This window comes from Strongylocentrotus purpuratus, unplaced genomic scaffold (assembly GCF_000002235.5).
Source record: "Strongylocentrotus purpuratus isolate Spur 01 unplaced genomic scaffold, Spur_5.0 spur5_scaffold_2, whole genome shotgun sequence".
Lineage (NCBI taxonomy): Eukaryota > Metazoa > Echinodermata > Echinoidea > Camarodonta > Strongylocentrotidae > Strongylocentrotus > Strongylocentrotus purpuratus.
Genome location: NW_022145605.1, coordinates 9,992,741 through 10,117,593, shown reverse-complemented (window position 1 = coordinate 10,117,593; position 124,853 = coordinate 9,992,741). Strand labels below are relative to the sequence as shown.

General features: G+C 38.2%; 3 protein-coding genes and 1 long non-coding RNA gene across 6 annotated transcripts; 2 read left to right on the top strand and 2 right to left on the bottom strand.

Annotated features, from left to right (window-relative positions):
- The first annotated feature begins 14,134 nt into the window (after positions 1-14,134).
- LOC100888391 (probable NADH dehydrogenase) lies at positions 14,135-39,540 on the top strand. 3 transcript variants are annotated; one of them, XM_030991623.1, is made up of 11 exons: positions 14,135-14,304; positions 18,773-18,839; positions 20,726-21,244; positions 22,346-22,436; positions 24,114-24,248; positions 24,840-25,010; positions 25,844-26,003; positions 30,766-30,850; positions 36,292-36,445; positions 37,731-37,884; positions 39,125-39,540. In XM_030991623.1, exons 3-11 carry the CDS (start codon positions 20,739-20,741, stop codon positions 39,250-39,252), a joined length of 1,584 nt encoding a protein of 527 aa, XP_030847483.1. In that variant the 5' UTR covers positions 14,135-14,304; positions 18,773-18,839; positions 20,726-20,738; the 3' UTR covers positions 39,253-39,540. The 3 variants fall into 3 exon arrangements, with proteins under 3 accessions (XP_030847483.1, XP_030847481.1, XP_030847482.1); XM_030991621.1 differs by lacking the exon at positions 18,773-18,839 and having other exon boundaries at positions 14,136-14,304; XM_030991622.1 differs by lacking the exons at positions 14,135-14,304; positions 18,773-18,839 and adding an exon at positions 15,479-15,531.
- Positions 39,541-48,388: 8,848 nt separating this feature from the next.
- LOC753066 lies at positions 48,389-55,345 on the bottom strand. Its single transcript, XR_143788.3, has 3 exons — positions 55,182-55,345; positions 50,549-50,614; positions 48,389-49,048 (listed from the first exon to the last, which is right to left on the bottom strand). It is a non-coding gene; the product is annotated as a developmentally-regulated ectodermal protein (long non-coding RNA).
- Positions 55,346-62,873: 7,528 nt separating this feature from the next.
- On the top strand, positions 62,874-69,094 carry LOC105436882 (pancreatic triacylglycerol lipase-like). The gene is made up of 4 exons (XM_030991620.1): positions 62,874-63,759; positions 64,523-64,754; positions 66,846-66,988; positions 68,331-69,094. Exons 1-4 carry the CDS (start codon positions 63,622-63,624, stop codon positions 68,628-68,630), a joined length of 813 nt encoding a protein of 270 aa, XP_030847480.1. The 5' UTR covers positions 62,874-63,621; the 3' UTR covers positions 68,631-69,094.
- A 35,841-nt stretch (positions 69,095-104,935) lies between these two features.
- LOC105447225 lies at positions 104,936-124,229 on the bottom strand. Its single transcript, XM_030991618.1, has 5 exons — positions 124,078-124,229; positions 118,180-118,225; positions 115,970-116,124; positions 107,333-107,448; positions 104,936-105,361 (listed from the first exon to the last, which is right to left on the bottom strand). Exons 3-5 carry the CDS (start codon positions 116,122-116,124, stop codon positions 105,321-105,323), a joined length of 312 nt encoding a protein of 103 aa, XP_030847478.1. The 5' UTR covers positions 118,180-118,225; positions 124,078-124,229; the 3' UTR covers positions 104,936-105,320.
- Positions 124,230-124,853: the final 624 nt, after the last annotated feature.

The window sequence follows — 124,853 nt, the reverse complement described above, 5'->3', positions numbered from 1 at the left end:
TGGCCTGGATGGAAGTATTGGATAAAATGTAGCGGAAATACCTTAAAAAAAACACAATGCTACCTTCATGAATATCTTCCCTTTACTTACTCGTATAAGAAGGCAATTATGCCTAATTAGTAAAACAACACTTCTGCTAATTTCATTAAATTATCAAATATAACCTTCGATACAACCCCTTATTCTTGATCAGATAACTTCCACACGATAATATGCCCAAATGAAACATGATAATTTCCCCAGCATGACTAAAATATGTAAATTATGCTAATTTTTCTTCATTTGTCAGTACCTAAATTGACACGATACGCCATTGCTGTAGCGCATGCGCATATGCACTCACAACAGAAAATGCTTAACCTCCCAATACCAAAGCCCTGATTTGTTACAATATATTGGCCAATTAGAGCTCGTCTGACTAAAATAGGGTGTAAAATTACATCCCTAAAATGATTACTCTGTACACCCTTGCGTATTTCCGTGTTTTATTCCATAAAAGTTGTAATAGGGGGCGCCCTATTTTTCCAATTTCGTTTAAATCCCAAGAACACCTTTTATTTCTCTGTGTGAAGGGTATGTAAAACCAATTACGGAGTACTATGAACCTCAAGTTTCTGGTAGTTGGACTCGTAAACAGATTGATGTTAAGAAAGTATACAAAAAAGAGCCTGAGGATCAACTTATACTTCATATGACGATGCTCTTGAGAGGCTGAAATTGCCAACCCTTGTGACTCGAAGAGAAAAACTCAACTTAGATCTGGCTATTGCACTAGAAACAAATGTATTGTGCAAATCATGGTTACCGCCACAGAAAACCAACAAATACAATTTACGAAAGTCAATAGGTATCAAGGATTTTCTTGTAAAACTAAACGATTCCAAAACAGTGCTCTTCCCAATCTCACACGTATGTTAAACTTTCATTATGCAAATCCAAGCTTTTGCCTTAAGAACTGTGCAATATTATGTTATTTTTAACAGTAACAGTGGGGCAATATCAATCAGTCATTCTTAATTCCGTATATATTTTACTACCCATGCAATTTTAAATTATGCTTGTACACATTATATTTAATTCCATATTTCCTGATCTCATGTTGTTATTTCATACTTGCATTGTATTTTACTTGCACTGTGAAAGCATGTACAATTCAGTCTATGACTTCCATTCATGTCTTTAATAAACCTTGATCGAATTTAATTGAATTGAATAAATACAAAACAGCGATAGAGCGAGTTTGGTAAATGCTCACCAATGAACTCTGAATGTACTTGACATTATGTTATTTAGGCAAACAGTGCAAATCTAAATATTGTATAACCGTCAAAGATTTGGTTTTTTATTCATTTCCACTGAATCCACTACCGTTCACAAATAATATAATTTTAATTATTTAACTTACGGCTACCCCCCCCCCATAAAATCCCCCCAAATAGATGTGATGAGTAGAATGATCGCCATGGAGACACAAAGTGCAATGAACCGTGCACGGCATACATATAATTATCATAATTATATATTCAATGAGCCATGGCATGATCACTTCTATAGTACAGTGCGTCCCAGAAAAAACGAAACCGAGAATTATCGATGTTTTATCATAACTTAGTCACATTTATAATTACTAAATGACACATATTTGGAAAGCTTAGACCCTCTTCTTTCATTTGATGCAACTCATATGATGCATATTTCACGCATGAGTGATTAAAATGAATTCGAAGAGAGGAAACCAAAAAGCCATTTGGCGGACGGTATCTGAACTTCAAGAAGAAAATCACATTTCTAGAAAGTTGAGGTTCTGCCCTTTCATATGACACCTCAATCAGGAAAAATGAGCAAGGAATAACAAAGTTCTGTTTGTTTAAATTAGTGTTTGCATTTCCATACTTTTATCAAACGAATTCGTTTTCACTGGGTGCCTGCCATAATAACATGCAGAATTGACAAACGACTTAACTCCGTGTCATTAACGATCAGCCATGCATGAAGTCTTTCGCCTCTTTGTGCATGGCTGATTATATCAACTCCGTTGTGAAAACGAATTCGTTTAATCAAATTATGGAAATGCAGTTTCGTTGACAATCAGCCATGCTTGAAGTTTTTCATTAAACCACTATCCTGCTAAAATGAAACATTTTTTTCTTCTCAGCATTGGTAACAAATAGAAACGAAATGAGAGAGGATGAATGCCATGGCGACCAAGAGTGCAATGCATCGTGCATGACAACCAATCATCATAGTCATCTATTCCATGATCCATGGCATGAATATCACTAGTAGAAAAATTGTTGAAAACCGAATTAATTTCTACTATGATTAAGGATACGCAGGTGATCACAAACTAATGGATGTAGTGATGAGAAAGCGTAAACACATAATAATGTAGGCATAGTGATGTTTGTTATTTATTAAAAAAAACTTTTTCCGCCATTCGAGGGCAATATGCGATGCTAAAATGCAACAATAATAAAAGAGAACAAAATAGAAAGATAGTAGCCTACATAGTTGACGACGTCACTATATCATTACAAAAAAAGGAATTAACATGACAAGGATGAACCTCGATTCAAGTGCAAGCTAATACTAGTATCGAATATAAAATGTTTCATTCATGAAAAGACATGTAATTGAACTGAGAACAAAAGAGAGAAAGGAGAAAATGGTCTTCAATGAGAAAAGAAGAAGAACGGGAAAAAAAGAAGAAGAGAGAAACTGCTACAAAATAGAGAAAAAGAAGTCCTCTCCCTCACTCTTTCCATCTTCTCATCTCTCTCTCTCTCTCTCTCTCTCTCTCTCTTCTCTTTCTCCCTCGGTCACTCGCTCTTTCACTCAATCTACCTCTGATCTGATGATTAGTTTTAGGATAAGGAGCTTGTGATTTCACTAAATTGTATTTTCCCTTCCAACCTACGAAAAAACAGTCCTTTGGTCCTCCAGCGGGGGATCTGCCCCTGGACCCCATCCGCAATAATAAAAGTGATTCCCAATACAACCCTTTGATGTATAAAATCGTTTATGTCTGTCTATCGGTCAGGACGGGTATTTTCAACGTTCTGAATTGCTAAAAAGGGCTCTGCACCACAATAGGGGCCATAAGGCGGGCACTTGGAACCCATCCAGAAGGTCTAGCGTTAACGTGCAGGCAGCACGCTTTGCGCAAACATTGGTTTTGCCTCGCCCGCCCGCCCGCCCCCTCCCCTCCATTTTCGGAAATCCTAGGTCCGTCGCTGCATACTAATTCGTAGGTAGACCCTTTATAATGCTTCAATATATCGCCAAATTGATGTACACATGAAAGTGGGTATACTATGCAGCTCTAGCTCTGCTTGGTGCGATGATGTATGCGATGATATTGTCTGTAATGCTCCGAAAGCCGGAACACACCCGCTCTATAAAATATCGAACAGGGATCATTGAAATCAATCGCAACCAGCCGCCAAAATGTAGTGTCGCTTATTATTGGACTGCATGCACCTGTTGCACTTAAAGCGTTTTCCATTGATTATTTGTGTGCAAATAAGCACCATTCCACGTGTTTCTTAACTGCTTGGAAACCAACTTTTGTTGTTGTATACTTCAAGATTGTTGTTCGACTGAAAGATTATCTATACAGTAGAAGAACAGAGTACAATAATTGCTTTTAAGGTAAGACTAATCAAAGATCAAAATAATGGGGTTTTATTAATGAATTCGTTGAGGACGTTCAATTGTATTGGATAACAAACTCATAAAAAGCTTAATTTTATACATGTATATTTTAAAGAAATACAAAATAAAAATTACATAAAATAATCTTTCTTTTTTTGTGAAGTCTCAATTTTGATATTGCAAACTAATTTTAATGCCCACATTTGGCATGTTTGGTTATTAAATAGGCATCGTTTAACAATGTTAAATCTGAGATGCATGGCCCTTAGTGTAATCAGTGTCTATGATAATGGTGATATTGAAGCCCTAAACAAATTGCGCTTCAAAATGATCATGAAGTGCCTCAAAAAAGTAAAAAATCTTTGAGTGACCGGTTTTACCATACTTATTTTACCATGTAGACTGTAGTGTTATAAAAACTGTTAGGAAAACGAATTCTGAAATTTAACATCCCAATCATAGATATCTTGATAATCAGACAGGAGATTCATGGGATTCATGTATGACCTAAATGGTTATAATTATGATTGCAGCATGAGCTAAAATCCAGGATTTTTTTAAGAATCTGAGGCAAAGTTACCCAATCCCTTTAAGAACATTAACAACACTCGCAAAGCGTTTTTTGTCAAATTAATTTTGTTATTCCAATCCTTATCTGTAATATAAGCCAATCCAATAGTTCCAGGGCTTCATGTTCGTCTTTCTATATCATTTTTCGTAAAAGTGAGCAAACGGTATTACTTTTGAAGTGCTGAATCCTTGACTTTTTTCTTTGTGAATATACAATAGATGCAGAGACACACATCCGCTGTTACCCTGAGAGGCATGTTCCTACTTATCTGCACTGCATTCGTCATTGGTGAGAGTTAGAATGAACTTAGTCTTTTATTTTAATTTATTAGGGGCATAATCGCGGGCTAGATCAGTAACCTTGGCGGCAAAAGTCCAATTTGAGGGTTTTGAGACATTGGATATTGTAAAAGAGTGTCTGGTATTAACGTGTTCAGGAGACCTCTCTGCAAAAATTCAAGGTCGAATTCCTAAAATATATTCTGCTGAAAAACAGTTTCAGCCATATTTCAAAATAGCCGCCGTGTGTATGTAATATTGAACAGTTATGAAGATTAACGTTTAACATATTAACCACAATTTTACCATGTGTGAGTTGCCATTTCGAAGAGGGTCAACAAAATATAATTTTTTCTGGTCCCACTATTTGGAATAATCTCCCATTAAGCATTCGTTCCTGCACCACAGTCGTATCATTTTAAGAGAAATCTAAAAACTCATTTGTTTTCTTTGTAATTGTTATTTTTAAAGTGTAATGCACTTGGAGAGCATATAATTATTCTGTTTTTATTTACTAATGTAAAGCGCCTTGAGCATGTTTATATAAAGGCGCTATATAAATATCAATATGTATGTATGTATGTTTGTATGAAAGAGAACTAAAACCTCCTCCTTAAAATGATATTGCATTTGGTAGGCTTGATTATAATTTGCATAAAAAGTTAGTGCCAAAAATGACATTCCCCCCAAATTTTCCCCATAATATGAATTGCTCCAAAAAGCATGTTCCTCTAAATTTCAAAAATTACCTTCACCAATGACTTCAAACTCTTATGAATACTGCCTACAGATATGGTCAATATTATTTCATGATTTTTAACAAATACAATGTAGTTATAGCGCTCTAAACTATATATGTTGATATCAGTTAACATGATATTTATGGTTGCTAATGGCTGCCTTCTCTTTTACTCGGTTCGATTTATGGGTAAAAATACACTAACCCCAAACAGATTGCAACAAAAGTTTTTTTCAACGGTTTCCGGTAAACAAAAATGAAATCAGGAACAATATACTAAAATTCAAGAAACGGACCCCCGGAAAGGCATCCGAGATAGCCGCCAATACCTTAAAATAGCCATAAATTATGATGTACCCATCTTGGAAATGTGATTTTATTGTCTATACCTAGGTTTCGGGGGTCGAAGAATCCGTTCATACCACAAACAAAGGGTTATGGCCACCAAAATACATGTACCTATTAATCCAAGATGGCGTCCGAAATGGCCGCCGTCATCCTCAAAATGAACGGAAGTGAGTTCCCCTCGGTAATTCGCGAGATTAATGTATGTTGAATGTGTGTAAGGTTTAGAGTAGCCTTATACCCACAACAATTCCAAAGATGGCATCCATTTTGCCATCCGAGATGGGCGACGAAAACTGAAATTTGTCATAAATTATGACATCTCCATTATGGATATGTCACGACATGTATATGATAATAGAAATACATGTATTATGTTGGTATCTATACCTAAGTTTAGGGGTAGAAAATCCATTTACACTGTTTAAAATGTGTAATAGCCACCAGAAAACCCGGAAATTTATGCTGGCGTCAGAAATTGTAGCCAGTATTGCAATTTTCATATGTAAAGGTACATTTTAAGGGTAAAAATAATCATTGATGCACACAAAATCATTATGAAGTTTTAAGTGTAGCATTTCATTGAATATTGTATCTAAGACGGCTGCAATTGTGCCAAGGGGCGTCGCTAACTTATTCAACGGTAAAAGAGCGCTGCGCTTGAACACAAATCTCCCGGTCCAAAGCTCGATGAGGCAACTTTTTTTAATCCGTTTTTTCTTTTGCTGATATTATAGTACGGTTTACATTGACAATGACAATGGACAATAACTTTTAATGATTGTTGGTGAAACTTCCAGAAAATACAAGTATCATAGTTGTAGTCTCTCTCGAAGATGTGGGGAGGTATTTTATAACTTATTGCAATTCTGTATATTTAATGTGTTCTAGCCCACGCGCGGGGATCTACAAACATGGCCGATGAAGTGTTGCACTCACCGGATAACCATTGCCAGCCGATTCTTGTCAATGGTGAATTGATACCTACAGTGCCAGAGTACATGCCCTCGCTTCCCATCTCATTGAAGGGTATTAAACGACATTTCGTTTGCAAGTTATCTGGTGAGTTTTAGGTTTATAAATAATGACGATCATAATAATTATGGTATGTCAGTCCAACTTGAAGATTGATTTAAAATATCATAACATATCAATTCCTTTCATAGCAAAAGCGCTCCTCACAATTTCTGCAAATTTGGCAGTTTAACGCTACGCGTACCGCCTTGACCGGACTGTGCGGTATCTGTGCAGTTCTGTGTGTAGAGAGGTCGGGCTGTATTCATTATTTCTTGGGGGTGCATAAATTGCTCTAATTATACGTACGCGTGTAATGCGCAAGTTTATTGTGACGGCACTAAACCCATCCCACTCATTGTTCCCCTATTTTCATAATGGTACTGACCCAATGAAATGTAGTGCAGTGCGCTCGTATACGCGCTGCGCTGCGTGTGTACGTACATGCATGTTTAGTTATACATGTATGTGTATGCATAGCATTACGTACATGCATACAGGGCTAGCTGGCACAAAACCCTGGGTCGGGCTTCTAAAATGGGACATGAAGCATGATTTGACATGAAAATTGACGGAGCTAAAAATGAATCAATCAAAATGAAATTTATATGTATGAAAAGCTTACGTATCATATGTCATTGTCTGTGATTGAGGATTTACAAATTTGACGCAAAACGCGTTGCTGCAAAGTTAAAGATTGGTTTATTGAAAGGCAATCGAGCACAGTGCGACCGATCCATTGACATTGTGTATGAGAGAGTAATTTTTTTTAAATGGATTGTAAAGTTCAACGTCAAAGTGACGGAGGTTTTTTTTCAAGTAAGGGCATGGTTTTACATGGAATGTAAAGGAAATGTTTCCTTCTTCTCATATCTCGATTGAGGATATTATTCTCAATTTCGATTTTTAATGGTAAAGAAAAGTGTAAAAAGATGTCGAGAATTTTACCATATGTCATGTAATATAAAATGCGCGCGGGTCGGTTGATCTCCCAAAAGGAGCGCGAAGGAATTGATATGCTCATTGAAAATGTAGGGTAGGCCTTGAACAAATTATGATTCTTGAACAATAATAATAATTATACAATTAAGAACCTATTAACGACTAAGATGAACGAATGAATTAGGAACCTGAGACCTTTCTGTGGTCAGAGAGGAGTTGATGAAGCATTTTCAGACGTAAAGTGAAGTTTTCTAAAATGTGCGTTTCTTTCCAGCATTGGGGTGCCCGGGAGTCACTCGGGTAACATTTTATAAAGTATAATATAAAAAGACCATATGCAATTTTTTTGTACTTTTGTCGGAAAAAATAGATTCATCCAGCACAATGTCGTCTCTTTTTGCGTTGGAGAAGAGCAAAAAGCGAGTTTCAATCATACTTTGGCCGCTCTCGCAAGCTCTCACTCGTGTCACTGTGGTCAAGCGACTTTGGGGCAAGCGGTTAATAATGAAAATACTAATCGTTAGCTTTCTTCTGGTATTAAACTTGTTTTGATTGATTGTATAATTTTGTTGGAATAAAGGAAACAAAAAGGCTTGACCAATAACTTATCAGCGTCTGAATTGACCTTTCGACCTTAAATTCCCTGATGCAAGCGCACATAAACAGGTTCTAATGACGTCATCTTCGCTCTATCGTTGTCTTTTATCGTAAAATGCTACACTTTCACAATGTTTATACATCTTTTTTTAATTATTAGTAAGATATAACATATTTTGTCTGATATCACTGAAGTTTTGGGTTTTATTTAATGAGTAATTTTAAAATAAGAGCCATTTTACTGTTTTAATTTACTGGATCGTACCATTAAAGTCGCAGGGTAGAAAGATGAATTTTCCAACCGCGCCAAATTTAATTTACGTTCCAACATTCTGTTAAATGGGTTCGTGTTGTTAAGAGTCCACTGCTTTCTGCTCCACCAAACGTCCACATGCGGAATCGTTTATCAACTAAATTATTCAAATTTATAGATCCTTCCTTCCCGGGTGTTTGTGTTGTTGAAGCATTTCATTCACCTGCTATCATTCTTTGTACTCCAATTGCCAGAACGCAAAATACATTTTGGTTTTATAGTTTCATGCGGAGTCGTTTATCAACTATATGTATTCAAATTTATGAATGCTAATTCCTTCCCAGGGGTGGTGTTTATGCTTTTCATTCACCTGTTATTATTCTTTGTACTCCAATAATTTGTTAGAATACAAAATGCATTTTATTTTTATAGTTTCATTCAATAATTCAATTCAATTCATTCAATTCTTTGTACTCCAATTGCCAGAACGCAAAATACATTTTGGTTTTATAGTTTCATGCGGAGTCGTTTATCAACTATATGTATTCAAATTTATGAATGCTAATTCCTTCCCAGGGGTGGTGTTTATGCTTTTCATTCACCTGTTATTATTCTTTGTACTCCAATAATTTGTTAGAATACAAAATGCATTTTATTTTTATAGTTTCATTCAATAAATAAGTCAATAAAAGAGTATGTTCTGCACAATAAAAACAATGTGTGCCCCTATTGTACAATGTAATGTGTCCCTCATTTTGTAATAGTTAATTTACCCATTCACACGGAACTACCTGCCCGGTGAAGCCAGTGGCCCGTGACCCCTCTGAGCACTCAACACCGTGTGGGAGTCAGTTTGTGGTCAACTTCTTTTATGAGACAAATCAAAGCAAACGTTTCCATATGAAGACAAAAAAAAGTAGACATACAAAACAACACAAGACACCGCAATGATGACCACGACGGAGGGGTTGGAGGCGCGCAGGGAGGGGGGGGGGGGTTGTTTGCATTTACAATAATTCGTGTATACCCTTCACCTTATGCTACGGTCAGAAAGGTTCGTACGAACGATAATTTCGTACGAATCTCCCTGTTTTTCCATTGTCTTCCCGAATTTCCATTGTCTGAAAATCGTTCGTACGGCGTTCATAGCAGTTCGTAATGGCATTTGTGACCGAGGCTTTACTTTACTTAAAATGGCATTTCCATCTTTCTTCTCTTTGCTCTCCATCCCAGATGATTTCCACAGCTTCATAATATGTCAAGAAGAATGGGTGAATATTACATGCCCACTGGGAGAGGTCATCATCATACTGTCTGCGATCTACGGACGCACCGATCCGGTCGTCTGCCAATACACTGGTTCAGTAAAAAATGCGATGAAAAATACCGCCTGTATCCTGGACGTCGCCGCGGACATTTGCCAACCCTCGGGTTCAGCATGCAACTTTAAGGTTAATAATGCTAAATTCGGAGACCCCTGTTTTAAGACGTTCAAGTATCTCAATTTGACCTACACGTGTATCCAGGCTGATCAGTAAGCCAATACTAAGGCCATTTAAAAAATATATACATGTTTAGCGTCCCCGCCCGCTTCCTTTTTGGGGGCCGCCTCCTATTTTTTTTTTTTTTTTTTTTTTGAAATTTTGAATTTTTTTTTTTTTTGAATTTTTTTTTTTTTTGAAAGAAAAAAAAACATGAAAAACACTGCTAAAATGGCTCTATTTCTGATTTAAAAAAAAAAAAAAAAAATTGTCGGCGGCCATCTTGAAAAAAAATAGCCTCGACTATCAGGGAAAATGTACCGAGCGGCCATTTTGAGCGGCCATTTTGAAATAAAAAATAAAAAGGGCCTCCTCCTTCCTATTTTTCGAAAAAACAGGACGCTAAACATGTTTTTTTTTTTATTTGGCCTAATATTAGTTGACAGGCACTAACCCTTGTCGTCATGACAGAGTGCAGTCTGAACTGTGAGACTATGCATGGTCTACTGTACTCCAGAGGCTCTGTACTTTAGCTGCTCCTGACTCGGCCAGAGATCGACACAGTTAGGCTCTGCTCAGGACTTTATGGAACTGTAATTAAGTGTCAAATTAGAGTCTCTGTCTACAGACTATATTGAAGTTTGAACGAGAATGATATTGCAATTGACTGACTACATATTATGCTCTAATTACTCTCGAATTGTTTGCAAGTTCAAGTTCGTTTAAGACAAAATATTGGTACACCTTGGATTTTGTGAGGAATTTTCACAACCACGAGCTTGTCTAGGCAGTGGCGGATCGGGGGGGGGGGGGGGGGGCACACGTGGCACCTACACAATTTTTTAAACATTGAAGAAAAAAAATGAGGGAGAACAATTTGTTTTCAATCCAATCTTTAAATCACACAATTTTTACTCTTCAAATTAGATCTCAGTCTAATTTTAGTTAATCACCCAATGTGTATCCTTCTTAAATGACCAATTGCGAATTTGCAACCATTTATTTAAGTTTTGTACGTTATTGCCCATGTATATATTTTCATAGAGTCATGTGGAAGACTAGCTCAATCATTCTTCATGCGGTATTCTATGAATTATATTAAAGCGTATCTGCCATAGTTTACAGGAGGGATTAGACTGCCCTGCAAGGTCACTGGACAGGTGGTTATCTCATCAACTCAGCTCTCAGTTAAAATAAGAAAAAGAGGATCATGGGGGACCAATGGTCACCGATTAGGCATGGTTTGTTATATAGAGGGCGCAAGTAGCTACAAGTAGTGCAGTGGGCCTTTAACATTGTCTGTGTGTAATTGTTTGCTAGCTGAACAGGGTACTCTTTGTAAATATCTGATTTAGATAAATGAATACACAAATAAATAGATAAAATTCTTACTGGAAATTGACGGATTAAAAAAAGGAGAGATTTTTAACTCATTCATTTCCCATGTCAGTGCAAGAACAAAAAAAACTTCCACGTGGAAGATTCTACCATAATAATGTAATACATTTAAAAGATGTGTAAATAGCAATAATCTGAACAAAAGCTATTTTATTTTCTGACCTTATACTTAATAGTATTGCACTATTTAGGTTACACTCTGCAAATTGTAACCGCTGTATGTATATATTTGTCTATTAAAAATATCGAAATTAATAAATTTGGTATCTATCATCTTCTGATTGTATGGGCACAACTTTCAATTTCAATTCTGCAATTACATGTTTACATTACCTTTAGAGTGGGGGGCGGGGGCGGGAGAGATACAGAGAGGGATAAATAGAGAGAGAGAGAGGGGTGGAGGGGTAGAAGAGAGTGTGAAGTTGAAAAAGCTAATGGAGTGAAAGAAAAGGAGTCCATGTTTAAGTACTATAAAGATTAAAGAGAATGATAGTGAATTAGAAAGAAAAAAATGGTAGAAAGACTGAGAGCGAGAAAGAGGAGAAAGAGAGAGAGATTGAAAAGAAATAGAGAGGGAAGGGGGCAGAGAGAGAGAGATAGAAAGAGATAGAGGGGAAGGGGCATGCAGGTAAATATAATAATTAGGATCGAGGTGCTACAGTTTGTTTAAAAGAGGGGCGTTGTTGAGAGTAATAAAGATGCTGATCTTTGTTATTCTGCTTGATGTCTCCCGGCTTCGCCCCCATCCCCAGCCTTCCTGGTTCTCTGCAGTTCAGTTCTAATCTCTATCTCCTCTCCTTTACCTCCCCCGTAGCCCCCTCCTCCTCCCTCCTTCCTCTTCTGCTTCTTCTTCTTCTTCTCCTTTTCTTCTCCTCCTCTTCTTCTTCTTCTTCTTCTTCTTCTTCTTCTTCTTCTTCTTCTTCTTCTTCTTCTCTTCTTCTTCTTCTTCTTCTTCTCTTATTCTTCTTCTTCTTCTTCTTCTTGTTCTTCTTGTTCTTGTTGTTCTTTTGTTCTTGTTCTTCTTCTCTTCTTCTTCTTCTTCTTCTTCTTTTTTTTTTCTTCTTCTTCTCCTCTTCTTCTTCGTCCTCTTCTCTTCTTCTTCTTCTTCTCTTTTTCTTCTTCTTCTTCTTCTTCTTCTTCTTCTTCTTCTTCTTCTTCCACTTCTTCTTCTTCTTCTTCTTCTTCTTCTTCTTCTTCTTCTTCTTCTTTTTCTTCTTCTTCTTCTTCTTCTTCTTCTTCTTCTTCTTCTTCTTCTTCTTCTTCTTCTTCCTTTTCTTCCCTCTTCTTCCCTCTTCTTCCTTTTCTTTCTTTTTCTTTCTCGCTAGTGATATCCACCGATAGTTCGACCGGTACGTTAGTTCTGTAGAGCTTGCGTTTTTCTCCTGTATGGTATACAATAAACTATAACTTGCCGATGGGTGTGGTGGATCCCCGCCCCCTCCCTCAGTGTTATTTAGGGTACGCATAGTATGCGTGTTCCCACCCACCCCCCCCCCCCTTTAAGCATAAGTCCGTGTGTGTAAAGTCAATACGGATAGAACAACAAATTATCCCATTCTGGATTATTTCTTCATTTCTGGACTGTAAAAAATACAGAAAATACTATTAAATCCTTGCTTATTTGATCTTTTATTAACCATCTAGTCACAAAACTCTGTTATTAATTGGTAGAAACAAAGGTAAATGTTCCTTTTTATTTCCTATCTTTTGCAAGAACAAAATAAAATTCATCTCAACCTCTCTACATGACCATGCATTCACTCTCTTTCCTTGTACCTCATCTTAAAACACAAAGCAATTAAAACAAACCAGAAAATTGTATTCATACAGGGATGCATTTTATTTTTATTTTATTGTTTAAATCACCAATTGACAGGTAATATATTTACAAATGTCATATTCATTCCTTATCAAAATAATAATGAATAAAAAAGATTATTGACAGGTAACATATTTACAAATGTCATATTCATTCCTTATCAAAATAATAATGAATAAAAAAGATAATTGACAGGTAACATATTTACAAATGTCATATTCATTCCTTATCAAAATAATAATGAATTAAAGATAATACCATTCTACAGACCACTAAATGGTATAAGCGTTATACCAATCTACAGGGCACTAAATGGTATAAAGCGTTATACCAATCTACAGAGCGTTAAAAAGTATAAGCGTTATACCAATGTATATACAGGACACTAAATGGTATAAGCGTTATACCAATCTACAGAGCACTAAATGGTATAAGCGTTATACCAATCTACAGAGCACTAAATGGTATAAGCGTTATACCAATCTACAGAGCACTAAATGGTATAAGCGTTATACCAATCTACAGAGCACTAAATGGTATAAGCGTTATACCAATCTACAGAGCACTAAATGGTATAAGCGTTATACCAACGTACAGGGGCGTACACAGGATTTTTTTCAAGATGGCTCGTATAACAAAATAAAAAGATCTATTAGATCTTTTTATTTTGTTATACGAGCCAGCACCCCCCCCCCCTCCCCTTTCAACATAAGTCCGGTGTATAAAGTCAACGGGTAGATATTTTTCTTTGTTACGAGCCGGAGATTTTGGGAACACGCATGCGGTCCCTCCGTGCCCGGAGAGGGGGGGGGGGGGGGGGTTGGGGGAGGTGGGGGGCGGGCAGGTGTGGATTGTTCCCACATGTATAGGGCCGTAGCCAGAGTTTGATGTTTCGGGGTGGGGGGCACATAGTTGTAATTGATCGACGTCCAGGGGAGGGGTCTAAAAAAGTTCAACCGATCTTGTATTTTTTTTGTGGGGGGGGGGGGGGGAGCACTCCCCCCCCCCCCCCCCCCCCCCCCCCCCCCCCCTGTGGCTACGGGCCTGCCCACATATAAGGTCTAGTTGTAAGCTTGCAATCCGTATCCATGCAAGCCACACCCATGCACCTGCCTCACCAATCCCACCATTAGCATACGCTCCGCCCACCAAGCGTAGGGTACCTAGAGAGAGCTGCAACTGCATTGCGGCAACCAGACAAGATATTACAGAGGTAAGCTTATAATTTAGTCTACGTCAGCCAAATAGAATGAAACAATTAATTTTACTTTACTAGTAAACTGTCGTATGCATGCTACCTGTTAAGACTGTTGTTGATGATGTGATTTAACTCATCAAATTGAAAAATAAGTGTACAACACGGCACATAAATCAGTATGTGGGACAAGGTTAAAGAGATGCATATAAACCCACTCCAGCTCCAGCTCACACATAGGCATAGCATCACTATCCTGGCTGTGTAGCATAAGCTGTGCTTTTGATTCTCAACATTTCGAACACCACTGTACAAAACTCAACTGATTTCACTCAAAATTGGTACTTCAGTGACAATTGATGACACCTAAATAGCAGTAAAATACATTTTTTTCAACTTAGTCTAGATCTACTGATGTTAAAAAGAATAATAAAAAATAATCTAATATAAAAATTCAAATTGTAATAGTAGGGACTAGGGGCCTATGTCTAGTGTCAAATTTGCAAATCAGCCTAATCGGTCCTATTGTGTGCAGTCTATGCAATATTGTGTGGTGTGTATATTTGTGTACCTAATAATACCTGCCTCACAGCAAGTATGCAGTGCTAGAGGTCAATACGCATTAGCATTGACTCTCTTAGACCGAAAGCTTCAGTCTCTCTAATCGTCGGTTGTTCCACTGAGACTACGTCTGGCTCCACTAGACCTCCGATTATAGAGACTGAAGTCTGGGGACCTTTTTCTGTGAGGGTACAGTGACCGAACAGAGATGAACGAAATGCTCCGAGGTTTTTCACTTTTTACGTCTTCATCATATCTAATTTTGCTGCAATACTACAGCCCCCTTTATCAATACACTTATGAAAACTTAAATCTATACTTTGACTTACGATAGCTTGCTTATTCAGCTCCAAAATAGATTTTTTGCAATCGAAACAGACTTCTCGTCAGCGGGATTGCCAGTCAGCCATCTTCAATTGAGTATAATGAATATTCATTATAAAGTTTGCGAAAGGTCGATAGACTCCACCCCCAATGACCTATCACAGATATACATGTACGTGCACGCGCGCGTAATGAACTAGCCCTGACCATAGAGAACCTGTATGATAAAGACCCCTTGATCGATGCGTACGTTAATAATACAGCTAGTCCGTTGACCCGGAAATATATCTTGCGGGTCATAGATCACAGTTCAAGTACGGCGAAAGGTACAGCTTGATGAAAATGGGACAATTCGTATAAGTAAGTCCATATATTTTATATTTGTACAAGAGTTCATCTAAAATTATGTAGTGTAAATAGAAGAACACTACCTATACCTAATTTACATCTGATTTAGAAATCAGAAAATTGGATCTAAATAAAGAAAATCGGGGGAGAAATGTCGGTAACGAAAAGCTGTTACGCTGTGGCTCTAATTTACCCCCACGGTACGAGATCTCTGGGTTGCCATCTGTATTGGGGAATGACAACAAATGTCAGTTTTATTAAAGAAATGACCCAAATCAGATGGTTATTGCTGTCTATGACTCTCTATGCTTTGCTGGAGTGCTCCAGCTCCAGCTCCAGCAAAGCCACTTATGACTTGAGACTTACAGAGACCCCAAGTTCAAAGATCAGCAATGCGTGACATTTTCATGATTCGGCGCGCAAGCGCGCGTGCGAGGGTCTCACACACCTATAGCGTTATTTCAAAATCTAGCGCGCGCGTCGGGCGTAAGAGCATTTTCAGACCCTCGAAAATGATGTCACACCTAATGCGTGATACTTGGTAGCTCAGGGGGGTGTTTCATAAAGAGTCTGTAAAGTTACGCGTGACTTTATGAATAACTTGTATATGAAGTGCCAGATAAGATGCCCAAAGTTTTTTCTGATATTTCCAATAACCTCAATTAAATTATGGCCAAAAATATACTTTGCATTAAAAATGGTTGTTATAATAAGAATGTTAATCTACATCTGCACAGTTCAACTTAATAAATAATAATCAATGATGATTGAGCATCCTATTTGGCTTTTCGTATACAAGTCGTTCGTAAAGTCATGCGTAACTTTACGAACAGCTTTATGAAACACCCCCCTGGACTTATACCATAGAGACTTGAGAGTCAATGCTAATGCGTATTGACCAGTCTAGCACTGCATTACGTGTTAAAGGTTCATTCGTTCGTGTCTCCTTAGATCAAGATAGTTATGTAAAGTTCCTTAATTAAGATTAAATTAAATAAAATTAAATTAAAGGTAAAGGTAAAGACCAGTTTTGGAAACGCCCCCCTCTCAAAAAATGAAATGGAAGCTCTTATTACCAATCATGTGAAAGAATATGTTTTGACTAATACGTAATGATACAAATTTTGCTGAGAAACCGCCTACTAATTGATATATTTGGTAAATATTATATCTATTTGGACCTGATAGATATCACGCACGTGTCACGTAGTCCCATATACATCTTTCTGTGTACAGTGCTTGTAACTTTACCAAGACTGGGGCACTGGGACAAATTTCTTATCATTTTGATGATTCCAGAACCTTGCAGTAGGTCTACAGCTACACACCATTAATTACATGTACTGTAAATCTCAGTGTATAAGGCGCACTTTTTTTCCGTCGGAAAAAATCGAAAGTCGGGGGTGCGCCTAATACACAGGTACAGGATATTTTGAGTTCTCAAAATGCTACTTTTAAATGGTTTCCGAAAATCTCTGTGTCTCAACATGAATTACATAATGCAAATAAAGAATAGGATCTACTATTTGAAGTCAAACTACGTTCCTAATTTGAAGGGAAGAGAGTTGTTTTTTTTTTTCTTTTTCAGTCTCGATAAATTATGCCCCTTCACAAAGCACTTTGCAGGCTGAAGCTCTCCTGTATCTCCAGCTCACTCACACGGGGGAAATCAAATCACCACTCAAAAACTAGCCTGTCTAAATTTCGGTTTGGACTCGGGAGGAAAATTTTCTGTCATCTTTAGTTAAAGCCAAAACAACATTGTCACTATTCTTTTTTTACTTTGACTTTTTGACTGTAAAGTCGTATTATTTTAAATTAAAAGTCCTTCCCAATTCCCTGCATCATGGCTTTGGTTTCCGAATCGGGACCGCACGCTGAAATAACAGACGATTCAGTTGGTGTCGGCAAAAAAGCATAGAGTCGATGCTAAATTGCTAATGCATATTGACCTCCAGCGCTGTATACTTGCTGAGAGGCAGCAGTTGCACACAATACACACATTGCACACTAATGCACACAATGAATACGTACATGTAGTGGCTGATCAGCAAGTTTGACGGCTGGACAGTAGACTCACAATTTGAATTTTCAAAATATTCTTTCTAACATACATGCATGCCTAGCCATAGCAATTACAGCATCTACATGTAGGCAAGTTGCAAAGACTGTAGTCTATTTCTGCTATTTTAGGTTTATCACTAAAAAGTAAAGTACCGATTTCGAGTTAACTCAGTCGAGTTTTGTACAGTGGTGTTTGAAATGTTCAGAATCAATAATAGAGGTTGTCTAAACAGTTTTTAATATTCAAAAAGCATACTAATGCTGCTATGTGTGGTATAACCCACAATCCATGATGAATAACACTTAACTTAAACGCATCGTTTAACAATGTTAAATCTGAGATGCACGGCCGTACGTGTTATCAGTGTCTGTGGTATGGTGTAATATTGAAGCCCTAAAAAAATTGTGCTTCAAAATGATCAAGAAGTGCCTCAAAAAAGTAAAAATCTTTGAGTGACTAGTTTTACCATACTTGTTTTCTCCAGTAGACTGTAGTGTTATGAAAACCGTTTGGCAAACGGTTTTAAAAATCTGTGATTCCAATAATAAATATCTTGATAATCAGACAGGCGATCGACTTGTAAAAGTCATGGGGTTCCTGACTGACCTAAAGGTTTATAATTATCATTACAGCATGAGCTAAATCCAGGATTTTTTTTCAGAATCTGAGACACAGTTACCGGATCCCTTTAAAGGTATTAAAAGCAAAGTTTTGGTAAATTTCGAAAATTTGATTGATAGTTATTCTTTAAAAACTGTATATATGGATACCCCTGTGGATGTATTATAAGCACTAGAAAATTAAGCCCCTAAAACACTTCTGCTTTCGAGAAATTGAATGATAAAAAAATTACAGGTGCTCCCGGTAAATTTCAAGGGCATTCCATGGTAGTCTGCGACCATGAAAATCTCAGAATAAGCAGTTCTCATATACATGTATCATTTTCAAATGGTAATAGCAAATCGGTCGATCGTAGTCAAGAAACATTGTTATAGAGCTAAAGTAATATCAGTCTTAGGAGGGCTCTATACAGCACAGCATAAAGTATTTATTATACAATTTCATCAATTTAGACACGATTTCAACCGCGACAACGATCATTGAATATTGTAAAATTGCATATGCTTCCAATATGTTCATTTGAACCAAATTCATGACCTCATACCAAAACTTTTAACTACCTTTAAGTCTGAACAGCTATACAGGGATCACTCGTTGTCATTGTCATTCCTGTTGATCTAGCCTCAACTTAAAGGTACTATGTCCCTTTTAAGCCAACCTCAAATTCTGTAGAACTTTGCAGGAATTTTGAATATGTCATGTATGTCCTATCTGTGAAATTTAAATGTTAGCAATGTCCTAATATTTAAATTATGCAAGGAAACCTGTTTACTTGCTAGACCTCACCGTCAGACACTATTGAGTGACTGACTGGCTTTTTTCTTCTTTGGTAATAACATACATGAAATGAGCTCTAAAGGATAAATGAGCATTTGTCTACATCAATAACCAATTTCTTGTGATGGCCAAAATTAAACTGATTGAATCTTTGCGCAGCATAAAACGTACGACCATTCGGTACAATGGTGTGAAAATCAAGACTATTACTTATTGGCTCTGTAGCTCCTAAGTCGATTTGACAACTAATAGTTGTCATTTTCCCACTTGAAGACCATTTCAAGCCCTATCTTTTTTAGGGAAGTTCTAAATTAGTATTAGCTTTCAAATGCTGTTGGAATTTAACCTTTTCATTTTGTTGGCCTGCAAATGGGACATAGTACCTTTAAGGGCTAGGTGATAATATGATGTATGAAATTGATATCACCTAGCCTTAATTGGCATCCCTAGCCAAGGCCATACCCCCATACACATACATGTAGCAGCATTACTTTCTGTGTATTAAAAACGGCTCTATTGATTCTCAACATTTCAAACACCACTGTGTCCATAGGTGTGTGTACATGGCATTTTTGTGTACCAGAGTGATGGAAAAAGAATTGTTTGTAATGAATTTGGGATAAGGGTGACGCAAAACTTTTTATTTCTCAAAAGGGTGCTGTGACTATGAAAATGTCAAAAAACGCTGCCCTAGATGATGACCCAAACCATTGTTTCATAGTATTTAGAAATTTGGGTTACACTCTGCATGGCTTATCAGGACAATTACCCCCTGGGCTATCACCCCTAGAAAATTATTCCCCCCCCCCCAGAAAACCACCCCAAGGACAATAACCCCCTGAAACATTACCCCCCCCCCCCTCTCCCCGGAAAATTACCCCCCAAGGACAACCACCCGAGGACAATTACCCACACCCCCCCCCCCCATGAAAATTCCCCTCACCTGTTTATTATAAAGGGGGAAGTCTACCCTGATAATATGTTGGTTTTGATAAAAGCAGAATTTTTTCAGGTGGATGTAATTGTCCTTGGGGGCGGGGGGTAATTGTCCTACAACCTCTGCATAGTAATATTATGTGCAACATTTTTTTTTTTTAATGTGTGAAAGTTAGCAAATTTCCAATATTTTCCTCCTTAAAAAAAAGGAGCCTTTAAACTCGTCATACATGAAGTACGAAAATTCAGTTCACTTCATTTAGTTGTTTGATGCATCAAATTAATGTATTACTACATTGGTTGCCATCAAAAAGCAAATTAGAATTTTTAGAATTTGTCAAGTTCTGTCACAAGACTGCCAGAGTGTTGTTTGTTATTAAGGTTGGAATTTCCTTTAAGCATATCAAAGATCATGATGTGGATTTCATCATACAAACTGGAGCCTAGGGCAAGGGGCTCAATGAATTAGCCTTGAATGACATTAGGGCTCCAATGCTTGTTCGCTGAATTGCATTTCATTAGGTTAAGTCAAGTTTGTGTAGTAAGTTTTTTTTTAAATTTTCAGTGTGCAAATAGGGCAAAAGGGATAAAAAAAAAAAGGTATGCAAATATGAAGAATATTCTTTTTAATACAAAAAATGATCTTCATTTGTCTACTTTAGGAAGGAGTCAAGATAAAAAAAACCCCACTAACTCTGAAGACTTGAAAGTGTTATCTTCCATCTTAAACTGTATCAAATCATTGATAAGGCTTTCCACTTTTATTCATGCGAACTTTTACCAACTGTATTGTTTTTCTATCTGTAGGTAACGGGAATGCATGACATCTATCATGGAGAAGTATGCTAGGATTATCCAAAAGTTTTTGAAGATGCATTCGTGCATCAAGGGTCTTGGTGGCATTTCTGCCAGCACCATACCAAGAACTGTCTTCCCTCAAAGTTGTCAGCGGAATCATTCTCTGAGGACGCACTCCCAAAGCTCATTGCATTGTAGGACATGCGGCACAGCTGCGAAAATCCGACTGGGAGGAAGGAGCAAGAATTTTCAAACCCTCAGTAAACTGTCGTCATCATCGTCATCAGGGTCCACAGAATTAAAACCTGCTCCACCTTCTGCGGCATCATCAATGGTATCCCCAGCATCAAAGATTACCCGATCTGGAGGCCGACAGAAGCTTGTCATCCTAGGTACTGGATGGGGTAGTTACAGTGTCCTGAAGAGTATAAACAAATCACTCTACGATGTGGTGGTCGTCAGCCCAAGGAACCACTTCCTCTTTACCCCTCTACTAGCAAGTACGACAGTGGGAACCTTAGAATTCAGGTTGGTTCTGCTCTGCTTTTATATCTTCCTTGGATAACATACACACTCCCTCTTCCCCCTCCGTTTTCCCTCCTCATCTTTGTCCTCATCCTCCCCCTTTTCCTCTGCTATTCTCCCCTCCTCTTCTCCTCCTCTTCCCCTCCTCTTCTTCCCCTCCTCCACCTCCAACTTCTCAAGCCCTTCTTCTCCTCTTCTTCCCCTCTTTTTCCCCTCTTCGTTTTCCTCCTCCACCTCCAACTTCTCAACCCCTCCTCCTCCCACTCCTCCTTGTCCTCATCCTCCCCCTCCTCTTCTTCCCCTCTTCTTCCCCTCTTCTTCCCCTCTTCTTCCCCTCCTCTTCCCCTCCTCTTCTTCCCCTCCTCCACCTCCAACTTCTCAAGCCCTTCTTCTCCTCTTCTTCCCCTCTTCTTCCCTCCTCCACCTCCAGCTTCTCAACCCCTCCTCCTCCCACTCCTTCTTGTCCTCCTCCTCCCCTCCTCTTCTTCCCCTCTTCTTCCCCTCTTTGTCTTCCTCTACCTCCAACTTCTCAACCCCTCCTCCTCCCACTCCTCCTTGTCCTCATCCTCCCCCTCCTCTTCTTCCCCCTCCTCTTCTTCCCCCTCCTCTTCTTCCCCCTCCTCTTCTTCCCCTCTTCTTCCCCACTTCTTCCCCCTCCTCTTCTTCCCCTCCTCTTCTCCCCCCTCCCCTTCTTCCCCTCTTCTTCCCCACTTCTTCCCCTCTTCTTCCCCTCTTCTTCCCCTCTTCTTCCCCACTTCTTCCCCTCTTCTTCCCCTCTTCTTCCCCTCTTCTTCCCCTCTTCTTCCCCTCCTACTCTTCCTCCTCCTTCTCCTCCTCTTTTTGTTTCTCCTCCTCGCTCCCTCTCCTGCACCTCCCCAGGTTCATGTCTTGTTGCCCAAATACAGGAACTTCTCTCAATCTGCTTTTTGCAGAAGGGTTCCAAATTCAAAGTGATTATAGTCTTCTAGTAGTTCCAATAAGTCATGCTTTTTTTCTCCCCTTGTAACATGATATATTGTGGATTTCTATATTCACAGTAAAAACTTCTGAACTAAAACTTGTGATTACTAGTGCAAGATTTTGCTTTGTCTCTTCTTTCTGTAGGAGTATCATCGAGCCAGTTAGGAACACAGGGTTTCGACAGAGTGACCATTTTCATCTTGCTGAGGCTGTGCGGTTGGATACAAAGAATAAGGTAATCTCACTGGCATGTTTGAAGGAGGGGCAATGGGGGGGGGGGGGGGGGGGGGGGGGGGGGGAGCTCTCTTCGGTACACATATTATACGTGCAATGTGCTCTATGTACGTACATGTTCGAAAGGTTTTTCTAGCTTCTTTGGTTTTTGTTACTGCAGCAACAAAAAACAGGAGAAAGATACTCCAAATCATATCAATGACCAGATTGAGTTAAACAATGAAAGGCCCTTCTCAAAACTTTGAGAAAATGACAGACTTAACTTAGAATATATATATATATATATATATATATATAATAGCTCTATACAGAGCGAATTTATTTTCCATTTCTTTTTCACATAATATAAACAATAACAAAACAATAATAAACGTAATGATATAACAGAAATAAGCATACCCCATCAAAACGAAAATATGTCCGTTGGTCATTCAACAAGCCAACGAACACTTCATTATAGTCCCGTCTGTTAGTATTTTAGACAATTTTTCGCACTTGAAAAAAGACACAACCATTCAGAAAGTTGACATTATTATTTCTATGCTTTTACTTGCTCTTGCCCATCACACATCCAAATATCTTTTTTTCAGTTAGGATGTTTAATATCATTGTAATACGTTGTACGTTCCACTATTGAAATCGCTTAAAAATGGTGATAAATCACTGTAATTACTGTGGGAAAATAAAGTACACACACACACACACAGTTATTACCGCCATGCACATTGCAGCCACGCAAAATATACCGATAGGGACTTAGTCACCAAACTATCCCGGAGGACATTTAAAAAAATGAAGCTTGAACGTAACCCGGCTATTTTTAATATATGGCTGATTGCAGTCAGTGGACAAACACAAACTTTTTGCTTGAGTAAGCTAGCTGCTATGTTTCACAGAATCCACGCTGTAGTATAGTGTAACAAAATCAACATTTAAAGCTTAATAGAGATTGTTAGGAAAAACATGCTTTACATATTAGTGGGTTCATGAGCTATTGTTTATCCCATACACAAGACATTGCCAATTCAGAGCAATGTTTTTGTAAAAGAAAGAGATTTGAGTTGGTAAGGACGAAGATTATATTCAAGCCAGTACAAACGTGTTATTATTTTAGAAGGGGAGTATTGTATTTCTCCATCATTCGTAAACAGTACTACTATTGTTATATTGGTTCATTCACTTTACTCTCAGTCTAAGTGTTCAGGGTTCGATCCAAGGAAGGCACTAGAGTCCTTTGTCAAGATTTTACTCATGATGGGATTCAGAATTGTATTTAAAATTCTTGCTGTGGATAAGTCATATAATTGTCTTGTTATGTTTTCTGCTGAAAGCCGGAGGACCGTATCTGCTCATAGACTTTTTCTTTATAGAGTCTTGACGCCCTTCTGGCTTTCAGCACACGACACCATGTTTTTGTCTTATGTTTTACATATTACATGTTACACCAATGGAAAACTAATTTCTGGACAAATTATGGACACTAAAATCTTAAATCTTGAATCTTAAAGACATTAATCCACATTTGCCACTCTCTACCGAAGTGTAAATAGGTACTTGGCAATTACCGGGTTAATAAGGATTGCAGGGTCCATAGGAAGAGCGGTATTATAATACTGATGTGGCTACCCTAGGTAATCAAGACCAAATTTTTTCTTTTTTCATTTCCCTTTGTTGCCAGATTCTGACGTGTCAGAGTGCCGTGGATCGCAGTTCTCAGTATGATCTGGAATATGACAAACTGGTGATTGGTGTCGGGGCCATCAGCAACACCTTCGGGGTTCCAGGGGTGTCTGAACATGCACTCTTTCTGAAGGTAAATGTCAAAGGTCATGGACAAGAATGACTAGCAAAATTTCAGACTGACCAGATTTTCAAATTTGAGACCGATTCTTCCCAGAACATCTGGACAGAGTCTCACAAAAGCATCACAAGTACAAGTATTCTAACTTCCCTTTGAATTTAATTATATACCATTTGTCCTATTTAGATGTCGGCAAGCTCTCATGAGATGCTGCTGCCCTACTGAAGAACTGTTACAAACTAGCATCTAATGGTCTTATCCATCTTCCACTCCCAAATTGTTATCTAGGTCAAATGACGAGCAAGCTTCTAGATCACCAACATCAAGTTTTGTTAAAGAATTTATTATAAATCTGTGTACACATTTGTAGTATTTTTATTTAGTTTAACCCCTTTCCATCCATGACATTCTCCAGATTTAACAAAGAAGCGAATATCTGTTTCGATTTATAGTGACATTTGAAGTTACTTTATAAACAACATTTTCAATATACTATCTCTGATTTTCTAATTTTGATGTATGTACTAGTGAAACCACATGAGAAAGGTTTAAAAACTGTGAAAAATATTTTCCAATGTTAGATTGTCGTGTCTTCTGTTGCAGGAAGTAGCTGATGCTAGAGCCATCAGGAACCGCATCCTAAGCAACTTTGAGTTGGCGCTCCATCCCAACATCACAGAGGAGGATAAGAGGAGGCTACTCCGCATCGTTATTGTCGGTGGCGGACCGACTGGTGTGGAGTTTGGTGCCGAGCTGCATGACTTTGTTCGAGAGGTGAGTTTGCCTTTTGGGGAGTTTCCTTGAGACAACTACATCCTAAATGATCACTCACTTTGGACAGCTACAGCCTGGGCAGTCAACAATCTAGGACAGTTACGTCCAAAATATTCACAAACATTTGACAACTATGTTTAATACGTTAAAGCTACAGAGAAAGTTTTTGTTTTTCATTATGACAAGCCGTTGGCAATTATCCATCAATTTCTCATTCAGAGGACTGCTAGTATCCGCTGAACTGTCGCCGAGCTTGGAAAAATTACTCACCTCGACAACTACCACCCTGACAATATCCACTCAGACCTCAACTCTCTATATATAACCACAAACATTGAACAATCTTCCGTCAGGATAACTATCACCCTGTCAATTGTTCAACCTGAAAATTATTCTTTGGGCAATCCAATCACCCATTGGGAAACAGCAACCCGAAGAGACAACTACTAGTATCCTCTTGGTGATTACCTGCTTTGACAATCTATGACAATTAACCATTTAAGACAATGTCTCATTAGGTCAGCTAACACCTATAAACAACTATTCTATGGACAGGCACTCACTTTGGACAATTCCCACCACCAGGAAAACAGCTCAAAGAGACAATTATTCTGTTGGCAGTTAATACCTTCTTGACAATCCAGGACAATTATCCTTTGGACAATCACTTACTTTGGACAATCACTTACTTTGGATGATCACTTACTTTGGATGATCTCTCATGAGAACAACCACCCTCAAAGACAACAATTAACCTTCTGAACAGACAAGTGGTGTAGCTAATCATCTACTGCAAAGCCAATCAGCCTGACTTTTGTTTTTGTCTTTTGCAGGATGTCTCCAGACTGTACAAGGAAGAGCAGAAGTTTGTCCAGGTGTCCTTGATAGAGGGTCGTAAGGTCTTGGGTGCCTTCAACCAGAAGCTACAGCAGTATGCAGTGAAGAAGATCAGAGCTAGAAAACAGATGGAACTCATAGAGGCCAATGTCAATAGTGAGTTGTAGGAGAGGTAGCAAAACAGATGTTTCAAAAAAAAAAAATTTTTTTTTTTGGGGGGGGGGTTGGGGCAGGGGTGTTTGCCCTTGAATATCATTCATACAGCAACAAAAAAAAAGGATTCTGCTTCCATGCCGTATGTTCCTCCAAAGAATTTGCTCATTGGGTTTAGAATATTTATGGTTTTCTTCTTGGAAATGAATTAAGTGTAGAGGTGTTGTGTTCTAGGGGATACGTCGCCGAACTGTGGATCGCATGGATTGCAGTTTGACTCCCACTGCGGCACTAATGTCCTTTGGCAAGACATTAATCTACAATTGTCACTCTCCGACAAGGTTTTAAATGGGTACCCGGTAGGATGCGAACCTTAATGTTATTGGATTGGTATGTGTGCGCTTGTAAACTGGGGCCTGGCCAGAATACTCCTGTCACTAAAACTTACATTACACATTAAAGATCAATTGTGTTTTCAGCGTGGATTTAAATTGATCCAACTGAGTGATCTTCCTTGAGTTCTGTGGAAGTCTCTTCCTGGTGCTACATTTTATCATCTGTAAAAAGGAGATTTTAGATAGTTACATTTATTTGGCAATCATTGTCCGTTCTGCTACCTTCCTTACTTTCTATGTAGATAAATTTTAGACATCAGCTTGCATACTGGTTAACTGTATTGTACATAGAGTTTTCAGAGTTACACCATGTAATCCTTTCAAAGGAATAATTGCCTGTATAGAATGGCGAACCACCGGAGAACGATCGTCGACCACCGACTTCGAGAGCGACAACAAAGGCAAGAAACATCATTGTAAAGTTTAGCAACTACGGTGCCCGCGAGAGAATTTACAGCGCACGGAAACGTCTGAAGGATTCTCCAGCAATTATCCGCGTGTACATCAATGAAAACCTGACGAAAATCAGATCGAAGCTGTTGTGGAAAATCAGAAAAGCAACAAAAAATACAGAACATCGAGTATGGACACAGGACGGTGTAATCATCGTCAACAAACCCGGTGGTGGACGCATCAAGGTAACCCGTGAAAGTCATTTTGCTAGATTATCTGAACTAAACTTTCATGAATGATTTCGGACATTTTGAACTGTGATGCATAAAGCTTTATCTTAATTTTCTACTTTTGCTCGTTAAATAATATTATTGATTTCATGTATGTTCGTTTTGATACTGCATTCTATTTAAAATGCGCTGTAATATTTGTTATAAGTGCACAAAAAAGAATCAATCTATATATGCTTGTTCATGTGGAAGTATATGTCATGTAACATGTGCTAAAGCAGAATCATATCCATTACCCTGGATATGCCAACCTTGTTTAAGTAATGCCATACCTTTTAATCACATAGTTGATGATTTAGACTTTAAGTTCGCTATTCATACCTTTTTTGAAATAGACCACCCTTCATTTCATAATGGAAGTCACGATGATTTACAATTTGATATTTTCTCCCTGAATGAAGTGATGAGTTCCCGGTTAGATGACCATATTTCTGATTGTAATTATTATTTCAATGACACCTTCAATGTTAAAATTAATAATCGAAAATCAGAAGGTCAATTTTCATTGTTCCACTTGAATGCTCGTAGTCTTATATCAAAGTTTTCTCATGTTCAAGATTACATACATACACTTCACCACGATTTCACAATATACGCATTTACGGAAACCTGGTTTAAGGGAGACCCACATTCATTTTATAATTTGCCTAATTACAAACTTATTCAAAAACATAGAATTGGTCGTGTAGGCGGGGGTGTGTGTATGTACGTCAGGGACAATGTCACCTTCAAACCAAGGACGGATTTGGATTTTTGTACTTCAACTATAGATACTGTTTTTATTGAAATCGTAAAGGAAGGGAAGAATTTAATCGTTGGAACTGTATACAAATCTCCCGATACTTGTGGTGCAGAGTTTAATGACCATCTTGAAGAATGTCTTGGTAAAGTGAACAAAGAGAATAAACAATGTTATATTGCTGGAGACTTTAACTTTGATTTACTTAGTTACGCCCTTCATTCAGATACCAATGCATTTATCGATACAATGTACTCCTCCTCTTTTCTCCCACTTATCACGAAACCAACCCGTGTAACTACTAACTCTTCTACTTGTATTGACAACATCTTTACAAATGTTTTGAATAAGCCAATCCTGCCTGGTATTTTGTATTCAGATGTGTCTGATCACTTTCCAATCTTTCAAGTAACGAACTCTTTACCACCAAATTACCACACCCACTTGAATAGGAACAATGCGAGTCAAGTTAAACTCCGAATAGACTTTAACTCATTGTGTGAAGATTTAGCATTGTATGATTGGTCTTTGGTAACATCCAAAACCAATGTCAACGAAGCTTACGATACCTTTATTCAAGATTTTAAACAGATGATTTCAAAGCATTCGAAAACAATACCTGGTAAGGATAGACGTAGATCATCCAAAAAACCATGGATTACGAAAGGCATTCTCAAATCCATTGGTAGAAAGGAACGCTTGTATAAGCGGTATTTAAAACTGAAAAACCCCTCCGTGAAAAAAAAGTACACATCTTTCAGAAATAGGCTTACTCACATTATACGTGTCTCCAAAAAGAACTACTTTGCTGAAAAGCTTGAATCAAATCGCCATGATTTAAAGAACACTTGGAAAACTCTGAATAACCTGATTGGTAAAGATAATAAATCGAAATTACCCTCATTCATTCGTAAAGATGGTGTAAGGCTTACTGAACCAAAAGCAATTGCAAATGCATTTAACTCGTTTTTCGTTAATGCTGGTTGTTTTGATGATCCCCAGACCACCGGATGCTTTCGTGACTATTTGAAAACCAGCGTAACGCATTCTTTGTTTCTTTCACCAACAGATCGAAATGAGATCTTGAAGTTATCTTCTTCCTTGAAAAATAAACACTCATGTGGGGTGGATGATATGTCACCATACGTTATAAAGAAGTTAATTTCCTATATTGTTGAACCTTTAACCCATGTGTTTAATTTATCATTTATGTCTGGAACATTTCCTGATTCAATGAAAGTTTCAAAAGTCATACCTTTATTTAAGAAAGGTGATATACATGATTTATCGAACTATCGCCCAATATCATTGCTTTCGACTTTTTCCAAGATTTTAGAAAGACTAATGTACAATCGATTATCTACTTTCCTTCATAAGCATTCAGTTATTTTTTCGGAACAGTTTGGGTTTCGAAAATGTTATTCAACAGAGTCAGCTTTACTTTTTGCATCCGAACTTTTGTACAAATTTTATGAAAAAAAAGAGATAGCTTTAGGAGTGTATGTAGACCTTAGCAAGGCATTCGATTGTTTGGATCACAAAATCTTATTAAGAAAATTAAGTTTTTATGGAATTAGAGGCATTCCATTGGAATGGTTCCAAAGTTATCTGTCTAATAGAACACAATTTGTAAATTATAATGAATCTGACTCTGAATTGCTATTAATGAAGTAAGGTGTTCCTCAAGGTAGTATCTTGGGCCCGTTATTATTTTTGCTCTTCATAAATGACATTGTTGAGTCTTCAAGGAAATAACATTATGTACTGTATGCCGATGACACAAACATCTTCTATTCTGGTAAAAATTTGAAAGACTTAATTTTCGAAGCCAATGTTGAACTTCAAAAGGTTGCTAGCTGGTTTTCATCAAATAAATTAAAAATCAATCAGACCAAAACAAAGTTCATGATATTTAACTTTGGTAAAAAAAATGATACTTTAATTGAAAATGTTAATCTGACAATAGATGGTAACTGTATTGACCAGGTACAATTTGCCAATTTTTTAGGAGTTGCCATTGACAACAAACTTACATGGGCAAAACACATTGAATTAATTTCCAGGAAGATTCGGTCCCAAATCGGTGTAATGAATAAGCTCAAAAGTTTTCTACCATCCTCTACCATGCTTTCTCTTTACTACACTCTCATATATCCTTACTTAACGTACTGTAATTTAGTTTGGGCGAGAACGTCTAATAATTTATTAAAGCCCCTTATCATACTTCAAAAGCGGGCTGTTCGGTTGTGCTGCAATGCTTCATTCAGGGCGCACACCTCTTCATTATTTAAATCCTTAAATTTACTCAAACTTCCAGATATTCTTTCTCAACGGACTTTATTATTTATGTACAAACTCCAAAATAATTTGCTACCAGTAACGTTTTATGACAGTTTTCATTTGAACTCGGATGTCCACTCCTTTAATACAAGAAAAAAAAATGACTTCCATCTACCAAAATTCACTAACTCATTTTTGCAAAATAAATCAATTAGATATCAAGGTCCTCACAAATGGAACTCCATGTCAAGTTATTTAAAGGGTATTAAGAACCAGAACGCATTTAAACTTAAACTGAAAAGAACAATACTTGCCACTTATTGATTTATTGAAATACATAATTGATTCATATATTTTGTTAGCATGAAACATTATTATTATTGTTTTGTATCGTATTTCATCTTATTGTATTGTATAGTATCTGTATGTTTTTATGTTTGGGGTTGCTTGTTTACAAGTTTTTAACTTATTTTAGCAATCCCGGTATTTATTTATAATGATTTCATTTGTAATGATTTCATTTTGATGTTTTTATCTTTTGCCGAATAAATGTGAATTTGAATTGAATTGAATTGAATTGAATTGAATTGAATTGAATTGAGCTAGTACACTGTATATAATACGTTTATGACTGATTTTTGTTATTTGATTTTTCTTTTCCCATAAAGGTGTGGAGGCGAACGGTGTGACCTTGACCGATGGTAGAGTTATCCCTTGTGGTCTGGTAGTATGGTCAACTGGACTTGCTCCACGGTCAGTCAGCAGATAACCTGCCTTTAATACTTAAAGATAAAGTTGAGTTCTGGTCATGGGATTGCATTGTGAAAGGAAAGTTGTGGAATCGATCAGAAAAGGTTGATCATCTAGCATAAAAGTATTGGTGTGTACTGCAAGGTTCTAGAATCATCAAAATGATAAGAAATTTGGCCCAGTCTTGGTAAAGTTACAAGCACTGTACACAGAAGATGTATATAGGGCTACACGAACATGGCATAAAAATCTGTCCCAATTTTTATGTTGTTACATGCCATATTTAGAGTGTGAAAGCATTTGAAGAGCCATGCTTTTCAGGGAACATTTTTTATCTGATGTTCTTCCACACTTGCATAATAACAATGATAATGCTCACATATTGTTTTTCACCTCTTCCCAGAACTCAACCTTCTCTTTAATCTCTGCATTGGTAGAATTTGTCTAACTTTTAAGATTAATCAAAAAACTATTACCGGTATATGATTATTGCATGCACCGGCATTTAATGTACCAAAAATATATGAACCAACAAATTCAGAATTTCCTGGGTGATGTTATATTTCACTGTTTATGAACTCTTTTCTTGCCTAGAATCAGCATTTTCAAACATGTTTCAGGCAAATTTGCATGTTGATAAATGCAAGTACATTTTCATACCTCTTTAGATATATGTATATATTGAAACGCCTATAAAGATATGTTTTGAATGTGAGAATGAGCCAGAATCACATTTCTGAGAGATTATATATTTCGGGCCTTCCCAGGCTAATTTCCAGTTCAGAGAAGTAGCGCGATCCATGTGCTGTGTCCACTGACGTGTATAAGCGTTGACCTCCAAGCAACTCTCTGCTTCCCAGGTCAAACGGCACAAAGCAGCTGCGCAGAGACAAGGCCTTCATTTCGAATCGTGAGGAGTTGATAAACGCAACATCCCGCAAGTCACGTTCGTATAATGTGTTTCGATATGTACATATAGAAACGCTGTTTCTGAGTAGCAAGAGTTGTTAAACGCACCTTCAAGGCCAAAGGGGACTTCTAAATTTTGAGGCGAATATAGTTTTGGTTATATTGAACAACGTTTTACACTATATCTTTAGTGTGAAATTTGTCTATGGTTTCAGAATTTAAAAAATTCAATTGGTAACAAGAAAAAAAAGAAATCATTTAAAATGATTGTTATGGAATACAGTTTTGAGAAATGCATACCATGATATATCCCTAAGTGTTAAATTATTATATTGGTTTAAAGAATTTAATTAGGTGGTCTGTCGACAGATCACCTATTGATTTCGCTAGAATTTTCTTTCTTTATTTCTTTATTCTTTATTTTTATTTCTTCCGTACACTGTTTTGTCCACACGTTTACTCGAAATCGACATGGTCAATTTCCTTCAAATTTCTGTCAGTCATGAAACCCTATGATTTCAAGTCTAATTAACTTTTTCAAGTTCATGGGGTCATCGTGACGTCATCCAGGCGCCATTTTGTAAAAATCAGGTCATTATCATATCTCGATAACGAGTAATCAAAAATAAACCATATTTAGTATACATCAATTTCAGGTCAAAGGTCAACTAAAAATGTCAACAAATTTTGCGCGCGCACCTCGACGCGCACGTACGCGCGCATTAAAATTTTAAAATGCTCAAATTCGTTCCAAATTAATTTTGCATACGTTTCAGGCCATTTTAAGCATTTTGCAAAAAAACGCGCACACGCACATACGTGCGCGTTTTCGCGCGTACTTGCATTTTGCAACGTAGAATCGCCAATTTTTTTCTTTCATCTTATTTGGCACATTTTTTCAAGCATTTTGATACCTTGTTTACCTTTTTCTGACCATTAATAACGGAATGAGCGTCCGTTAAGATACGCATCCGTGCGTGCGAGCTCTTGTAATACATAACATACATGTGCAAAAACATGCCTATACAAAATTCATTGTAACTCTTCAGGATGGATAGATACCCCCCAATTTCTTTCATATTTAAATAGGTTATGAGTTGGAGATATGATTTCATGTCTCATTTGACCCTCAATTAACTCATGACGTCATCATAATGGCCTCCAAACTCAAAATTTCAATTTGCATATTATGACGTCAGCAGATTTTTGAAAAATTGATTGTATCTCTGTAAATATTGATCAATTTTCTTTCAAATTATGATATGTTCTACCTGAGAATATTCTCTACAAATGCAGTAACCACAATATTTCATTTTGACAATGGTATCATGGCGTATTTTTGCGATTAAAGGAGGCATGTCAATTTTTCACATTTTGCGTGTATTCTCTATGGGACATGACTTTTTCTCAAAACTGGATTCTACATTCTCGTCTTTCGTGAGCAATATCTCCGTCGTTTTATCTTTGTTTACGCTGAGCTTTGAGTATGTTGTAGCTGAGACAATATGCTATCGTAATTGTGCCCTTTATTTTTCGATCAGATGCCGGGATCATGCTCATATTTCACTTACAAAGTGGGATTTGAGAATTCTATTTTCCGTTTACGTGTAATCTCTATAGAAAATGTTTTGGTATATCAGTAACGCAATTGACTTCCGACCTCGAGGTCCCTGGTTCGAGTTCGGGCGTCTCCAACAATTTTTTTTCTTCACTTTTTTTTCTTTTTGACCTTTCAATGTACCATCTCCTTTGAATATTAAAACACATACAATCGCAAATAATGTAATAAACAACCATATTTACTTTATTATTACCCTATTATCACTTGATCCATTACTTTTTGCATGTAATCCTTATGGGAGATGACTTTTTCTCAAATCTGAATTCTACATTCTTGTCTTTTGCGAGCAATATCGTCGTTATTTCGGCTTGATTTTTGTTGATTTTTTAATATGTTGTAGCTGAGACTATATACTATCTCAATGTTCTCTCATTCTTTTCAGTCTGATGTCATCATGGTCTGTTGATGATAATCATCAACATCATCATCATCATCATCATATTCGACATCACCATTACTATCAAGATCATCATCATCATGATCATCATGATGATCATCATTGTTTACATGTCTATATACCTTGAAGGCAGACCACCTTATTCGTCCTCGTGACGAATTAAATTCTAGTCTTTATTTTTATTTCTTCCGTACACTTTTTTGTACGCACGTTCACTCGAAATCGACATGGTCAATTTCCTTCAAATTTCTGTCAGTCATCAAGCCCTATGATTTCAAGTCAAATCAACTTTTTCAAGGTCATTAGGTCACCGTGACGTCATCCAGGCGCCATTTTGTAAAAATCAGGTCATTATCATATCTCGATAACGAGTAATCAAAAATAAACCATATTTAGTATACATCAACTTCAGGTCAAAGGTCAACTAAAAATGTCAACAAATTCCGCACGCGCACCTCGACGCGCACGTACGCGCGCATCAAAATTGTATAATGCTCCGATTCGTTTAAAATTAATTTTGCATACGTTTCAGGCCATTTTAAGCATTTTGCAAAAAAACGCGCACACGCGCATGCGCGCTCGTTTTCGCGCGTACATGCATTTTGCAACGTAGAATCGCCAATTTTTTTCTGTCATCATATTTTGCACATTTTTTCAAGCATTTTGATACCTTGTTCACCTTTTTCTGACCATTAATAACGGAATGAGCGTCCGTTAAAGGTAAAGACCAGTATTGGCAACGCCCCAATTTCAAAAAATGAAATGGAAGCTCTCATTACCAATCATGTGAAAGAATATGTTTTGACTAATACATGATGATAAAAAATTTGCCGGGAAACCGCCTACTAATTCATATATTTGGTAAATTTATTTCTCTCATGGTCTGGTGAGAGAGATAGGGTAGTCCCATATACATCTTTCTGTGTATAGGGCTTGTAACTTTACGAAGAATGGGCCAATTTCTTATCATTTTGATGATTCCAGAACCTTGCAGATGCTAGATGCTAGATGATCAACCTTTTCTGATCGATTCCACAACGTTTCTTTCACAATGCAATCGCATGACCATTACTGGTCTTTACCTTTAAGATACGCATCCGTGCGTGCGAGCTCTTGTAATACATAACATACATGTGCAAAAACATGCCTATACAAAATTCATTGTAACTCTTCAGAATGGACAGATACCCCCAATTTTCTTTCATATTTAGATAGATTATGAGTCGGAGATATGATTTCATGTCTCATTTGACCCTCAATTAACTCATGACGTCATCATAATGGCCTCCGAACTCAAAATTTCAATTTGCATATTATGACGTCAGCAGATTTTTGAAAAATTGATTGTATCTCTGTAAATATTGACCAATTTTCTTTCAAATTTTGATATGTTCTACCTGAGAATATTCTCTACAAATGCAGTATCCACGATATTTCATTTTGACAATGGTATCATGGCGTATTTTTGCGATTAAAGGAGGCATGTCAATTTTTTACATTTTGCGTGTATTCTCTATGGGACATGACTTTTTCTCAAAACTGGATTCTACATTCTCGTCTTTCGCGAGCAATATCTCCGTCGTTTTATCTTTGTTTACGCTGAGCTTTGAGTATGTTGTAGCTGAGACAATAAGCTATCACAAGTGTGCCCTTTATTTTTCGATCAGATGCCGGGATCATGCTCATATTTCACTTCCAAAGTGGGATTTGAGAATTCCATTTTCCGTTTACGTGTAATCTCTATGGGAAATGTTTTGGTATATCGGTAACGCACTTGACTTCCGACCTCGAGGTCCCTGGTTTGAGTCCGGGCGTCTCCAACAATTTGTTTTCTTCACTTTTTTTTCTTTTTGACCTTTCACTGTACCATCTCCTTTGCTCATCAAAGCACGTAGAATCGCTAATAATGTAATAAACAACTATATTTACTTTATTATTACCCTATTATCACTTGATCCAATATTTTTTGCGTGTAATCCTTATGGGAGATGACTTTTTCTCAAATCTGGATTCTACATTCTTGTCTTTTGCGAGCAATATCGCCGTTATTTCGGCTTGATTTTTATTGATTTTTGAGTATGTTGTAGCTGAGACTATATACTTTTTAAAATGTTCTCTCATTTTTTTCAGTCTGATGTCATCATGGTCTGTTGATGATATCATCAAGATCATCATCATCATGATCATCATCATGATCATCATTGTTTACATGTGTCTATATAACTTCTCCCTTTCTCAATATAGTAAATATTATAATCTATCATGACTTGAAGACAGACCACCTTAATCGTCCTCGTGACGATTTAAATTCTAGTTTCAAATTGAATTCGTAACAAAAAACAATAAAGGCCCCCAAAATACGTGTGTGTTTTTTGGTGCTCAGGGGGAGGGGGGGGGGGCTGTTGAATAGAAATATAATAAGAGCTCTGTATCCTGCCGCCCCCCCCCCCCCCTTGCCCCTCCATAGAGCCCATATTATTGTCATTATTTGTGAAATCTGTTTTATTGGTGTTTCAGATCCTTCACAGAAACCCTTGACCTTCCCAAGAATGCGCAAGGTCAGCTAGAGACCGACGAGAGGTTACGGATAGCGGCAGTAGAGGACAGCAGTGTCTATGCCCTGGGAGATTGTGCTGATATAATAGGCAATCCTCTCCCATGCACAGGCCAGGTAAAATAGCTACCTTTTTCGATTGAAATTTAACTTCTTTTTTTCTTCATTGTACAAGAAATCATGTGTTAATTGCAAGATATGGGCAAGATACATGTATAACAATTAAAGATGGTTTTGATCTGAATTATAAGTTATTAGAACCATTGTTCATATATGCTTGATAGAAATTAGATAAAGTGTTTAAGAATGCTTAATTCAAACTTCTGTATATTCATGCATCTCCAGCATAAAGAACAATGGATAATTAATTTGCCCATATTCATGCATCTCCAGCATAAAGAACAATGGATAATTATTTTGCGTAATGGCTCTGTAATGATTCTGTTTTCGGAGCAGACGTAAGGATGAACAAGCAATTTTGTCCAAGATTTGCTTTTTCTTTCTCTTCTTCAAACTTCATTTGGTATTTTTCTCAAACATTTCCTTCAAACATAATACTCCTTCTATACCTTTCGTATTGTCTTACCAAAAAAGAAAAAAATAGGTTATTAATGGTTTTGAATTTTCGAAGTGCAATTGATTAAAGCAAGTATTGGCAACCATATGATATCCCTTGGAGCTGTATCGTAAATATCCGTGTATAAGACGCACCTGTGTATAAGAAGCACCCTTTTTTTTCCCGACTCTGTAGGCAGCAAGCCACATCCGTGTTAAAAAATGCACGCGAGGAAGGACCTTTATTTTACTGCGAGGTGCAGTTGAAGGCGCCGATTTGTTCTTGCGAACTCACAAATAATAGTAACAATGTCATTTTTAAAACTAAAGATAACAGACAAATTATCGTGTAAGTTCAAACGTAAATCCGGCCATACAGGTAGTGTTGTTGTAGTTCGAACCTACATTTCGATGCTGTGCCATCACTATAACCCAGGTGACAAACAGTGAGAGTACATTACTGCTCCAACTTTGTAACCTGGATTACAGATTATATAATCTAGTATAGTTTTACTGTGCCACTTCGAATAACTTCCTACAGTATCTTACTGTGACTGTATTGGTGCGAGTGGTGAGTCAACACACCTTGTATGACCGAGCTGAGAGACATTGCCAGGCACAGTGCTGGTGGAGGGGGCATAAATTGACACTTAACTTGCAATTTTTTTCGGCGGGAAAAAAGTGTGTCTTATACACAGAGAATTGCGTATACACTAACAAAATTATCCCCTGGACTACTTTCCCTAGTCCCCAGACAACTACTATCTTATCCTAAGGGGACATTTGGCCCAGTAGATCCTGTTAATATGTTGTGTTGATATATATGTGGTCTGAAATGTATTGCTAGGTTGCAGAGAAACAAGGTCGTTACCTGGCCAAGCTGTTGGCTCATCGTGGACCAGTGGAAGATGTTCATCCATACGTCTACAAAGGCTTTGGAATGTTAGCCTATCTGGGAGACTACCAGGCCCTGACCGAGACGCCTGCTCTCAAGACACAAGGTTTGTTGCTCTGAGTCTGAGGGAGTGCAGTGCTCAAGGTGCTCTGACATGAGCCAGGCTTTTAAGTGAATCAGATTCTGAAACAAAATCCTGGATTTAGCTCATGCTGCAATGATAATTATAAACCTTTAAGTCGGTCAGGAACCTCATGACTTTTACAAGCCGATCGCCTGTCTGATTTTCAAGATATTTATGATCTGAAATCGGAACCAAATTTTGCGTTTTCCTAACGGTTTTCACAACACTACAGTCTAATTGGGGAAAACAAGTATGGTAAAATGGGTAACTCACAGATATTTACTATTTTGAGGCACTTCTTGATCATTTTGAAGCGCAATTTTTGTTTAGGGCTTCAATATTAGACCATATCACAGACACTGGTAACACGTAGGGTGTTGCATCTCAGATTTAACATTGTTAAACCATGCCCTTAAAGGGGATCTATATCTTTTTAAAAGAATTTCTATACAGTGAGTGTAAAATTATGAAAGAAACCTTATCTGGCATTCCGTGGATGATTAATTAAGAAGTATGAAGAATTCTACACCATAACCCGGTGCAAATTGACAAAGGCATACAACACCTCTAGTGCCACCAGAACTAATGAACGTTTTAGAATAAATTTTTAGTTTATTTTCACAATTTTGTTGTTATATATCAGGACTACCAGTAAAACAATTTCCTGGGAGCAACATTCACAATACGCATACATGTACTTGTATTAGATTTAGAACAGTGTATGCGCTGTGAAGGTGGCATGATAGTGGTTCATTCACTTTACCCTCAATCCAAGGGTCAAGGGTTCAAATCCAAGCCTGGCACTAACGTCCATTGGCAAGACATTAGTATGCAATTGTCCCCCTCCACCCTGGTGTAAATGGGTACCTGCTATGTCAGAGGGTTTTATATTAGACTGCCAGCTATGACGGAGGTAATAATGTTGAGAGCACCAGGAGCGTCACAGTTTAGTGTGACAGACAATTATGCTATTTGACAAGCCATCATCATCATCATCATCATCATCATCATCATCATCTTCATCATCATCATCATCATCATCATCTTCATCATCATCATCATCATCATTATCATCATCATCTTCATTATCTTACAGATAATCTAGGTTTCCTTAATCCAAATATACAATGTAACTGATATTCAAAAGCAGGATATGCCAATATTCCTGTAGCATAGAACATGTTTAATGTACGTTTATTTCTCCCTTTCTCTTCATAATCAGGATTCAGTTCATGGCTCCTGTGGCGGTCAGCTTACCTGACGCGTCTCGGCAGCTGGCGGCTCCGTATGCAGGTTCCTGTTGATTGGACCAAGACCCTCCTCTTCGGCAGGGACATCTCAAGGTTCTAGACCAAGCACAGAGGTCTAGGAACCATAGGCCTGTATTAGTGGTCTAGCTCTTGTAGGCTCTGTGTATGTAGCTTGGATGGATGGTTGTTTCCATCTTTCCTTTCCTCATAGCATGAGAGCTGTTGAGGCAACAATGAAATCAACCTTGAGACACACTTTCTCCATGGCTTTCTGTCTTCAGCTCTGAACAAATATATATATATCTCACGATAGCTCAGTTGGTAGAGCAGTGGTCTCGTAATCCGACGACCCGAGTTCGAAACCAAGGCGACGCGCCAGTGCTCTTTGGTAAGGCATTAATTCTCATTATTAGGTCTCTTGGAGAGGACCTTAAGCCGTTAGTCCTCTGGTTGCTTACTAACAAGCATTTATGCTTTCTTAGCAGTCAGGTAAAATAACCACCACTACCTCATCCATTTCTTGGAAAAAGGTAAAGAAAAATAATTCTAAGTTTATAGCCAACAGTGCATACTAGCAGAGGTCTTTGAAACTGTCATGTATTATAAGAACCAGCTTTAAGATTGAATGTGCAATGTATGTGTTTGTTTTTTAAACTGTGAATAGAGATTTCCAATAGACCAACATTTATATTATGTCGGTTTGATGTTGTTGTTTTCATGGCATTAATATTGTAGGGTTCTAGGACAACTACCCCCTAGAGCAACTACTCTCTAGGACGACTTGCCCCCGGGACAACTACCCCCCGGGACAACTACCTTCTAGACAACTGCCCCCTATGACAACCATCCTCTAGGATAACTACCCCCGGAACAAGTAACCTAGGGGGTAGATGTCCATGGGGTAGTTGTACTAGGAGGTAGTTGTCCGGGGTGGAGTTGTCCTAGGGGGTAGTTGTCCTAGGGGGTAGTTGTCCAGGGGTAGACATCCTAGAGGGTGGTTGCCCTAGGGGTAGTCGTCCAAAGGGGTAGTTGTCCTAGGGGGTAGTTGACTGGGTGGTGGTTATCCGGGGGATGGATGTCCAGGGGGTAGGTGTCCGGATACGATTTTGGAGTACTTTCATGCCCAAAAAAGTGAATATGTCAATAGATAGTAGAGTACATCATTATATTTAATAGTTTATTTGATTGTGAATAGAAATACATCAATCACTTTGTTCCACAAGGTCTACAATAAGTATAGTATCTCAACGATTCGACTATGACACCTTGGCCTCTATGACACATGTACACGTCTACTTGTTCACTACATGTACTTATTGTTGGTTGTAATCTTTTTATTGCTAGGGTCCCATTAAACCAAAAATATCCATAAATTGTTAAGAACAGCAAATTAAGGGGATGAGAAACCTAAATTGCTCATTGCAATAAATGCTGTTGTAATTCATTTTCAGTGATTTACTACATTGTTTATTTGATTTGTGTATCCACCAAAAGATAGGGGAAAATTTCTGGTTTGTGGTTTTTATGATAATGCTAACTTGTTAGAAGTTGTTGTTTTATGGTGCCTAGTGCTCTAGTCATGTATTGCTTCTTCCTGTGATGAATATGATTCTGGAAAGTAATATATCAGTGTGAAGTATTGACAAGAAAATTACAGAACATGTATTTTTAGTTTGAACTCCCTATCCATCAAATATTTACATACAATTATTTCAATCGCGGAAGAGGTTTACGGTACACATGGTGTACCGTAAACCTCTTCCGCGATTGTTCATACCACCATGCAAACCTTCAAACATCAATTATTTCAATGTATTTATAATTGATATTTTATAAAAAATTGAATATATGTAGAAGATGACAAGAATCATGAAATTTTGTTTCATTAACAGTAATTATTGTGAGAAAAAAACTATTGCCTTGATGAAATTAATAAATGAAATTGGTTTTATGTACGATGATTACAAGGAGGTGGTCTGTGTCTTTGCTTATTGTTGTAGATCAAATGTGTAAAGGAGAATGGAGGAAAGCCAGCAAGGAGAGATAGAGAAGAAATGGGTAGGGAGAGAGAGTGGGATATGAGTAAAAGAAGAGAGATAGATAGAGAGACATACAGAGAGAGAGAGAGAGAGAGAGGGGGGGGGGGGGGGGGGAGAGTGAGAGAGATGAAAAGGGTAGGGAGAGAGAGATGGGTAAAACCAGAAAGAGGGAGAGAGATGAAATGGGTAGGGAAAGAGTGGGGGGAGATAGGTAAAAGCAGAGAGGTGGATAGAGAGAGAGACAAACGGGGGAAGGAGAGTGCGAGAAAGAAGGGAGACGGGTAAAAGCAGAGAGCTCGAGATAGATAAGAGAAACCGAAAGAGGGGAAGGAGAGTGTAAGGGAGAGAGATGGAATGGGTAGGGAGAGAGGTGGATAGAGAGACAGACAGAGAGAAAGAGAGGGGAAGGAGAGTGAGTGAGTGAGACAGAGAGAGAGAGGGATGAAATGGGTAGGGAGAGACTGGGAGATGGGTAAAAGCAGAGAGATGGATATAAAGAGCCGGGAAGAAGAGTGAGAGAAGTGAAAGGAGAGACAGAAAGAGGAATAAATAGTGTGAAAGAGATTGAGTGAGGAAGAGGAGAAATCTTAGAGGGAAATATACAACAACAACAAAACAGAATATTGTCACACGGAAGTCAATTTTTGCTATAATATCCAAAATTACAAAGACACGATTTGTGTTGTTGATGTGTTCTTTATAGTAAACTTTGATTTTAATTTGATTTTGTTTTTGCCAGGGGGGCGGGCCCGTCGGCCCCCTCCCCGTGGATCCGCGTCTGCTCTTGTACACGTCATATGATTCCTGACTGAACTTAAGGTTTATAATTATGATTGCAGCATGAGTCCAGCATTTTGTGTGCCAATATCTTAAAAAGAGAGTGCAATCGCCGAAATTTATTGTAATGGTACGTTAATTGATAACGTAGACATTTTAGTTTCTTTTCGAATTCTGCGATTTTGTAAGAGCTATGGTACTTTCGTTTGGTGTGTGTGCGCGTGTGTGCGCGTGTGTGTGTGGGTATGTGTGCGTGTGTGTGTGTGTGTGTGAGAGAGTGAGTGGGAGATCAGATGGGTAAAAGCAGAGAGATAGATGGTAGGCCGAATAGGGAGAGAGTGGGGGGTGAAATGGGTAGGGAGAGAGAGAGTGGGAGATGGAAGTAGGGAGAGAGAGGGAGATGGAAGTAGGGAGAGAGTGGGGGATGAAATGGGTGAAATGGGTAGGGAGAGAGAGTGGGAGATGGAAGTAGGGAGAGAGAGTGGGAGATGGAAGTAGGGAGAGAGTGGGGGTGAAATGGGTGAAATGGGTAGGGAGACAGGCGCGGATCCAGTATTTTCCAATAGAGGGGGCCGGAAATTCGAAATTCGCGCAGACCGTTATTTAAACTTACCAATACTGACAAGGTCATTATTAGAAGCACTGTACTTTAATAGTGTACTGGTACCTACAAACGGGCACAATTTTTTTGGAAAGGGGACATGCTCACATGGGGACAGATACATCTCTTGTCCGATATCAACATTCCCCGTTTTCAAGTTATGTTCGCGCGCAATTTTTTTGACATTTCCATCAGTGGGGGCTGAAGCCTCTTTCCCCAATATCTATTTCCTGGTTTAATAGTTTGGCGAGCGAGCAAAGGGAGTGAGCGGAAATTTGAGCTTATGTATGTTGTGAAAGTGTTTATTGTCACCAAAATATACGAGATAAGATATAACAAATGCATATTGGTAATTTTTATATTTTCGGGGAAAGAGAGGCTGCAACCCCATCCCGCATTAACTGCAGGTGTTTTGAAATCAAAACAGACTCCCCAAAAAATTATTAACCAAAATGCACGAATCCAGTTTCAAAAATCAAAAAAATGTCAGCTTCAGAGGGGGGCACATCGCCCCTCGGACTCCCTCTAAAAGTATTAACCGAATCGCACGAATCCAGTTGTAAAAAATTCAGCTTCAGAGCTAGAGAGGACACCCCCCCCACACACACACACACACACCCTGTGCGCGCAAGCGCGAAATTAACGCTGGCGCTAATGCATAAGCAGGGGCGGCGGAGCTATTTCCAAAGTGGAAAGCACCAACAAAAAAGGGCACCTACAAAGCGAAATCTCAAAGCGAAAATATACATTTTTTTAGACATTGGTATATACCCTTTCATTGTGATTCCATTATCAGGGACGATTTCAATATTTGTTTTTCTTTTTATATTATACAAGATATTGCTTAAGCATCACACTTTCGGCTGGGTGTGATTGTCTGAATATTCATTTGCGAGCGAGCAAAGCGAGCGAGAAAAAATGTAAGATCTGTGAGGTCGCAGAGTGAAAAATTAGCGAGCGAGCGAGCTTTAGGGAAAGTACTCTTAGTCGCTTTAAATAAGGTGCAAGACTAATGATGAGCAGGTACCCCCCGTGGCTACGTGCCTGATGATGAGAGGTTAAGGGGGCACTTATCGAAGTGGATAAAGACACTTATTAGAAAAGAAAAGGAGCATGTGTCAAGGTACAAAGAGTAATTATCAAAGGTTCAAACGGGGCACTTCTTACACCTGAAAGGAGGCACTCACCATAAATGAGATAGGGCACTTATGAGTATGGGAAATGGGCATTTGTCGACTGAAAAGGGGCATCCATCAGAAATTGGTTTATCAGAGGTGAAAAGGGGCATTTATGAAAATGGGATAGGTCCCTTATTGGAAAGGAAAAGGGGCACGATTAAAAATAAAAGGGCAGTTAGCAAAGGTGAAAATAGGCACCTATCATAGATGAAAAGAGTACTTATCAGGAGGGGAAGGGGTACTTTTCAAAGTAAAACGAGCATCTCTCAGATTTGAATAGGGGCAATTATCGGAGATGAAGAGCGCACTGAAGTGAAAAGAATTAACTTCGCATATATGAAAATGGTCATTTACCAGAGATGAAAAGGGACACTTTTTATTTATGAAGGGCCTCATTTTTCTAAATAGCCCTTATCAGATAGGAAAGGGGGCACATGTGTTGATGAAATGTGCGCTTATCCGAGTTAAAAAGGGGAAGGGGCACTTCTTTACAGAGTAAAAGTGGCCCTTTGGGGGTACTTGAAAAAGTGGGGGAACTTTGCCCCCTACCCCTGCCACCCGCCCCATCATCTGAAAATCCAAAATGATGTTGTAGGGGCCGGGCGCGGCTTTATCATGAGTGCTTTTATGTGAACCTCTTTTTTATAAATATATTATGCTGGATTCCGACCCAGATTGCACACTCTAAAATGATAGTATGATCATCCCCAATACGCTTGCAGTTCACGTATGCACCCCTTCCTCCTAATCCATCGTTGCCGTCACTGCCATTTACGTATGGCCGGCCGGCATATTTTTTATTTACACGCTAGCGAGGGGAATTTCTCGATTAATTCCAATGAAACCGCTTAAAATTCCAATGAAACCGCTCGCGAAGAGTCTAGCCTGGATCGGAGAGCTCGCTAGTGCTATACGCTAGTGTGAATTTACATCCAGGAGAAAATTTGCTTAACTTTTTCTTGAAAGACTTGAACGGTTATGGAAACTGTTTGTGTTTCCTATCTCCAAATATCAATATTATTCTGCATCAAATAGAAAACATTGATTTCTACTGTGATATGTAAAGGCACGAACTTACGTTAATACATACACATAATTTTTTGTAACCAAGAAGGTGCACCATGGTAATACATTTTAACAAACACATCAACATGTTACCTAGACAACTCATCACCATAGCCATTGTAAAACCATATATTAATGATACATGTAAAATATAGATTGAAGCAATTCTCGTCGATTGGCTATTCTGCATCAAATAGAAAACATTGATTTCTACTGTGATATGTAAAGGCACGAAGTTACGTTAATACATACACATATTTTTTTGTAACCAAGAAGGTGCACCATGGTAATGCATTTTAACAAACACATCAACTTGTTACCTAGACAACTCATCACCATAGCCATTGTAAAACCATATATTAATGATACATGTAAAGTATAGATTGAAGCAATTCTCGTCAATTGGCTGGATCCTGAGTGTGATTTATATAATGGATTTTGAGTAACATTTGCATCTACCTGTAGTTGAAGAATAGTTACAGTGTATAACATCAATTAAGTTGGAACAATTGGAAGGAAGTAACGAGGAATATTAAAGCAAGGGAGACTGGGAGATGAGAAAAGCAGGAAGTTAGAAATTGAGAGATTACTCGCGAGATAGCCTTGCATTAATAAATCCTTTATATAATGTTGTCTTGAGAGAAAGTAGACGATTTTTTTTTAAATTGGAGATTAGTGCAAGTATTATATATATTGGAAATGGAATTAATGAGAAAGTTATTTTTTATCAAGATCAATACATGGGGGGGGGGGCACCATCAAAATAGGGCACTTTCTGGAATATAAGGTGCACCTACAAAGGGAAACATCAAAATGTAAATCTACCATATTAAGACATGGACGTACGCGTAACGCATGTCACACACAGAAAATGAGAAGAAAAGATCGAAGAATAATGTTTTTAAAAAAGAAGAAGATAGAGGAAAAGGAGAGATACAGAGAGAGGGAGAGAGAGAAAGAAAGAAAGAAAAAAGGAAGAACATGAAACTTAACTTTCCGACTTAGTTGGCTCGACATGTGCTTAAGTAGTCTGCGGACGAAAGTACAACAATACGAAAAACGTTATATGAAATTGTCTTTAAGAGAGAAAGAGAGGTTATTTCTAAAATGAAATGAAAGGGGCTATGTGACACTCAAGGAAGAAATTACAATTTCTATCGCTCATGACGACTATTTGGAATTTCCTTAAAAAAATTAAAGTTCAAGAACTTCCTAGGGCTCCGCCCCATGCAAGACTCTCGGCAACAGCAAAATTATTTACACAATTTCTTGCTGTCTGCTGCCTCGAGATCACTGGAGCGAAGAAAGGTAACATAGCAAGAGTCCCTATTAAGTGAAGGATTTATCCCTTTTATTATTAGAGACTCCCGGCAAAGGCTCTCCCCCTGCAAAATTGGAGAGAGTTTTATGTAGTTTAAGCTTCTAACAACCACTCCCGTGGACCATTTATTATTTACACAAAGGTAAAAGTGTATAGCAAGAATCCCTATTCAGTGAAGGATTCATCCTTTTTATGCAGATGCTTCTTCTACCGTTCTTGACCAGAAGTGCGTTTCAAACTCAATGAAGTGGGCATCATCCCATTGAATGTTGTGTCCAGTGTTACGGGTTTGTTTTGCTACTTGCTGCCTAATCTGAGGGCTCTGTTGTGCTCTTTAAAAAGAGGACACAATAGGGGCAGCGCAATTTAAATATCAAGGGATGTATTAGAATTTATTTCTAAAATGAAATGAAAGGGCTATTTGACTTTCAAGAGCGATAAAAACTCTGATCCATCCCTTGAAATTTAAATTGCACTGCCCCCATTCAGTGTGCTATTTTCAAAGAGCACAAAAAGGCTTCAGATTGAAGATTCCATCTCATAAAATTGTCTATAAGAGAGAAAGAGATCCTTATTTCTGAAATGAAAGGGCTATTTGACTTCAAGAGCGATAAAAACTCTAATCCATCCCTTGAAATTTAAATTGCACTGCCCCCATTCAGTGTGCCATTTTCAAAGACCACAAAAAGGCTTCAGATTGAAGATTCCATCTTATAAAATTGTCTATAAGAGAGAAAGAGAGTTTATTTCGAGAGAAAAAATGAAATGAAAGGGCTATTTGACAAGAACCCTTTCATTTCATTTTATAAATAACCTCTCTTCCTCTCTTATAGACAATTTTCTCTCTTGAAAGTCAAATAGCCCTTTCATTTCATTTTAGAAATAACCTCTTTTTCTCTCCTAAAGACAATTTCTCTCTTGAAAAGGCTCTGCCAGGCCCCTCAAGCTCTGCCATGTTGTATGGATCCATTATAAAGCAAAATAAGCCCACTCAATAATTAATATATATTAAAACGTCATGTGCAGCGATTCATCCAAATAAGAAATCCACGTAAGAGGCATTTTGAAAGTTTTAAGAAAATTCCTTCAAATTCCAGGATATTGGGTGTTATTTTTCAGGAAACTCTATTTAAACGAGTGGAAGCACTGGCGGTTCTGTTTTTTTTAAACTGTAACAATTCTCCTTGGATCAGATATAGACCAAAAACAAGCCTCATTATCTTAAGTATACAAGAGTCATTTCGGACCTTACAGCTTTCATAGAAATCGCTTCTGGACCGTCAAAGAAAAAGTTTGAGAACCCCTGGTCTACGCATTATACACATCAGGACCAACTTGACAACTTGACAAAAATTTGAGGGGGGGGGGGGGGGTTCCCCCCCCCCCCCCCCCCCCTGCGTACGCGCCTGCATGTGCATCCCTTCCTCGTTATTCCCTTATCCATCGTTACCGTCACAACCATTTGAGTAGGGCCCTCTTCAATAACGGCTCCCAAGCCATCAAGAATGACCCCAGAATTTATAGATTACCATTCTGCCGTTCTTTGGAGGGGCCGGGCGCGGCCTTTTCAGAAGTGTTTCTACACCAACCTTTTCATGCACTACGGCTTAACATAAACAAGCATGCTAAGATTTTTTTGAAAAGAAGCATAATTCCGATTCAGTTTCGCATAACCTAAAAATAAGAATACGACCAGTCATCCCTCCCCCCTCCCCTCAATGCATCCGCCTTCACACACCCCACCCCTTCCCCTTGTCTTTCCCTTATTCGTCGTTAATGTCACTAATTTTTAGTGCCATTTCGTTGTCTTTCTTTCTCCCCGGCTCCTCTCTTCTTTTTCTTTCCTTTTTTTTTTTTTTTTAACTCTCTCTCTTTTCTTTTCTTTTTTTTCTTCCTCTTTTTTCCTTCTCAATTTTTTGCGCCGCCAATAGGGGGGGCCGCGGCCGTTTCGGCCCACCCCTGGATCCGCCACTGGGGAGAGAGAGTGGGAGATGGAAGTAGGGAGAGAGAGTGGGAGATGGAAGTAGGGAGAGAGTGGGGGATGAAATGGGTGAAATGGGTAGGGAGAGAGAGTGGGAGATCGGTAAAAGCAGAGAGATAATGAAGAAAGAGATAAAGAGCTGGGAAAAGGAGTGAGAGAGGTGAAATGAGAGGCAGAGAGGAATAAACAATATGAAAGAGACTGAGCGAGGGAGAGGAGAAATCATAGAGGGAAATATACACCAACAAAAAAACAGAATATTGTCACACGGAAGTCAATGTCGTACATTTTATTTGTCTTTAATATCCAAAATTACAAAGACACGATTTGTAAGTTGTTGGTATTGAACAAAGAGAAAACGTCACATTTTCAAGTTCACACAAAATTCCACAAGAATCGCAACCAGGCAATAACAAAGAATAAATTATTATAAAATCAATTGCAGTTTTAGCCATGTGCCAACATAACAGTACAAATAAACAATATCTGACATCAAAATTGAGGTTTTAGCCCTTAAAACTCTTTTCTGAGATAACTGTGGCAGTTCCAAGTGTTGCTGTTGACTAGCAACTAACACACGGAACTGCCACAGTGGAATGTTGTTACATAACCGGTTCACTCGGATAATATACTGTAGAGAAGTTGGCAGTACCTGTTTTGATTCTATGGGGAAGATTACGGTTAAGAAGCATTGCTCATGGTATGTTCCTCTATATCTTCTGGACTTTTAAAAGTTAATTCAGAACGCAATACTATCGTTAAAATACATCTTGAATCCGTTTTTTCATAATATGTAGACGGGATTCGGGTTGCGGATTCTTTGTAGTTTATGATCACGGCTTCCACTGTTCAGGGAAGTGAAGCGCAAGTTTTCCCACAGCTTCCTCCATCTGATGAACGTCTTCCTCCTGGGCAACACACAGAACGTCATTCTCTATGAAACAAACAAACAAATAAACAATTAAACAAAACAGAGAAGCACATTTTTAATATAATTTTAAAGGTATAAGTTCTTATTCAATGAAACTTGGACTTAATGGTTATCAAGTATCTCCGATCATGTGATGAGAATTTCAGGTCACAAAGTCAAGGTCAAAGGTCATTTCTGGTCAACAAACTTAGACTATGTTGTGGCATCATTTTGAATTTTAATCATAATTTTGAAAGTATACATCCCTATTCCATGAAACTTAAACATAAAGGTTATCAAGTATTACCAATCATGTGATTAGTCTTTTAGGTGACTAGTCGAGGTCAAATGTCATGTCAGGTCTGCAAACTTAAACTTTGTAGTGGCATCAACATCAAGATTTTGAATTTTTAGCATAATTTCTAAAGTGTTTGTTCAAATTCATTGAAACTTGTACCCAAGGGTTATCAATTATCACAAAGCATATGACGTAAAATTTCAGGTCACAAAGTCAAGGTCAAAGGCCATTTGAGGTCAATAGACTTGGATTATGTTTCCACAACTTAATATGAGAATTAATAAATCATTTTTTGTTATTTGTTCATATTTCTTTAAAGTTATCAATCTTGGTACAAATAATAGTAAATAATTCTTCTGATGATTCTTAGTCAATATTCACTTCAAAATGCTTATTATATACAAAGGATTTGATTTTTGGTGAGGCCTACTAATGGACCACCCTGCCTAGAAATAATGTCCCAACCAATTTTTCATCATATCAAATTGCGTGATGCAGGCGAGACCGCCGAGAGCGTTTCCCTTGTTAGGTTTACTGAGAGTAAACTTAAACAGCGAAATCTCCTTGTAAGAGTAATATTTGAAGCTTATATTTCACCATACCTAACGCAGTAAAGCAAAATGGAAGCCCTTATAAAAGCAAAACATACGTTGGTGATTGGTAAGAGCTGGTTGAGTTTTGGTAAAGACAATAACATTTCTAATGAGCTTTGTCATCCTTTGTTAAGCAGAATATCATGGTGGAAATGTCTTCTAAAATTCGTTCCTCTTGAAATGCCTTCATGTTAAAAAAGTGATGAGATATAGGCCTACCTAGAAATTTTGGACTGCACTTAAACGCCACATGTGTGCATAGGCTTGTATACCGATATCTGTGTGAACTGATTTGATTTTCAGCAAGATTGGGTCAATTTCTTGTCATAATGATCATTCCAAAATCTCACAGTTAACATCGATTCCTTAACGATCAAGCCTTCCAGGAATCTTTCAAGACATTTTCCGGAGCTGAACTGTACGAGCTTCTTTTCGAAGGGGGTCTGGATTGAAGTTTCTAAAGTCTGTACGCATGAGCTCTATTTAAAATTTTCAAAATGTTGGGGGTCCGGACTCCGGACGTAGAATTTGGGTGCCAATATGTACTGGGTGCCTGTTAGTGTCGAGCCCTGCATTTCCTTTTTTCAGTAATCTCTTAGTTTTTCGCTGACATGTTATTGAAGTAAAGCTTACCCAGTTCTTTCTCTGTATAAGGTCGAGGAGGACTACGACGACGACGACTAAAATCTAAACTTCCGTCTAGAAATAGAACATAAAAGATGACATCAAATTCAGTCTCACTGATTAGGGTTATATGATTGTCAAATGACATTGAGCCAATTCCATATTTCCTAAAAGATAAACAGTTATATGACTAGACATTGTGGTCATGCTCACTAAGCATGAACATATTTACCAGAGTAGGTTTTTGATTATTGAGATAACTACCGGTACATGGTATCAAAACACAGCCTACCGGTAAGTTCGATTTCGGAGTATGTACAAATGTAGGTCAAAGGTCATAGCTCATTAAATATGCAAAAAATAGCTAATTATGCTTTTTTTAAATGTGGTTTCCGTTCGATAACTTTAGTAATGTTTGACGGATTTTAATGAAGTTTAATGTGAAGGTACATGGTATCAAAATACGAATCCCCCGGCAGTATGCCTATGGGGTACTTTGGACTCAGCAGCGTTAAGCAGCGTCCGCCGCGTCATAGTCTTGTGTGCGCTCTAACTGCCACATTCCTTGACGGATTTCTTTCAAATTATGTATGGAGGTGTATCTTGGTATAATCTACACACCTATAACTTTTGGTGCTGCTGCCTCCAGTGTTCTGTCTTCTATAGGGTGAAATGCCATATTTTTGTGGGTGGCTTGTGTGCGCTCTATAGGCCACATTCCTCTAGGGTTTTTTGTTCAAATTTTGAACGAAGGTGTTTCTTGGTATAATCTACAAGCCTATAGATTTTGGTGATGCTGTCTCACGTGTCTCGTGTTTTATAGGGTCAAAAGGTCATTTTGGTGGGTGTCTAGTGTGCGCTCTGCAGGTCATATTTCGTGACAAATCTTTCTCAAATTTTGAATGGAAATGTATCTTGGTACAATCTACACATCTACACTTTTGGGCGATGCTGCCCTCATTGTTCCGTCTTTTATATGGTCAAAGGTCATTATGTCTTTTACTGCCACATTTCTTGACGGATTTCTTTCAAATGTTGTATGGAGGTATGTCTTAGTACAATCTACACATCTTTAGTGTTTGGTGATGCTGCCACCTGTGTTCCCTCTGTTATAGGGTCAAAAGTCATATTTTGGGGGCTGTCTTTTGAGCGCTCTAACTGCTACATTTTTTGACAGATTTCTCTTAAATTTTCTACAGAGATGCATTATACTCTAATCTATACACACATTGTTTTAGTGATGCTGCTCCTAGTCTTGACAATATTCCAGAGCCACTAGTGGCGATCTCTATGTCATCCTTTTGTTTCGGGGAGGGGAGAGGGGAGCTTTGTCCCTCCTTCGAACATAAAGGATTACACAAAATTGATGCCACTGCCGGGGGATACATTTCGATTCATTTTTTCAATTCATTTTTATTCAACGATATACAAAAATAGTACAATACAATAAAACATGTTGACATAATCATATATAAAGTTAACATATCGTTAGGGGCAACCAAAAAAGATCAAGATCTTGTGGACTGGTGCCCCTTTTACAAAAATAACAAATTACAGTTGCATTGCTCGGCAATACAGATTGCGATATTTCTAGGTATTCTTAGGATATAGGCCTATATGATTATGAAATACCGAGCATTTCTTTTGCTCGTCACTTTTTCTCTGTTCGCCCTCTATCCATTGATTTTAGTTTTGACAGTATCTGCAGCTGAAATTCTTATTTTACTGCTATGAACTCACCATTAAAATAATGAATAATCTCGTACGTCTTTTCTTATTTTCATAGTCACAATCGATACTGGCCTTTTTATACAACATGTAAAAGGGGACGAAAATCCGTTCCTTCTGTGACAAGCAAAAATAATGTCTTTGTTTTTTTAGGGGTGGGACATGTATCCCTTTGCCCCTCCCCTCCCCTACTCCACCCGGATCCGCCACTGTTGCAATATGTTTATATTCACGGTAGGATGTGAGTGAAACCGTGTGGTATACTAAAATATGGAAGAAAATTTCAAACGGTTCTGAATTAAAAACTAGATCATTTTTTTCTCCAAAAATTTTAATTTCCTTTTTTTAATACCGGTATACCTTTTCAATCCTAACAACATTTTTGTCTAACTGATCGTGACCTCAAATGGCTCAGATTCAATTGCAACCCAATTGAAAGCTCAAATACGTCGATTTAGATGCTGTCATAACTTTATGCTGTTCAATTACAAATATATGGTATTTATAAAAAATAAAAAAATTCTTGAAGTGTAACCGATTATTAACCATGGTACGGCCATGGTGGTCACATCCATCACAAACTTTAATACAAAACAAGCAGAATATAATAACTGAGGGTACTAGATAACAGATATATCATTTTATATGGCTCATATTCTGTTCGTTTTATATTTTGTGTTGATTAGTTACATTTCTTGTTTGGTTCACAGATGTCAACTTCTTTAAGTTTCTTTAATATTAAGTTTCCATGGCAGCGGCCATTTTTTTTTAATTGACTGGATTCAAATGACTCATTTCTTTTTGATATTATCAAACAGTAATTACCTAAAATTATTAAATGATCACCTTTAGTTTCATGTTGATAAAACACAATTATAGTATTTTCTACAATTCAAATATTTCTGGGTTTGTTACCATGGTAACAGCCTATTGGTCACGTCCATCACCTACTTTATGCAAACAGATGATAGCAAAGGGTCCTAGCAAACAGAAAATCATCATTTAGACAATATCTTTATTATTTTTAGGTATTTTTTTAATACAAGTATAAAACAGTTCACTGTTTCCATAGCAACAGCAATTTTTTTTAATATGACTGACACCTGTAATAACTTGCAGTTGAAATCAAGTGATATTCTTTAAATACACATATCATATGTTTTCAATGTGTTTTTACTTTCTAAATTACAAATATATGACCTTTCCGAAAATCCAATTGTTCTTGCTCCGTTACTATGGTAATATGCCTACAAGGCACTAAGAAAAAATGGTGCAAGTATGCACCTTTAGGGGTGCAAACCGGTGCAACACTGGCAGCACCTTTAGGGGTTAAATCCTGCACCCTTTTTAAAGGTGAAATCCTGCACCCTTTAAAAGGGTGCCAGATTGAACCTTTTAGGGGACGTTAGTACCCTTTATGGTTCAATCCTGCACCTTTAGGGGTGCAAACCGATGCAACACTAGCAGCACCTTTATGGGTTCAATCCTGCACCCTTTAAGAGGGTGCCAGAATGCACCTTTTAGGAGACATGTTAGTACCCTTAATGGTTCAATCCTGCTCCAGTAGGAGTGCAAACTGATGCAATAGCAGCACATTTCGGTGTTCAATCCTGCACCCTTTAAAATGTGCAATCCTGCACCCATCATCGAGGAATACTCGTGAAATTCGCTCGTACAGAAATACATATTAACCATGCATGATGTTTCTTGGTTAGTAATCATATAATCAATATATCTATTGCTAAAACGTGAATGTAATTGTAACATGATCAGACAAAATAATATATTGGTTATTGATTGCCGAAGGAAAATACATATCACAAAATTGATGTGCATTGTCATAATTTGCTTAACAAGTCATGATAAATGTATTTTTATGTGAACACGTGGAAAGTAATCATGAATATGCATGCAATATGCAAACTTTTATTTTGCACCCTTTTTTGGTCGATAGGGTTCATTTTTGTGGGACGGGTGCAAAATCTTATATTGCACCCTTTTTTGCACCCCTTGTCCTTCAATAGGGTTCATTTTCATGTAAAGGGTGCAAACTCTTATTTTGCACCCTTTTTTGCACCCTTTTTTCTTAGAGTAGTTGCCACACATGCCGAACCTACCGCGGTGTTTGCAGCTGAAAATACAATGGCGACTTATTTTGTTTACAAGCGACGGATTCCTTAATTTTTTTATCCTTGCATTTTTAATCAAAATAATACCATGACCAGGGATTAGAGTGAGGCAATAAATTAAACATTTAGCCTGAGGGTTGTGAAGTAAGAGAAATAACTGAATAGAACATGACAAAACAGGCACTGAAAATGTGTGAGATGTCATGGGACATCGTCTGCTTGTGCAAATCATGTTCAACATGTGACGTCACACATCTCATCCGCGATCTGAGAGCTTTTCAGTTGCTATGCCGGGGCTGTATTTCAGCGTTTTGTAATTGATAATAATCATTACTTCGAATGTTTCCAAGCATTGAATTTTGAAATTTTAAAATCAATGAACCTTCTCTTTAAAGGGATCGTTTAACAATGTTAAGTCTGAGATGCACGGCCCTACGAGTTATCATTGTCTGTGACATGGGGTTATATTGAAGCCCTAAAAAAAAAGTGCGCTTCAAAATGATTAAGAAGTGCCTCAGAAAAGTAAAAACCTTTGAGTGACCGGTTTTACCATACTCATTTTTACCAATAGACTGTAGTGTTATGAAAACCGTTTGGCAAACGCAAAATTCGATTTATATTTTCAATCATAAATATCTTGATAATCAGACAGGCGATCGGCTTGTAAAAGTCATGGGGTTCCTGACTGACCTAAGGGTTTATAATTATCACTGCAGCATGAGCTAAATCAAGGATTTTTTAAAGGGTCTAAGACAAAGTAACCGGATTCCTTTAATAGTACTCACCTGTTTCATCCAGGAATTCAGCCACTAGAATAACTGAAACCAGAACAAGCACCAAAAGACGCTTCATTTTGCTTGAAGATTTGAGCTGATCTATGCAGAGAGTGCTTCAGTAAGGTACGTCTTGTTACTCTGCTGGAAAATTCAAAAGTGACACTCAAAAGTGAGAATCACTTCTTATGGATATATTAAAGGAAGGTTAGACAAAGCTCTGCCCTTCCCTTTTCAGACAATTTTCTGAAGCATGAAGTTAAGCTTAAAGGAAGACTATTCAATCATTTCCATTGAGCTCCTACATTAGGTATTTTGTTGACACGCTTGATAACTGTAAGGAGGTTTATTGCCATGGTATTGTAATAAACAAAATAAATAGGTGAAATCAATTGAATCGGTTGATAGAGGGACTTCTTATTTGTAACTAACTTGTTTAGTGTCACATTCCCTTGAGTAGGTTTTTCGACCACTTGTGTCAGGTTGTGGCCATTAATTGAGCAGTTGAGACAGGTTTCATCAATTCAAGTCACCCGCTATGATATGACACCGGTACCTCAATGTTTGTAGAGGATATCATCAATACAGTTGCTCAATTTCTGTACTAGTTAGTAGGAGCCATCGTTGTTAGTATCGGAAGGGAAATATACAGACGCAATCAAAACTGAAGATACCTCTCTTGGCAAACTTCTTGGGCAGATTTAGGTCCAAACCACTTTATACTAATTGGGTACGGGGATTTCGCATAACACAACATTCATAGTGATTTTTACATAGAGAGCTACCCCCCCCCCCCCCCCACGCGTTTGATGGCAAAATTTCACGTGAATAAGCGAGTTCGTAATTGCACACTGCGCATGCGCCAAAATCGAGCAACGAACTTTTCCAAAGGTCACATGAACTTGAACTTATCTAGTAGGCCTATTAAAGTCCTTCACTATTTGAAATAAAGCAAACTATAATTTGAATTTATTTAGTCAAGCATTGATTAGGCTGAATGAATGAATATTGTATTTATTAATTTCACATTGCCTTTAACGATTATTGAAGACGAAATATAACTTTCATTAAATTTTGTTTTAAATGATAGTACTGATTTATTTAGTCAAGCCAATCTACCTAGTAGGCCTATTAAGAGAAACACTATAAAACTGTCTATATATTCTTTGTGGTGCGAGTCCTTCTTGCGTGTTAAGATCATCAAATTTTCCATAGGAGGGGACTAACACAGTGGCGGTTCATGCCGGCAGCAAGAAAGGGGGGGGGGGGGGGGGTAAGAGCACTTTTTAAAATATTTGTTGGGTCTAACTTTTCAGGAAATATTTAGCAGGGGGGGGGGGGGGACGGGCCCGTCGGCCCCCTCCCCGTGGATCCGCTCCTGCTCTAATTGTACACGTCATACATGTATGATTCCTGACTGAACTTAAGGTTTATAATTATGATTGCAGCATGAGCTACTTCTTTGTTATTCAATGATTATTTTTAATGATTCTTTATGATAGATTTAATGTAATAGATCATTGAGTTTTAAATGGGGCCAAACTTGACTATAGTTACATAACAATGTAAGAGAGAAAGAGAGGTTATCTCTTAAATGAAATGAAAGGAAAATGAAAATCCAAAAAATGTCAGCTTCAGAGGGGGGCACATCACCCCTCAGACTCCCTCCAAAAGTATTACCCGAATCGCACGAATCCATGTAAAAAAAAATCAGCTTCAGAGCTAGAGAGGAACCCCCCCCCCCCCACACACACATACACAGACACCCCCTGTGCACGCAAGCGTGAAATATAACGCTGGCGCTAATGCGTAAGCAGGGGCGGCGGAGCTATTTCCAAAGTGGAAAGCACCAACAAAAAAGGGCACCTACAAAGCGAAATCTCATAGCGAAAATATACATTTTTTTAGACATTGGTATATACCCTTTTATTGTGATTCCATTATCAGGGACGATTTCAATATTTGTTTTTCTTTATATATCATACAAGATATTGCTTAAGCATCACACTTTCGGCTGGGTGTGATTGTCTAAATATTCATTTGCGAGCGAGCAAAGCGAGCGAGAAAAAATGTAAGATCTGTGAGGTCGCAGAGTGAAAAATTACATCTTATAAAGAGGAAAAAACCAAATCATGATGGGGTTATAAGCATCACGGAAGACTGAAAAAAAAATTGTTTTAAAGTGACATATTGTATCATCTATAAATGCGAGCGAGCGAGCGACCTTTTTAGGGGAAATTAGTCTTAGTCGCTTTAAATTAGGTGCAAGACTAATGATGAGCAGGTTAGGGGCACGTGCCCCCCCCCCCGTGCCTACGTGCGAAAGGGATAAAGACACTTATTAGAAAAGAAAAGGAGCATGTGTCAAGGTACAAAGAGTAATTATCAAAGGTTCAAACGGGGCACTTCTTACACCTGAAAGGAGGCACTCACCAGAAATGAGATAGCGCACTTATGAGTATGGGAAATGGGCATTTGTTGACGGAAAAGGGGTATCCATCAGAAATTGATTTATCAGAGGTGAAAAGGGGCATTTATGAAAAGGGGATAGGTCCCTTATTAGAAAGGAAAAGGGGCACGATTCAAATAAAAGGGCAGTTAGCAAAGGTGAAAATGGGCACCCATCATAGATGAAAAGAGTACTTATCAGGAGGGGAAGGGGTACTTTTCAAAGTAAAACGAGTATCTCTCAGATTTGAATAGGGGCAATTATCGGAGGTGAAGAGCGCACTGAAGTAAAAAGAATTAACTTCTCATATATGAAAATGGTCATTTACCAGAGATGAAAAGGGACACTTTTTATTTATGAAGGGCCTCATTTTTCTAAATAGCCCTTATCAGATAGGAAAGGGGGCACATGTGTTGATGAAATGTGCGCTTATCCGAGTTAAAAAGGGGAAGGGGCACTTATTTACAAAGTAAAAGTGGCCCTTGGGGGGGGGGGGTACTTAAAGAGTGGGGCGAACTTTGCCCCCTACCCCTGCCACCCGGCCCATCATCTGAAAATCGAAAATGATGTTGTAGGGGCCGGGCGCGGCTTTATCATGAGTGCTTTTATGTGAACTTCTTTTTTATAAATATATTATGCTGGATTCCGACCCAGATTGCACACTCTAAAATGATAGTATGATCATCCCAATACGCTTCCGTCGTTACCGTCACTGCCATTTACGTATGGCCGGCCGGCGTATTTTTTTTATTTACACGCTAGCGAGGGGAATTTCTCGATTAATTCCAATGAAACCGCTTAAAATTCCAATGAAACCGCTCGCGAAGAGTCTAGCCTAGATCGGAGAGCTCGCTAGTGCTATACGCTAGTGTGAATTTACATCCAGGAGAAAGTTTGCTTAACTTTTTCTTGAAACACTTGAACGGTTATGGAAACTGTTTGTGTTTCTAATCTCCAAATATTAATATTATTCTGCAACAAATATAAAACATTGATTTCTACTGTGATATGTAAAGGCACGAACTTACGTTAATACATACCCAACCAAGAAGGTGCACCATGGTAATACATTTTAACAAACACATCAACATGTTACCTAGACAACTCATCACCATAGCCATTGTAAAACCATATATTAATGATACATGTAAAATATAGATTGAAGCAATTCTCGTCAGTTGGCTGTATCCTGAGTGTGATTATAATGGATTTTGAGTAACATTTGCATCTACCTGTAGTTGAAGAATAGATACAGTGTATAACATCAATTAAGTTGGAGTTCAATTGGAAGGAAGTAACGAGGAATATTAAAGCAAGGGAGACTGGGAGATGAGGAATGCAGGAAGTTAGAAATTGAGAGATTACTCGCGAGATAGCCTTGCATTAATGAATCCTTTATATAATGTTGTCTTGAGAGAAAGTAGACGATTTTTTTTTAAATTGGAGATTAGTGCAAGTATTAGATATATTGGAAATAGAATTAATGAGAAAGTTATTTTTTATCAAGATCAATACATGGGGGGGGGGCACCATCAAAATAGGGCACTTTCTGGAATATAAGGTGCACCTACAAAGGGAAACATCAAAATGTATATCTACCATATTAAGACATTGATAGACGTACGCCTAACGCATGTCACACACAGAAAAATGAGAAGAAAAGAAAGAATAATGTTTTTTAAAAAGAAGATAGAGGAAAAGGAGAGAGACAGAGAGAGGGAGAGAAAGAAAGAAAGAAAGAAAAAAGGAAGAACATGAAACTTAACTTTACACTTAGGCCTACATAATTACATTTCCGACTGAGTTGGATCGACATGTGCTTAAGTAGTCTGCGGACGAAAGTACAACAATACGTTGTGGCGTGCGCCTGTAATCCAGCTAAAAAGTGGAAGTTACAAACTGATTCAGCCGAGGACGCAGGTTCGAAACTGAGTCACGTCTTTCGGATGGTGACGTTTAAAGGTCGGTCCCAGACGTAAATAATCATATCTGATTGATACACGTCTGTAGAAACCCAATACACACACACATACAACAATACGAAAACAGAAGTTATATGAAATTGTCTTTAAGAGAGAAAGAGAGGTTAAATTCTAAAATGAAATGAAAGGGGTTATGTGACTCTCAAGGAGGAAATTAAAAATTTCTATCGCTCATGACGACTATTTGGAATTTCCTAATTTTTTTTAAAGTTCAAGAACTTCCTGGGCTCCGCCCCATGCAAGACTCCCGGCAACAGCAAATTATTTACACAATTTCTTGCTGTCTACTGCCTCGAGATCACTGGAGCGAAGAAAGGTAACATATAGCAAGAATAAGGATTTATCCCTTTTATTATTAAAGACTCCCGACAAAGGCTCTCCCCTGCAAAATTGGAGAGAGTTTTATGTAGTTTAAGCTTCTAACAACCACGCCCGTGGACCTTTTATTATTTACACAAAGGTAAAAGTGTATAGCAAGAATCCCTATTCAGTGAAGGATTCATCCTTTTTATGCAGATGCTTCTTCTACCATTCTTGACCAGAAGTGCGTTTCAAACTCAATGATGTGGGCATCTTCCCATTGAATGTTGTGTCCAGTGTTACGGGTTTGTTTTGCTACTTGCTGCCTAATCTGAGGGCTCTGTTGTGCTCTTTAAAAAGAGGACACAATAGGGGCAGCGCAATTTAAATATCAAGGAATGTATTAGAATTTATTTCTAAAATGAAATGAAAGGGACATTTGACTTTCAAGAGCAATAAAAACTCTAATCCATCCCTTGAAATTTAAATTGCACTGCCCCCATTCAGTGTGCTATTTTCAAAGAGCACAAAAAGGCTTCAGATTGAAGATTCCATCTCATAAAATTGTCTATAAGAGAGAAAGAGAGCCTTATTTCAGAAATGAAAGGGCTATTTGACTTTCAAGAGCGATAAAAACTCTAATCCATCCCTTGGAATTTAAATTGCACTGCCCCATTCAGTGTGCCATTTTCAAAGAGCACAAAAAGGCTTCAGATTGAAGATTCCATCTCATAAAATTGTCTATAAGAGAGAAAGAGAGTTTATTTCGAGAGAAAAAATGAAATGAAAGGGCTATTTGACAAGAGCCCTTTCATTTCATTTTAGAAATAACCTCTCTTCCTCTCTTATAGACAATTTTCTCTCTTGAAAGTCAATAACCCTTTCATTTCATTTTAGAAATAACCTCTTTTTTTCTCCTAAAGACAATTTCTCTCTTGAAAAGGCTCTGCCAGGCCCCTCAAGCTCTGCCATGTTGTATGGATCCATTAGAAAGTAAAATAAGCCCACTCAATAATTAATATATATTAAGACGCCATAGCGATTCATCAAAATAAGAAATCCACGTAAGAGGCATTTTGAAAATTTTAAGAAAATTCCTTCAAATTCCAGGATATTGGATGTTATTTTTCAGGAAACTCTATTTAAACGAGTGGAAGCACTGGCGGTTCTGTTTTTTTAAAACTGTAACAATTCTCCTTGGATCAGATATAGACCAAAAACAAGCCTCATTATCTTCAGTATACAAGTGTTATTTCGGACCTTACAGCTTTCATAGAAATCGCTTCTGGACCGTCAAAGAAAAAGTTTGAGAACCCCTGGTCTACGCATTATACACATCAGGACCAACTTGACAACTTGACAAAAATTTGAGGGGGGTTCGACACCCCCCCCCCCCCCCCCCTGCGTACGCGCCTGCATGTGCATCCCTTCCTCCTTATTCCCTTATCCATCGTTACCGTCACTACCATTTTAGTAGGGCCGGCCCCCTCCTTTTAACGACTCCCGAGCCATCAAGAATGACCCCATAATTTATAGATTACCATTCTGCCGTTCTTTGGAAGGGCCGGGCGCGGCCTTTTCAGAAGTGTTTCTACACTAACCTTTTCATGCACTCCGGCTTAACATAAACAAGCATGCTAAGATTTTTTTGAAAAGAAGCATAATTTCGACTCAGTTTCGCATAACCTAAAAATAAGAATACGGCCAGTCACCCCTCCCCCTCCCCTCAATGCATCCGCCTTCACGCACCCCCCTTCCCCTTGTCTTTCCCTTATTCGTCGTTACTGTCACTATTTTTTAGTGCCATTTCGTTGTCTTTCTTTCTCCCCGGCTCCTCTCTTCTTTTTCTTTCCTCTTTTTTGAACTCTTTCTCTTTTCTTTACTTTTTTGTTCTCTTTTCTTTTATCTTCTTCTTTTTTCCCCCATTTTTTCCCCTCTTTTTCCCTTCTCAATTTTTTTGCGCCGCCAATAGGGGGGGCCGCGGCCGTTTCGGCCCACCCCTGGATCCGCCACTGGGTTCAATAGTGGGGTACGATATGTACATATCTAGTGGCAAGCCTAGATAAACGCGCCCTCAGTTACAAATTATTTCAGTCACCTGTTCATTTTTAGAATAATTGTTTTTTTAGTAGTCAGCCGTAATATGTGTTCTACATTACCATAGAACATCATCTTCACCTTTAAGTTTAGGTTTAAATGTAAATCCTACCTCCCTGGACGGCAACAGAAACCGTACATAATTATATTGTAGCAATGACAATGACAATGATTTGTATTTCTTTAACGGCCCCTTCTGGGGAATGGAAGAAATGTTCAAAAATGATATTAAAAAAAAACACAGAAAATCTTTAAAAACAAGAAAATCTTTGGCAGCGAACAACATACGAATCGTTCGTTCGTGTCAGTTATGTAAAGTTCCTTAATTAAATTAAGTTAAATTAAATTAAGTTCTTCCATCGCTCCATTGCTGCAATGGACGTTTCATTAAAGGCGCGGATCCAGGATTAATTAGGGGTGGATTATTTAGGATTAGTCGTGCCGACAAATATTTAGCTCAGTGGGGGGGGGGGGGGGGGGGGGGGGGGGGGGGGGGGGTGAGCTATAATTTGTTTTTCTTCCAAAAAAAAATAGAAGCTTAGGGGTTTTATACATCAAATCAGGGGCGTACGCAGAGGGGGGGGGGGGTTGGGGGTTCAAACACCCCCCTTTGGTATTTTTATGTATGTAAACCCCCTAAAAAAACCTAAACCCCCCCCCCCCCCCTTTGGGTTTTTTTTTTTTTATACCCACGGCTAACCTAAATAAGGTGACCTTACCCCCCCCCCCCAACGAAGAAAAATGTCCAATTTTGAAATTTTGAGACCCCCCCCCCCAAAAAAAAAAAAAAAGTGTCCGCTTACCACCCGTGAACTGGTCTATTGCAGGGCCTGCGGAAAATACAGATGTGGCTCCCCCTCGGCCAACGAAACCCAATTATATCTCATTATTCATTTAGCACTATGTCTAACCTTACTGTTATTCCTATATAATTTAAATAGAAGAGTTATTAGATGATTGCAGATTCCATTTGATTGTGAGTACAAATTTTCGTACTGTTATAAATGATCAAAACTCTTACTCTTTCGCGAAAGAAAAGATGATATTCGGGCAAGTGGCGTCAGCCTGTTGGTCAGTTCGAGACAGTCCGATTCTGGGTTAATGGGTCATTAATGGTTTTGAGCTATTCTTACAGATTGAAGCATTGAAATTTATGCTTAGACCTTTTTGGAGCTCATGAATGCAACAATCTTCACGTATTTTGTTTTTCCCAATGTCTTACCATGAAGCAGGTATTTTCCCTTACGGATTACAATGGAACCCAATTTGTGACTACCTGTAAAGAAAGACCACCTGTCTAAACAGGCCGTTCTGAAAAGTGTTCCCCTCTGAAATGCACAAAAGCTACATCTGCATGTGCATATAGATCACCTGCTTTTATACAGACCACATTTCTTGTCACCCTTGAGTAATCTTTATTTACAGATGTAATACTTATAAAAGAAATATTATCCTGCTGTCCCTCATTCTAACGCTCTGTAAAGTTTGCTACGACGATGTGGGTTGCTTTAGTCGAGTCTTTTTTACTTGCCATCATCGACACCCGGATTCGCCGGCCAAGATCGGCACGACGTTCACTCTCTTCACCCGCTCGACCGCCGGCGACGTCGGAGTTGGAGAGTCGATGGACAGGAAAATTCCGTCAACGATTACGACGTCGAAGTTCGATGCGAGGAGGGGTACGAAGATTCTGATACACGGCTGGAAGGGAAGTATGGAGGGATACAGGTGGACTGGTATGAGGGACGCTCTGCTATTGAGGGTACGTGGAAGACAAGAGAATATTATTTTAACAGAAGTTGTTATGAGAAATTGTAATACTGTCATGTGCAGAAGTAATACATTGCTTCCCCTCCATCATGATATATATATATATATATCTCCCCCCCCCCCACTCTCTCTCTTTCTATCTCGCTATTTCTCCCTCACCCCTCTCCCCCCCCCCCCCCCCCCCCCCCTCTGTCTCGCTCTCTCTGTCTCTGTCGCTCTCTGTCGCTCTCTGTCGCTCTCTGTCGCTCTCTGTCGCTCTCTGTCGCTCTCTCTCTCTCATCTTTTCCCCACTCTCGATCTTCGTCCCTCTTCCTCTTCTCTTTCACCTCTAACATAATTTTCTTTCTTGGTACCATCCTTTCCCACTCCCTCTTTAACTGCCAGTCTCTCCTTAATTCGTTATTTCCCATTACTTTGAATTTATTTGTAGATATTCACGATCGCAAACTATATAAGTAATTAACTTTATCGGTTATTTCTATACCTTCTTTTACAACCAACAGAAATAAAGTTCGGATGACAAGAAGATGTGTCATAATCTTTATTTTTAACATTTAACAGTTGAAGCATCACAATCAGGCTATTGAATTTGCCTCTTGTAGATTTTAAAAATAAATCATTTGCGATCTTGTGTAAAGTTTCCATGGTTGCGTCATGTGTTCTTTTTAAAGCAATACAGCCCTGAATGTTAATAAGGGCTGATATTTCGGTATTTTGACACTTTTTGCCACTTTTACCTTTATTAAAACACAAAGGAAGACGTCAACGTGATCATGGTCGACTGGTCTTTGGGTGCTCGAAGACAATACCCGACGTCGAGGGCCAACTCTCGCGTGGTCGGTCGCCAGGTCGCCAGGTTAATCGAAGCCCTCAATGTACACGGCGGGGCTCTTTATATCGACGTCCATATCATTGGGCACAGCTTGGGCGCCCACATTGGGGGCTACGCAGGGTCATCCACCCATGAAATGATCGGAAGAATATCAGGTACATGATTTTTTTTTAATTATTGTTATTATTTATTAGGCCAATCATAAAAGCACAATACAATTACATTTTGACAGATCATGCAATACATACAAAATACAAGAGGAAAAGGGAGGGAGCAACGTGTGGGCCAGGGCTCACAAAAGTGAAATTCAACACTATTACCCGGAGGCATGTGAGCCCTCACATGTTGCTCCCAAATCAACTTAAATATAAACATAACATTGTCACATACATAATATTGCACATTGTTTGAAGAAAAAAAAATCTTAACTCCTCCCTCCCTCCCTCCAAAAACTAAGACTAAAATGACACATTTATTACATATCGCATATTCCTACAAATAAGGATATAATTCAGATGTACCAAGACAATTATAAATCATTATGATACAAGCAGCATTATATTAGATTAATGAGGAATTAAACAGTTAGGAATCTGGTATCTTCAACAGGGTTGAGAAAAATCACATAATGCATCTAGTAAAGACGCAGGATATAAAGCCTACAATATGCAAGGGGCCTAGTATCAAAATGAAAGTGTATAAATTATGTAAAATACAAGTATAAAGAGAATATAAGTGTTATATAGGCCTGAAGAAAGAATGTCTATATTATATGTGAGCCTATTAATATGTAATAAAGAAGTAAGAGTAGTTATGTACAATACAATTGTTATATGTATAATGTTTGTACGTTAAATCCAGCAAAGAGTGGCGCCCCCCTAAAAAGATAATAACAATGATTGTGGGCTTACCGACATTCTGGTAAAAAAAATAAGATGCACCATCATGAAAACAAGTTTCAAGAGCCTTGTGAGTCACCAATTAAAATGTGTGATCATGACAATGACGCATTATTACGTAATCTCAACATGATTTCTGTAGGAGTCAATAGCGTATTGATAATGCCCTTGAGTTGATTTTTGGAAAACGGTTTGCATACCTGACTCTCAACATTTTCCCGGTCCGTTCATCATTTTGATACCATTTTCTTTATAATAATAATAATAATAATAATATCGAATATTTAGGAGCGCTAAAAACAATAAGTACCATAGCGCTTACAAATACAAATATATGAAAAGAGGACAAAACACTACAGTACAGGGAGTATATCACATAGATCATTGGGGAAAAAGGTAAGTTTATCAGGAAAGTACTAACATAGTCTAAGAACCTGTCCCGAAATAGTCACCCAATTAGGCCTATGTAACATTGGACCCTTAAGTAACTGAGCATTATTTTTCTCAAGCCTATTCCGGCCCTTACACGCTTCTTTCGCCCATAAGATGTACACACTGGCGAAAGGTGTCTTGGATTCGATTACTTCTATATTAGTAATATTTCCCCAAGAGCATTACTTGTATTCTAATTGTTTAGTACAATATACAAACTATTTTGAATATATGGCAGATCAAATATTGATCAAAGAGTAGGTCTATTGGCAATGTGACACAATTCCTTAAAATTGTGTTCATGCACTGTTCTCAATAATGTATAAAACAGCAGCTGTACACTTGAGGTTCTTGTCTGGCATAAGGCGTACTTCCCACCGAGTTTGCGGGCCCAAGAAAGGGGGGGGGGGGTATTTTTGTCATTTAATTTGCACAAGTGACAGTGCTGAGTAAATGCCTTAAATTAAAAATATAATAATAATTGCGGGGGGGGGGGCATATAGCTTGAATTACTTAGAGCTATTTTTACATTCCATTTTCTTGTTACGTAATTATGCACATCTGTTTCCTGATGCAATAGAGTAGTGAACTTCGCCTTTGTTGCAGCGGTATTGCTAGTAGTACAGCATCCTCCGATGTCGGCGGCGCTCTCCACTTTGTATATCAAACAGATGTTTCAGCCTCATACACGTAGGCCCCTAATGAAAGAAAATGGGAAATGGGGCCTTCATTAATTTGACATTATTAACTGACCCAATCTCTCCCCGCCTTCTCTCTCTCTCTCTCTCTCTCTCTCTGTCTCTGTCTCTGCATGTCTCTGTCTCTGTCTGTCTCTCTCTCCGTCTGTGTCTCTCCTCTCTCTCTCTCTTCTCTCTTCTCTCTCTCTCTCTCTCTCTCTCTCTATCTTCATACCAGGTTTGGACCCTGCAGGCCCAGGGTTTGGCGGGAAACGGGTGAGGAACTTCTGTCGTCTGGACAAATCCGATGCAACTTTTGTTGACGTCATACACACGGACGGTGAACTGATCGCAATGGGAGGGCTTGGGCTCATGGATGAGGTAACTATGGAAACAATTGTAAAAGATGTTCCTCTTTTTTGTGATTAATAGAAGGGGAAATCAGACAAGGGCTACATGACGTTAAACGTAGGCCAACTAATTTATAATCTAATTTGGTAATACAGGGGTACTATCTCTACCCCCCCCTCATTTTCACCTTCCCCCTCCCGCCCATTCCCTCTCTTTATCTCTCTCTCTCTACCTCTGTCTCTGTCTGTCTCTCTGTCTGTCTCTTTCTGTCTCTCTCTCTCTCTCTCTCTCTCTCTCTCTGTCTGTCTCTGTCTCTTTCTCTTTTTCTTTCTTTTCCCCTCTTTCCTACTATTCCACGTTCTACGCCTTCCCCAAAACTTCCAAAACTTTGGCGGGGGGGGGGGGCACATTTCCGGGGGGAAAAGGGGGTTTTCAGGATATTTATTGACTAACCAACAGACCGACATATTTTTTTCACATTTTTTTTTATAATCCGTGATGAGTCATAATTCAGGTCTCAAATTGAAAGGAATCTTTAGTGTATTCCCCGGGATTTTCAAGGGTAGAAACAAGGGCGAGTTGTGGACTTGTGGTCTCCTAAGTTTGCCAGTATTTCCCTATATTAGATAGCTTAGACAGATACCGAGATGTGATTGGTCCAGAGCTCGTCACGTGATATCAATTGTGAGGATCCAAATTGTTATACTTTCCTGGCCGGTCACTTTTCGGTGTTATAGTAACCAGCTGGTGAAATGAATATGTTTTTAATCAATGCATGTCGCCCTCTTGAGGACTGTATGTCACCAATTACACACATTACACCATTACCGAGGGTCATTTAATTTTTTCAATATTTTTTTTTCATGAATTTTTTTTTTCCCTTAAAATTATTTTTTCCACATTTTCTTTTTTTCCCAAAAAATGCTTTTTTGGGGTAATTTTTTTTTTTTCTTCCGAAAAATGCTTTTTTGGGTAAGAATTTTTTTTTTTCAATTTTTTTTTTTTCCCCAAATTTTTTTTTTTATAATTTTTTTTTTGTAAGGTTATTTTTTCTTTCTTGAACTATCTCGACGGATTAATTTTTCGTAATTTCCGGGAAAAAAAGGGGATTTTTTTTAGGGCAAACAATTTTTGGACCCCCCCCCCCCCCAACAAAAACAAAAAAGGGCTATCTAATATAACAGTTATTGACTGGCAGGGGGTATATAACATTCTTTGGACCTGAAGGGAGTTATAAAATATAACCACTTGGGAAATATAACTCCCTTCAGCGGTCCAAATAATGTTATATTACACCCCCTGCCAGTCAATAACTGTATAATATTCTCTGAACACTCAGTCGCTTAATTCTTTGTCCTAAATCTTTTTACAGCTTGGCCACCAAGATTTCTACCCCAACGGAGGGACGGACATGCCCAATTGCTACTTCAGCATCATCTGCGACCATATGAAAGCCATTGCATACTACACCGAGAGCATCTCCAAAAGTACCCCATGCCGCTTTAGGCCCACCACGTGGGCACCTAAATGGGACAACTACAAGAAGGGAATACAAACCCGGGACTGTAGGAACATGGTTTGCCCCGATATGGGTTACACTGCAAGTCCCATTCATGACGAAGGCGTGTTTTATCTCAAAACAAATAAATATTATCCCTTCTGTCAAGGGTGATAGGCGATTTCAGGAAAATGACCACAAAATGGAAATACGAAAGAAACATCAAAACACTTATGTACACTTTGTTTAAACGTTGTGATGAAGATCTGGGCCCTGTATTATAAAGAGTTGATATCAATCGCAAATTATTTGCGATTGATATCAATCGCAGCTATGTACACAAGAGATAGGAGACTGCAAACTTGCGATTGATCGGAGGACTTACGATTGATTTGGATCAATCGCAACTCTTTGTAAGACGGTGCCCTGTAGATGCCTACTATTAAATGATAACAGATACATTATGTACATATTAAAGTTATTCCTACTTCTTTTCACCTTCGAATGTATCCTCTGTCTCGCTCCGTCATTATTATCTGAACTCCTGGGACCCGTTTCACAAAGCCTTTTTTCAATGACAAATGACAAAAATCAGTGACAAATCTGTTAATAGCCAATCAGAAGCAAGGATTTCAGTAGGTTATAACAAAAAATGTCATTTGTCTGAAACCACAAGTTTTGTGAAACGCCCCCTGCATACATGTAAATACCAGGCAGCCTTTCCGGTGCACCCTTCGTTCCTCTCAAGGCATCATGCTACCAACCAGGCGCGTACACAAGGGGGGGGGGGGGGTTAAACCCCCTCCTTTGGCAATTTTGTGTGTGTAAACCCCCCCCCCCCCCCTAAATTTCCCTAACCCCCCTCCCCCCCCCCCCCTTTTGGATTTTTTTTTTTTTTTTTTTTAAATTAAAAAAGAAAAATCCAATGGTTGACCTAAAAAAGCTGACCTTACCTCTTACCCCCCCCCCCCCCCCCCCGCTTATTCAGCGGCTGGCTGAGTCGTTGCGAAATTTTGGGCCCGATTTATAAATGTTAAAACACCCCCCTTGAAAAAATCCTGCGTACGCGCCTGCTACCAACCCTTGGTGACAGAGCATTCACAACTCCTGCATCAAAACTATGGAATAATCTACCTAGATTTCTACGCAACCAGCAGTCTCTAAATGCTTTCCAAAAAATATCACAAAAGCTCACCTCTTCTGATAATAACGATATTGTAAAGCGCTTTGAACAAAGAATACTGTTGTTATCATTATTACAATTATTGCTATTATTCTTTCTTCTTCATTGTTATTGTCATTATTTTTTGTCATTTTTTGCCGTGAATTCCTATTGTTTTGTGCCTGTTTATATTATCATATTTTGCTGTTGCTGTTATCATAAGTTAAAGAGCTGCATGCACTTCAAGTGTACGCTTACGCTGCAGCTCTTCTGCATTTTGCTATGTCAATCGTTCCCAACACTTTGTTGCACAAATAATATTCATTGACGGTGATTTGAAGAAAAAAATTACTACTATGTACAAAATATTCAGATTGTTACTGATTATTATTGTATGAAAAATTGAAAAATCAATCAACCGAACCAAAATCAAATCAAATTATTATCATTATTATAACACAATGTTTTGTGTGTTTTTTCTGTTAAACTGCTACCTCAACATATTTCATTTTACCCATTGCTTACACTGGAACCGAGTGGCCCCTGTATTAAGCCTATAGTAATGAATAAATTTAGTTGTCAATAGGTTAATGTGAAAATACAATTTTAAATATGTCAAGTGTAGTCAGTGTATCTTTTGTAATAATTGATCATTTTCTTCTTCTTTTTATCACCATTATCATTTTCTTTATGTTTTCCTTCGAGTCAGAGTTAGAGCCTCAACAGTAGAACAAAACCTGTGTGTAAGTAAAACCATTCAACCTAACTGACATTAAAAAATAAACATACAAAACTTTGGATACGTAAATTTGAATGATTTAGATGTAATTGAAAGTTGTTTCAAATTATAATTTAAACATATTTTCAGGGTAATAAGGATCAAAATAGAAACACGAAATTTAGGAAAATCAAAAACAAAGGCATTGATGAATGGATAAAATGAATAAATGAATAAACTGATGAATGACTGATGAATAAATTAATGGATAAATTGATGTATAAATGAACGAATGAAGGACAAATAAATTGTTGGATGAATAATAGTGATGAATGAATTGATGACTGATGAATGGATGAAGGTATGACTGACAATCAATAAGTTGATGGATGAATTGATGAATAAAAGAATGAATGTTGGAAAAGTGTAAAAATGTCATTCATATATGGATGCTTAATAATAATCTTAAGCTAAACGATAGTAAGCGTGCATTTTGGGTTATCGGAACTTCACAACAAATTTCAAAATAAGAGTGGGATCCTCCAATGTGAAACCCTCTGTTACAGCAAGGAATTTAGGAGTATACTTTGATACTAATTTGAACATGGAAACACAGTCATGTTAGAAATATATGCAAATCAACATACTATCTTCTATACAATCTCAGACGTATCCGCAGATATTTTGATCAAGAAAGTATAAAATTGGTTCGATATGCTCTCATCACAAGTAAGCTTGATTACTGTAATGGGTTGCTGTTTGGAATGCCTGATTCTCTGATATAGCTAGGTTACAAAGAGTCCGAAATGCATGTGCAAGACTTGTGTATCATCGGTCAAAATTCACTTCAACCACACCTCTTCTGAGAGAGCCGTACTGGTTGCCAGTCCATCAACGAATTTCTTTCAAAATGTTGTTCATTGTGTATAAATCATTGAGTGGTCCTAAAGTTACATAACAGAATTCCTTCAACTTAAAGGTAATACAAAGTTTTGGGAAATTTTGAAAATTGGGTGGATAGTGAATCTACACAATTTTGATATATTTGGATGCCTCTGTGGATGTATTATAAGTACTCAAAAAAGCAGCCTCTAAAACAATTCTGTTTTCGAGAAAAATTGAATATAAAATTTACCGGTGCTCCCGGTAAATTTTGATAAATTTCAAATAGCGCCGTACAATGGTAGCTGCGACCATAAACATCTCAGAATATGTAGTTGGGATATATAATTTCCAAACGGGAATAGCTAATCGGTCGACTTTAGTCAAGAAGCATTGTTTCATAGCTAAATTAATAGCTTGACCTTGAGAGGGAGCTATACAACTTAAAGAGTTTATTATTTATAATTTCATAACTTTAGACTCGATTTCAACCGCGACAACGATCAATGTATATTGTAGGAACGCATATGCTTTCAATATGTTAATTTGAACCAAATTCATGACTCCATACCAAAACTTTGTAATACCTTTAAAGTCCAGTCACACAGCCGTAGGCTGCGCAGTTCCAGATTCCCCGTTTGCCATTACTTCCCCCTAACAATGGAATAGCTTGCCAACAGAAATACGAAGCTCTCCATCTCTCGATGTCTTCAAATCCAAATTAAAAACACATTTTTTCAATTGAGATATTCTGTTTTGTAGAATTTAGTATTTTGAAAAAGGAGCTCTGAACCAGCGCAGCTGATTATATTTCGTATAAAAGCTGCGCTATTATTTCTTATTATTAACAAATTGATGGACAAATGAATAAATAAATGAACAAATGACTGACGAATAAATAAATGGCTGAATGGATGATTGAATGAATGTCTAAATCTTGAAATTAATTCAGGGGCTCCCATCGACTAAGATCCGGAAGTTTGACAACATTCGAAAAGTGAAGAAAAACAAGGTAATTGACCAACCAAATAAAAACTAAATAAAAACAAATAAGCAAACAAACAAAAGAAAGGAAAAAGTAGCACGGCATTATGATAGCGCCCACCTCGGTATGTTTTGCAACCCTTGTTCGAAAGACTAGATAATTGTCTTTAAAATATGAATAAATCAAATCAAATCAAAGCTGTACGCGTACAGCTTTCTTTTGCAGCAGGAGAATATTATTAGTCACATACTTGGATGTTGCCCACAAAATATTACAATAGGATATATGTAGTAAAGTTAGACTATTATATAGCATAAGTAATACTCTATCAGAAACAAAACATTTCATTCTACACAGTAGGCCTACGCCAATATTTCTGGAGATTGGTGTAACATTGTGTTTTACATGGTCGCTCCAGTCAAGTGGCATTGATATATAGACACCAAGAAACTGTGTACATTTCTTTCTCTCTATAGAAATATCATCTAGTTTAATATTTAGTGCAAGGATGTCATTAGATTTTCTATCTCTATAATATATCAATATAATCATATCTAACATATAATGTTATGCAAGGCCCGCTGGAAGAGCAGTTTCATAACTGAAGTGGCTACCCTGGTTAAATATGCATGCCTGTATAATATAGTAGTCTGCTTCGGAATGCTTCGGAAATACTAGTTGAAAATAAATAAATGATTCCGTTGTCCGGGTATTTACCTGATGAAGCACCATCGCTGCGAAACTTCAATTTTCTTTTGTTCAGACGTTTCGAGGAATCATTTATGCATTCATTTTCAATTTGTCACGTCCGGATGTCACGTACACCCGACCTGGCTTTTATCGTCTCGAAATTGTGAAAACAAATTATGATTCTTACTGGATTCCGAAGTGGGCCTATTGCAGTTATTTGAACCAGATAGATTTATCGCTTTGGTCTCAGACCACCTGGGCTATACATGCACGCAGAGTACAAGAAAAATAATCAGCAAATAGATTTTGAGGCCATTGAACAAATTGTAATAACAATGTAATGAAAACTCTAAAACCGTAAAGCAGGCATAAAATTTCGCGTCCCAAATCTCGGATACGTTGCAAGTTTTTGGCATAATGTAGATAATAAACGAGCCACAGAAATATACATTTTCTAACGCTCGATTCCTTCGCTTTCACCGTCTTAGTGAATTAATTCCAGAGGGCACAGTCATGTACAATTTCATTGCTAAGTATTGTCGATTGTTGCTTTTAAAAAAAAATTGGCATACTATCTTAGGTCTCTATATAGGGTTGATTTAGTTGAAGAAACACGCAGGTTGATGTTTAATAAAACGATGAAATAAAAATGATAATATTTCATTTGTCCTGTCTTATTTAATAAACACTGGTACAGGGTAAAGGAGGATTAGAGAGAGGAAAAGAAAGAGAGAGAGAGAAAGAGAGAGAGAGAAAGGGGAGGAATAGAGGATGAGAGAGAGAGAGAGAGAGAGAGAGAGAGAGAGAGAAGAAAAAGTGAGCGAATAAAAAATTAGAAGGTTAATAATGTCCAATGTATTCAAAATATAGTTGTATGCCTATCTCCAACAAAACATTACAAATCAATTATTCGTTTACTATAAGGAAACAGAGGGGTCCACTAATATAAAGCATTGCTTGTACAATTATTGTAGTCCCCTCAAATGATAGTTAGGAATAATGATAAATTAAATTAACAAAATCGTAACTACAAAAAGGAACTAAAATAGGAAATAAAGGGGAGACGAGAACTGGACAAGAGAGAGTACTTTAAGGCCAATAAATTATTGGAGAATACGGTCACAATACAAAAAGTATAATAGACAATGCCAAATAAGCAGGCGCGTAGCCACGGGGGGCACGGGGGGGGGGGCACGTGCCCCCCCTAAAATTTCCAGGATCGGTTAAAATTTTGGAGACCCCTTTTTTTGACCTCGATCGATTACATGTATGTGCCCCCCCCCCCCCCCCCCAAACATCAAACTCTGGCTACGCGCCTGCAAATAAGAAGTAAGAGATCGGGGTACAGAAAATAATGCAAAAGGATGAGCTGCATGAGGGGTTGAGAAGAAGATGAGGAAGGAGAAAATGCGCATTAGAAAGGAGATATGCATGAGAGGGCACAATATAGTTTATCTAATTTCATTATGAGTCAGAATTCTGAAATCATGGACGCGTATACGTCACCACGATTCGTAGTCGGCCGGGTTTCTTCTCCGACAAGAATCATCTTGCCATCTGTTCGATATTTCAGTTCATATGACAATAAGGGATCTTAATCAGAAATATTTTTTGTACTGGCTGACATTTTCATAACTGACCTTAATTGTTTCATTTTCTTTATGGTTAAGGCATAGTTTCGTGAAACCGTCTTAAGTACAAGATCACCGACATTCCTCTCAGAGCTCCTCGTTTTCTGTCACCTTCTCTTTCTCCCTCACTTTTCATTTCTGTTCTACTCCATGCGACTCCTCCCTCTCTCTCTCTCTCTCTCTCTCTCTCTCTCTCTCTCTTTCTCTCTCTCTCTCTCTCTCATTTGTTCTTTTCTGTGTTTTTTCCTCATACTCCATTTCTAGGAGAGAAGGGGTGAATGTTCAGAGCACTTTTATTTCATGCATTCTGTGCTTTGTCGAGATTCAATTTTTAATGTCCGTTTTCAAAGTTACATGTCAGTTTTATTATTATTATTATCATTATTGTTGTATTTTCTTTGTATCCCCGAGTGTATTTATATATTGTTTGTGTTGCTTGTATATGTATGTCACTCGCCACTGGAGGACGAATTTCTGTATTTTTAAATCAGATGTTAAATTATCTTGAATTTAAACGCATGTTAATGACAACACAGATGTCGGTGAATTTGTAATTACGACAATATATGTGAAACGCTGCCCTATATAGTCGTGAGGGCGAAAAATGGGGGGGGGGGGGGGGAGGTCAAATGGAATTACTAGCATCTCCGAGTATGTATAGACCCACAGCAACGGGCCGTACAGACAAGATTGAACTTCATGTTCGTCGTAATAGTCTTCACAATACGACGATAATAATTATCGGGTATAATTATAAATGAAATCGCTCCATATGGCAACTAGAATACACTCGCGCGCTTTTGTTTTGATTGGCACAGTCCAATCCTGATAATTCGTATCAAGAGAGTCAACGGTATTAAACCATCTTTGATCACAAGTCGAATTTAATTCTGGACAAAGGAAAAATCATTTTGCAGTTATCTGACAATCAGATTTACCAAGGGAAAGGGCTTAATCCCAGGTAAGTCGAGATTCTTAATCTCAGTTTAGTTTATTTCAAATTTCCACATCTGATTTTTATGACATAATCATACATAAAAAGGCGCGATAAGGCTGATTGTTAAAACAACCCTATAGAGAAGCATTTTCGTAACCGGGTGGTCCATGTTTCGATACCAAGTCAATGCACTAGTGCCGTTTATCCTCATTAACAAGTTCCTCGGAGAGGACTTAAAACCGCCGGTCCCCTGGCTGCTTACTTACAAGCATACACATGCTTTCTAAACAGTCAGATAAACACGAATCATAAAACCTTCGAGAAAAATAGAAAAGAAGGAACATAATTATGTTAATAAAGCATACACCATACAACGATTGAAGAAATATGATTGTACATGATTGTGTATAATAATGTTCGACAACTACAAGTAAAATAATTTTAAAACATCGCAGGATACTTAAAGTAAAACATGACAAAAGACAACATATGAGGTCATTATGAGGGAACTTAGTAAAGAGGCAGGGCCTGATTAGTCAGAAAATAAATTGAATTTTGAACTATAGAGAAAATCGGAAAGTAGAAAATGTTGGTATTATAATTTTTCCCGAGTCGAGCAATCTCCCTTCTCTCTCATCTCTCTCTCTCTCTCTCTCTCTCTCTCTCTCTCTCTCTCTCTCTCTCAGTGAGAGATCTTACACGGTCTAGAAGACTTGGTCATTTTATCAGCGCACCCTTATGGCATTATCGCATCAACATTATTTAAGTAGGCCGACTCTTTGGTCTGTATTGTACTATGGTCTTTAAAATTTACAATCCTGACAATGGAATTCCTTGGGGAGACACGCGAATTAATTTATGAGCATCCAAATATATTCGTCAGTAAAATCATTCCTGTTCAGGGCATTTCCATTTTTGTTACCCGCCCAATCAATTTAATTTAGGGCCAAAAAAAAAATCGTTGACGTATAATGAAGTCGTAACATTTCGATTTCGAATTTCCTGCCTTGAATTTCGAGGACCGTGCATTCAAATTAACACAATATACCCGAGGAGCCTGTTTTGGCTTTCATTTTCATTTTGGGAAATTCAATTTATCGTTTCATTCATTAAATTTTAGTTTCATGGATTTCGTATGTTTGTATGTGTTGTGTAGTGTAGTGTAGTGTAGTGAGGTGAAGTGTAGTGTATAGTGCGTGTTTGTGTTTTGTCTCTCTATATATATGCCTTTTCGTGTATAGATACATACTTGCAAAGGCTTAATGAGCTATCTTTGATCCGTATATTTACAAATAACAGTTAAACCCGAGTTTTTCCCGACCCTTTGTCTAAAATCCCGTCTAACAAAAGGGAATCCTTTGTTAAACCCGATTTTGTACAAAAGCGTAAACACAAATTTTAGCAGAATACCAGAGCATTTGTGTTTATGATGGGATTTCTTGTTGTCTCCTAAATCGATTCCTAAGGCGATTTCAAAACTTTTACATTTTTAACGATAATTACACTGACAGTATATTATGATTGTTAAATTTCTTGTTTATTTCCATCAGTGTTCTTATATATTCTGGATTGTCTGTTTTAAACCAAATGCATGACCTTTTGCATGTTTCTATCATTATTATTATGTTTAACTGACATGTAATAGACGGATGCTTATATCTAATGCACGGAGTTAAAACATGTTTGCCCTTTCATGAATTCATATGACTGAAGAAAAGCCGACGAAGCAATCGGCATCTGATTTCAAATGTCCATTTCTAAAATTTAATGCTCCTATTGTTGAAATGTGAATGACTCGTCTGAAACATTTGTTGCAAAAATAATGAATTCGAACGAGGGAACTTATTTCGAATCTCTTAAATTGAATGCTCTTTATGTTAATTCAATAGACTCATTTAAATATTTCGCAAAAATTCGTCAAAACGAGAAAAAAATTGAATGGAATGACCATTCGTTAAATCGTATGTTCCTTATTTAAATTGAAATGAGTCAATTGAAGAGCTTGTTGCATGAATAACTATGGTGGCCCTGAAGGGACATCGCGAATAGACTAAATCGCGAAAAATTGGCGATAAAATTGACGATATCGTCGATTTTATCGCCAATTTTTCACGACGAAATTCACGATAATATTATCGTCAATTTCGTCGTGAAAAATTGGCGATGTCCCTTCAGGGCCACCATACTATCTTGTCAAACATAAAATACAAATAGTCTAGATCTAGAGCATAATATGAAGTTAAACCTACCATTTTCACAGAAATCATCGTAAAAACGTCTCGTCATAATAATCGTCTTCAATCAAGCTAGGGTTGGTTATGTTTACGAAGCGCTCGCCAGGAGAGTGCACGATAGAGTACACGATAAAATGGACGAATATCGTGAATTTTATCGTAAACTTTATCGTGAACTTTTCACGAAAAAATTGACGATATGGTGTTATCGTGAACTTTATCGTGAACTTTATCGTGAACTTTTCACGAAAAAAATTGACGATATCGTCAATTTCGTGAATTTCTTCGTGAAAAATATGCGATAAAATTGACGATATCGTGAATTTTATCGCATATTTTTAACGATTTAGTCTATTCGCGATGTCCCTTCAGGGCCACCATACATTTAGCCTGACGGTAGTGAAGTAAGAGAAGATGAAAACACAGGCACTGAAAATGTGTGAGATGTCATGGGACATCGTCTGCTTGTGCGAATCATGTCCATACTGTGATCTCACACATCTCAGCAGCTTTCGGAGAGCTCTTCAGGTGCTATGCCGGAGCTGTATTTAAGCGTTTTATAATTTATAATAATCATTAATTCAAATGTTTCCAAGCATTGAATTTTGATAACCTTGTCGAATCAAAGTTTCAACCTTGCAATAATGAAAATAAAGTTAGTTTTTAAAATCAATGAGTATCCACTTTAAGTCGACACATCGAACATTGTTAGATGCTTATTTAGTCTTTTTACTATTTTTTTTCTTTTTCTGTTTGAATGTTAGGAGTAAAAGTGGTCTTCTCGGGTCACCAGCACCAGAATGATGGTGGATTCTACAAGGGATTGGAGCAGGTTGTGACCTCTGCGATGGGCTGGCAACAGAGGGCAACAGACACACCAGGCATCAGGATTGTAAAGGTCAAAGAAGAGGGTATCACACACCAGTATTATGAGATGGATGATATTCCAACTACAATAGACTTGAAAGAATAGATTGAAGGAAAACAGGGCAAAAGGGAGTTAGATGAAGAAAAATGAGGAGAGGAAGGGGGCAGAGAAGGTACAATTAGATAGAGAGAGAGAGAGAGAAAAAAAAAGGAGAAGGAGAGAGAAAAAGATAGAAAGACAGATAGACAGCTAGATAAATATTATCAATCTCTTGTTGTGTCAGAATTCCCTTTCTCTTTAAATTTGAACAGTGTGGCCAGATAGTTTGTCTTGCCAACTCCACATGAACAAGACTTTATTTTATTATTTTTCAACATGTTCATATCCCTTCATGTGATGATGCATTAATTAGTATGTCACTAGTAGGAGTACCTGGGGAGAACCAAACAAATGTGTTATGTTAGATGATCTTCATAATCATGTTTATATCACCATTTGAATATTCAGTGAACTGTGAATAATAATATGTTTTACACCAATGTAAGTAAATTGTTCCCATTTATTTGGAAAAAGTGAAATTTCTCTCTCTTTTCTTTAACAGCAAAGACACAACAAAGATACAAGACCAGCCAAAAACACTTAATTCTAAATTATTTTAAATGATGAAATAATACAGGATAGGACTGATTTAAAGCCTTGCTATGTAAAATGTGTAGTTCATTGAGGATCGTCTGTATGGTTTTCTTTTACCTCCAAGATTTGTACATTTCACATCAGATACTATATAATGTATTGTGTGCTTTTACTAATTATTTTTCATCCTTACCATGGGTCTTTCTTTTATCTTGTCTTGCATTGTTCTCCAATTCATTTCAGGTATTTTATTGTATAGTGCATATTTGATTTTATAGAAGTTATATTTGTGTATACGCTCATTAATCAGACTTAGACAGTATGTTAGGCCTAAAAAAAAATGTTGTATTTCCCTTTAGATGCCAAAACATAGATCGGTCGGTCAGAATTTTTTTTTTTTTTAAACTTTTTTTCCTCCCTCTTTGGGCTGATATTTCTCAGCTTGAATGCTTTGATATTTTTTTTTCTCTAAAAAACGGTAAAAAAAAAAACTTTTTTAAAAAGCCGACCATAGATTTCAAGATTTAGGTAGTTCTTTGTTTAGAAAAAAATGTAGATACCGGTAGAAAAAAAAGATTTTTTGCTCACGTATAAAAGGAATGATGTACCGGTAAGCAATACTGACTTATCTCATAAAGAATAATATGACACTAAAAATGCATCAGTGTATATTATGTGATTACATAACATATGAAACTCAGTACACATTTTTGCCTATTTTCTAAAATCGTTACAACTGATCCGGTGCAATAAATGACTTTTGATCAATATTTCATTTAAATATAATTTGTGAATTTTACCTTATTTCAGTCTTGTCTCATGTCAGTTTGATTTGTATGTATTGTGGATTTGCAGAGGTACTGCACAATTTTTATGATGGTGTTTCAACGAATGATCGATGAATATAAGTCTATGCATATAATTTGTTTAGACCTAAATGTTTGATTTATTTGTAAATGGATTGCTTTGTTTATTATTGAACTTTATTAAGGGAATTTTATGGTTTTAAGAGAGTATTTATGAAGTATCTCAATAATTTTTATTTTGCGAATATATTGTTACTTTTAAAAAATCTGACAAAAAGAAATTTGTTTTGGTGTAAAAAAAAAAAAAAATAATTACACTAACGAGTTGTGAATTTTTAAAATAATAATTTCAGAACTTGTTGATACAATGATCGTGCAAAATTTGTAAACGTAAGGATAAAGGATAAATAAATAGAAATTCATCATACAAATGGCATTGTTTACATTTTACAATGCATGTTTTTTTTTTTATAGATGGCCATGTTAATTGTCATTTTACATGGTTGATCTTGCGGGGTCAATGCATTTTAAAATTTTTTTAATAACTGTATTGGAGTTTTAGCATTATGGTAAGCTTTTGTTAGTTTACCGTGGGGGGGGGGGGGGTACAGCATGTAATCCCTATGATTCACAGTGATCATGTCATAAACATTCATTAGCCTAATAGCGAGGGTTTGCTGGAGCATGAGGAAAATCATGTTATACAGCAACCACTCTCCGTATTTGATATTATAATTATGATGATGTAATGTACATGCATCGAAGCATATAAAGCGTGGCAGCATGAAAGATGTAGTTCATAATAAATTGCAATGCATTCTCATCAATCAAAATGTATTCAAGCAAGTGGAGAATTCTAATTAAATTCTAGGAAAGTGGTTGGACTGATTACGATGCCATTATCGAAATGATTATGACGCCTACGATAGAGAGCCCACTTAAAGAAACACCATATATTAAAGAGTGAACCAGTAAAGTGATATACTGACAGTGGCGGATCCAAGGGGGACGTGCCCCCCCCCCCCCCCCCCCCCCCCCCCCCCAAAAAAAAAAATCACCTATATCACCTTATTAATCAATCATGATACCCCCTTCTATCTTTCACTCTCTGTCACCGATTTCAATCTTATTCCCTCTTTCCATGAACCTATTACGGATGGACATTCATCGTTTTCTTAACGAATTCATTGTGATTGTCTCCGTCAATGTCGTCTCAATAACATTCCGTACATGTTTCTTCCCTTTGGTCTCATCATGGTCGCCGGCAAAAAGCCGGGACAGAATCAAGATAGTGATTTTACACATGTTAATCTACATGCGCAGAAGATAATTACTCGCCTAAATCATGGAAAATAGACGTGCAGTTCTGGCTTATAATCGGAAATTGTTGTTCCGTGTACTGTACATGTATTTTTTTTTGGAAAAACATGTTGATATTACCAGATAGAGGTTATTTTTGGATATTTTGGTTGTGATTTAAAATCCCGTTTCCCCCTATTTCCTCATAATATTCCAGAGTTACAACGCACAGGGCTGATACAGATCATGGCCTTCTAATTGTTTTATAAGGTCATAGGTGTGTGCGAAAGTTTGCGAATCAGTAATAATACATTTCATATCACCAAAATCGTCTGCTTTTCAACTTTGCTGCTCTCCATTGAGGACGCTTTTATTTAAGACACACTTTTACAGAACACACCATCCAAACAAAACCCAAGAGAGGGAAACTGCTCCTTTGTCAATGACCGAAAATGCTTACGCAGTCGTTATTGTTAAAATAGCTGAATGTTCTCATTAAGATGCACATAATCAGAAGGCGGCGACTATGATTGGATCAAAGAAAGAATCACGTTGAATGTCCATCCGTATTAAGTCCATGCTCTTTCTAACTTTCCTCTCTTCCTTCCTTTCTTATTTGGAGAGGGTGGATGGGCTGTCTAGGCCTCCTGAATTCCTTTTACGTTTCGTTTGTTGTTTACATGCAGGTATCTTTTCCATTTCCATTTTCGGAATTACGAACCCTATTTCATGTTCGGAATTATGAACCCCTATAGGTATGGGAAATTTGTGTTTCGGAATTATGAACCTTCGGGAAAACGAACCTTCGGGAAAACGAGTGCCCCCCTCCCCCCCCCCCCCCCTCCCAGTTCATTCCCCTCGCTGCATACCTTTTACACCATTCCTCCTCCTCCAATCCTTTTCTCTGTTGCTTTTTATCTCACTCTCCATTTTCTCTCCCATTTCAGTCTTTTAAATCTTTTAAATCAGCATTTCAACTTATTTCCATTTTACTCAGGGACGTCGCTACAGGGGGGGGGGGGGGTGGATGGGGGGTGCGACATCCCACACCTGTCAGGATATTGTCGATAAAATTGCGCTGCTCTCAGGAAAAATGAATAAAAGGGGAGGGAAATTTTGTAATGCCTAAATCACCCTCCTTTTCACCGAAGAGGCTCCTGCAGTGACGTCATGTGCTATTGCGCGATACAGCTCCGAAACTGGGCTTTTCCTCAAGCGTTCTGAGTCGGTCATTTTTAAAGCTAGATTCCAGAATTATTGATGATTTCTAAGAAAAATCATTATCATGTTCGGAATCTCCGTCAAACTTTTCTGGAGTAGGGGAAGGCGGGCGGATTTTTTTAAAAGTTATTTTAATTTTTGTCTTAAAATTATTTTCCCCCATTTTTTGTTAATTAATTTATTTTTTATTTTTTCATTAAAAAAATAAAAGAATATATATATATATATATATATATATTTTTAAATATTTCGTGCCTGGCTAATATGCTGACTAAGTTGACGAAATAAATCGTATATTTATGTCGTCGAGGAAAATGATAATGTGCGCATACGCACGTATTGTAGATAGTGCATAGGAAAAATTATTTACTGAGCTTTCGGCCCCGGGTTTATGGGATTACATTTGTAGACCGTATTTGTCGGTGATCGGTGGCTAGTTTTGTTGGTAATTGGTGCCCCCCCCCCCCCCCACACACACACACACTGAAAAAATGTCTAGCGACACCCCTGCTTTCACTCCCATTGTTTTACATCGGAATCGGTATCACCCTCTCTCAATCTCTCATTCGTTCTCGACACCAGCACGTGAACATCAACAGGTAAATAAAGACTCAAGACACGGTTTATTTGTTGTTCAGCTACTGTTTGCTTCTCGTGGTTTTTTCTTTTTTTTCGTTACATGAACAACAATAACAAAAATAACATATGTACAATAATATAACTTCATATAATACCCATGTGAGCAATTGTTTTGTTGATAAAGGATAAAGGATGAGTTTTGTCACATTGTTACCATTCCCATCTCATTGCATGTGTATAGACAAGCCATGGTGTGATTGTATCCCCAAACAAAAGATGACGCAGGAACGCCCGATCCGAGTCACGATCAGCCTCTACCATCCGTCGGTTAAAATGCACAAATTCGGCTAGTTGAGGAGAAAGAGGAGTGCGTGTGGGTGTGTGGCGGTGTTATGTCAGACATAGCACCACCACACACTCACTCGCACTGCTATCTCTCTCCAACAAACCGAACAAGTGCAAGATAACTGACGAATGAAAGAAGCTGAAAGTTTCCCAAACCGAGCGCCTCCCATGTATCCTACGTCACCAATTGCTAGGAGATAAATCACTCCATGACTGCTCTACACACACGCAATCTGACGGGAGTGGTAACAATGTCACGAAATAATCCTTTACTCATTATAAATAATAATACAAATAACAATAATGAAACTAATATAATAATAACGATAATTAAATTTAATTAAGTATGTGGGATAAACTAAATTATACTATCATATAAATTATACTAACATGTAAATTATACTAACATATAAATTAATCAATAAAGAATAATTATAATTAGAGTACTATAATACTAAGCAATAATAGGTAGATACATATGATTTATTATGGTAAATAAAATAAAGCTATGAGAGACAATAGACACTATCATGACAAGGGCTTAATACCCTATAGATGTTAGAGTTCTTCTCATCTCAACCCAACAGACCCCTCTTACCAAATCATGGAGTTCGATGTCACTAGCACAGGCATCTTCAGGAAAGAGGAAGTAAACAGCTCTGCGTTTGGTCACAACCAGACGCATCAACAAAGATTTATCTAGTTGTGATCAAATGCAGAGTTTGTTCTTCTGCCATTCTGAAGGAGAAGCCTGTCCCAGAGATATCGGAGAACATGATTTGATCTTAAAGCTGTTTGGTTCAAATGAGAATGCAACCCAACGTAGTTAATATCAATAATAATATCAATGTTTATGACGATGATGATGATGATAATAATACTACTACTAATAATAACTAATATTAATTATAATAATCTTAACAATAATTATTTAAAGGATAATGGAATAATTATATTAAAATATTAATTATAATACTCTTAACAATAATGATAATTATTTAAAGGATAATGGAATAATTATATTAAAATATTAATTAAAATAATTTTAACAATAATAATAATTATATTAAAATATTAATTATGGTCTTAACAATTATAATAATTATTTAAAGGATAATGGAAAATAATAATAATAAAAGCAACAACAATAATAATGTAAATACTAATGATAACTAATAGTAATTATAATAATCTTAATTAAAATAAAACCATCATCATCATCGTCATAAAACACTATTAATGATAAAAGTTTCATCCCACTCAGCTAAAGGTAATGCACAGTGTCAGTATCAGCCACCAATTTGACGGGCAAATACAATTACACCCCTCCCTCCCTCCGCTCCTGGCTGGGGCCGAGGAGTAAGCTAAGTGAGGGACTATCATCGAGGCTTGTTGAATACCTCACCACATATACTAGCTTAATCTTAAGGGAGATGCGGTGGATCCGCACTCGATCTACATGACATGACTACCTACAATGTCTAGAAATGAAAATGCAGCTTTCCGGCTTTGAGTAGCACAGACCATACTTTCAATGAGACATCAATTAACTATTGAATGAGATGGTCGTATTTGCCTAGCCTTTGATCTCAAGCTGCTCACTTCAGATAACTGTTCACTACTTGACCCTAAGTTTTTAAAACCAATGACACTGTGCATTACCTTGAATCCCTATTAAAGTACGGTCAAACAGAAAATCTCCGGAAGGAGGGTTTCCCCTTGCCTAATCATGTTGCTGCTAAGAGGAAAACACAATTAAAAAAAAAAATACATGTTTGAGACTTTGCAAGGATTATTGGGTATCCTTCCCCGATGACTTTCCCTCATCCTGTGTACCTCCAGCCTTCCATTCACACTACCCCAGCCCACAATACATGATCCAACAACGGCCTGATTTTGGAAGAATATGCAAAGGGTCCCGGTGTGCAATATCTAACAATGTCAAATCTTCCTCATCAAGGTTCCAACTGCTCTTGAAAAGTGAAGAACCTTGATGAGGAAGATTAGCATGAACAAGAATTAAGACCAAACCCTTTGCCTTTTCTCCCGAGACCAGGTCGTGGTGAGATCATGTAGTATGCGCTGGGCCTCAAAACTCACACATCTTTCAGGTTAACAGTGCGCCACATCTCCCTCTTTTTCTGCCCTGCTCCTCTAGAGTTGTCTCAATACCATTCATGAGCCGATGATGCAGAAGGTAATCTGCATTTGAAGCCACCAAAAGCTCTCCTGTATCATGCTTGTCACCTAAAACTGATCAGACTCAACCAAAAGGTTAAGCACTGCATGGATGATGCAGATTTCAAGGAACCAACATAGTAAAAGAGTCACGTAAAAACGCATTTGCCCCCTTTTTGCCCAATATTTGGTTCCCTAAAGTATGTGGCTCTAAACTAAACTAAACTATATTATTAAAAAAAATACACAGTACCCACCCCCACCCAAAAATGAAGAGAGAAAAAAAACTCTCATCTTCCTCTCTGTCCCCATCCCCCGACTCCCTCCCTTTCCTCCTCTCTCCGTCTAAGTCCCTCATCCCCACCCCTCTCCTCTCCCTCTCCGTCCCCAATCCCCCGATCCCCTCCCTCCCCTCTTCTCTCCGTCTCAGTCGCCCACCCGATCCCCCTCTCCTCTCCCTCTCTGCCTCCTAGATCCCCTCCCTCCCCAATCTACTCTCCCCTTCTTTCACCTTTCCCCTCCCACTTCCCTCTCACCCCCTTTCCTCTCTCTCACCCTCTCCCTCCAACTGAAAATTTCGCGAATTTTTCCACATCCACAAGGCAGGAATAATTTTCCGCGCGTTCTTTGCAGTCTTTTTGAAACAAAGTTGGCGAAAATCGGGCATAAGTTGTAATGTGACTCATTTGGTGAATCAGATTGGTTTGGGCGACATTGAAACGCGACCCAAGAGCTTGGCTTTCTCTATTTACTGTTTCCAACAGTTCTTCAACTTTTTCCATGCGTGTGGCATAAAGGGTGCTGTTTTCTGCATATCTTAGGTTGTTCAGACTCCAGCCAGGACTTCTGTTAACAAACCATCAGTTGCTCTTCTCAATTGATGCAGTATAGAGAGAGGTTGAAATGAGATGGAGATGGTATACACCATTGCCCCCTCGTCATTGTCCTAGGCATTGTCCTAACCAGTAACCGTCTCCTCTATAATTTAAGTGTGCTTCAATCATAAAGATCTTCATGAGCTGAATCAAATGGCATGGGATTCCCCATCGTCTATGTAGTCATGTCTCATCATCAAGCCTGCATAGGGATAAGATGGGATGGGGGCAGTGTACAGTATCACTTGAATCACTTCACTCCCGGGTAAAATCAGCCACTGACTCCTCTGCCAATGCAAAGATATGCTTGCTTCCACCATTTATGAGCTGGATCAAAATGACATTGTCTCACTAATCTCATCGTTTAGTGTGCCGGATGCTTGCAAAATCATCACGGGCTCCACAGCCTCTCCGAATCTAGCTTAATCTTTGTAGGAAGCTCAGGTTCAAGTAAAAAGCCTAGCCCCGGCCCCCCCCCCCCCCCATTGAATTATGTAGCAAATACTTCCTTGTATGGTGAATAAAGACAATAGTCTGGTAGTTCATGCATTCAACCACATTACACAATCTTTGGCAGAGTGCTGAAGTTTTTCATTCTCTCCGGCCAGGATGTTGAGTGCTAAATCATTGCAGGATGTCCCTGATCACTATGTCATGCAATGTATGTATTATCTGTATTCCGTATTAAGCAGTCTTTCTTAGAACTCATTCCGGTAGGGCGTCAATACCAGGGTCTCCTGCCAAGTTGCATGTACTATCAACTTGAGATGTATACTCTAGGTGCCATCTATCGGGCTTTGACGATCATACTGTTTTTCATCCCTCAGACTCTAGCATTCTCTGTCGGCAGTACTTCCACGCTTCGAGGCTGTCGTATTTTCAGAGATGTGACTATGCTGAACTTTACAACGATCCATTTACATTCATTATGAACAATTCAGTGAGGCTGCTTAAAAGAGTGTCCATACATTTCATATGCCAGTTCTGATGTTTTCCCTGAGGATTTGTCCCACCATCGGCTCTTATATGCAGGGTATCATCACAAAGAGAGGGTCTAAACTGGTTTGTAGTCTGTTCCTAGTCCCTCACTCAGTCGGCTCTATATGAAGGATGTCATCACAAGGAAAGAGTTCAAATTGATTTGGTTGTCTGTCCCTAGTCCCTTACTCAGTCGGCTCTATGTGGTGGCGTGCATCACAAGGAAAGAGGTCAAATTGATTTGGTTGTCCGTTCCCAGTTCCTCACTCAGTCGGCTCTATGTGGCGTGTCATTACAAGGAAAGAGGCCAAACTGGTTTGGTTGTTGGGCCGTATTCCCTCATTCAGTCGGCTCTATGTGGCGTGTCATCAAAAGGAAAAGGTTTAAACGGGTTTTGTTGTCCGTTCCTAGTTCCTCACTCGATTGGCTCTTATTGGTTTGGTTGTCCGTTCCTAATTCCTCACTCAGTCGGCTCTATGTGGCGTGCATCACAAGAAAAGAGTTCAAATTGATTTGGTTGTCTGTCCCTAGTCCCTCACTCAGTCGGCTTTATGTGGCGTGTCACCACAAGGAAAGAGGTCAAATTGGTTTGGTTGTCCGTTCCTAATTCCTCACTCAGTCGGCTCTATGTGGCGTGTCATCACAAAGAGAGAGTCTAAACTGGTTTAGTTGTCTGTCCCTAGTTCCTCACTCGATCGGCCAAGAGGTGTGGTTGTCTGTTCCTAGTCCCTCACTCAGTCGGCTCTATGTGGCGTGCATCACAAGGAAAAAGTCTAAACGGGTTTGGTTGTCCGTTCCTAATCCCTCACTCGATCGGTCGGCTCTATGTTGGATGTCATCACAAGGAAAGAGGTGAAATTGGTTTGGTCATCTGTCCCTATAGTCCCCCACTCAGTCGGCTCTATGTGGCGTGTCATAACGAGGAAAGAGGCCAAATTGGTTTGGTTGTCTGTCCCTAGTCCCTCACTCAGTCGGCTCTATGTGGCGTGCATCACAAGGAAAACGTCTAAACGGGTTTGGTTGTCCGTTCCTAATCCCTCACTCAGTCGGCTCTATGTGGCGTGTCATAACGAGGAAAGAGGCCAAATTGGTTTGGTTGTCTGTCCCTAGTCCCTCAATCGATCGGCTCTATGTAGAATGTCATCACAAGGAAAGAGGCCAAATTGGTGTGGTTGTCTGTCCCTAGTCCCTCACTCAGTCGGCTCTATGTGGCGTGCATCACAAGGAAAAAGTCTATACGGGTTGGGTTGTCCGTTCATAATCCCTCACTCGGTCGGCTCTATGTTGGATGTCATCACAAGGAAAGAGGTGAAATTGGTTTGGTTGTCTGTCCCTAGTCCCTCACTCAGTCGGCTCTATGTAGGATGTCATCACAAGGAAAAGGTCTAAACGGGTTTGGTTGTCCGTTCCTAGTTCTTCACTCGGTTGGCTCTATGTAGGATGTCATCACAAGGAAAGAGGTGAAATTTGTTTTGTTGTCCATTCCTAGTTCCTAACTCAGTCGGCTCTATGACGGTGGCGTGTCATCACAAAGAGAGAGTCTAAACTGGTTTAGTTGTCTGTCCCTAGTCCCTCACTCAGTTGGCTCTATGTAGAATGTCATCAGTGGGTAAGAAATTCTCCCACACTTTTCGTAGAGAGACGATTAGTAAGCATGTAAATAGGGACTTTTAGATTTGCACGAAGACAAAGGTGGATTGCTACGATCGACGTCCTTTTAATGCACTGTCTTTAATGGACGTCACACGTATCAGCCCACGCAAATCTAAAAGTCTCTAATGATGGACCTGAGGACAACGAACCAGGCAGTCATTTATTCACTCCGGACATTAATAGACTTGTTTACTGAGCCGTAGATTTTGAAAGCTATTATATGGCGCACAAGCAACCAATGCATATTGAGTCCAAGAGGTTGTGTGTGAGTCCGAAGTGAAAACACAAGCCTTGCGGCACTGCTAGTCAAAGTCTTCCAGCTCGAAGACATGCCGCTGACACTATAATGATCTTAAGTCATAATTGCCTCAATGACCATTTATAATCAACTCTGATTATTAAGCACGTCGCTGGCTGTACTGTTTACGGTATTGCAGTATCAATTATGACACAAGGTGTGCTCAAAATTGGCCAGACATATACAACAACAAAAAATTAACAGGCGTGGCCCATCAATGCGTTTCATCTAGAATACAACAACAAAAGGGGAGAAAATAAATCTAGACCATATCCATAAAGAAGCCAGCAAACAGAAAGGATATTACATCAATAAGACTCGCGAAGTTAAGGACACGGCAGGCCCGCCTTCTCTCCTTTTAAAAAACCAACGGGAATACCCTAAATATATACACACCATGCACAAAGGGAATGAATCTAGGACATTCTCTCAAAGCATACAAATATAAATATCTAATCATTAAAACCACTAGGATATTGAAGGGTGAAACCGACCCGCGCCCCCTCCTCCATGAAGAATCTAACTGACATACTGTAAGTAACTTACGCAAACAAGCCATCCCTTTAAAGTATGAATACCTCCCCTCCCACCTTACATCAGTCCACAAAGCCCCGAAATCCTAACTAATGTATGTAGAATACCATTTGGGAAATTTGACAATGTACAGCCATGCCGAAAATTGTCATGTTAGACCAATCATGACAAAAAGGATGTATTCTACATATTTTGGACCAACCCTTTAAAAAACCTTAACATTAATGGCAAATGCTTTTAAACGTGACTTTCTTACTACCTTGATTCCATGAAATCTGCTTCTCATCCATCCAGTGTCGAAACCTGATGTTTGGGTCATCACAGTTCAGGTGACAAGCATGATCCAGGAGAACAGTTGATGGTTCCAAACACAGATTCCCTTCTACACCATCTTCCCATGAAATGGCAGGAGACGCCCCTGGAGGTTGGGAACAAGAAGAGAAAAATGTTTAGCCTGCTAACCTATATATGTATGAGAGTGATATGCAGTGCGAATAAGGGGATGACCAGAGGTCAACATCCAAGAGGGTTTAGCCGGGGGAGAAAGAACCAGCGAAGCTCCGATTAAGAAAGTGAGGGGGAGGGGTAGAGAAATCTGATGTTAAAAGATCGTCATCGGGTTGCCTACTTCAGTTACTGGTGCACAATAATATTGCATCCCAAAGAAAGACTAAAGCACAGGAATAGATTAACCGAGAAGCCATGGACATGATATATCCCATCTCAAAACACAAGATTAGTGCTATTTTAGCCATGGCATTTCTCGTCGCATAAGGTGTGTTGTGCAAACTTGAACATTAATGGCCAAAGTGGCCAGCCCCCAGAACCTACTATATTTAAGACATATTTAAAAATGTATAAATAACTTCTGCTACTGGATCCAGAAGCTAACATAATGTTTGACGTTTTAATGGATTTTTATTAAATTGCAACAGTAGTTACCTATAATAAAGTGCAAAACACTTTTATCAAAGGTCGCAGAAAAAAGAAAAAGTATTTTAGAATAAGAAATATGCGTATTGCTCATTTTTTACCATTACGAGTACATCCACCTGTATCATTCCAATGATAATGTATACTACGAAAAAGTTTCTTCCGTTTTGATGTCTGTTTTTTTTTTTGGGGGGGGTGGCAGTTTAACATTTACAAATGGGAAACTGAAAATTAGATATATGACCAAAGACATAGAATAACATTTTGGCTAGAAAGCCAACTTCCTGAAATGAAATTTTTGCCTTAATTGCATCAAGCACGTATCACCATTTGTATTTGAAGTAAGCAACCCTATGACTTGATATGAAACAAACATGAAAGAAAAGTGCCTTTCAGAAAGACCTGCAAAGAAAACAAGCCTCCATTATCATTACGTTTTCCAGTGCAAAGTCCCAAATGTATCATATATCTGACTAATCAACCATGTTTAGAGATGTTTGACCTTTAATCTTTAATAGAGATTGAGGAGGAGGGATAACTACTGGATACCAAAGTGTGAAAACAAGACAATATGTGTCATTTCATTCCCAGGCCTGTAAACTGCCCCTAGATTAGGAATCAGGAGTTTCAGGAGTTTCAGGAGTATTCTATCAAGGACTCTTCCCGCTCTATCTAGCCAGAAGGAGCAAATTTAACGCCCTGCACTAAAGCCTCGATCAGATACCCGCGGCGGTTCTTTTATGACGCCGTAAGGTGCAATACGCTTCACAGTTCTGTATCTTATTAGACAGAGCTAAGTGAATTCATGAATCTGCGGAAATTTTGATATTGCGTCCATTATTAATCGATGAAGAATTCTAGCATCTTGTATAACAAATCAAAGGTTTTATAAGAGATAAAAAAATGTTCAAAAATAATTCTTGGTCCTATCAATGTACTTTTTTAATTTTGAAAACAAATCAAAGTGTAAAAAGGGGGTATGTAACGCACGTAAAGCGTATAAGTAAAAATAATTAGTTTTTCTTGTATATAACAGAATGTTGATAATTTATTTCAAAACTATCAAGATCTTTTTCTTTATGATCCTGAAATGAATTTATATACAATTTGACTTGTTCAACATATATATAAACAATGAAAATGACTGCTTGAAAAACACATAGTCTATAATTATATTCTCATTTTCACAAAATTAATTTTTTTTTTAAATCGAAATCTACTGAAATTAATTCCCAGGTTGAATCTTTGCCTGAATGATGAATGAAATGCCACAGCCTGCCCCCAGCATGTGAAGATTTTATTCAGATGGCTTGGGCCCCTCCTTCAATCAAGCCCAAACCCCTAATCATTCCCCTATGATCGGACCAGCCATCCTCCACCTAGGTTATTAGAGCTAAGACCATCACAGTGACTACATTGACTACGACTGAAACAAGGACATGTGAAGCTATGCCTGTCGAATATCAGCACTGTAAACAGTGCACATACTAAGCAAGCACTTGCCTCACAAATCTTTATTTCAATAGATCATACGCTCACAAACATGACCATCATCAGCGGGGATTTGACATCGTTCTCTGCTTGTTCTCCGGCTCTAGGGGTGTCTCTGCCATTCCATGATCCAGTGGTAGAGAGGGGAACCTGCTTTTGAAGTCACCAGCGGCACTCAAGAATCATGCTTGTCACCTTAACTGATCAGACTCAAACAAAAGGTTAGGCACGGCATGGATGGTACAAATTTCAATGAACCAACGAGATAAGAAAGTCATGTGTAAAAGCATTTGCAACCCTTTCCCGTTTTACTCCCGAATTTACTGCTGTAAAAATTCTACCCTATAACCTAAAAATAAAACGGGCTCACTTTTCTGATCCGTACAATAGCCCTCCCCCGGAAATACCCTCACCACTCTCTCCCCTCCTTCCCCTTCCCCTATTCCCATCTCTCACCCCTTCCCGCCCCCAATAGAAAGAATGACATTACTTCAAAACGTTTGGAAACCTACAGTACCAAGCCATCGTAAAGTATGAAACTTGAGTAATACTAAAGGGGACAAAGAAAATGGGACACAAGTATTGTGAAATGCATGCCTCTACAAACAGGATGGAAGGGGCCAATAATATCTGTGGTGTATACGCAATCCATGGAGCACTATGACTATTTCCAGAGATGAAGTGAATCATTCAAAAGGCTTACATCCCAAAATATGAATGATAAAAGGTAAACTATGTTCACACGAACAAAATAATACATAAAGACATTGTAGTGTCATTGAATATACGAAAAACTATGCAAAGGTCTACAGAAAGAAAACAAAAATAAAAACAAACAAACAAACCAGTGTATAATTGAGCGTGCTGTTCACCTATAGTTTAAGGGTAGAGCTGAGTATGCTCATCATTCACAGCTCACCATCCCCCAGCCAGGAACTACTGTATCTACACTATCGAACCTCATGACCGATTACATAGAATAAAATCCGGAAATCATGCAAAAGACGAACATGGTATACAATAGGGATACCCATTGAAAATATACACGATCAAACAATACAGACATGGTATTTCTGGTGTCTGTTTGTAGGAAAACATGTGCATGAGACGTGGTCCCGCTTAATTTGGTGGGGCCAAAAAATAATAGTTTCTGACAGAACAAAACTCCACATGAATAAATGAAACAAAGCAACTGATTGGGCGAGCCGTTGAGCTGTCACGAGCATGAAGAGAATGACATGATGACACATAGCAAGCACCTTAAACTACAAACTAGCCCTACCGGGGAAAAAAAGAAGTAAAAAATACCTGATCTTGCTGTACCGTTCTCCAGCAATTTAAGGTACGAGACCGGCTAGAACATCATTCACAGGTGCTCTAGTAAGACAGATTATACCCTATTTACTAGTTACAGCTAACCCATGTATCATCCAACCTGATCTCCCATAACTCTCAAGGCACCCACAACTATCCATCACCCTGCACGTCGCTGGCTGTACCGTCTACGGCATTACAGTAGGGCGCTTTAGTAACGAGACGGAAGACAAAGAAGACGGGAGAATTCACTCAACCGAGATCAAATAATGTATGCAGTTCGGATTCTGTCTATTGAAATACTATTATTCTTATCAGGTGAATGAAATAATTTGTCTTGAGGCACTTCACAGAGACTTATGCATTTAATTTGGTTACATTACGATAATGGTATATTGTACGGCGATACAACTCTTCCGTCGAGTTTAGGGAACGATCGCTATTATGGCTGAGACAGGTCGTGAAAATCAACAAGACGGAGATAATTCTGGTTCGCACTTGCGCAGATTGATTATTTTGCTCAGTTACCCTCGTCTTTGCCTTCCGTCATTTTCGTAATGTAACCAAATTTAATGCATAAGTCTTTGTGAAGTGCCTCAATACAAATTATTTCATTCACCTGCTAAGAATAGTAGTATTTCAATAGACAGAATCCGATCTGCATACATTATTTGATCTCGGTTGAGTGAATTCTCCCGTCCTCTTTGCCTTCCGTCTCGTTACTAAAGCGCCCAGTAACAATTGCGAGACAAGAAGTACTCAAAATTGGCCAGACTAAAAACTAACTAAACTAAATTCTGGTGAGCCTTTCGATTATTTTGTGAACAGTCAGTACCTGACAAAACTAACCTCTTCACCAAAAATAGCAAGTGACTGGGTGCGCTGTTCACCTATAGTTTAGGGAGCGGGGGCCGGTAGGCTCATTCCTCACAGGACACCGCCTCCCATCAAATGATTAACTACCCTATATTCTAGTTAGCCTTACAGAAAAAGAAGAAAACTAAAGTTTCTCACAGAACAAGGCTCTACATACATGAGAGAGGACAAGAAATAAAGCTACTGCCTGGGCGTGCTATTCACCTACAGTTTAAGGAGCGGGGCCACGTAGGCTCATTTTTCACAGGTCACCGCCTCTCAGCCAGTAATTAACTACCCTATATTCTAAGCAGCCTTACAAGAACAAAAAATAAAAAGGTTTCTGACAGAAAAAAAATCCACATGAATAAATGAAACAAAGCAACTGATTGGGCGAGCCGTTGAGCCGTCACGAGCATGAAGAGAATGGCAATATGACACATAGCAAGCACCTTAAACTACGAACTAGCCCTACCGTGAGAAAAAAGAAGGAAACAAAAGAAGGAAAAAATGCCTGATCTTGCTGCACCGTTCTCCAGCAATTTAAGGTACGAGACCGGCTAGAACATCATTCACAGGTGCTCTAGTAAGACAGGTTATACCCTATTTACTAGTTACAGCTAGCCCATGTATCATCCAACCTGATCTTCCATAACTCTCAAGGCACCCACAACTATCCATCACCCTGCACGTCGCTGGCTGTACTGTCTACGGCATTACAGTAACAATTGCGAGACAAGAAGTACTCAAAATTGGCCAGACTAAAAACTAACTAAACTAAATTCTGGTGAGCCTTTCGATTATTTTGTGAACAGTAAGTACCTGACAAAACTAACCTCTTCACCAAAAATAGCAAGTGACTGGGTGCGCTGTTCACCTATAGTTTAGGGGGCGGGGCCCGGTAGGCTCATTCCTCACAGGACACCGCCTCCCATCAAATGATTAACTACCCTATATTCTAGTTAGCCTTACAGCAATAAAAACATAATTAAGTTCATGACAGAAAAAAACTCTACATAAAAAAAAATATACAAAAAAGCAACTACAGTTTCAGGGGCGGGGCCCGGTAGGCTCATTGTTCTCAGGTCACCGTCTCCCAACTAAGAGTTAACTACTCTAAACTTTAATTAGCTTTACAGAAAAAGAAGAAAACTAAAGTTTCTTACAGAACAAGGCTCTACATACATGAGAGAGGAAAAGAAATAAAGCTACTGCCTGGGCGTGCTATTCACCTACAGTTTAAGGAGCGGGGCCACGTAGGCTCATTTTTCACAGGTCACCGCCTCTCAGCCAGTAATTAACTACCCTATATTCTAAGCAGCCTTACAAGAACAAAAAATAAAAAAGTTTCTGACAGAAAAAAACTCCACATGAATAAATGAAACAAAGCAACTGATTGGGCGAGCCGTTGAGCCGTCACGAGCATGAAGAGAATGGCATGGTGACACATAGCAAGCACCTTAAACTACAAACTAGCCCTACCGTGAGAAAAAAGAAGGAAACAAAAAAGAAGGAAACAAAAGAAGGAAAAAATGCCTGATCTTGCTGCACCGTTCTCCAGCAATTTAAGGTACGAGACCGGCTAGAACATCATTCACAGGTGCTCTAGTAAGACAGGTTATACCCTATTTACTAGTAACAGCTAGCCCATGTATCATCCAATCTGATCTTCCATAACTCTCAAGGCACCCACAACTATCCATCACCCTGCACGTCGCTGGCTGTACTGTCTACGGCATTACAGTAACAATTGCGAGACAAGAAGTACTCAAAATTTGCCAGACTAAAAACTAACTAAACTAAATTCTGGTGAGCATTTCGATTAGTTTGTGAACAGTAAGTACCTGACAAAACTAACCTCTTCACCAAAAATAGCAAGTGACTGGGTGCGCTGTTCACCTATAGTTTAGGGGGCGGGGCCCGGTAGGCTCATTCCTCACAGGACACCGCCTCCCATCAAATGATTAACTACCCTATATTCTAGTTAGCCTTACAGCAATAAAAACATAATTAAGGTCATGACAGAAAAAAACTCTACATAAAAAAAAATATACAAAAAAGCAAATACAGTTTCAGGGGCGGGGCCCGGTAGGCTCATTGTTCACAGGTCACCGTGTCCCAACTAAGAGTTAACTACTCTAAACTTTAATTAGCTTTACAGAAAAAGAAGAAAAATAAAGTTTCTTACAGAACAAGGCTCTACATACATGAGAGAGGAAAAGAAATAAAGCTACTACCTGGGCGTGCTATTCACCTAGTTTAAGGAGCGGGGCCAGGTAGGCTCATTATTCACAGGTCACCGCCTCCCAACTAAGAGTAAATTACTCTAAACTTTAATTAGCTCTACAGAAAAAGAAGAAAAATAAAGTTTCTTACAGAACAAGGCTCTACATACATGAGAGAGGAAAAGAAATAAAGCTACTACCTGGGCGTGCTATTCACCTACAGTTTAAGGAGCGGGGCCAGGTAGGCTCATTATTCACAGGTCACCGCCTCTCAGCCAGTAATTAACTACCCTATATTCTAAGCAGCCTTACAAGAACAAAAAATAAAAAAGTTTCTGACAGATAAAAACTCCACATGAATAAATGAAACAAAGCAACTGATTGGGCGAGCCGTTGATCTGTTACGAGCAGGCAGAGAATGGCATGATGACACATAGCAAGCACCTTAAACTACGAACTAGCCCTACCGTGAGAAAAAAGAAGGAAACAAAAAAGAAGGAAACAAAAGAAGGAAAAAAATGCCTGATCTTGCTGCACCGTTCTCCAGCAATTTAAGGTACGAGACCGGCTAGAACATCATTCACAGGTGCTCTAGTAAGACAGGTTATACTCTATTTACTATAGTTACAGCTAGCCCATGTATCATCCAACCTGATCTCCCATAACTCTCAAGGCACCCACAACTATCCATCACCCTGCACGTCGCTGGCTGTACCGTCTACGACATTACAGTAACAATTGCGAGACAAGAAGTACTCAAAATTGGCCAGACTAAAAACTACACAGTAAAAACGCTGCTTAAAAAAGTGATGTTCACTTACAGTTGTACACTATCTTAAACAACAGTTGAACAAATTGTAAACAATGTTGCTCGAAACGAAAGTAATTTTGTTAAACATTCGCTGTTTAAAATTTAATGACTGCTTTATTTACTATACGAGAGCTTTTAGACAGTGTTGTTTACATATGACGTCATGTGTCACGTGCCAGTAAAGTGCGCGTTGGCTAAAAGATTTGTTTCAAATCATGGCCAACCAAGCTGTAGACGTGTCGTGGATGAGTGGAAACGTCGCCGGACTGTCGATCACAAGGTCCACGGTTCGAATCCCGCCGCGGAACTAATGTCCTATGGCAGCCTAGCATAGCCGGGTAATGTTGGAGCGCCTTGAGGACCTTGCAAGGTCGATACGTGCGCTATATAAGAATCCAATATTATTATTATTATTTAACAACAGCTCCTTTTTAAACAACTTTCTTTAAACAACCCAGTTGGTGTAAACAACCCCCACTGAACAACAACTCCGTTTTAAACAACCGTCTTTAAACAACACCAGTTGTTTAAATTGTGATTTTAAACAAGTTGTTCAAAATGTTGATCAACTAAGTGTTTAAACTTTAAACAACTCGAGTTGCTTAACATTTTAAACAACTCTTAGATCAGGTCACCCGTTAATCAACAGTTGTTTAAACTTTTAAACAACATGTTCACTAAATTTTTAACTGTGTACAGCAATAAAAAAGCAAATTAAGTTCCTGACAGAACGAAACTCTACATAAATAAAAATATACAAAAAAGCAAATACAGTGAGCCATCACGAGCATGAAGAGAATGGCATGATGACACATAGCAAGCACCTTAAACTACGAACTAGCCCTACCGTGAGAAAAAAGAAGGAAACAAAAAAGAAGGAAACAAAAGAAGGAAAAAATGCCTGATCTTGCTCAAAATTGGCCAGACTAAAAACTAACTAAACTAAATTCTGGTGAGCCTTTCGATTATTTTGTGAACAGTCAGTCTGGGCGCGCCGTTCACCTACAGTTGAAGGGACGGGGCCCGGTAGGCTTATTATTCAAGGGTCACCGTCTCCCAGCTAAGAGTTATCTACACTAACTTCTAATTCGCCTCACAGAAAAAGAAGAAAAGTTAAGTCTCTTACAGAACAAAGCTCTGAATAAATAAGAGAAGAAAAGAAAAAAGCTTCTGGCCTGGCGTACCGTTCACGTACAGTTTAAGGGGCGGGCCCGGTAGGCTCATTATTCACAGGATACCGTATCCCAGCCAGTAAAACTATCCTATATTTTAGTTAGCCTTACAACATCAAAAAATGATTAAGTTTCTGACAGAAAAAAGGTCTACATGAATAAAAGTATAACAAAGCAACTGACTGGGTATGCCTTTCACCTACAGTTAATGGGACGGGCCCGATAGGCTCGTTATTCACTGGATAACGTCTCCCAGCCAGTAATTAACTACCCTAATTAGCCTTACAGAAAAAGAAGGGAAAAAAGGAAGTTTCTTACAGAACTAAGCTCTGCATATAAGAGAAGAAAAAGAGAGCTACTGACTGGGCGTGCCGTTCACCTACAGTCTAAAGGGCGTGGCCCGGTAGGCTCAGTTTTCATAGAACACCGTCTCCCAGTCCCCAGCCAGTGTCTAACTACACTAAGTTCTAATGAGCCTTACAGAAAAAAAGAATAAAAGGGAATCGAGTACATGACTGAACCACGCTCAACGTATAAACAAAAAATGGCAAATGATAGGGCGTACCTTTAACAGTAGGCTAATTATTATTCACATCACACCAGATCCTTACCATCAATTAGAAACAAAGGAAGGTACAAGCTTCAACTATGTATTACAAGAAAATGTAGTTACCACGCGTTAGTGTCTTGGTACTTGGTACTTGGTACTTGGTTGGGTAATCCCTTTGGCAGCTCACTCAGGAAGCTATACTGGGATGGTAGGTGAGGCAAGTGACTACAAGGAGTGTCATGAATTGCTGGAATGGTGTGTGGACAAAGCACTTGTCAATTTACAGTAAAATATGCTAAGTCCAGTGCAAGTAAAAACCAAGCTAGTAAGCTTATATGATGTGAGAACCAACGGGGGGCTGCATCATTCTGATGGAGGGTAGAGCAGCCTCCTTGAAGTTGGTTATTCCTGTTGCATTGACTGCTGAGCCTGGCAGATGGTTCCAGATCCTTATTGCTCTTGGGTAGTATGAGAACTTGAAGGAGTCGATAGTTGCAACAGGAATTACATACTTCAGGTTGTGGTCATGTCTTCCGAAGTATGTAGCAGGGATAACAATAGTTGGTGCAGGTATGGGGACAAGTCGGTGATGGATCTTGTAGAGAAGGGTGCATTGGTCGAGGATTCGACGTGTGTGAAGCGTGTCCCACCCTAGAGCTGCCACAAGAGCTGATGGTGATGTGGTGTATCTGTAGTCACGGTACACAAAGCGAGCCGCTGTTCTTTGTACTTGCTCTAGCATTTTTGTGACCGTGACGCTGTGTGGGTTCCAAGCCTCCGAGGCATACTCCAATTGGGGGCGCACTAAGGCTGTGTAGGCCCTGGACTTTACATCCCTGGTACAGGGTGAGAGAGTCCTGCGAAGAAGACCTAGAGTACGGCTTGCTTTATGCCGAATGGTTTGGCAGTGCTTGTTCCAACGGAGATCAGCAGCAACCGTTACTCCAAGGTACTTGTACTCTTTCACTCTCGGAATCAGTCCATTTGACAGGTGGTATTCTCGGATGCTGGGAGTACGCTTCCGTGTGATGGTGAGGATAGCGCACTTTTTCACGTTGAAGTCCATCATCCAGTTTGAAGACCACCTGGACAGCTGTTGGAGATCGTCCTTTAGGATTTGATGGTCCTCAGGGCATCGAATCTCACGATAGAGGGTGCTGTCATCTGCGAAGAGACGCATTGTGGACTGGATGTTGTCTTGGATATCGTTGATATACAACAGGAAGAGGGTAGGGCCGATGACGGATCCCTGGGGGACTCCAGATGTTACATCCCTCCATGTTGATTTGGATCCATCAACTACGACTGCCTGTTGTCTATCAGTGAGGAGAGACATTATCCACTGGAGTGAGTCACCACTTATTCCATAGTACTGAAGTTTGGTTGACAGGAGAAGGTGTGGTACTCGATCAAATGCCTTCTTGAAGTCCAAGAAGATTATATCAGCTTGGCTACGCTGCTGTAGGATGGAGGACCAGTCGTGGACGGCTGTTGTCAATTGAGTGGTTGTTGACAACCCTCGTCGGAAGCCATGCTGTGCATCAGTGAGGATATTATTCACTGCAACATGCTTCGACACATGGCTCAGGATGATATGTTCCATGACTTTGCAGCAAACGCAGGTAAGTGAGATCGGTCTGTAGTTGGAGGGGTCACACTTTTCTCCCGACTTGTGAATAGGGGTAACCAGTGCCTGTTTCCATTGGGCTGGAACGATGCCACTGTTGTAGCTTTGTTGAAACAGGAAGGACAGTGGAGAAGCAATCTCGCGAGCTACCAACTTTAGGAGCTTGGGTGGGAGTTCATCAGGTCCGCTGGCCTTTGAAGGGTCCAGTTGTTGGAGGCGTTTCTCGACACCAGTCCTGTGAACATGCAGGTGACCAATAGTTGGAAAAGGAGAAGGTCCTTTCTGTACAAGAGGTTGGAGCTGGTGAGGAGTAAAGACAGACTGGAAGTAGTCGTTCAGTGTCTCTGCCTTGTCTAATGCTGAGGCGCATAGTTTAGATGGAGTACGCAAGGTAGGAATACCAATGTTTTCAGAACGACATGTCTTGATGTAAGACCAGAAAGACTTTGGGTTGTCCTTAAGGCTTGCCCCGATGATGTTGTTGACGTACTCACAACGTGCTCTGTGCACATTCTTGGCAACTTGGTTCCTGAATTGTCGGTAGGCTGTCCAAGCTGTGGAGCAAGACTGGCTGTGTGCCTTCTTGAATAGGCTATCTCTCTTCCTCATCTGGTGTTTCAAAGGAGGAGTAATCCAAGGAAGATGTTTCCTTCCTTTGCTCATTTTGGAAGGAATAAGCTCAGACAAACACCTGTTCAAGAAGTTGACAATGATGGACCAGTTTGTCTCCACTGATCTTCTTTCTGGATCTGATTGGAGGAATTCCGTCGCAAATTCGGCTGCTGTATCTCTCAGTTGCTGTTCGTCAGCTTTGTGGAACTGGTAGATCTTCCTCAGGGGCTTGACAGAGATCTTTGGATTTGCAGCAAGAGTAAAAGTGACGATGTTGTGGTCTGATATCCCAGACTTTACGCACACATTCTCAACCAGGGCGGGATTCGACGTCACAACTAGATCCAGGATGTTGTTGGAAACCATAGAAAACATTTAAAAAATAGCAACTGGCTAGGCTTGCTGATCACCTACAATTTATTTAAGGGGTATGGCCCGGTAGGTTCGTCATTTACAGCCCACCATCTCACAGACAAGCATTGTCTACCTTAAATTATTTTGCAAAGCCTTACATATTGTAAAAAATACAAAAATGCAAAAGTCAATAAAAGAGTCCCTGATCGGGCGTGCCATAGACCTACAGTTCAAGACCTAATAACAAACACCTGAGAAAAAGGACATCTAAACATCATGCGAAATACTAACTTATCTATCAATATAACAATATAAACTGTGTCCACAAATATTCAATAATTATATGAAATTTTCGGGGTTATGTATTCCAGGGAAACCTATAATGGTAGCCCTATAAATAATAATGGATGACAGACCACTTGATTGGGCCGGGGTGCCGGTAGGCGAACATCTCCCAGACAGAAATTAACTACGTAAACGATCGAGCACCTTGACTACTTACAGAAAAAACAGAAAACCTGAAATTACGAAGAATATCAATATGTCAAAGATCATGGATCTTAAAATCAAAAGTAAATATACGAAAGACAATTCCTATATAATAACCGAAGCCTCATTATTCGTAAGTCACTATCTCCAGCAAGGCATATACCAATAGGCCTCTGAAAGGGATAGTCTACTCTTGATACAAAGCTAAACTCAGTCAGCCGGTCAGGCGTTACTCATGTACCTTTTCCTCGAAGAAATATCTTTACATTAACTTGTATGTGTGTCAAACGTGCAATGCAGTTGGACAAGAGGCATATAAAGCTAGTAACCTAATAAACCCCTAATATCGGCTTCATGACTGGAATCCTAAAATCCCAAAGGAATGGAATATATACGGAAAAGGACAGTAACAGGAATTTTAAAAATTAAGGAGAGTACTTATTCAAAATTCTTATCTACCTACATATAGAATACCCCCTTCCTCTCATTTTTCCTTCGTTTTTATCTTGTTTATTTTGAACAGCCAACGAAGGTTTGCATGATGCAAACACTGCCAGGTTGACTCACAGTGTGAGATTACGTGATCTTAACATCCAGGGTGAGACGCCTGGTGTCCCGTTATCACAGGGGAACATCCACGATGCGGGAGTCCATTAGGAGGCGGAAGAGGAGTGTTGCATTATTTCGCACAATTCGCACAAAGTTTTGGGAAATTTTGAAAATTTGCTGGATAGTGATTCTTTACAATTTTGATATTTTGGATGCTCCTGTGGATGTATTATAAGCACTAAAAAATTAGCCTCAAGAAAACTTCTGCATTCGAGAAAAATTGAATATCAAAACTTACCGGTGCTCCCGGAAAATTCTGATAAATTTTAAATTTTGGAAAAAAATTAAATAACGCTTACGGCCATACAATGGTAGCTGCGACCATGAAAATGTGATTTTTATTATGGTCTTCAAGGATTTGTGGGAAGGGGCAAGGCAAAACTATTTTTGTTGATTAAAAACTGACGTACATTTTGCACTGGGGGCAGGCTGTAGATTTCCTTTTTAAAATGCACTGCCCGAAAGGGCCAATGCTATCTGTAATTTCTTTTCTTATGCTATTTTTTCTTTCTTTTTCTATTTAGAATATTTTGTCGTAAGATGTCTTCTCCTCGAGTCCTCGAAAACTACATTATTTTGCTAATTTCTAAATAATAAAAAGGTTAGGGCTTTCAGGTTATTCTGTTAAAATACGTTTCAGCATTTTGTGGAAAAGTTTTTCTGAGGGTTTGGGGCAAAATAGCTAAGAGCATCTGATGGAGAAAATTTCCTCCATGTTGGAGGAAAATGAAAGTATAATATATTTTCTTTTGGGTATCTGGATGTCCCAAATACTTCTTCAGGCGCTGCCACGGTATATTATTGTTTTAGCCATAAATTTCGTAATAAACTGGAGAGAGAGCGACTTGTTGTAGTATTTTAGGGGAAGATCTGTAAACATCGGGTTTTCACACTTTGTGCTCCTGAATATCTAGATATAGTAGTTACCCCCATTTTAAAAGTAAACCACAGTGTTCTAAATTAGTTGGACGTAGAAACAATATTATGCCTGAGCATGTGTTCTATAAAACTATTATTAAATTGAGTAAACCATAATTATTTAGCACTCTAGCAGAACAAGACAATGTCAACCTACACCTGGATGAAGAATGGCAATATGCAGATTAAATAATTTGCCAAACGGTATTCATGCAAGACTGGGTAATTCATTGATTGAACCACTACACCATGACTTGACATGACTATACCAGAGATTTGAACATCTTGTCAAAGGACTGTAGAGCCAGGCAAGGATTCAAATGTCTCAACCTCTCCATTGAAGTTGAGCGACTGAACCACTACACCACGGCGTCGCGATCAGTCAAACACTGTGGTTTACCTTTAAAGCTCAACTGAGTGGGATAAAACTTTGTCATTAGTGTGTCTATTGTCTCTCATGAATAAATCATAGGAACAAAAGTAATAATAGTAATAATGAAGCATGATTGCAATGCCAGCAATAATACTGTGGATAACATGAATACAAAATAACAAAAGTAAAGAAAAAATAAAACAAAACATATTGCTCACATGGGTAAAATAAATGTATAACTACCCCTGTTCCCCCACCGCCACCCCTCCCTCTACCCCATACTCTACCCCTGTTGCCCCACCGTCACCCCTCCCTCTACCCCATACTCTACCCCTTTTCCCCCACCACCACCTCCCTCTACACCATACTCTACCCCTGTTCCCCCACCCCCACCCCTCCCTCTACCCCATACTCTACCCCTGTTCCCCCACCGTCACCCCTCCCTCTACCCCATACTCTACCCCTGTTCCCCCACCACCACCTCCCTCTACACCATACTCTACCCCTGTTCCCCCACCGCCACTCCTCCCTCTACCCTTACTCTACCTCTGTTCCCCCACCCCACCCCTCCCTCTACCCTATACTCTACCCCTGTTCCCCCACCGCCACCCCTCCCTCTACCCTTACTCTACCCTCTCCTCCTCCTCCTCCTCCTCCGTCTCCTCGTCAGCTGTCCAGTGCAGTCTCCAGCCATCGTCTTGCTGTCCCCATTCTCCTTCCTCATCCCTCTGCATAACCTCGATCATCTCAAACTCCTCCACATTCACCTCCTCCTCCTCCTCATCCTCAGTCGCCTCGCTAGCCGTCCAATGAAGTCTCCAGTCATCGTTGGGGTGCCCCCACTCTCCTTCTTCTTCTCCATCCATCCGCTGAACCTCGATCTCCTCGAACTCGATCTCCTCGAACTCCTCAGCCCCCAGCACCTCCTCTACGGCCTCAACCTCCAGCACCTCCTCTGCCTCAGCCTCAAGCACCTCTTCTACGGCCTGATCAGCATCCAGCGCCGCCAGCGCCTCAAGCGCCGCTTATTCAGCTTCCTCTTCTTCTAAATACAAGGTCATGTTATCTGGAAAAAAAGTCCAGTCCGAATAAATGAAAGCACAGGATTTATGTGAATTCAGTCAAACAAGGCCCGGATCCCTTACAACTTTTTAGATATATTTTCCCGCATACGTAATCTAAAAACGATCCGGACATTGAAGACCGCGATGGAAAAGAGTGCGAAGAAACGAAATGAATTGGGATTATTAATCATTATCAGTTATTTTTTGTTCAATATTAAATCACGCGGGGCGTCGAAATTTCGTTTAAGGAATTAAATATGGTAGTTGAATTCATGTTAATGATATGCCTTACCAATAGCAACTTGTTTCTGCAAAGTCATGCGTTATGGTGTCATCATTATGAAAGCCAAGAATGAACTTTTATTTGATGTATTCTTTTAATCATTAATGATCATAACTCATTCTCTGTCTTTTCAAAATCATTATGAACCAAATGTAGCAGCTCTCGACTTGTTTTTGATAATTAATGTTTTTTCTGCCTGAGCTCCTACTGTCTTAATACAGCCATGCATGATTTAGTAATCATTATTTTGATGCCGTACGCTAGAAGAGAAAAATTATCTTTTCAATAATGTATGCATTAAATGAAAACATTATTTGCGTTTATTTTTTGATAAAATTGGGTTACCCTTTTAACCCTTACTGCACTGGGCTTTTTTTAAACATCTGACTGGGGAGGGGGGGGGGGGCTGGGGCTCCCTCCCTTTCTATGATCTCGGCCGTCGAATGTCCGATGAACACGAAAATTTGCATGTTTGAAGATATTCACGTAAGAAACAAGATGGTATAATTCGTTTTTCCTAATATGCAAGTTGTTGTCATTAAACCCTAATTGATTATGCAAATGCTAATGTCATACATTTTACAGAAAAAAATGTACATATTTGTCTCAAGACTTTCGAAGAATCTTGAAAATGCATTGAATAAACGTTTCCTTCATTTCAAATTCATGACATTTCATCATTTTTATATTTGGAAATGCAAAGGTTAATTTGCATAAATTATGAATACGCATATTTCATCATTTTATTTTCTTATGTATTTTAATGTTTTATATTTCTTATTATATCTATTGTTTTATTTCTAATGTATTTGCTCGGGAACATATCAAAGCAAGTTGATATCAATTTATATCTCACACTTGTTTGAAGAAATCTAAACATGTGTTCACATTTTTGCTTGTACATGAATATGCAATTATAGCACTCTTTGATGACATGCGCATACTAATAATGTGACACCTTACAAGTATATCTGATTTCGACGAAAATGGTTTCAACATAATGAGTAGGACCTCGGTGCGTAGTTGCGTAGAAACGACAATTTAAAATTCCATGGGGGGGGGGGGGGGCTCCTAGGCCCCAGTACAGTAAGGGTTAATACAGGGACAGCATAGATATACACTTATGATACGCACATAAACAGAACCCTGTTCCTTATATTTTGACGTTGACAAATCATGGAATGAAATTTTCTCCAGCTATCTCATGTAAAAGATACATGGAGATATTTCCCATAATATTGAATTTAATGTCTCCAATAGCCCAACACTAATTTCATTTAAATTTTGATAAAAAAATGAACATGGTATGGAGTAAGCAGCAGGCCAAGATGGATCAAACACTATATTTCAGCGGCTTTCAAGGTGTGTTAACTTTGCATAATAGACCATGCGAAGCCGTAATGAAAAATGGCTCCAAATTGTTATATTTTTTATTTTGAAATAATAGTCATACTATTGAATGGCTTATTTTGGCCAATACATGAAATATCGAACTCAATATTCAGAAATATTTCGTCCAATATTTCCTTGTATTGACTCTAAAGCCATCCAATATTTTATTCTTCTTGTATCCATGATTGCAGGATATTTTTAATGTGAGGAAACCCAAAGAAGAAAAAATGTATCATGCGGATAAAGTCTTTCAATTCCACAAGTGGAGAAAGATATAATAAACAAATTATAAACTTACGATGCTGGGTACACTTTGGAGCGTCGCCCGCGAATCGGGAATCTCTGCTACATCTCGAACCTTTCCTTGTGATGGATGTACATTGCGGTATCCTGTTCAGGTACAGGTTGACCAGCCTGTATGAGAACAACAATATCTTAATATCAGCTTGTCATTTATGGAATGACTATATAATATAGGCCCTTAAAACCTTAGTGGTTTGGGAGGTGCAAACGACCCCAACATAATTGTACAGGCATATAACACGTTTGGGGGTGGCGGGTCGTTATTAGTTGATTTCTACATCGTCCATGGTCGCATTTACGCAATACTCCATTCTGTTTTAAACAGACTAGATTTTATCACAATATCTGCTTTATCTGTGTAAAATCTAAACATTATTTATTGGTTTTTAGCGGGCGAGGGGACAATTTTTGCCCCTATTCCCTGAAGAAGAAAAAATAATCACGAAAAAAAAACTAGTCATCATTCATCATTACTGCAGGCGGATGGTAATTTTTCTCACATATTTTGAGTTTGTCGATAAATTCAATCTTCGTTGTAATTTTCTATAATTTTATTAAATTATAGCGGTCATATCTTTGAAATGGAAGCATATTTGCTAAGACCCATCTAAGAAAAACACAAAGAAGGAATTATTGCAGCATGAGCAAAGTTACTAAAGTAGGTAAACAATTTCCCAAAAGAAATGGAAAGGTATTCTTTCAAAGTCAGTTGTTATTAAATTGGAATCAAATTTACATCATTCCTTGTAAATGTTATTTTTTCGACAAAAATAAGGTATTTTCAGTTTAAAATAACTCACAATAAGTGTCAATAAGTATTCAAAGGCTGTTGGTATATCCCATTCTGATTTATGTACGTTTTGTTCAGAAGATGAGAAATATACCCTGAAAATGACATTAAGTTAACAATCTATGCGCAAATAGATGTATATACAATTTATCTAAATACTAGAATCTTGTTTTTCATTGTACCTTTCTTTGTCAAATGTATTGATCCATCAGTTTTGTTCATTTGCTTATACTGTTTTATGCTTTGAGACAAAATGAATAAAGACTTGAGTCGAAGAAAAAAAATTGAGAGATTTAGTACAAGATAGAAAAGTCATTTTGTTGCTCTTAAAGATAATGTGTCCCTTTTGCGGCCAAAAACAAATTATGTAGAACTTTGCAGGTATTATGAATATGTCACGTGCGTCCTATATGTGAAATGTATACGTTAGCAGTGTCCTAGTATTCAAATAATGCGAGAAAACCCGTTTTAGTTTCTAGACTTGACTTTCAGACACTATTGAGTGACTGACTGACTTCTGTTTTTCTTTGGTAATAACATACATAAAATGAGCTGTATATATGAAGGATACATGAGCATTTTCTGTACACCTCATTAACCAACTTCTTTTAATGGCCAAAATTAAGCTGATTGAATATTTGCGCAGCACGAAACGTACGACCATACGGTACAAGGGTCTAAAACCATTTTTTTTTTTTTCATAATTTTCAAAACTGTTGCGAAAATTCCTAACGGTCGATATAATTCCACATATCAAAAAGGCAATTGCCAGTTCTAATCTTTTCAGGTGATTTTTCAGTACCTCTTGTTTGTGATGGGATTCACACAAAATTATATTTTCAGCCTGCAAAGGGAAAACACACCACCTGAGTGTGTACTATCATTTTGTTGGTATTTATGAAGAGCAAAGGAAACATGCACAGGGTTGGTATTCAGGGAAATTTCAGATATGAAAGGTGTTAGTATTGGGGGTGTAAATATTAATAATTTTCGTTATGCTGATGACACTATACTTTGCGCAGAGAATGAAGCAGATTTAAAACATGTATTGGATATTGTAAAAGTCAAAAGTGAAGAGCTTGGTCTAAGCATGAATGTCAAGAAAACTAAGTCAATCATTTTTAGTAAAACAGAGAATAAGCCTAGAATATGTTTGAAACTCGATGGACATATCATTGAGCAAGTCAGTAATTACATCTACTTAGGACAAAATATCACAGATGATGATAGATGCGAAGCAGAAATAAAAAGAAGAATAGAAATTGCTAGGAATACATTTCTGGCAATGAAAGGATTATTCACAAATAGAAAGGTGAAATTTGCGCTTAGGTTGAGACTAGTAAACTGTTATGTATGGTCTGTTCTATTGTATGGAGCAGAAATATGGACGTAAACAAGGCCATGGCAAATAGAATAACATCTTTTGAAATGTGGATCTACAGATGAATGATGAAAATATCCTGGAAACGAATGAAAACCAACAAAGAGATATTGCACATGGCAGGGCGTAAACAAATTGCACTAATAGGATTAGTTAACCCTAAAAATGCCGGGCTATTTGAGGTCTTAGTACGGCCGGGGGGGGGGGGGTGTTACACCCACAAATGTAATAACACTTTACCCACAAATGTAATAACACCCACAAATGTAATAACACTTTACCCACAAATGTAATAATATCACCCACAAATGTAATAACCACTTTACCCACAAATGTAATAATTTTGAATCACCCATAAATGGCCCTGTTACACCCACAAATGTAATAACGCCCACAAATGTAATAACGCCCACAAAATAATGTAATAACACTTTACCCACAAATGTAATAACACCCACAAATGTAATAACACCGTACCCACAAATGTAATAATTTCACCCACAAATGTAATAACCACTTTACCCACAAATGTAATAATTTTGAATCACCCACAAATGTAATAATGACTTTACCCACAAATGTAATAAATTTGAAGGGATATTTTGTCGAATTTGTTCAAAACTAAAACCCTGTAATAAAGAATGGGTATAGCGCGCAGTCTTTACTCCAGACCCGGTTATTTCAAAAATTTAAAAAATCTTCAAAACTAAGACCCCATAATCCTTTTCCTGTGGATTAACTTCTTCTTCTTCTTGATTTGATTTTGTTTGGCAATCAGTCACAGTTGACTATTTTTGCCACACACTATTTTATGAATTATTTATATATATACATTATATGTACAATTTCATGTCATAAATGACTATTTTTAGGATTCTTTCTCTTTCCATCCCCTTTCCTTCCGCTTATTTTCTTTTTAGGCCCTATATATATTTGTTTTTTTGTTTTTTTAGGGAAAATTCAATAAATTAATAAATTTGGAAAGAGATGGCCTAGCCTAGCGAGTTGTACGTACTTGTGTTTTCGCGCACGTACGTGCGCGTTCACATACCACCTCTCTATGCACATGTGTACTTCGCACGTACATGTACCCCCACCCATGAGTATTGAGCGTAGTCTTTCCTCCAGACCCGATTATTCAAAAGTTAAAAAAACAAAAAACAAAACAAAACAAAACAAAACAACAAAAAAAACTTTTAAACTAAGACCCCTCCATCTTCCAAATTAAGACCCGGTAATAAAGCATGGGATTAGAGCGTAGTCTTTACTTCAGACTCGGTTATTTAAAAAAAAAAATCTTCAAACTAAGACCTCACCATCTCATTCCTGTGGAATAACATGGGTATAGAGCGTAGTCTTTCCTCCAGACCCGGTTATTTCAAAAGAAATAGAAATTTAAACAAATCTTCGAAACTAAGACCCACCATCTTATTCCTCTTTTTTTCATTTAAAAATAAATTACATTATAACATATGTGGATACATCACGTCACAAATAAATGATTGGTGGGCGGTCACACGAACTGACGAATCAGTCAAAATGGTCCATATATATAACACACAGAGGAGGGACCGATTCGATGGTTCGTTGACCGTCGACGATTTTTTGTAATCATGTAAATATTCTAACGCCCACAAATATCCTGGAATTCAATGTTCGTAGAAAAAAAAGTAATCGAATAAGTGACCTTAAATGTATTTAAATATTGACGCTGATTGTTTTATGCATGTGATTATGAAATATGTTCACGATATGTAACATATATATATATATATATATATATATATATGTACGCTATTAGTGACATTGAAACGTTGGATTGCGATGTTATATTTTCATGAGTGCGTGAATGAATTACCTTTCTTCATGTGATGAACGTATCAATTACTTATACTGAAGACTACCAATTGGTACGCGGTACACGGTACACAGTGTGAATTCATGAGAACGACATTTATTCAAAGGCAAATACAAACAAAACACATTATATTACAGTTTTCCCTACTTCTGAAACACTCAAGCAGCTATATAAACAAGAACAAGTCTGAAATGATAATCGGTTAACAAGCAAATAACAACGCATACTTTCATATAACAAATCACTTGATATGACTCTACAACTATGGAAGCACTGAAAAATAATTATCTTTATTATAAGTTCGAATAGAATACAGATCAATTTAATTCCGTTCTCTTGGGAGCCAAATTATACACATTGACACAGTTTAGACAGAAATAATCATATAAAGGAGTAACAGACCCATATCACATATCTAGAGAGATGTACACCCACTTGAATTAACAAGTGAACATTTGAAATGCCCACAAAAATACCTTGTTTATTAATGTTATCACGAAAAGTGTACTTAACCTGTCGGTATACAGTGAAAATACACGACAATAAACAGCTCTATGTGTATATGATTAGTGTTCGTATGATTGTGACGTGTTGTATCCACATATGTAATAATGTAATTTATTTTTTAATGAAAAAAAGAGGAATAAGATGGTGGGTCTTAGTTTCGAAGATTTGTTTAAATTTATATTTCTTTTGAAATAACCGGGTCTGGAGGAAAGACTACACCCTATAACCATGTTATTCCACAGGAATGAGATGGTGAGGTCTTAGTTTGAAGATTTTTTTTTAAATAACCGAGTCTGAAGTAAAGACTACGCTCTAAACCCATGCTTTATTACCGGGTCTTAGTTTGGAAGATGGTGGGGTCTTAGTTTAAAAGGTTTTTTTTTTTTTTTTACTTTTGAATAACCGGGTCTGGAGGAAAGACTACGCTCGATTCTCATGTTATTCCACAGGAAAAGGATTATGGGGTCTTAGTTTTGAAGATTTTTAAAATTTTTGAAATAACCGGGTCTGGAGTAAAGACTGCGCGCTATACCCATGCTTTATTACAGGGTTTTAGTTTTGAACAAATTCGACAAAATATCCCTTCAAATTTATTACATTTGTTGGTAAGGTCATTATTACATTTGTGGGTGATTCAAAATTATTACATTTGTGGGTGAAATTATTACATTTGTGGGTAAAGTGTTATTACATTTGTGGGTGTTATTACATTTGTGGGTAAAGTGTTATTACATTTGTGGGCGTTATTACATTTGTGGGTGTAACAGGGGGGTTATGGCCCCCTTAAGATCTCGGCCGTGAAATGTGCATGCGTGTCAAGTGAAGTGTATAGAATAATATGATAATTCAAATTTTCTGGAAAATTCACTCATTTGCATATTTATGGTAATCTATGCAAATATGGTCATAAAATTACATTTTTACCCATAAATCATACATTATTCATATTTAACAATTCTTTTTCACTTCATATATTCATTACACCATTTGGAATAACAATACGATAACAAAATTATGAAGAGCTAGCTTATTCCTTATGTTATCTCTTGTTTTCATATTTCTTATGTATTTAATTGTTTTTATCAACTTATGTATTTTATTGTTTTTGTTGTTTTATTTCATTTCTTACTACATTTCAACTATTTTGACTCCCAAAACAACCACCTAAACTTTAAACAAGACCTAATAACCAATGTTTGATCTATTTTTTTAAGGAAAAATGACATTTCCATATGTTTTGTACACAAATCACAAAAATGAGCGATTTTCGGGCTGACATGCAAAGACAAAATGTCACATGACCTTGTAACTGTAGGTCCGGTTTTCAAAAGAAATCTTTTAAAAGTTGCGCAAGACTCGAAAGAAAAAAAGTCAGCGAGCGGCGGGGCGCCATCCATATGCGTTCCAGAACAATCAGGAAAATCGTGGAGGGGGGGGGGCATAATGGCCCCCGGCCTTATAGGGTTAAGGAGAGAAAATAAAACACTTTGGTCATGTTAACCTTTTGAAAATATGTCTTGTTTATATCTAAGGCTTTACCCACTTTACTTAACCGATCATACGCTTTTATTTCCACATTGTGAAATCCCCAAAGGAGTGGGTAATCTGTCATGGTAGGCAAGTCATAGTTAGAAGTGTATTCTCTAGTTTTCAGACCTACATTAATTTTGAGGTAAGTTCTGTCTTCAAATGTGTAAACTGAATAGTTTAAACATATTTTTTAACGTTTGGAATGCTGAAGTTTTGTAATTTTGATGTGCTGACGCCTAAAACATCGGACACAAATTTCATTACATCGTATTTTTCTAAGAATAATATATTGGTGTATTTTTATAAACTATCAAATGAAAATATCCGGGGGATACCCATCAGGAACAAAACTGATTCACCGGTCATGTAATAAAATACTCACAATTATATTTTACAAGTACTTCTATTGTATAATCTACACAAATTTGGAAGTTTATTGCATCTCTTACTTCCTGGAATCATTTTCAATCTTTTTTTAATTCCAGCCTGAGGACCTATTTTTCGCCGGGCGTCCTTGATCACGCCATCATCGGCTGGAAGCTAGTAAGTAGGGAGAGGTAGCGTTGGTGTGGTGGAGATCAAAATGAAATAGGCCAGATTCTGGACTACGTAGTTGGCGGATAAAGTTATGACTGTCTTGTCGTTGGTTTCTAGGAACGGACCCCCGGTCTATTGCCATGAATGATCTAGAAGAAGTACCGGTAAACAGCGATGGTGGACGAAGGCGTACAATACTTTGCCTCCTTCCTTCCCCTGTTAGCCGGTCATATCAATTTCCATGTAGGTCTACGGAGGAGGATTAAGGTCTTGATCTTCCCTCGCAATTCGTCGTTCTTTCGGGTTGTAATGATCAATGAATTGAATTTCAGATCACTTTTGAAACGCCCTCCCTGATGAAGTGTTATTTAATTTGGGCTTGGAAAATAATACAATATTCAGATTTTCTGGATCGGGCCCGTAGAAATGGGAAATACAGTGCGAGTCCAAAAAAAATTACACCCAGAAAATTGCTAATTATTTTACAAATCATCTATGAACAGTAAATTATTATACATCTTATGAAAGAGTGTTTTATCCCGAATCATTTAGTATCATTTTGTGTGGTGTGTGTCCACGTTTGGGTGAACAGGAGGCATTGTTTGCAAGAGTGTAAAAATCGACTTGCGCCGAAGTGATGCCTACAGTATGTGATATGCTGGATTAAAGTGAGAGAATGAATTCAATGTATCAAATGAGATGCATTGCATATGCTTTTTTGCAGAAGGAAAGTCACAATCACACACACGCATGTGTGGCTTGATTACTTATGTTAGGGATTTTATTTTTTCTGCACTGACCGAATTAATACCCAAATCCCAATTGTTTTATTCCAACATCACAAAAGCAACGTTGACGCAAGTCGATTTCTGCACTCTCGCAAACAATGCCCCCTGTTTATCCAAGCGTGAACACATACCCCACAAAATGATACTAAATGATTCGGGATAAAACACTCTTTCATAAGATATTTAATAATTTACTGTTCAAAGATGATTTATAAAATAATTAGCAATTTTCCAGGTGTAAACTTTTTTTTACTCACACTGTAGATGTTACCCTTGTTGATTTAGGAGGATACTAGTACAACAGGTCGTTAGTACAATATTACTAGCCTTTCAGTGCCACCCCTCCCATCTAATAAACAAGACTGATTCACCGTTCATGAAACGAATAATCACAAATATATTTTACAAATAATTGTATAATTTAATCTACACAAATTAAGTATACTGCATATCTTATTCCCTGTTACTATGTTTAATCTTACTTTTATTCCTAATTCATTTAAATAATTGCAGTTTTCTTAAAATTACTTTTTGTTTAATCCGGTAGAATTGCGACTAAGGTTATTTCTTGGCTCCTCTTCTTGCCGATAGTATCGATTTCACGAGATATCTAGCTAGTAAGCACGTCATGAAACAGTTTCGGAAGATCAGCAACATCTCCGTAGTTGCTTGATAAAGTTATGACTGTCTTGTCCAGTGGCGTATACGCAGGATTTTTTCAAGGGGAGGGTGGGTTTAAAATCGGGGTAAGAGGACACATTTTTTTTTTTTTTTTGGTCTCGAAATTTGAAAATTTGACATTTTGCTCCGTTGGGGGGGGGGGGTAAGGTCAGCTTTTTTAGGTCAACCATGGGATTTTTTTTTTTTTTTTTTTTTTTTTAATAAAAAAAAAGAACAAAAAAAAAAATCCAAAAGGGGGGGGGGGGGGTTTAGAGAAATTTAGGGGGGTTTACACACAAAAAATTACCAAAGGGGGGGGGGGTTTAACCCCCCGAACCCTCCCCCTGTGTACGCGCCTGGTCTTGTCGTTGGTTTCGAGAAACGGGCCCCTGTGTTTTTTTTTTTCATCTGCGAGCATCACTTTCCTATCGTGGAAAAATGCGCTCATCTGAATAGGTCGAATAGGGAATAGCTTCATAGTAGTTTCTCCCTCCATCCCCTCCCCCCTAAACAAAAAAAATGAAAGAAAAACAGAAAAACATGAAGGAATTAAACTAAATGAAAAGCGGGAAGAAACTTACTCTTCGTACGTCAGCTCGGCCTTGTGTTGCCAACACGTTTTTGTTGCATGGCGACTTTTTCTCTTACATCGTTCTTGTCCTATGGCTTTCGTCCGACATACGCACCTGTGCCGCACTGTACCGTACATCGACGGGTGCTCAAAGTCAATGTTCATCTACGTAATGAAAGCAGAGCAAAGAAAACACACACAAATAAATGGCTGAGATATTTAATCAAATTTGAATGGAAAATTGAATTGAAAATAACTTATTTCCATCATCACAGTCAAAGACCAAACAGATGGATAAAATGGATGACAAAGATAAAATGATTGTTTTACAGAGTAAACGGTATTACAAAAATACATATAAAGTACATATCATGTAACCATATTACAAATAGAAAATGAAATGCTATGCTGATAAGGCTTGATCATCCAATGCACACCATGCGCATTGGAGATAAAGATATTGGTTAGGCCTACAAATAAAGAAAACTGGATTGATTTTGATCGAATATCAAATTGTATTTCCCAAGAACGGGTCTTAAAACCTATCGGGGTTCTGGTGTTTGGACCGAATCCCACTACCCTTTTATTAAAAATCCATTGGACTTTCCTTAAGAATCAAACTAACACATCATATGTCATTTTAAAGAGTAATTAAGATTATATCTAATGACACGGATGACTGAGCAACAGCTATTTCAAAGAGGAATTGTCAAAATTCTTTTCTACCAAGTTTAGAATGGAGAAATATATATTTTGTTAAAGCCATTACGCATTGTTACTTCAGTCCAAAAACCATTGCTGATTTTACATTCACATTGATTTTGTACATTTGAATAGAAAAGGTGAACCTGTCAACTCAGAAAAAAAAATGAGGGAAAAAAAGACATTTTCTTTATTATGCTGACACAATATTGGCTTTTCTCATATCACCTTTTAAGGTAAGCCATGTCATTTCATCCAAAATGGATAAAGTTTACTTGGGACACTATCCTTTTTCCAAGAAATTTTACTGTCAGCATCTTTGTTAGTAATCATAATGTGTTCTTTCGCGCATTTAATAAATCTTTGAGGTTAGTAAACCTCTAAGCTTTCATGTGCTGCTCGAAACAAATAACTTATAAACCTTACACACATCAGAAATGTGAAATGTTGCAATGGATAAATGAACGGAAAGATCTTAGATATCAAGAGACGCGAAGATATGCTGAAATAATTCAAGATTGTCCCGGTGAATGAAATAAGGTCATTTGAAAGCTTAGGTAAAATGGATCACTTTAAAGAGAAGGTTGAGTTCTGGGAAGAGGTGAAAAATAATTTGTGAGTGTTACTCATTCTTATTATGCAAGTGTGGAAGAACATCAGATAAGACATGTTCCCTGAAAATCATGGCTCTTCAAATGCCTTCATATTCTAAATATGCATGTAACATCGTAAAAATCGGGGGCTGGCTTTTTACGCCACGTGTTCGTGTAGTCCCATATACATCTTTCTGTGCAAGTATTTGTAACTTTACCAAGACTTGGCCAAATTTCTTATCATTTTGATGATTCCAGAACCTTGCAATACACACAAATTCTTATATGCTAGATGATCAACCTTTTCTGGTCGGTTCCACACGGTTTCTTTCACAATGCAATCGCAAGACCAGAACTCAACTTTATCTTTAAATGATGAAGCGCTACAGTTTGAAGGAGAATTTCATTATTAAAAGGATTTACAAGACCAAAGTAAATATGCACGACGCGTTACTTTGGCATATCCCACATTTAGTGCATGATCTCAAACGTTAGACAAGGAGATTTGACAGCACTTTTTAAAAGACACTGGTGATCGATCAACCGTAACAGGAAAAAATCCCAATAGTGCAGGGGCAGAAAACAAATTACTCATACCTTGAAATACATCCACGATCACATTGATTGTGAATTTGTAATCCTAAGCTACCAAAGTTGGGTATACGTTCTTGTTTACACACTCATTACCTTTAAACGTAAATTATTCTAGGACCGGGCTTCCCCGGTGATGAACGGAAAATACCTCCAAGTATTGTAATGCCATGATATTTGCTTAGTTTGTTTCGACATGTTCCTTATTGGCATATGATTATACATATAATCAAATCGTGTTTCTGAGGATTTCAAGATTAACTTAAACATGATGAATATAAAAATGTAACCACACATTCTGCTGTATAATGTCGCTACATTATCATGTACTTACGGTGGATTGAAATGTGTATAATTGCAGAATCGTGTTGAAGAATGGCCTAAGGATAAAATACAACAAAAAGAGAAGAAAAGGTCATTAAAGCGAATAAGATATGTTAGTACATAGAAGTTAAAGGAAACCTCATCCCAAAATATAAGTGTGTAGCTTTTCTGAAAAAATGAGATGTACTCAAGCCCTTTAGTGTATAATATTCCTTACGAAAATATACAGAAGATATATAAATGAATAATTATATTCTTGGCATGATGCCTTTTAGCATGACATGGGCGCAGCCCATTTTCTTGAAAATGTGACTAACCAGTTAAAGCTACATACTTGTATCATGTACCAAGCCTGCACTTAAAGATACTATGTCCCTTTTGCACCGAACAAAAATTCTGTAGAACTTTGCAGGAATCACGAATATGTCTGTGAAATTTAAACGTTAGCAGACTATGCAAGGAAACCTGTTTACTTGCTAGACTTTACTGTCAGACATTATTGAGTGAGTGACTGGCTGTTCTTCTTCTTTGGTAATAACATGCATAAAATGAGCTCTAAAGGTATAATGAGCAATTTGTCTTCATCAATAACCCACTTCTTGTCCAAAATTAAACTGATTGAATCTTTGAGCAGCCTAAAATATACGACCATTCGGTACAATGGTCTGAAAATCAGACTATTACTTACTGGCTCTAAAGCTCTTAAGTCGATTCAACAACTAATAGTCGTTATTTTTCCACTTAAAGACATTTTCAAGCCCCCTTGTTTTTAGGAAAGTTCTTCTTTCAAATGCTGTTGGAATTTAACCATTTCATTTTTGGCCTGCAAATGGGACATAGTACCTTTAAGTGAGTTGGAAAGACTTTTTCAATTAATAACAAATACCTTAATTTTCAACGAGAAACATCAAAGATGAAAAGATAAAATTCATATTAAATTTTGGTGAAATATATATATATATATATATATATATAACCAGTGGCGTACGAAGGATTTTTTCAAGGGGGGGGGGGGAGTAAACAGTTTTAAATCGGGCCGGAATTTTTGCAACGACTCAGCCAGTCGCTGAATAAGTGGGAGGGGGGGGGGGTAAGAGCACATTTTTGTTTTTTTTATTTTGGTTCCAAAAAATTCGCAACGACTCAGGGGGGGGGGGGGTAAGGTCACTTTTTGGGGGTCACCCTTTGGTAGAAAAATATATATGTATGTTTAAAAAAAAACTTATTTCTTAATTTATTTTTGTTTATTATTAAAAAAAAACTTATTTCTTAAACAAGAATTTCCTAAACAAAAGAAATCACGCACATAACAAAAATTGAGGGGAGGGGGTTTCAACACCCCCCCCCCCCCCCCCCCGCTGCGTACGCGCCTGTATATAACAAGGGATTTATTATTGTAACTTATTCATTGAAAAATAATAAAATGTAGTACAGTCGAACGTGTCTATAGCGACCCCCCCCCCCCCCGTAGAAAAAAAATGCCCCTGCGCATTGAAATTCGTCATCCTTTGTTATAAAACAACGAAATTCCCATACCAACAATCTTTGGTACAAGCTCGCTGATTGGTTGTTTATTCACTTGGGACGTCATTGAGAACGCCCGTAGATTTGTTCTTAAACCGTTCTGGATTTCAGTACCTCAGCGGTCACCCAACTGTTACTATACCGAGTGAGTCAAAAAAAAAGTTTACACCTAAAAACTGATAATTATTTAAAAATCATCTATGAACAGTAAATTATTATACATCTTATAAAAGGGTGTTTTATCCCAAATCATTTGGTGTCATTTTTGTGTGGTATGTGTTCACGCTTGGATGAACAGGAGACATTGTTTGCGAGAGTGCAAAATCGACTTCCGCCAAAGTGATGCCTACAGTATGTATTATGCTGGGATTAGCGGAGTGAGAAAATGAATTGAATGTATCAAATGAAATGAATTGCATATTCTTTTTGAAAGGGCAAAGTCACACACACCCACACACACGCGCACAAATGTTCGTAGATATTTGATATTCGATATGTGATATGTGTGGCATGATTAATTTTGTAAGGAATGTTATTTGAAATTGCAAAGACCGAATTAATACCCAAATCCCAATTGTTATATTCAAACATCACATAAGCAACTTTGGCGCAAGTCGATTTTTGCACTCTCGCAAACAATGCCTCCTGTTCCTCGAGGCGTGAACACACACCACACAAAAATGGTACCAAATGATTTGGGATCAAACATTCTTTCATAAGATATATAACAATTTTATGTTTATCGATGATTTTTTTAATAATTAGCAATTTTGTAGGTGTAAACTTTTTTGGACTCACACTGTAGTAGCTTCTCAATTTTGCGCACGCACCCAGGCGCGTACGCAGGAGGGGGGGGGGGGGTTATGCCAATGGCCGACCTTAAAAAAAATGACCACACCCCCCCCCCCCCCCCCCCCCCCCCCCCCCCTATGGAGCAAAATATCAAATTTTCAAATTTCGATACCAAAAAAGAACTGGCAAAAACCAATATTTGCAGTTTGGATTCTGTTTGAAATACTATTATTCTTATCAGGTGAATGAAATAGTTTGTATCGAGGCACTTCACAAAGACGTATGTATTACATTTGGTTACATTAGAAAATTGCCTATTATTGGCATTGCATTGCAATACCTCCGTAATATACGTACGCGTTCACCGAAAAGCGAAACCGCGTATTCTATCGAGGGCGGTCTATCCCCCCCCCCCCCCCCCGTTCCCCAACATAAAACAATCTTCTGTGTGCCCATGCCTTGGGCCATAATGCATGGGCGTACAGAGGATTTTGTTATGTTGAGGACCGGGGTAAAAATTCAATGAATTATTGAACATTTATTGCATTTTTTTATTTTTTTTTATTTGTGGGAACTGCCCCCTATCCTAGCCCCCGCTGCGTACAGTCATGGTTCAGTGTCAAAGCAATGGCCTCGTAACTGTATTATTCAATAAAATCTGAGAATGTATACTATTATCTAGATCTATTAGGAATAAATAATGTCAAAATAATTCCATAAATTGGGGTAAAAAAATATTCCAACTATATGAGCGACAGTGTAGTAAGAAGATTGTATGACCAGGGAGCTGTAATACAAGGAGTGGAAACTCAAACGCATGCGTGGGTTCTAAAGCGTAACAATGGGATGCGTAACATTCCACTTGGCTCTGAGGTTCCATGCTTCGAGCCGCTCTTTCACTGCGGGGAAATTCGGAGGCCAGGCACCAGTTTCACATTTATAAAATTACCGGCAAAAATTCAGTGTAAATTATAAATTCTATATGGTGATTGTATTGTGAATAATGCATCAAACAATTTTTCAAATTTAGGACTCCGTCCTTCCTATAATTTGTGTGCCAAAGTTGGTAAAAGAAAAATTAGATCCTGACGAAACCTCAATACTTTAGGATAGTCCGATTATTTGTGCGAGTTTTAATGTCCAGTCATTTAATCCATGAGTTACAATCTTCGATAACTTTAAGTTTACTAATGCGTGCTTTCGCGTGCTTTTTGTATTTTGCAGTTGGCCAAACAATTATGAAACTACAAAAGTTTGTTTTTGCTTGTTCAACTCCCTACACATTCAAAAATTGATGAGAATTCATTGAAACGGACAACGAACATTTGCTGAGATACGATTTTCTGATGTAGGAATTCTAAATCCTGATATTTCATTTGCTTTTTTATCTCACCACCTGCCCAACAGTTGCTAAGTAGCGCATAATATTTTGGCGGCTTGGAGCATGGGGTCAGGGGCGGCGATTTCTTTTCATGACCGGGGGGGGGGGATGCGAGGGAGCATAGGGAACGAGAGGGGCGAAGATGACGGAAGTTACTACCCCTTTACAGGTTGTTGAAGTTGTGTTGTATTAAAAAAATTACATTCCTTATCAAAACTATAGTATAAAACGAAATACAGATTTTCTACAATATTTACTCGTATATTTTTAATGATATTATGCGAGTGAGCGTAGCGACCGAGCAAGAAGATTTTTGCATTTTTATTAGTCTAAACGCTGCACTCCTAGGCCATCCAGAGCCTAAAAGTGTGTTGCAGTCTTTAGTCAGTATTTGCTTTACATTTTTGGGGGGCACTTTTTCAAATTTTCCGTGGGGGGGGGGTGATCCCCCTAAACAAAATTGAGGGAGACGTGTCCCCCTCCGTTCCCAGGGATTGCCGCCCCTGCATGGGGTCAAAGGAGAGCGGCTTGAGTCCACTCCTTGTATGACAGCTCCCTCGTATGACTTACAAATAGTAAAATTGTATTCGCCGTTAACGGTACTATAGTAGGCATAATATTAATAGACCTTCGTAACAAGTGTAAACATTCAAATTTGTATGAAAAGTACTTAAACAAATTAACAACAACACAACAACAATGAGAATGATAACATTAATAAAACAATGATAACATTAAAACAACAATAACACAACAACATTTACAACCGTTAATGATACAGGCATGCCACATTAACATTTATGGAGGAGATGATAAAACATTAAACATGCAAACGTTCTTTAAAGGCAGCTTTTGTCAAACATAATAATTCTATCCGCTCCGGTAAGACAAACATTCACATTACAAATATGGGCATGGATTAATTTTTCGTCATGAGTAATTTAAGAGACAGAGACATACAATCAATTTCCACTGACATAAAGCAACCGCGACTATAAAGTAGGCTTAAAATAGACTTGACCATGAGAGGAGGCCAATATACGGCCTTGGTACCCGGAGTAAACGGGCATAATGTTATGATAAACATCGTTAAAACTAACTACTACAAACATCAACAAAAACAACCACAGCAACAATATTTAGGAGTTAAGAGTTTTAAATGATGCCGACATGACTGTAACATATTATACAGACCGTTATTAGTCAACGTTTGTTTTTAAATTGATCTTTATCGGCATCATTTTGCGAAGAAATGAGCTCATGAAAGTTCTATCTGATTTGATGTATAAAATTAATACAAATCTCAAGTACATTTTCAGTCATGAGGCTTTTAAAACAAAGAGACAGTCAAACGATCATGTTATATTGACACACAATAAACGTGATAGGAAGATGAGGGTTGGGCGCCATGACAGGTTCACACATAGCTTCATTACTATTCTGGCTGTGTATTCAAAGCTGTTTTGTTGATTCTCAACATTTCAAACACCACTGTACAAAACTCAACTGATTTCAGTCAAAATCGGTACTTTAGTGACAATTGATGACACCTAAATAGCAGTAAGATACAATTTTTTCAACTTACCGATGTTAGGGAGAATAATTAAAAAAATCAAATCGTGAGTCTACTATCAATCTTGCCGATCAGCCACATCGTATTCATCGTGTGCATTTGTGTGTATTGTGTACCGTATATTGACTAGTCTGTCCTATAATCTCGCATATTATTTCGTCTGTCATCCCTCTTGACTCCCAATACACACAAATAACACAATAATACACTTCAATTATTGTGGAATAGCCTGACAACGACTTTTTCATACCATGTTCTTATTCTATAAATCAAAAACAAAATTCAGAGTTAAAACCATTAATGAGTTAGATGGCCCCTGCATGTTAAATAAACCGTGTTAAATAATCTTAAAAAAACAAAATGAACATGAAAACGATTTCTACAAACTAAGGCAACGTTTGACGAAGAAAATCTATGACACCAACACCTCCAGCCAATATACAATAACAATCACTCACTATTAGCTAGAAATTACATACCCAAACATAAACTCGCATTATTTCTAATGATACGGAAATGGAAAATATAACCGAGCGCATATCTACTGTTCATATTAAACCATAATATTGTTAGACATAAAACATAGTTAAAGAATGACCACAAATATGAGAAAGACAAGGAAGGTGGTGTTGACTTACGAAATTCTGTGAGACAAGTCTGCAGATCCAGTGAAGGCTGTTGGTATTTATACCAGATAATGATCAAAGACGCTCGCATTGAACATGACCATTGAACTATATCAAACTCAATGGATTAGCTTGTCATCTTGACCAGTAACGTGGAGTTCTATTCTTATCAACCTTGTCCATCGCCAGCTCTCTGAAAAACGGCTTTGTTATGTTAGAAGTAATCATTGTCCCCGTCAACTCTGGCAAGTTCGTAGCCGTCCACGTCTCAAACTGACGAAGAAAAGCTCCAAGCCTGCAACAAAGCATTGGCAATGTTTTACACTCAGGATAAAGGGGAAACATTCTGGGTCAATTATCATGCAAATCTGCTGAAATAGTCATTTATTTGTCATCCCTCTTGGCAATAGATGCTTTCAATTAGTATATGCTGTAAAGTCAGCCGTTAATCCATCTCCCTGATCAGGGTTTAGGTGCCCATTCAATCCTCCAACATCATGCTTTGTAGCTTATACAGTTTCTTATACATACAACAACATTTGTGAACTTTCTTTCTGCATGATTATGCAACAATAAATATACAGTAATGTTCATTTTTGATTCATGGAAAATGGGGATTTCACCGGCCAAGCATCAGAGTTGATGAGGAGAAAGAGACACTGTATTAAAATGCAAAATCAAGAAAATTGTTAAAGTTGTGACCCCCCTCCACTAAATCGCGACAAAGAGAGAGAGAGAGAGAGAGAGAGAGAGAGAAGGAGGGAGACTGGAGAGAGAAGGGGGGGGGT

Excerpts from the sequence above, each read along its gene's own strand:
- LOC105447225 (XM_030991618.1), bottom strand. The coding sequence starts at position 116,124 with ATGAACATTGACTTTGAGCACCCGTCGATGTACGGTACAGTGCGGCAC. Across the intron at positions 107,449-115,969 it reads GCCGAGCTGACGTACGAAGA|GCTGGTCAACCTGTACCTGA; the intron begins GTAAGTTTCTTC and ends GTTCTCATACAG. Across the intron at positions 105,362-107,332 it reads TCCAAAGTGTACCCAGCATC|ATAACATGACCTTGTATTTA; the intron begins GTAAGTTTATAA and ends CTTTTTTTCCAG.
- LOC105436882 (XM_030991620.1), top strand. The coding sequence starts at position 63,622 with ATGGACAGGAAAATTCCGTCAACGATTACGACGTCGAAGTTCGATGCG. Across the intron at positions 63,760-64,522 it reads GGGACGCTCTGCTATTGAGG|GAAGACGTCAACGTGATCAT; the intron begins GTACGTGGAAGA and ends TAAAACACAAAG. Across the intron at positions 64,755-66,845 it reads AATGATCGGAAGAATATCAG|GTTTGGACCCTGCAGGCCCA; the intron begins GTACATGATTTT and ends TCTTCATACCAG.
- LOC100888391 (XM_030991623.1), top strand. The coding sequence starts at position 20,739 with ATGACATCTATCATGGAGAAGTATGCTAGGATTATCCAAAAGTTTTTG. Across the intron at positions 30,851-36,291 it reads TCAACTGGACTTGCTCCACG|ATCCTTCACAGAAACCCTTG; the intron begins GTCAGTCAGCAG and ends TTGGTGTTTCAG. Across the intron at positions 36,446-37,730 it reads CTCTCCCATGCACAGGCCAG|GTTGCAGAGAAACAAGGTCG; the intron begins GTAAAATAGCTA and ends ATGTATTGCTAG.